The sequence below is a fragment of the Medicago truncatula genome, chromosome 8 (assembly GCF_003473485.1).
Source record: "Medicago truncatula cultivar Jemalong A17 chromosome 8, MtrunA17r5.0-ANR, whole genome shotgun sequence".
Lineage (NCBI taxonomy): Eukaryota > Viridiplantae > Streptophyta > Magnoliopsida > Fabales > Fabaceae > Medicago > Medicago truncatula.
This window is the reverse complement of record NC_053049.1, coordinates 36705817-36849995: the sequence shown is the minus strand read 5'-3', so window position 1 is coordinate 36849995 and position 144179 is coordinate 36705817. Positions and strand designations below refer to the sequence as shown.

General features: G+C 32.9%; 11 protein-coding genes across 12 annotated transcripts; 10 read left to right on the top strand and 1 right to left on the bottom strand.

The window, feature by feature from the left end:
- Positions 1–18022: 18022 nt before the first annotated feature.
- Positions 18023–19757, top strand: LOC120575772 (UDP-glucose flavonoid 3-O-glucosyltransferase 7). The gene has a single exon (XM_039829489.1). The coding sequence runs from the start codon at positions 18146–18148 to the stop codon at positions 19616–19618; it is 1473 nt and encodes a 490-aa protein (XP_039685423.1). The 5' UTR covers positions 18023–18145; the 3' UTR covers positions 19619–19757.
- Positions 19758–32984: 13227 nt separating this feature from the next.
- On the top strand, positions 32985–34678 carry LOC120577304 (UDP-glucose flavonoid 3-O-glucosyltransferase 7-like). The gene has a single exon (XM_039828441.1). It carries the CDS (start codon positions 33079–33081, stop codon positions 34543–34545), a length of 1467 nt encoding a protein of 488 aa, XP_039684375.1. The 5' UTR covers positions 32985–33078; the 3' UTR covers positions 34546–34678.
- Positions 34679–45968: 11290 nt separating this feature from the next.
- On the top strand, positions 45969–47776 carry LOC25500973 (scopoletin glucosyltransferase). The gene has a single exon (XM_013589510.3). The coding sequence runs from the start codon at positions 46091–46093 to the stop codon at positions 47558–47560; it is 1470 nt and encodes a 489-aa protein (XP_013444964.2). The 5' UTR covers positions 45969–46090; the 3' UTR covers positions 47561–47776.
- A 4922-nt stretch (positions 47777–52698) lies between these two features.
- On the top strand, positions 52699–75398 carry LOC120577400 (scopoletin glucosyltransferase). The gene is made up of 2 exons (XM_039828711.1): positions 52699–52760; positions 73876–75398. Exons 1-2 carry the CDS (start codon positions 52751–52753, stop codon positions 75330–75332), a joined length of 1467 nt encoding a protein of 488 aa, XP_039684645.1. The 5' UTR covers positions 52699–52750; the 3' UTR covers positions 75333–75398.
- LOC120577399 (scopoletin glucosyltransferase) lies at positions 52705–54353 on the top strand. The gene has a single exon (XM_039828710.1). The coding sequence runs from the start codon at positions 52751–52753 to the stop codon at positions 54218–54220; it is 1470 nt and encodes a 489-aa protein (XP_039684644.1). The 5' UTR covers positions 52705–52750; the 3' UTR covers positions 54221–54353.
- LOC11420050 (UDP-glucose flavonoid 3-O-glucosyltransferase 7) lies at positions 56408–58195 on the top strand. The gene has a single exon (XM_003594771.3). The coding sequence runs from the start codon at positions 56484–56486 to the stop codon at positions 57957–57959; it is 1476 nt and encodes a 491-aa protein (XP_003594819.2). The 5' UTR covers positions 56408–56483; the 3' UTR covers positions 57960–58195.
- LOC120577401 (protein ENHANCED PSEUDOMONAS SUSCEPTIBILITY 1) lies at positions 63597–65883 on the bottom strand. The gene has a single exon (XM_039828712.1). The coding sequence runs from the start codon at positions 65688–65690 to the stop codon at positions 64272–64274; it is 1419 nt and encodes a 472-aa protein (XP_039684646.1). The 5' UTR covers positions 65691–65883; the 3' UTR covers positions 63597–64271.
- A 17928-nt stretch (positions 75399–93326) lies between the features above and the next one.
- On the top strand, positions 93327–108243 carry LOC120577419 (uncharacterized). The gene is made up of 12 exons (XM_039828779.1): positions 93327–93763; positions 93873–93974; positions 94388–94468; positions 99215–99324; positions 99442–99577; positions 101141–101239; positions 102144–102231; positions 102494–102942; positions 103010–103186; positions 103316–103513; positions 106553–106867; positions 107839–108243. The coding sequence occupies exons 1-12, from the start codon at positions 93503–93505 to the stop codon at positions 107929–107931; spliced, it is 2109 nt and encodes a 702-aa protein (XP_039684713.1). The 5' UTR covers positions 93327–93502; the 3' UTR covers positions 107932–108243.
- Positions 108244–109601: 1358 nt separating this feature from the next.
- LOC120577566 (pentatricopeptide repeat-containing protein At4g21065) lies at positions 109602–110572 on the top strand. Its single transcript, XM_039829161.1, has 2 exons — positions 109602–109700; positions 109805–110572. The coding sequence occupies exons 1-2, from the start codon at positions 109602–109604 to the stop codon at positions 110570–110572; spliced, it is 867 nt and encodes a 288-aa protein (XP_039685095.1).
- Positions 110573–116546: 5974 nt separating this feature from the next.
- LOC120577757 (uncharacterized) lies at positions 116547–119786 on the top strand. 2 transcript variants are annotated; one of them, XM_039829690.1, is made up of 6 exons: positions 116547–116770; positions 117121–117353; positions 117447–117705; positions 118251–118430; positions 118602–118757; positions 119212–119786. In XM_039829690.1, exons 1-6 carry the CDS (start codon positions 116738–116740, stop codon positions 119380–119382), a joined length of 1032 nt encoding a protein of 343 aa, XP_039685624.1. In that variant the 5' UTR covers positions 116547–116737; the 3' UTR covers positions 119383–119786. The 2 variants fall into 2 exon arrangements, with proteins under 2 accessions (XP_039685624.1, XP_039685623.1); XM_039829689.1 differs by having other exon boundaries at positions 116553–116770; positions 119209–119786.
- A 19442-nt stretch (positions 119787–139228) lies between these two features.
- LOC120577565 (precursor of CEP9) lies at positions 139229–139603 on the top strand. The gene has a single exon (XM_039829160.1). The coding sequence runs from the start codon at positions 139229–139231 to the stop codon at positions 139601–139603; it is 375 nt and encodes a 124-aa protein (XP_039685094.1).
- The last annotated feature ends 4576 nt before the right edge of the window (positions 139604–144179 follow it).

Here is a 144179-nt window from a genome sequence, read left to right as displayed (position 1 = left end):
GAAATTGGTATCATTAGGGCCGGGAGAGGTTTTATGAATTTGAGTTTACCACTCTAGAGGACATGCGCAGTGCTTGGGCTCTTGGAACCTCTAATTTGAAGTCGGGTGTCCTCCGTCTTTCTCAATGGACGAAAGACTTTAACCCTTATAGGTAGCAACAAACTCACGTCCAAGATTGGATACAATTGATGGATTTGCCTCATGAATATTGGAGGGAACGGACGTTGCGCTAGATAGCCGGAGCAATTGGAACTCCTTTGATCATTGATTCCGCAACTCAAAACCGTCGTTTTAGGCACTATGCGAGGATTCTCGTTGACATTGACCTTTAGAAACACAATTTTTATGAAATTATGGTAGAAAGAGATGGCTCTGCTTTTTCTGGTTGGAGTTGTTTACGAGCATGTACCATTGTTCTGTAGTCATTGTCGCATCATCGGACACAATATCTCCAATTGCAAATGGATACATCCGGAGAAGGAGCATGGTAATCCTGGGAAAAAATCAATGATAGAGGAGCCTCTGCTGCAAAGAAAATTCTGAAACAGTGGCAGGAAAAGCAACCGGGTCACATGGGCACCTCCAATGATGCAACGCACAACAGCAGCAACACGCCCAACAATAGATGGACTCAGATGTGGTTTTGGAAGCCTCAACACTAGCACCAAAATTGATTACTCCGACCAACAATAATGTCGCAGAGAATGAGGTACAAGAAGCATGACAAACTAAGGAAAATCATTCTTTTCACTTTGCAACAGATGATGTTGAAACATGTGTGGAAATTGAGTTAAAAGACTAAACATAAATTCTCATGTTGGGTAGAACTAGTGTTGTGTGAATTGAAAAAAGTGGAAGTCCCATATAAGATGGAACACACACATTAGCAGTGTTTATATAGTGGGGGTGTACCTCTCAGAGGTACATAATTATATGAACGAAGTAAGCATTAGAGAAAAAATATATTGATATATATTTTATTATTTGGAAATGATAAATTAAATAATTAATTTAATCATCATTAGAAAGTGTTTTCTTAGTCCCCAAGTTTTGCTAAAATATTATGGAACGCAATCTAGAATATTTTAGAACACAATCTGAAATATTTTGGTAGACAATCTAATATATTCTAATATATGATCTGAAATATATTTTGATACTCAATAATATATTTCTGTACTGAATAATATATTTTTGTAGTCAATAAGATATATTTTGAGACTAAATATGAGATATTTTTTGTACTAGATCTAATATATGAATTACTTGCTCCCAAAGTTTCTCACTTATTAGTTGTGAACATAGAGAGCTCACACAATGCTTCCACACACCGAAATTCACAGTTGATGTTTCCTGTGTTTTTTCCTCTCTTCTCTCTCCTTCAACTTGTGTTGACAAGTCCTTCTCCTTTTTCTACTCCTTTCTGTCCCTTCGGAATAAGAGTGTTCTTAAGACGATATAGGTATATTGTCCCTTCGAAATCAAGAATGGTCTTAAGAGCATAGTCCCTTCAATAATTTATGTCCTTTTAGAATAAATAATATTTTAAGATCATAGTCCCTTTTTGGTATAATAAGAATGATCTTAAAAATATATATTCTTCTTCAATTCTTGAAGAAGTTAGATGTTAGAATGGTCGTAACACCATATTTGAGTGGTTGAAATACCATATTGATATTTGGAGATGTTAAAAATTAGAATGGTGGTAACACCATATTTGAGTGGTCTCAACCATAATTGAGCGGTTACAATATCATATTGGTTTCAGTATTAAAAGAGTAGTCTTATTACCATATTAAAGGTGTAATTCTCGAACGGTTTTCTACAGTGAAGTAGTTAACCGCACAGTTGTAGCTGGGCTTGTTTTATCATGGAGGCGGCGTGGTTGATAGTCTTCCCTGCACAATTTTGGGCAGTGCCACGAAAAGTCTTAAAGAGAACGACCTGGTCGTGACTCAACCTAGTAACAACTTCGATAGAAAACAGAATTTGAAAAACCAAAATACAACAGTTAAGAAATCCAAAAACAATAGATGAGATTGTAGATTCGTGACATTTAGATGCTACACGACCAATCTTAGAAGGGATGGAACCTTTGGAGAAAGTGTTGATTACCTAGGGCAGTACCACTCTCTCTTCCCCCTGCGAGTTCGGCTCTGGTGACGCAAATTGTGGAGGTTAACATATGTGAGATTTGTCTCGCACCTCGTAAAGATATGGATTTGGTACGGAGAGTGTTGGAACAACAAGATGAGAATAATGCGCCTTTTACTTCCGTTTTGACAAAAAAAATGCAATGCAAGACTCTCAATAGGTCACCTTACAATACCCGTTCCAAGGGTGATCCCCCCACCACTTCTCAATGAAGTTCTTTTTTTTTTTTGGAATATTAGAGGTATAGGAAATTCAAAATCCCGAACTGCACTTCATGATTTTTTTTGGAATCATCGACCAGAGATTATTTTATTGGTGAACCTAAGGTACCTTTCTCGCATCTTCCTGCTTGGTATTGGAATTTTATTCAGGTTACTGGTTATTGTATGAATAATAAAGCGCCTCTGGCTTCTTTCTGGTGGGATGTTTCACCCACTTTTATTAGCTAGGTTTGTTTTAAAGACCCGGTGGGGCTTCTTGTTTACCGTTTTCCTTAGGTCTCAGGTTCTATTTTAGTTTGTTGTTTTCTTTTTGCGGGTTCAAGTTTGGTCCCCCCCGCTTATACAATTTTCCCTTTTTTAAATAAATTTTATAAGCATGGTGGCAGAGAACGGATGAGATTTTGGGATTTCAACCTAATTGGGATATCTTATCTCCTCCGAATGTTTTTCATTGCTTTTGATTCAACGAAAAAAATCATGAGTTTTATGTTGTTGGGCTTTGTACTTAGTCTTTTTGTCATCACTTGTACTTATAAGCAAACAACATTTATCAATTTATATGTCACTTTTTGTTGAAGAAATCAATTTATCAAAGATGTACAGTTTTTTTTTTTTTTTTTTTTTTTAAACAAAGAAAACTCATCGAAGAAGCAAATCCCTAGAATATATTATAAAGTCAAAAAAGATATAAGAAGAGGGGGGACAAACAACCAAAAATCCTCCAAAGATTAACATAATCTAAAATAAGGTAAGCCTAACCTATTTTTAGTGTAAGCTTTCCTAATTTGATGAGGTATTTGATCCTCCCAGAAAGACCCATATTAACCAATTGATCAACACAATGATTACCTTCACTATATATGTAACAAAAAAACACATTGCATTAGTTAAGTGTATCGAGTTCTCCCATCTAAACAAATTTTCTCCTTAATTTTACTAAATAAATTATATTAACCCTAGATTTAATTTATGCAAAATGTCATCTTTTCTCTTATTTATAAACGTTAACCCGTGACGCAATATTAACCCTAGATTTAACCTAATTTTTTCGTGTGACTTTACTATATTAACCCTAGATTTAATTTATGCAAAATGTCATCTCTTATTTTTAAATGTTAACCTGTGACGCAATATTAACCCTAGATTTAACATAATTTTTTCGTGTGACTTTACAATATTTACCCTAGATTTTATGCAAAATGTCATCTCTTATTTCTAAATGTTAACCCGTGACACAATATTAACTCTAGATTTAACCTATTTTTTCGTGTGACTTTACTATATTAACCGTAGATTTAATTTATGCAAAATGTCATCTCTAATTTTAACCTAATTTTTCCCTCCACACTTTTGCACTTAATGTTTATCTAAAGTAAAATAAAATTATGTTCCCAATTATATGTTGTTTTTTTTGGAAAGGAATAACCGTTAACCCATCTCGCTATACTTTTTTTTTTTTTTTTTATATAGATGCTGGCGCATCAATTCATTAGATAAAATAAAAAACAAAAAAGTACAAGAAAGAAAAGGGGGACTATACCAAAACCTTTTCAAAAGATAGTAAATCTGAAGTTGGGCAAGCCCAACCTATTCCTACTGTACTCTCCTCTAATGAATTCATGAAGTGAGTCGGACCAAAAAATATCAGAAGAAGGAAGGGTTAGCCCCAGGTTAGCAAGGCTATCAGCACAAGTGTTACCCTCCCTATAAATGTGAGTCACCATAAATCTCATGAATCTTAATATAAACATACAATTCTGCCATCTATTTCTCAAGTTACAAGGCACTACTGAGGATGACTTGAATGCCAAGATAACTAGATGAGAGTCTGTTTCTAGCCAAAGATTAACATAACCATTATTATGAGCTATTTCTATTGCAGTCATAGCTCCTACCAGTTCAGCATACAACGCATTTTGAGCTCCCAAGAATTGAGTGAAGCATCCAATGCAAGTGCTATCTGAATTTCTGAATATGCCTCCTGCTGCAGCTTTAGATGGATTCTTTGTGGCTGCACCGTCCGCATTTGCTTTAATCCAAGAAGAGAGAGGTGGAGACCATATCACTTCCTTAATTATGGGAGCCCTTGGGTGCCTGATTTGAACTTTGCAAGCTTTCAGAATTATGAACTCCAACATGTCGCCTCTGTAGGGTTCCTTAGTATTGTTGCCAGCTAAAGAAGTTTGAGCAATGATGAGGCCGATGGCAGGTTTCCAGTGCAAGTTCTTGTCTCTAAATCTAATATGGTTTCTTCTAAACCAAATAGTATTAAGAATATTTATGATACAAGACTTAATCACCAACTTACATTGTGGAGACCAGTTTCTATCCAAGAGCTTCTAAAAGTCATCTATATTGCTGAACTGAATGGAGATATTGATGATGGAGAAAAGCCAATTCTCGCTATACTTAACCTAATCTCTTACTTATAAATGTTAACCCGTCTGGCTATACTTAACCTATTTTATTTCTTAAAGTTAACCCGAACGCAAAAATTTTCCCTGGATTTAACCTAACTTCTTTGCTTAATTTGAATGTATTAACTCTATTTAATTAACCCTGTTTAATTTAATCAAAATGTTAACGTTAATTGTTAGGGAAATCAAAATAAACAAATCGCTCCTAAATTTTCTCTTTAATTTTACTAAGCAAATTATATTAACCCTAGATTTAATTTATGCAAAATGGCATCTCTTATTTCTAAATGTTAACCCTTGACGCAATATTAACTCTAGATTTAACATAATTTTTTTGTCTGAGTTTACTATATTAACGCTAGATTTAGTTTATGCAAAATGTCATCTCTTATTTCTAAATGTTAACTCGTGACGCAATATTAACCCTAGATTTAACCTTTTTTCGCGTGACTTTACTATATTAACCCTAGATTTAATTTATGCATAATGTCAGCTCTAATTTTAACCTAATTTTTCCCTCCACACTTTTACATTTAATGTTTATCTAAGGTAAAATAATAACCTTAGATAATCACGGCATAAAAATAATTCTTCGAAAGAAAAGATGTTAAAACGACGGAACATTGTGATTCATCAAAAAATATGTATGGGCTAATTTAGAGATCATATAATCAGTTTATGAGATTAGGAATTGACATAATATTTAGGATGAAAACAATTGGAACCAAAAAGGAACCAATGATGTGTGAATTATGATTACATATTATCCAAAATTATAAAAAAGAGTGTTGTTGTTGTAGAGTTACCAAAAAAGGATTGATAACCATATTTACATCAGATGAAATCTAGCAAAGAAGTAGTATCGGTGAGTTAAGATAATCTTGTCTAGGATTAGAGTTAAGGTGATCTGTTGAAAGTGTGGATCATGAACACCAAATCTTTATTTGGGAACGACTTGAACGTGCATATTTTTAGGTGGCTTCTCTAGATAAAAAAATTAGCTTATCACCTAGCTCTAACATATGTTCTCGGCAAAAGTTGAACCATTGACCGCCTAAGTATTTTTCATAACTTGCTCTCTTTGCCGTTATCAAGCGACACTTATACCTTTTGAGTTTGTTTGTCAATGAGTGTGATTTTTTACCCTGTTCCTTTTAGAAATGTCATTGATATCTCATTTGAAAAGTGCTAGGTATAAAACAAATTGCAGTGTTAATTAGATGTTTTATATAAATATATATATATATATATATATATATATATATATATATATATATATATATATATAAGTACATTTCTAAAACATTTACCAAAACATTATAAAGATTTGCTGTAGGAAAAGACAATGTTCTATTTTGTTCAAGAGATTAGGAAAACAACATTATAATTAACTTGATACTAATTGGAATCAATGAAGGAACCAAAAATGTGCAGATTAACGTTACATAATAGTTAGGTTTATAAAAAAGACTGCAAGTGTCATAGACTAACCAAAAAGGGATTTTTGCCAATATATGAAAAGAACAAATGGCATTCCAAAGTCAAGATAGTTTATGATTACAGTTCAAAGCGATGCGTCAAAATAGTAGAAGTTCAAATAGTCAGCAGCAAAGATCTACTTTGAAACAACTCGAACATGCAAGTTCTTCGGTGACTTTTCGAGATCAAAGATGAGCTTACCACCTTCTTCCATCACACATTCTTTGCAGAAATTGAACCACTGCCCACCCAAGTATTTTTCATAGCTTTCTCTTTCGGCGGTAATGAGGCGACACTTATATTTTCTCTGTGTCTAGTCATCAATGAGAGTGATTGTTTTGCCCTTTCCTTTTAGAATTGTTCTTGACACCTCGTTTAGGAAATGTTAAATAGGAAAATAACAACAATATTAGTCTAATGCATATTAACAAGGATAAGACGTATGCGAATGTAGTTACATATAATTTATAAAATAAAGGTAGCATAACTGATTTTAAGCTAAAGAAAATGTATCATGACTTCTAATTTATCTTCCTATTATCTTCCTAAAAAAGCTAGATAAATGCATTCATGTGCATTATATGAACTCCGTTGACCAATTAACATTGTTGAAACAAATGGAAATTAAGCATCGCTCCCGCATGTGCATCTATGGCTAGCACCATGTGCAACTCTTATAATATCATCCAAACTGGTTAGGATTGAATTTAGTTGCTTTCCAAATAGTGATGCAATATGTATCCTAACACAAATTATACATATGAAATAAAGAATAATGCAATATGTATTTTTAATTTGTGCGTAAAAAAATTCAAAGCATGTTTGTGCATAAAAAAAGCAAACCTTAATTAAGTTTATAAATTCAACAATTGGCCTAATCTGAGACAGATTGGAAAAATCGTTGTACGAAGTACATTGAGAAGAAGCTGAACTCTGAGCTTGAGAAGTGTTAAGGTCACGACAACAATTCAAGAAACATGGTCAAAAAACAATCAAATCAGATTGTGAAATAATAATTTACTCTAACACTGTATTGTGAAATCATAATGCAAACTTAGTAAGTCTTAAACTTCTCAGCAATCGGATAATGTAGGTTAATGAGAAGTCTCGAATCTGACAAATTGTTACATATATTTGGGTTACCATTGACTACAAAATGGAACCAAAGAACTCAAGGTAAATAGATGGTAAATGATAAAGCTACAGAATATTTTTCCCATAGTGTTACATCAACTATATTCTCACTGCATAAGGAAAGACATCTTTCAGGTCATTATCAAACTTATACAAAATCTTATCATCTTATGCTGACAAATTAGAAAATAATACCTTTTATCTTTCAACACAATGTTCGTACACAGTTTCTTTCTAGTCCCAATTGGCATTGTCTTGACAATCTCATGAAGAAGCCCGATGATTTCTTAAAAAAAATTACTATTATAAATGTTGGAATTTATATTATATGATATTATATTTGTTGGTGTCATGGAAACTTATATGTTTAGTTTTTTTGAATAAGAAAAAGATATGCATAATTTGTTACAATATAAAGGTGCAGAATATATATATATATATATATATATATATATATATATATATATATATATATATATATATATATATGGCATTTCAAATGAGATGAGTGGTTATTATGAGATATGAGAGGACTTAATAATAACCATTGAGTCTAAACTAATCACGTTACTTCATCAATAGCTATGCAGTCAATTAAAACAAAAAGCACAACTTTTCGTCTTTCCTCTACACACGCTTCTCAATGCAACTTGTACAGAATCCTTTAGCTGGCGATGGCGATGGCGATGGAGATGCTTACTGCTTTTGTTAGAAGATTTCTATGGCCACCTTCATCATACATACCCCAATTGAATTTTTTTTTTCTATTTTCCATTTTCGTGACCCGTTTCTTATCAATTGATTAAATTTTTTAAAAAGGGTTAATTTAAGTTGGATTTGAACAATAGTAGAACTAAACTATAATTTCACTCTTAACCAAATCAGCTTGTGATTATATGTTAGTCTTCTATGAAATTACTCTAACTAATTGATTTCTCTCCCAAAGCTATCATAATTCTTCTTTTCTTTGACAAAATCTTATTATGTTTTGTTTCTATTGAACCTAAATTGAGGGAGAGGAAAGAAAGGAACAGAAGAACGTTGAAGAGATCCTTTCTATAGAAAGAAAAATCAAGGAAGAACAATACATAGAAGAGGTAAATAGAGCAGTCAATTATGGCTTATGCAATAGAGAGAGAACGGGATAAGGGAAATGGAGAAAACCAATTTACTCTTAACACTCCTCTCATTTGATATGCTATATATATATATATATATATATATATATATATATATATATAGAGGAGGGATATATTGATTCCAAGAGTAAGTCTATACAATTACTCAAAATCTTAACCCTCCAATCTTTTAAATCTAACGGCTTTTAATTGACACTCATGTGATCCGCTTTTGGATTTCCTTCCCCAACATATTCTCAAATATCCCTCTTTAATTGCCATTCTTCAATTTCAATGAGCTCTAATCCATGAGTTTTTCCCCCAATTTAATTTTTCTGTATCATTCTTAAATCTAAAAAGAGTTTTGATTCTATAAGGATCCGGTGATTCTTAAAATCAGTGCAATTTCTTTCTTTCAGATTTCAATAGTAGTTTGGTTTTTCTTCTCTTTCAATAACGTGGAATTCTTATGTTCAGTATTGATTAATTCCAAAAATGTTAGTTGAAAAAAAAAAGTGGATTTCGTGTTTGAGATATGAGTGGCAGGGAATGAAATCGATAATTTGAATGTGATGCGATCCTTGCTTTATAACATTAGAGAAAGATTTGGAAAAGGAGTTTTGATAAATGGAGAAGAAAGCATCATGCACATATAAAAGTAGAGGAAACAATTATAATTTCAAAATTATAAACTTGTGATTGGGAGATCTTTGAGAAATTGGAGAGTTAGGTCAGCCAATATCTAATGTTTTCAAGCAATTTTGTAAATTCTTGATGTTAATGAGCAATCAAGGATTACAATCAAGGAGAAGATGGCAGCCGTGGAGAGATGTTGCTGAACGCTTTTTAGAATTGATTAGCCTACAATATAGCTCACATTAGTGTTATTAATTTTATTTTGGGCCATTAGATTAAAACGATATTAATGGTGGAGATTTGGAGTAACTATTTTAAGTTACTCTTGGAGTCAATATATCCTCCCCCATATATAAGTATAATTTTTTTTGGGCATCTAGACCTTTTTTGAAGAAAAGACATCTATAATTTCACTTTTAATTAAAATCAAAATTTTATAAAAATAATCATACGCATTATGCAACGCCAAAAAAAATTATCCGCAGTAGCGTAACAAAAAACCAGACACACATAAAGTATTACTCTAAACACTAATGTGTGTGTGTGTATTTGTGAGGTTGAAGAAAGAAATAAAAATATTTGGTATCATTAAATGACAGCGTGAATAAAAATATTTGTGAGGTTGTGATGATTAAACGATATTGAAATTAAATATATAAATGATAAAAAGATAATAAAATTCCTTTGAAAAAAAGGTAAAAAAATTAAATGGGACCTCCTTAAAAAAAATTAAATGCAACGGTCCAAAAAAAATTAAATGGAAGAATAAAACATATTGAAATATAATATTAAAAAATAAAAGAAAAGGTTCCCAACGTGAATTGAAGAGAGATACTTGTGAAATAAATTGTCGAGAAGTAATTTTTTGAAGTAACATTCAACAACTTTTGGCCAAAGCTCATTCCATTCAATTTTATGCATTAAAAAAAGTACATTTTTTAGTTAGTACTTAATCGATATTGTATTTGACCTAACTTCTCCTTAAAAATGTAGAGAAGTTGAAAAAAAAACCGGGTCAAACAGTATCTTTTTCGCCCACAACGGCAGTGTAAAAGCAACTGAATTTGGGAGAAAAAATTGGAAAATAGTTAAAAATAAAAAAATTGTAAAATAGTTAAAAGTTTTTAAAAATTGAAAAATAGTTAAAAAAAATTGGTGAGGTAGCACTCAACCAATTTATATGATTAGCGTAATAAAAAAACGGACAGACGGACATAAATATTACTCTAAACGTTAATGTGTGTGTATATTCGCGAGGTTGAAGAAAGGAAATAAAAATATTTGAAATCATTAAATGACAGCGTGAATAAAAATATTTGTGAGGTTGTGATGATTAAATGATATTGAAAATCAATATATAAGTGATAAAAAGATAATAAAATTTCTTTGAAAAAAAATTAAATTAAATGAAACCTTCTTAAAAAATTAAATGGAACGGTTGAAAAAAAATAAAGTTAAATGGAAGAAAAAAACATATTGAAATATAATATTAAAAATAAAGAAAATATTCCCAGCGTGAGTTGAAAAGAGGTGTTTGTGAAATAAATTGTCGAGAAGTAGTTTTTTAAAGTAACATTCAACAGCTTCTGGTCAAAGCTCATTCCATTCAATTTGTTAGCTGGTCAAAAAAAGTTCTTTTTTTAGTAAGTACTTAATTGATATTGTGTTTGGCCTAACTTCTCCTTAAAAATGCAGAGAAGTTTGAAAAAAGTCGGGTCAAACGATACTTTAATATTCCACAACGGCAATGTAGAAGCAACTGAATTTGAGAAAAAAAATTGAAAAATAGTTAAAAATATAAAAATTGGAAAATAATTAAAAGTTATTAAAAATATAAAAATTAGAAGTAATTAAAAAAAATTGTTTAGGGGCAAAAATGGAAATTCATAGGCTATTTTTTTAAAAAAAAAAACTCAACCAATTAGTAGATTACCAAATTACCTCTTATAAAAGCAAAATGGTAAATTCAAGCGATATGAATTTTCTTATTGGTATATACAGATAGATAGATATTAACACCATCGATAACAATATCACGCGTGAAGAGAAAATGGCATTATTACACTTGGTATGAACAGAGAACTAGTTGAATAAATTAATTTCATTGATCAATTTGATAAAGAGGACAATATAGTAGAACAACTTATTATATACAATGCTAAAGAAGCCAGCTAGCCAAAACAGCTATAGTTTCTCTAACTGATTATTTCTTATTTCTATTCAACTAGGCTAGTGAAAGACTAAAAGACTGGGTTGTACTTGGGTCAGATTTTATGTCCCTCCAATCTTTCTATCTCTCTCTTTTTATTTATTTTGGTTTTCCTTTTGCCTAAAACAAAAAAGAAGAAAGACTAAGAGACTAACTAAAGTTAAATACAAGGAATGATTACGGTTAAATATGAAGAGTGATAAATGAAAATCGAAATCGATGACTAAATATAATAAAGTAAAGCCATCAAAATATATATACGAACATAAAAGTTGGGCTAATGTTCGTGCTTTGAGGGCTGGTTTCGTTTTGTTTGAAGCTATGTCTGGATTGAAAGTCAATTTCCATAAAAGCTCTCTGATTGGGGTCAATATTAATGTCTCTTGGTTGTCTGAGGCGGCTTCTGTGTTGAAGTGCAAAGTGGGTAAAGTTCTGTTTCTCTACTTGGGCCTTCCGATAGGAGGTAATCCGAGCCGGTTATTATTTTGGGAGCCTATTGTTAATCGTATAAAGTCTAGATTGTCTGGTTGGCATAGTAGGTACCTTTCCTTTGGTGGTCGCTTGATACTTCTCAAATCTGTCTTGACTGCGCTTCCTGTCTATGCACTTTCCTTTTTCAAAGCTCCGTCAGGTATAATCTCTTTTATTGAATCTTTGTTAAATATTTTTTGTTGGGGGGGTTGTGAGGATAAAAGAAAGATTTCTTGGGTTGGTTGGAGTTCTTTGTGTTTGAGGAGGGAGTATGGAGGGTTGGGTGTGAGGAGGTTGAGAGAGTTTAACATTACTTTGTTGGGGAAATGGTGTTGGCGGCTGTTAGTTGATAGAGGAGGTTTGTGGAGTAGGGTGTTGTTGGCTAGGTATGGAGTGGCGGATGGTGGTTTGGAGGATGGGGGCCGGAGTTGCTCTTCGTGGTGGAGGGAGATAGTTAGGATTACAGATGGGATAGGTGATGGTTGGGAGGGCTGGTTTGCTGGTTGTGTTAGAAGGAGGGTGGGGGATGGAGGCAATACTGATTTTTGGCGAGATTGTTGGTGTGGTAGTGTTCCGTTGTGTGTGCGTTTTAGGCGGCTTTATGATTTAGCTGTCAATAAAATTATTACGGTGCGGAACATGTTTTTGTTGGGGGTAGAGGTTGATGGGGGGGCGTGGCAGTGGCGTCGTCGTTTATGGGTATGGGAGGAGGAACTGCTAGTAGAGTGTAGGGATTTATTACTAACAATCTCTTTGCAGGAAACAGAAATAGACAGGTGGTTGTGGATGCCGGATCAGATTTCTGGTTATACTGTTCGTGGTGTATATGACTTGTTGACATGACAGGAACAACCTCATGTTCATCAAAATATGGAGTTAATTTGGCATAAACAGGTTTCCTTAAAAGTTTCTATCCTTGCTTGGCGACTGCTGAGGGATCGTTTACCTACTAAATTAAATTTGGTGGCACGTGGGATTATATCTGTGGAAAATCGGTTTTGTGTATCTGGATGTGGGCAGGTTGAAGATGTGAATCATTCATTATTGTCTTGTCCAATTTTTGGTGCATTGTGGGCTTTGGTGCGGGCTTGGCTTGGTGTCGAAGGGGTAGATTCTCATGCTATCTCAGATCATTTTGTGCAATTTATTGAATATGCAGGTGGCTTGAAAATCGCGTCGATCCTTATTTCATTTGATTTGGTTATAGTGTGTCTCAGTTTTATGGAAAGAACGGAATGATAGGTTATTTCATAATCGTCAAAGTTCTATACCACTATTGTTAGATAAAGTAAAATCAAATACCTTGTGATGGTTGAAAGCCAGTAACATAGTCTTTATTTTTGGTACACATAGTTGGTGGTCGAGCCCGCTTCTATGTATGGGCATTGACTATCTTTAATGTAATCTTGACAGGTTTGTAATCTTTTTGTGATTGTTTTGGCACGTCTTGTGCTTCAACAATTACAGTGTTCATAGTAATATATTCCATTTTTGTTTCTTCAAAAAAATATATATATACGAACATAATCCCAATAGATCAAACACAAAACCTACCACTTGTACAAAGAAACAACTCTAAAAAAAAAAAAAACTCTCTCTCTCTCTCTCTCTCTCTCCTCTCCTTCTCAAACCCTAGCCGTCACCCCTTTCTTCTTCTTCTTCTTTTTGTCAGAGGGGTGATTTAGGGTCAATTTTGACCCAAAAATCACCCCTCCGAGTTGTTTTTTCTTTTATCCTAATTGAATAAGTGATTTCACATATTTTGTGTTTTCTTTCGTTTGTTTTTGTGATTTCGTCGTCTCTGAACAACTCTGTTTGTTTTGATTTCCCGTCTTTGTGCGGTGTGTTTTTGATTTCCCGTCTTAGTGCGGTGTTTATTTGATTCAGGTTAAAAGATTAGCTTTGAGGAAGTGCAGATCCGATCAATGGCAATGACTTTGGCGCCGTCAACGTTGCAGATCCGGAGTTATGAGTATTCTGGAGACTTGAATATAACATATTACTCATATTTGTAGGCATAGATGCTTTGCCGTTTTATGCTATTAACATGGATGCTATGAGTTTCTTCACAGTTTCATCCTTTTTGTTTCTAGCGAATTTGGATTTGTATTGTATTGATGTACTCTATCAATTTGAATGAATGAAAATCGTTTACATTTGTAAAAAAATACCTACCACTTTTTTTTTTTTTTTGATAGAGAAAAACCTACCACTTGTTAGAATTAGATCTACTATCAATTTCATAATACATGCTCGGTACAAAACAAGAGTATGAATTGTAACCAAAAAAAAAAAAAGTATGAATCATTAGCGAAAACATTTAAAATCTGAGCATAAATATAATCGGATCTATAACATGTTTGATTTATCAAGGATATTAATAATTAGGTATTAGAAATACCTAGATGATGTTTTGATTGCAGTCATCTCAACAACAACGATAAACAACGAGGAGATGGTTATACACACAACACAGGATTAGCGGGCGGTGTTGTGTTCTTCCTCAACAGTTTTATGCCTCAAATTCTCCAGAAGAGAGAATATGTTAGTTATGGTGTATTGGAGACTATAACCTCTTATAGTGTTATGGTCATTAGGGTTCCCATTTTTTCGTTAATAAGTCACCAAACATCCACTCATATCGAGTTCATATCAATTAATATGTGGGTCTTGAAGTCTTGTTAACGAGTGCCTTCATGACACTCTTCAAACATTTTAAATTAAGTAATTATCCTTTAAAAATGTTAAAGTTTTCAATTTTCAATGCACTAATTACACAAACTTACATAAAATGTTACCATTTTAGTTCTTAACTAGTGCCCCCGGAGGCACTAGTTAACATTTCTCTAAATTAATTAAATAATTAATTATCTACATATAAATCTAATTAACCTTATCATTTAATTAGACCATTAATCAATTAAGACTTCAAAATGATAAATAGCTAATATAATTATTACAAAAATATTTGTTCACAATCCATATAATGACATTGAGATAAATATTATTATAATACATTTTCAATAAAATATGAATAAAATGAACAACCGACATGGAAAAATAAGTATATATTAGCCTTTATTACATTAAAGATGCAATTATCTCATCCCTCCATCTAATTTTAATTTTTTTGTCAGACGTTCCATCCTTTTTTTTTTTTTTTTTTTTTTTATAGTTTATCTTTATAGTGTATTGCATGAGTTTATGTGGAGACAATTTAAAATCTGAAGTGGATCGATAACGTACTACTTCCTCCGTCCCAAATTGTATGATGTTTTGGACATTTCACACATATTAAGAAATGTAATTAATATTGTGTGGGAAAGAGATATTATGAGTTGTTTTACAAAATTATCCTTGATAAATAATATGGGAAAGATAAATGTAAGAATTGAAAAAAGAAAGAGTAATAAATAGTTAAGGATATAATAAGAAAAATAACATTAATGTTTCATTGGGATTCTAAAGTGACATACAATTTAGGATAAATATTTTTTCTAAAGTGACATACAATTTGAGACGGAGGGAGTATTTGCTAGCTGGTTAAAAAATAAATAATGATCAAAGTGGGTCACCTGTGAGCTGTCCCCATTGACAAAATGACAATGTTCCCTAAAATAATAAAAAAAACGACAATGCTATTTAATTCAAATGTGGGTCCGTGTTGCATCCAAAAAAAAAAAAAAAAAAGTTGGCTAATTAACGAAAAGTTTTGGTGTTGTATGAAAGTTGGCAAGATTGTCCAATAGGAAGAGGAAGATGAAATTGATGAAAACGGAGTAACTATATATATATATATATATATAATCCCTAAAGTTTTATGTTTTAAGTGCTAGATCATATGATGCAAGCACGACGACACATATTTGATTGGTTGATGCATAATTTGATTGACTAACAATTGACATTGTGACACATTAGAGTAAAATGACAAAGTTTGATTGGCTAATGATAGAAATTGTGATATTTATCTAATGTAAAATGAGAATAGCAAGTCAATGAAATTGAACACAAAAATTAAAAGTGTGGTTCAATACAAATCATTACATGATTTTTCATTTTTGATTTGTTCGTGTTATACATTAATAAATGGCTAATTCAAATTCAAATGTGTGAAAATATGAGATGAAGTGGATAAGTGATCAAACAATAGCCAACAAGTTGTATTTACATGATGAGGTGTACACATATATTAGTGAAGATGAGTTGTATTAAAACATTAATTACATTTTACAAAGAGGAGAGACATGTTTACTATTTATTTTGTGCAAAGCAAATATCTATTATAAAAATAAAGATGAGACTTGTGGTCCAAACGAAGCAAACCCAAGATAAATTATGGGAAAATTCTGACAGTTATCTTAGAGGGTGGTGATGGGAATGAGATTTCATGCTGTAACTGCGTCACGTTTATAATAAATGAATTAGATTGTTTTACTGTGTAAAACTAAGTTTAAATTTGAACCGTCTGATCCTAAATCAACGGACGAGATTTGTTACAGTGTGAAATTGCGTGTAACCTTTACAACAGTAAATTAAAATTCGGTGGTGATTAGGCATGGCAATGGGGCGGGGTGGGGACGGGTTTTACCTTCCCCGTCCCCATACCCAATTCTCATATACTTACCCGTTACCCTACCCATATCCAATGGGGATGAGAAATTGAATCTCATCCCCGTCCCTGACGGGTTCGGGTATCCCCGCCCCATCCCCGCATCGAATAATTTTTTTAAATAAAAAATAGAAGTTTTTTTTACATCCCAAGAGCAACGTTGTAATACATTATCCACCAATATGTTCACTTTAACATTTGTTAGACGTAATGATTTAATTGATCCTTCAAATATTAATGGTAGTTTTTATTAACATGACAATTATCAAACAAAATAACATGACATATCAACATAAAATAATTCTTTACATTTGGGACGGGTATGGGTATGAGTTCGGGATGGGTACCTATATACCCGTCTCATACCCGTGTTTTGAAATCGAGGAAAACACATACCCATACCCATACCCAGTCAAAACGGGGAAAACCCGTCAAATTGAGTTTGGTTCGGGCGGGTAACCGTGGGTATGAGTTTTGTTGCTATGCCTAGTGGTGATGCGTTCGGTTGAACAAATAGATTGTAGAAATATATTGATGGAAAAAAAAAAAAAACTTCTTTTAGGATAGAAAAAAAAACTTGTAAGCATATGTATGGAAAAAGAACATTAACTACCAATTACTTTATTACAAGAACGAATCCAAAAATTTCAACAAGCACGGTTAATGTCATTTATCATAAGATTTCCACGGCATCTTTTCGAAACTTTACCAAACTCTTCATTATTTTTAGCAAGATATTGTAGAATCTCAAGAAAATTACCTTACTTTTTCCAATTTGAAAATTCTTATGTAAAAAATGCATCCCATCCTTTGTGTTCTTCAATTTCGAATATCATAAAATAACAACATAAAAAAAACACAACATCTTTTGATATAATATATTCCAACCAACTACCAAATTATAAAAATCAATCAGGATTAAACCTATAAAAAGAAGACTCAAATTGTCGTCACCGAAAATTATATATGCTTCACCGGATCATTTGGATTTCATCTTTTTACATAAGTTCTTCGAATTTCATCTCGATCATTTGGATGGTAACAAGACATTAGTATCCTGTCCCTAGGATCAACCAGAAGATTTTCTAAATAAACATCTACGAATCTCCTTTTCAAGGATGACCCTAATTGCTGTGTTGGGGTATTTTTCACTTCATCAACTTGTTGAGACTCTAATATTAATCTTTTTTTTGAAACACTTTTTTTCCATTCTAGCATATTAAAAGAACATAAACACAAATTAATTGATTAATTCTAATTAAAACACAAATGTAGAAGCATAATAAAAATTTAGATAAAAATTATAATACAGTTTCAATAAAATATGAATAAAATGAACAACTTACAAAGAAAAATAAGTATATATTAGCCTTTATTATATTAACGATGCAATTATCTCATCACTCCATCTAATTTTAATATTTTGTCAGACGTTCCATCCTTTTATATAGTTTGTATTTAGTGTATATCCAAAGTGGGTCTGCACTGTCCCCATTGATGAGAATGCTACTTAATTCAAACGTGGGTCTCGTTGCATCCAAAAAATATCGTGGGAATCGTGGGAGCCTCGTGTGGAAATATAATATAATTACATTACACAAAACCAACGTATTTAAGATTGTTGAACTTGAAGAGAGACACATAGAAAGAGTGAGATAAACAGTGAACAAGTGTATTAGAGAAAATTGACAGCAATGGAAGGTAGTGTCGGAGTTGAACGACCATTGAAACTTTACTTGCTTCCATTTCTATCACCTGGTCATATGATTCCTTTGGGTGACATAGCAACTCTGTTTGCATCCCATGGCCAACAAGTCACGATCATCACCACTCCCTCCAATGCTCATTTCTTTACCAAATCTCTCTCCTCCGTCGATCCGTTTTTCCTCCGCCTTCACACCGTCGATTTCCCCTCCCAGCAAGTCGGCCTCCCAGATGGTGTTGAATCATTGTCCTCCAACATTGACACCGACACCACCCACAAGATATATGTAGGATCAATGCTCCTCCATGGACCCATCAAAGAATTCATAGAGAAGGATCCACCTGACTACATCATAGGTGACTGTGTATTCCCTTGGATTCATGACTTGGCCAATAAGCCTCATATTTCCACCCTTGCCTTCACCGGATACTCACTCTTTAGTGTCTCCCTTATAGAAGCCCTTAGAGTACACCGTTCAAATTCTCACACGAATTCGGATTCAAGTTCATTCGTTGTTCCAAATTTTCCTCATTCTATCACCTTTAACTCAGGACCACCAAAGACATTCATCGAGTTCGAGGAAGGGATGCTTAAGACAATCATCAAAAGCAAGGGACTCATCATTAACAACTTTGTAGAACTTGATGGTGAAGATTGCATCAAACACTACGAGAAAACCATGGGTCATAAGGCTTGGCATCTTGGTCCAGCTTGTCTTATTCACGAATCTGTTCAAGAGAAAGCTGAGAGGGGGAATGAGAGTGTGGTTAGCATGCATGAATGTCTAAGGTGGCTCAACTCAAAGCGAGATAATTCAGTGTTGTACATATGTTTTGGGAGCATATGTTATTTCTCCGATAAACAACTTTATGAGATTGCGCGTGGAATAGAAAATGCGGGTCACGAATTTGTATGGGTTGTTCCTGAGAAGAAAGGGAAAGAAGATGAGAGTGAAGAGGAGAAAGAAAAGTGGTTACCGAAAGGATTTGAAGAGAGAAACATCAAAAATAAGAAAGGTTTGATTATTAGGGGATGGGCCCCACAAGTTATGATTCTGAGCCACAATGGTGTGGGTGCATTCATGACACATTGCGGGTGGAACTCTACTGTGGAGGCTGTTAGCGCAGGGATTCCGATGATCACGTGGCCAATGCGAGGAGAACAATTTTATAATGAGAAACTGATAACTGTTGTGTGCAAGATTGGGGTGGAGGTGGGTGCAACAGAGTGGTCTCTACATAGTTTTCAAGAGAAAGAGAAAATGGTGAGTAGAGATAGTATTGAAAAGGCTGTGAGGAGGTTGTTAGACGATGGTGATGAAGCTAATGAAATCAGACAACGTGCTCAAGAGTTTGGGAGAAAGGCTACGCATGCTATTCAAGAAGGTGGATCGTCTCATAACAATTTGTTGACTTTGATTGATGATCTTAAAAGATTGAGAGCCGGCAAACCAGTTAATTAATTCAAATCATATTATGGGGTGTATTCTATTAGGATTCTAAATGAATTTAAAAGTCTTTTTTATTAAAAAAAAAAAGTTTTGGGATGTTCAATTAAGACTTTTACTTAATCTAAATAATTTTTTTGGTATTCAACTAAAATTTCTTGTAACTTAATGGTATTCAATAACGTTCAAATTCCTATAGATTGTTTGATAAATTGGATTTTGTGGAATTTTATAGTAAATTGTTAGCGTGAAAAAGTCTTTCATGAAAACATGAGGTTTTTATGAATTGTTATTTCTTTTAAGATTTTACATTCTCTTAATAAAACAAAACAGCAAAAAATAAGTGTGGATTGAGAATATTGTAAAAAAGAATGTGCTATAATTAAATCATAATCATTTCTCTTAAATGATTCATTTAAATTAATAAACTCTGTTCCATATCTTATAAAAGTCATTTTAATAGTATTTTAAAAGGGTGAAACAACCATTTTGGTTCCTGTATGTGCACCTCGTTGTTATTGTGGTCCTTGACTCAAGAAAACACAACAATGCCCTTGACTCTAAAATTCGTTAGCCACTTTAATTCCTAACGCTAAATTTGGTCGTTAAGTTTATAAAAAAACTGAGTTGGTATTTTTTTACCGTGACTAAAATGAAAGAAACAACATTTAGGTTCTTTTTAAATCCCAAATCTTTATCAAATCCCCAATCCGACTCTTTCTTCTTCATCTTGATTCCATCCAATCTTCCTTAAGCGAAGCACATGATGATGGGTGGAGGCATAAACTCGTCACGGCGGAGCATCGCTCATTAGTCATATGTGGCGCTACGGTTGCTTACTTATTTTGATATGAAGGATATATAACCAGTGCTGCTGGAACTCTTATCAGCAGCCACAAGCCTACCTGATGGAATTTGTGTTTGTCTCATTGTTTTTGCAATTGGAAATGGTTTATATGTTTGTTGGATTACTCATAGAATAAAATGTTTCAAATGACACAAACAAGAAACAACTAAAACATTACAATTCATTTTTGAATTCATTTGTCATATGTTTGCTGATTTTATTTAGATCGAGAATTTTATGATTCATTGTTGATGCAGCACTACTTGTGAAACCTTTGAGATTAATAATTTCATGTGCTGACTTCCGGGAAGTGATGAAATAAAAGGCATTATACCACTTGAGGAATCTCTTTTGAGATTTAATGTGCATGATGAACCTAAACCTACAACAAACCAAATATCTCTTTTGAGAACGAGCCAACGAGGAAAAGATTGGATAGAATCAAGATAAAGAAGAAAGAGTAGGTTAGGGATTTGATGAAGTTCAAGAGATTTGAAAAGAACTCAAATGTGTGTTTCCTTCCAAAAATGCTAATTGTACACTAAACAGCCAAAAGTAACATAAAGGATTAAAGTGGCTAACGAATTCTAGAGTCAGAGACTTTTTTATATTGTTTCCTTAGTCAGAGACCATTATGACAGTGAGGTGCACATCCAGGGACCAAAATGATTGTTTTCCCTTATTTTAAAATCTTGAAAGTCATTGAAATTTTGCAAAGTGTTTTAAAATCCACGAAACATTTTTAAACAAAAAAAATGTCTTTTAAAATCCTAATTCATTGCACCTCTGATTATTTTGTGGGTCTTCAAGCAAAAGTGTAAATATTGTGGATTTGGTTTGTGATGCATCACTAGAGATCTCCTGTTCGAAGAAGCATTGTCCACTGAAAGGTTAAATCGAGACTGAGATGTGTCCACTGATTGTGTCACTACAAACTACTATGATATTATATGATCTTTTCATTTTTTCTTCGGGTTGATTTTTCCTCAGTTTAGCTATTACAATGCTATATTTCCTTGAACAATATTGTGTTACAATGGATAAATTTGATGTCACTCCTCCTATTTCAGTTATTCTCAGTGGCTCTAATTATAATCACCGGGTTGAATCCGTGTGTGGATTCTTGAAAAGTCGCAGACCGGCTCTAATTATGGAACACATTGCAATCGTGTTCGCCTTATTCAATTCCTGATGGTTCTCACAGATGAATATGAACCAGTTTGAGCATCTTGTTACACCATAATCCTTTGCCTACTCTTAGGAATGCTCTTCTTTGTCTTAAGTATGAAGAAACTAGATTGCAGCTTGTTATCCCCAAAGTTGATCTTGCCTACGCAGTTGCAAACAAAACAACCAAATTTTATCGCCACTGTCACAAGTTTGGACATTTTTACTCCGATTTCCCACTAGTGAATGTCGTAATTGTATGAAAATGTCATATTGCTTCAAATTGTTGTTGTTGTCGATACTGCAAGACACTGGACACTTGATCCAAAATTATCCCATTCTTTCTCCACGGCCTAATCTGAACAATAATCAAACTCTTCCCAATACTTCCAAGCATGTACTTGCAATTATTTCTTCTTCCGATGAATCTTTAGATTTCATACTTATATTCAAGACACGCGGGAGTATTAAATTTGTTTGGGTTGAATAAAAATGACAAAAGGAATGTTAGGAGCAGTCACTTTTCAACATTCTTTTAAACCTCGCTCTCTTTTATTAGATGAAATCAATGTATGTCTCACCACTTTGTGTGAGTTCAATTTTCAAAATGTAGATCCATAATAATTTAAACCAATAAGAGAGAGTATTATAAAATGTGTTCAAAAGAGAATGTTGCTAACATTAGTCAACAAGACAATTAATGAATTTACCAAGAAAATACACCGGCCAATTTTAAATGTAATCAAACGTGGCCTTTAGTTTTCTTCGGTTGTTGTTCAATTATCAAAACAACATTAATTTAGTTTATTGAAAATAAAAATAAATAAAGGGTATTTTGGGTATAACAATAATTTATAGGGATAAAAGGTCAACTTTTGCTTATACTTTGTTGCAAGCATATGAGCAAAAATTTGCTTATAAATTTCAACGGAGAGAGTACTAATTTCTATCGCTCACGATTCAATATATTCTGTTTTGCATTTATAATAATGGTGAATACACAAATACTTAACAAAGACGATCAAAACTATTTTTCTCTGTCTTTCACTTATACACTTTTTTAATACGTGTAAAATGAATAAAAGATTAAGCTATTTTAGGACGAAGAGATACTAATTATTCAACTTTTTTATTCTTTTGGAGTAGACAAATAATATATTAATGAGGTAGCTACATAGAAACATTTGGCAAAAAAAATTATCTCAAAATAATTGACTCATTTCACTTTTCAATACAATATTAGTTACTTTTTTTCAATTATAACTCTAATTTATATTAATTTTATCGCTTCTGATTCGATATATTCTACTTTGAATTTATGATAACGGTGAACAAACCAATACTTAACAAAAACGGTCAAAACCATTTTTCTTTCTCTTTCATTCATACACTTTTCTTAACATGTGTTAAAATGAACAAAACATTAAATTATTTTGGGACCAAAGGATACTAAGCATTCAAGTTTTTATTTTTATTTTTATTTTATTCTTTTGGGGTAACCAATACTACCACGTTGCTATGAAATCCTTTTGTCCCCGGTGTATTGTTGAAAAGAAGGAAGATAAGGACGATTGCTTGCTACCACGTTGATTTTTTAGGTCTTGCTAACAAGGGCGCTCAAGGCAATGGTTAAGGAAACCAAAATTAGTATATTTACATTGAATTCAACAATCTTTTGACTTTTAAAAAGTTAAATGGGTTAATATGTCTTTACCCCTGTAATTTGGGCGAGTTCCGGTTTACCCCCTGTAAAAATAAAAGTTTAGATTCCAACCCTATAATATGAAGATTCTTCACAAACACCCCTATAATATTAAGATTCTCCACAAAACACCCTTGACCCCATCCAGACGCTGATGTGGCACGCCACTGTGTAATTATTTTAATTTTAATTTTTTTTTAAAACCTGACACATGTGTAATGGACACTGACTGTATAATTTTTTTTAAAGGGTACACGTGGCATTTGTGATTTAAAAAAAACGAAAAAAAAAAAACATAAAAAATTAAATAAATTCTGGAAAAATTAATAAAAATGAAAAATATTCTGAAAAATAAAAAAAAATAACGAAAAAATTAATTAAAATAAAAAATATGATTAACCAAATTAAAAAAATTCTGGAAAATTTAATAAAATAAAAAATAATCTGAAAATTTTAATAAAAATGATAAAGAATCTGGTAAAATGAAAAATAATGAAAAAAATTAATAAAAATTTAAAAAAAAAAAAAAAAATCTGGAAAAAGTTAAAAATATGAGAAAAAAAATATATTTCAAAAAATTTATATTTCTGGAAAATTCAGGAACTTAATATATTTCGAAATTCATGAATATAACGAGAAAATACATTTTATTTATTTTTTTAAAAAAAGTCTAGATTTTTCTTTCGAAATTAAAAAGTTTGTTTTTTTTTTATTTTTTATACAAAAAATAAAAATATTGGAAAATATTTCAATAATTAAAAAAACATAACATTAGATCATGAAAAATAGAATTAAGGGCTTGTTATTCAATAGTATAACATGACTTATATACCGGTGTCAATCAAAATCCATTGTATCTTGTTATTCATCTACATTATATTTTCGAATAAATAAAATTCTAGAAATAAATTTTCATAATCAAAATAACTATATAATATTATATTTTCGATTTTTTTATAATTTTAATTTAATTCAGAATTTTTTTATATTTTTTGAAAATTTTGATATATATAAATTTTTTCCATAATTTTTTATTTTTTTTAACTTTTTCCAGTTTTTTCCATACGTTAAGAAAACAAAAACTTTTTTTTTTTTTGCATAGAAAGGTAGCATTAAAAGGTAACATGAAATATAACATTTTGTTCGTTAAGTTTACTATTCAAATGTGTGATAATTCCGATTTTTGTCATAGTGTACTATATATAGAACTCCTTAATGAACATAATTGTGACATTTTTTAATGTTAAACTGCACTTTTCATCCCTTAAGTTTTAAAATGTTGCGATTTTGAGCCCTTATTAAAAAAAAAAAAAAAATTTACCCCTCTATTTTTAGAGAAATATGCTCTTTCGACCTCTAACTTTATGGAAATATACTCTTTTAACCCTTTATCTTTAGGGAAATAAGCTAGTTTAACCCTTTATCTTTACAAAAAATTGCAATTTTGGGACACGTGGCGTCTTCTCATTGGCTTTGCAACATTTTGTAAAATAGAGGGGCAAAATTTTCATTTTTTTAATAGGGATTCAAAATTACAACATTTTAAAACTTAAGGGGCGAAAAGTGCAATTTAACCTTTTTTTTTTTAACATAATGTGGATATTTTTTTAGCGGGGAACATAATACGGATATAGTGACGTTGAACAAAAAAATAAGCATAACTTCAACATATCTTGAAATATAGAAAAAATTATAATTTATTAAAAAACTTTAGAGTTTGCTTCTCTCATGTCGTAGATTCAATTTTCTTCGATGTCAATTTTAATAGGTAAATTTAACTTATTAAAAAAGGAAAGTTTTTTTTTTTTTTTAGGAAAAAAAGTTATAATTTACTTTAATATGAAAATAAACTAGGCATTCAAGATCAAAATTGAAACGAGATATTTTAGGAGGATGGAAAACATCCTGTTGTTTTAGGAGATTTAAATCAATCTCCCGTTATCTACGAGACATCGAGATGTATAGAGAATGATAGGCAATAACATAATTGAAACATTATACATATATAATCGATTAAGAAAAGACATCGAAGGTCTCAATGTTGTGATGAAGTCTTTAGTAGTGACGGGGTTGTTCAGTGGTTATCATGTGGGGAGCAACAATGGGGTCTCTATTTCTCATCTGCAATTTGTAGACGACACTTTGTTACTTGGTGATAAGAGTTGGGCTAATGTGCGGCCCATGAGGGTGATGTTGATTATTTTTGAACAAGTATATGGTTTGATGGTTAGTTTTAATAAAAGCATGTTAACATGAGTTAATGTTTCAGACTCGTGGTTGATTGAGGCCGCAACGGTGATGAACTGTCGTGTGAGAAAGTTACCCTTTGTTTATTTAGGGCTTCCCATTGGGGGTCATGCCATGAGACTAGAGTTTTGGAAACGTATGGTGGATCGGATTATTAATAGACTATCTAATTGGAAATGCAAGTTTCTTTCATTGAGTGGTCGCCTGGTATTTCTGAAATCTATCCTGTCATCTCTTTCGGATTACTTTCTTTCCTTTTTTAAGGTCCCTGCAGGTATAATTTTCTTTATCGAATATTTTTTTTTGGGGGGTTGTGAGGATGTTAGAAAAATTTCTTGGGTTGACTGGAATTCAGTTTGTGCACCTAAAGAGGAAGGAGGTTTGGGTTGCAGAGGTTAGGTGAGTTTAATTTATCTTTGGTAGGGAAATGGTGTTGGAGGATGCTAGTAGATAAGGACGGGTAATGGTATCGAGTCTTAAAGGCTAGGTACGGGGAGGAGGGTGGTCGGTTGAAGGAGGGAGGAAGGGATAGTTCGTTGTGGTGGCAAATGATTTCTAGGGTCTGCAGAGGAGATGGATGGGGGTTGGTTTGAAGACAATGTCTGTAGGGTGGTAGGAGGATGAAGTAGTACTCTTTTTGGACATACAATTGGGTGGGAAGCCTGCCGTTGCGGGTTAGATTTCCTAGGCTCTTTTCTTTGGCCGAAGATAGGTGGGTAACAGTGGTAGAGAGGGCGAGTAGAGGATGGATGGTTGTAGGTGGTGCGGGGAAGTGGAGGAGGCGCCTTCTTTCTTGGGAGGAGGAGAGTGTTTCAGAGTGTCCTGCTATTTTGCATAATATTGTTTTGCAGGATAACATTCTAGACAAGTGGCGGTGGCTACTTGATCCTATTCATGGCTATTCAGTGAAAGGTACTTACCATCTCCTCACGTCGGTGGAGGCACCTACTGATAGGGGCTTGTATGTTGATGTGTGGCATAAGCGAGCTCCGTTAAAGTTTCTTTTTTCACGTGGCAGCTGTTTCGTAATCGAATTCCGACTAAAGATAACTTGGTGCGGCGACATGTGCTAGATATTGAAGACAACATGTGTGTAGGCGGCTGTGGGTCTCAAAAGATCGCCAACCATTTACTCTTCGATTGTGACACTTTTTGCAACATCTGGTTCTTGGTTTTTCAGTGGCTAGGCATCTCTTTTGTTGCTCTATTCACAACCCGAGATCCTTTTTTTTCCCTTCAGTTTAGGCACATTTCAGGGTTACCGCGATCTTCACATTCATTTTTCCAAATAATCTGGCTAGCTTGTGTCTGTGTTATTTGGAAAGAGCAGAATAGCAGGGTTTTTCAACATAAGGTTATGGATTCGCAGAGCATAGCAGACAAAGTCAAAAGACACTCTTTCCTTTGGCTGAAATCTACTATGCCCACTTTCGCTTTCAGTTACCATGACTGGTGGCGGCACCCTTTAGCTTGTATGGGTGCTTAGATGTAATCTTCTTGTTATTATTTCACTTTTTTCTTTCATCGCGGTGATCATTTATTTACTTCCGATGACTTGACATTGTAATTGTTCTAGTGTTTCTCTTTTCCAACAGAGGACAAATTAATTATGAGTTTTTAAATCGCCAAAAGCCAAAACATCAACCTAAAAATCGAATTTTGTATCAACCTAGTGTTTCTTCTTTTATTGGTTTCAATTGTTTATGAAAACTTTGTATCAAATTTAAGTTTTCCTTTGCACTTCTTGTTCTTCTGGGAGACTTTTTTTGTTTCAGTAATATAATTCTGTTTGGTTTGTTAAAAATAAATCGAAATTTTGAGTTGGTTTTTTTATGAGACGTCTATAATAATATATAGAAATGATATAAAAAGTTTTGTAGCATTCTAAAGAAATCTTGATTTATCTTTAACTTCTGACCTAAACATGCAAAATTGTAATTTTGTTTCGAGTAAAGCATATACTCACATGTTAAATTGAGTTCCGTGATTTTTCTAGTTTTTTTATGATATCATAAGAACCTCCATCATCAAATTTTGGAGTTTTTAAATTAGAAACGAGTTAATTATGAATTTTTGCTCTCCATAATCTAGTTTGTTCATAATCAATCTGTCTCTCGTTTAAAAACTCCAAAATTTTATGTTGAATGTTTTTATGATGTTATAAACAAAATCTCAATTAAAAAATGAAATTTGACCCAAGAATATATACCTACTCGTAACAAAATTGCAATTTACACGTTTAGGTTAAAAAAATAAAAACAATTCAAGGCTTTGTATCAATGCTTCCAATCTATACATATCCTTTCAAAATATTTTTATAGACATCTCCGAAAGAAAAAAAAAAAAAAAGAAGTTCATCTCAAAATTTAATTTTTAAGTCGAGGTTTCCGTTGTTTTATTTTTTGAGGTTTTGGCGCTTTAAACAATTTGTAATTAATTTATTTTTTTGTCAAAAAATTCTAGACTCAGTGTAATTAATTTGGGAGGTAAATCTCAAATTACAAGCTAGACTTGGTGTAATTAATTATTGGCAAGGCATAATTCTGAAAGACTAAAACTAATAAACTGTAAAAATGGCTAATAATATAGTGAAGAATTTTGCATATTATTTTATTTTTAAAAATAGGGTTAAATTAAATATGTTTTTGGTCCTTATAAATAAACAAACTTTTTGTTTTAGTCCCTCTAAAATTTTCCTTCAACTTTTAATCCCTATAAATTTTTCAATCACTACTTTTGGTCCCTATTTTTAAGTTAAATTTTGTATTTTTTTTTTAATGAAATTGTGCAGAAATGCGTCGAATATTGTAAAAATCTTTCAAAAAAAAATTAGAATTTTTTAACAAAACATAAATTAATTATGAATTTTTAACCGTCAAAAATATAAAAATTCATATTTAATTCATGTTTTGTTGAAATATTCTAATTTGTTTTGGGAGAGATTCTTATAATATTAAAATTTTATTAAAAAATATGAATTCTACAATTTGTAATTAATGTAGAATTCATATTTTTGAATAAAAATTTGCAGAAAAATTCATAATATTATAAGAATCTCTCCCAAAAAAAATTAGAATTTTTTAACATAACATGAATTTAATATGAATTTTTATATTTTTTATAGTTAAAAATTCATATTTAATTCATGCTTTGTTAAAAAATTCTAATTTTTTCTGGGAATTTTTTTTACAATATTCTACAAATTTTTGCATAATTTCATTAAAAAAATACAAAAATAAACTTAAAAACAGGGACCAAAAGTAGTTATTGAAAATTTTATAGGGACTAAAAGTTGAAGGAAAATTTGAGAGGGATCGAAACGAAAAATTAGTATATTTATAGGGACCAAAAAATATATTTAACCAAAAAAATATGAAAATGAATTTAGCAAATCAACTTACGATCATGTGCACTAAGTGTAGTTTTCTCAAAATTATACAATATGGAACCAACAATAATATGAATTTAATCTGATGTTAATAGTCACGAAAATGTAACAAACGCAGAAACTACAAAACGAAAAATGCTTCTGAAGCACAAGACCAAAAACTAAGAAGAAATATATAATTTAGGGTGCATCTTGTGCCCCATCCCATGAAATATATTTACAACGACCATTAAAGAAGTAAACTGACAACCTCCTTTAATTAACTGGATAAAAGCAAACACAGATGGTGCAATGGTGAAGAATCCTTCTAGAGCTGCTTGTGGAGGAATATTCAGAGACTGTAATAGTAGCTTCATTGGTGGTTTTGCACAAAACCTAGACTCAGATTCTTTTTATGTTGCTGAGCTTCTTGCAGCAATCTTGGCTATAGAGATAGCATACTCAAAAGGATGGCATAACCTTTGGTTGGAAACTGATTTTCAACTTGTCTTGCTTGCTTTCAAATCAAAAACAATTATTCCTTGTGACGTAAGAAACAAATGGATAAATTGTTTAGAACTAGTGACACATGAATTTTTTGTAAAGCATATTTACGGAGAAAGAAACTCCTGCGCAGATGGTTTTGCTAACTTGGGATTAGCTCTATCTTCATTTGTTTGGTTCCCTTCACTTCCTAGGTTACGTTTACCTAACTTTAGATTCACTTCCTTTTGAAAAGGTTTTGACTAGTTTTCATCTTTTTTTTGTACTTGTTTATTTATTTTATTTTTTTTGTGGTGGTCAGGGTTTGAACTTATGCATTGTTCTTATCAACTGAGTTAAGCTTACAAGGACTTGTTTTTTGTTTAATGTATTCAGGTAATGCTCTTTTCATTACTTTAAAAAAAAAATTATTTTGACTTATACCGGTTTTTTTTCTACGTTACCCCTCTCTAGTCTTTTTTTATAGAGGCCTTATCTAGTCTTATTTTATTGTGGTTTTAGATCGATAACCGAAAAAATTAATAATAAACTTTTTAAGGGGAAAAATAACGATACAATTGTATTACACTGTACTTTTTAATAAAATCTATTACTACATAAGACAATAATATTTGCAATAATACTTCTATTTATTTATTATATCATCTGCCATAAATAGGGAAGAATTTACAAATAATAGGGAGTTGGTTGAAAACTAATAAGTCACTCTGGCTCTTTGCAAGGTTGAAATTAACTAAAGCGTGAAGACAACGAAATATAGGCAAATCAACTTACGATCATGTGCACTAAGAGTAGTTTTCTCAAAATTATACAATATGAAACCAACAATAATATGAATTTAATCTGATGTTACTAGTCATAAAACTGTAACAAATGCAGAAACTACAAAACAAAAAATGCATCTGAACCACAAGACCATGCTGTATTTTGCGATGTTTATGTGTGTATTAGTATTGTTAATATGCGTTTCTAAGTAACTGATGTCTTTGATTTAAGCGTCTTGTTAATGAGTATTCCAGAGATACTTTTAATCAACCTAAATTGAGCAATTATTCTTTTAAAAAGTCAACTATTACAATTTTCAATGTATTTAATATATAACTTTTCATTAAAAACTTACAATTTAAAATGTTTAAAAAATGTTCCGAAGATACTCGTAATTAACTTTTCTATTGATTTAAATATAAGTGTTTTTGCTTCGGTTTGTGTGGTTTTAATTTTATATGTGCAACTTGACACGAGGGAACGGTGGGTATGAATCAGAAAAAGAGAAGGAGACATTTGCAACTATATACTATTCTTCTTTGTTAAAATCGTTCTTTTTCCTTTTCTTTTTAATGATAAATCAAAATGATGTGATATTAAATAATGATTAAAGATGAATTACTTGACTATGTGTAATTCATGTATTATTTAATGATGTGTAAATGATAAAATATTTGGCAATGCATAATAATAATTATTATTAAATAATAATTTTTTTTGACCCATCAAAGATGAGCGATTAATCCGGCTCATGCGTAGAGGCATGCGCACTGACGATGAGTAGGTTTGATACCAAATACATATACGCGTATTTCACACATAATTGTGTTCATTTGATAAGATTTGAATTTCATAAATGGTAATTGCTTTTGTGTAAGTGAGAAATGTTCTTATGTGATTTATTAGTGGGTCTTGCTAACCGGTGCCCCCGGACACTTGTTAAGCATACCATAAAAATGAATTATTATTATAAAAGGAAACTGTTTTTCACTTTATTATCAATTAATTACACAATTTCAATGCATTAACTACTATATAATTTCCTTTTTCATATCCTTAACCTGTGCCCCTGGGGCACCGGTTAGCATTTTCCTTTATTAAATGATGTGAAATGATGATTATTTAATGATGTGAATGTTATATGAAATCTTCTTAATCTATTCATTATGTTTATGAAATCTTCTTATTTTGAATATATACTCACCTTGATTATGGATTGGACGCTTGTACCCTTGTTTGGTATATATATTCAAGACGAAGAACTTTAGACGGAACGAGCTTGGAGTACGACGATGAGTCTTTCTCGTCAATCTTTCTTTTCATTAATAGTTTATTTTGGGTTAATGTTCTGATTCTGTAATAATAGGAAATTGGGATTTTTCTTTTATTTTCAGACTTTGTTTTAGAATTCATATTTGAATTCGGTTTCATTGTTATGATGATGTGACAATGTTTTTAAAACTTAATTCTGCTGCACTATTTTTATCTAAATTGAATTACTTTTGAATGATAAGAATGCGTCACACCCTTGTGTAATTAAATTTTATTTGTATTTTAAATTAGAAAAATACTAGTTGGGATTAGGGTGTTACGTTAACCCTTCAGATCCTATGAGAAATATACAGGCTCTACTAATTAGGGGTTTTGTCCGAAGGTAAGTAAAGTCTAATAAAAATTTATCCTTGTCAAAAATCAAACTCAGATTCTCCTGAATGATTCGTCCTACAAGGATGTAAAACAACATTTATAATGCTCGAAAAATCGTTTAAAAAAGGCTTAATTGCATGTTTGATCCCTTATGTTTATTTTAGGTTTCAAATTGATCCCTTATGTTTTAAAAGTTTCAAGTTGGTCCCTTACGTTTAAAGTTTTCAAGCTGATCCAAAATGTTACTCACGTTGGAATAAGTTCGTCTCTTCCACGACATGATATTGAGTTTAATAAAATAGAAAAATTAAAAAAATGTTTTAAAACTGATTTTCTAAATAAGTTAAATTCCACCACCCCACATTGTCAACCTAAATCTTTAACCAGTCAAGTGACGAAAAGGACTAACTTATTCAAATGTCAGTAACGCTTTAAATCAACTTGAAACTTTTAAAACATAAGGGATCAACTTGAAACTTTTAAAACATAAATAACTAACTTAAAATCTAAAATAAACATAAGTGATCAAACATGCAATTAAGCCTTTAAAAAAAAAGTAAGTTTAAAATAATTAAAAAATTTAAATTTAACAGAAAATAATATTGCATGCTAAATTGATTGATAGGGAAGCAAACTTGGTCATTTTTTCTATGAAAACAGAAAAAAAAAATTAAATTCGTTATATTCATGTGAATTTAACCAGTACACTTCGTAGGTATACAATTCTTTTACACATACATTCAATGATATATTGACACATCAATTAGTGAATATAACAAATCATATATTTATTTATTCAAAAAAAAAAATACAAGTCATGTATTATATATTTATTAATTAACGTGACAACATAAGTTTCTGTACGATAATTGTAAACCGACAGAATATACTAATTAAATTGTGCACAAATTGTTTAAAGGATGCACAAAAAACTTACAAACCGCTTAAATTAAGAATGAATTTCTCGTCTTATCTATATCCAAGTTGTGTCTGTGGATTGGATTAATCAGATCTCGTGATTTTAATATAATCTATTCCTATCTCTTTCTGTCAAAATTAAAATATATATAATCTATTCTCTCGTGGATCTAGTTGCGGGTGTCGTGCAGACATAATTCAATAATAAATAGTGAGATAAACCGTGAAAAGTTGAAGAAATAAAAAGACTAATTGAGTATTAAAGAAATTTGATCTGCACTTCTTTCCCCTCAAAAAAGAATTGATCAGCAATGGAAGGTGTTGAAGTCGAACGGCCATTGAAACTTCACATGCTTCCATTTCTATCACCTGGTCATATGATTCCTTTGGGTGACATAGCAGCTCTGTTTGCATCCCATGGCCAACAAGTCACGATCATCACCACTCCCTCTAATGCTCATTTCTTTACCAAATCTCTCTCCTCCGTCGATCCGTTTTTCCTCCGCCTTCACACCATCGACTTTCCCTCCCAGCAAGTCGACCTTCCCGATGGCGTTGAATCATTGTCCTCCACCACTGGCCCTGCCACCATGGCCAAGATATGCAAAGGTGCAATGCTCCTCCATGAACCCATTAGAGAATTCGTGGAGAAGGATCAACCTGACTACATCATTGCCGACTGTGTATACCCTTGGATTAATGACTTGGCCAATAAGCCTCATATCTCCACCATTGCCTTCACCGGATTCTCCCTCTTTACAATATCCCTCATAGAATCCCTAAGAATAAACCGTTCATATTTTGACCAGAATTCGAGTTTGAGTTCGTTCGTTGATCCAAATTTTCCTCATTCAATCACCTTTTGCTCAACACCACCAAAGCAATTAATCGCATTTGAGGAAAGGATGCTTGAGACAATCCGCAAAAGTAAGGGACTCATCGTTAACAACTTTGCCGAACTTGATGGTGAAGATTGCATCAAACACTATGAGAAAACCATGGGTTACAAGGCTTGGCATCTTGGTCCAGCTTGCCTTATTCGCAAAACTTTTCAAGATAAATCCGTGAGGGGAAATGAGAGTGTGGTTAGCGTGCATGAGTGTCTAAGTTGGCTAGACTCAAAGGAAGATAATTCAGTGTTATACATATGTTTTGGGAGCATCTCTTATTTCTCTGATAAACAACTTTACGAGATTGCGAGCGGAATCGAAAATTTAGGTCACGAATTTGTATGGGTTGTTCCTGAGAAGAAAGGGAAAGAAGATGAGAGTGAAGAGCAGAAAGAAAAGTGGTTGCCTAAAGGATTCGAAGAGAGAAACATTTTAAATAAGAAAGGTTTTATCATTAAGGGGTGGGCCCCACAAGCAATGATTTTAAGCCACACTGTTGTGGGTGCATTCATGACACATTGTGGGTGGAACTCCATCGTTGAGGCTATTAGTGCAGGGATTCCGATGATCACGTGGCCAGTGCATGGAGAACAGTTCTATAATGAAAAGTTGATAACTGTTGTGCAAAGGATTGGGGTGGAGGTGGGTGCAACAGAGTGGTCTCTACATGGTTTTCAAGAAAAAGACAAAGTGGTGAGTAGACATAGTATAGAAAAAGCTATGAGGAGATTGATGGACGATGGAGATGAAGCTAAGGAAATCAGACGACGTGCTCAAGAGTTTGGGAGAAAAGCTACACAGGCTGTTCAAGAAGGTGGGTCGTCTAATAGCAATTTGTTGGCTTTGATTGGCGATCTTAAAAGATCGAGAGACCGCAAACTACTTTAATAATTCAAATCCTATTATTATGTGTATTCATGATTATTTATAACAATATGTATGGGGAAACCTTTGTAAGAGATTTCTCTCCTTTTGCTTACTGATATTCAATTCATCAATCAAACGTTTGGTTTTTTTTTTCTTTCTGTCTTTCACATGATTAATTTGTTCGCATTTCTGTGTAACATTTTTAAAACTTAACAAACATATTCCATCTCAATCTCAAGATATCGAAGACATTGCACCGATAAACCTAGTTGCATTAGCTATTCAATTTGCATGGACAATGTGTTTTGGTATATATTTGCCAAAATCAATATATAATGACTTGTCCCATATGTGACATATCTAATATTAAAATTTAGCTGTAATATTTTTTGTTCAACCTTGGCTCTACCAAGTTGATCCAACACCAACGTCCCTATTGTTGATGTTGGTAATAGCTTTGGTGCACCCGCTATTGTTGAAGATCCACAAATTAGAAATTAAAATCTGATTTATTATCCCATATTGTAGAAGTAATTGTAAGTTTTTTCAGGTATGAAGGGATTGTAAGTTGTAACTTGATATTATGTCGTTTTGTCTAACAAGCTATTATGAATAGCGATTCAAATTTTGTTACCATAAATTAAATGAACAACAGAGTATATATAGATTTTGATTTATGTGAGTATTAAGTATTTCTGTGAGTATTAAGTATTGGTTTGGGTGAATGGTATAATAATTCATAGTTACGGAGAATTATTCTAGATAAACCACTTCAAGAATTTATTCTAAAAAATTATTATAGTAATCAATTTTAAATTCCAATGATATTGATTATAATATTTTATTATATTGATTAAACTAATTTTAGTGGTAATTTTATAAATTATTCATTTTTAGATTTTATAGTAGAATAGAAAATATGAAAAATAAAATAAAAAATGTTAAGTTTTAGTGAAGGTCGCAACCGTAGGTAAAATTAAATAATGTTTTTAAAATGGTCTCCTTTGAGTTACCTACATTTTCTCCGTAGGTAAAAGTAGAAAATATGCAGTGACAACCATTTAACAATGACAGACGAATTTAGCTACAAAATTTTTCTATATAGTGACGAATTTTGACCGTCACTATAAGTCAAATTTCTTCTAACCATACAAAGAAAATATGGGTTGAGTCCGAGCGTGTGCCCAAACTCGCCGGGCGATAAACCCGCCCATGATCTGTATGGAAAGCACACCGGTGATATCAAATAGTGTTGAAATTTCGCTAATATGGGAGATCATATTGTTTTCATTGGGAACAAAGTGCCATTTTTGCAGGTCAATCACACAACAAAGTATTCCGGTCATATTTTACTAAGAGAGAGGGAAAGAAAAAAAAAATCAATTGCAAATCAAGCAATATCTTTCATAGAGATAATTTCCTTTTTCATCATCATGTGATTTCTTTCCATTTATTATTGATATAATCAGTCGTTGGATCAATCAAATATAACAGTTGAGATTTGGTGCAAGTTTAAAGACTAACACCTAGTGTCAATGGATCATGTCTATATATATATGATTTTGCTAGATAGTGTTGAACCCGCAACCTTTGCCACTTTATGGCACCCCTTACCACTGCAACAACTAAATTGTTATTATTTTTTTTTTCTATTTAAAGTTCGTACATTAAAAAATTTAAAATCACAACTGCAAGTTAATTTCTTAATTGCAGCACAATTAAATTTCAAGTTAATTCTAATCCAAATTCAAATGAACTCATACATTAAACAATAGTACTTCATAAAAAACCTCACAAATAAGTTATAGTTCAGATTCCATCAAAGTTAAAACATAGTATGTTCTACAAGATGACAAAGGGAATGACTTCAGCTTTAAAGAAGAAGATGACAGGGGGGAGAGAGGATGCGACGGTGGTTGAGATGGGAGAGGAGAACGGTGGTTGAAATAACATTTGGATTGGGAGTATGTGTTATTAGGTTTTTGTCTTTATATATGCCTTGCCTTTTCATTTTATTTAACAAAAAAAAAAAATAGATCGGGTAGGTTAAACTGGTTTAACGGTCCTCCCACTAACCCGGTCGGGATTCAACTATCATTCTTTTTCAATTCTTGAGGTTTCTCATTTGTGTTTAAGCAATTGTTACAGGTTTCAATTTATAATTGCACGTTGAATTTAACTAAGTTATTAACTATGTTTAAAAGATTAACATCATACAAGTCCTGTCCCAACTTCTCTTTGAAAATTTTTTGATTCATTCTATGGTAGTTCAATTCCAAAACTCTGATTTTTTTTTTTTTAAAAAAAAAATAAAGATTAGAGTTTATACAACACAACAGCCTTTCCAAAGAACTTGGAAAGAGAAATTAGATGAAAAGTAAATTCTGCAATTTTTGATTGGTGACGAGATAAGAAAAGACGTTAAAGGGAATGATAGATGGAGGAAAAGCTGAAAAAAAAACTATTCTATAATTATGAAAACTAAGTACCACCATAAAGATTGATCTAACGATCATGATTTAAGCCTCTCATTTCTCACAATAAAAATTCCTGTATTTGAAATTGAGTTTTCATCCTGGTAGATGAAAGATCACACGCCTCTACAAATGATCCACATTATCTTAAAAACAATGTCATATTATGTTCATTAGGGACGAAAAACGAAACGGGAAATTCTGAAAGCACGTAAACATTTTTTGTGTTTCTTTTCATGAACTAAAATCAAAATTCAAACTTATTTAAGTACTATATTATTTATTGTAAAAAAAAAAAAGTATTATATTATTTATCACTTCATAAAAACTAATTAGCTAGCTATTTTATTTTGGGGGTAGCAGTTTCATCTTTAACTTTTTATGTGTAGAAGAAGGTCCACACCATGCCTTGGAAGGAGACAGTGTACCATGATTTGGAGTCAACAACGTATTGCGTCCAGTTTACATCTGTTCCGACGGCGACTCTCTATATGGCTGCACGTTAGAATGTCGCATCAAAAACACTGCTTTACCTTTTTCTTTTACTCGTAATATTTTTTTGTCATGGTTAAATATGTTTTTATTCTTTATGAATATCTTATCTTTTCGTTTTAAACTTTCTAAAAATTATCCAGAAGTCCTAGCTCAACTGGCAAAATGCTGAAATTGTTAGACCGGATGCCATGATCGGGGTTCGAACCCCGGTACCTCCACTTGTGTGTGTGAGTTTATAATGGCTTTGCCATTTCATCTATCTACCAAAAAAAAAAAAAAAAAAAACTTTCTAAAAATTAGGTCAACCATAAGTCGGTTTTCTATAGTTATGTTATGTTCAAGTACAATTTTTAAGATAGTGTTAGAGTCTTTTTCAAGATCCATTGGGTTATATGCTACTATAAAGTTTATCACAGTTGGCAGGGACATGCATTGTTATATGTAAGGGTCGGAGTTCGAACCTCACACACCCCACTTATTCACCTTAAAAACGTGAATTCTAACCACTGAACTACCTGAAAAAAAAGAAAAAAAAAAATCACAGTTTCTAACATGTTCCTTTATTTCGGACAAAAGTAAAATTCAAATCCAACAAATATATGATCTGCCCCTTTGATTTCATATAGATCATTGATCCCAGCATTTTGGATCATCCAGTGTTGAAATTTCAATGGAATTCCAAGGTCTTCATTGCAAACAATAAAAGCACGTTGAACTGACCCATAACCCTGTTTAGAGAAGTTATCTTGCTGAGTCAAGTCTTCCATAAAGAGGGACCCTGGCCTCAATAAAGTCTTGGCCAATTCAAGATCCTGCCAAATCTAAGTATTTTGCTTTTATTGTTAGAGAGCTTGACCCACCTGAACCAAAGAGAGGACCCATAAACCATTTTGGATGAAAGATTTCCATTTAAAATAAAGGGTTAATAGGTCTTTATCCCTATAATATAGGTCATATACAGTAACTATTGATGCTTCCTTTATACAAAAACAAAAGCATCAGTATCAGTTCTTCGTTTTTCTAAAACTACTCAAATTCTTTCCAATTCTCACCAATTCCATTTTCACGATTTGCAACTCAATCATCTCCACTTTATCACATATAAGTAGTTTTACTCATTTATAATCATAATGTTAGTTTGTGTAGTTTTTTTTGTTGTAAATTTTGGTAGTTTGCATGTGGTTAAGGTTGATGTTGAAATTGAACTTTTGGTAGATTACATGTGTAGATTATGATGTTATAGATGAATGTAGTTGCTGTGAATGTTGTTTACAATATGGTTTTGAATGGTGTCAAATTAACACAATGATAATATGTTTGATACTTTGTACACAAAGTGTTTGACAAAATACCCAAATGAGAATTGCATTGATTATTTACTTAGCTTATGTAGTTATAGATAATTGTAGTTGATGGGAATAATGTTTAGATTATATGTGGTTTTGAATGGTATTTATATTATGTTGTAAATGTTGTTTAGATTGTGTTGTGAATTGTGTTATGCTAATTTTCTTTGTTCAATTATGTTAATTTTTTAGAAGGGTTAATAGTGTTTTTCACCCCTGTAATATATGTCATTTTCGGTTTTCGCCCTTATAAAATTTTCGATTTGATTTGCATCATTGTAAAATTTTTATTTTCCGGAAAACACCCCTAATAGGCCATTTTCAGAATTTTTTTCAAGATATTTTGGTTTTTGAATGGCCTATTAGGGGTGTTTTGCGGAAAATAAAATTTTTACGAGGGTGCAAATCAAACCGAAAATTTTATATGGGCGAAAATCGGAAATGACATATATTACAGGGGTGAAAAACACTATTAACCCTTTTTAAAAATTATGTGTAGATATGTCTGATCCGAAGTAGGGACAGCAATTGATCCATCTAGGATGACATCTGGTAGACTTGCTATGACTAAAGAGGGGAAGAAGTAGAGGTCGGATGGCAGATGGTGAAGGGAGTTCTCAGGCTATAGAGCCTACACAGTCACAAATGGTTGACCCGACGCAATACCTGAATTATCAGGATTAGGTACACGATGACACTGATGGTGGTTATGATGACCAACATATTCTGGATGGTGGCGATGTTCAGCATGCGAGGATGATGTTGTGCCTATATTAGACGTGGATGAAATTGCAGCTCAGACATCCCCACATATATTACCTTATCAGCCTCCCTTTTTTGAAGGACCTCTCGATACGGGTGAAGTTATGGTGCATAAGGAAATTCTTATGCACCCTACATAAATCCAGAAATGAGGAGGGATGACATTGACATACCTTTACCACTATCTATCTGAGGTCTCTTTGCCTAATGGCAAAGCTCTTGTGGGATGTATTACACTGCTCATGGTAACAAATTGTATAACACTTTTGAACCTTAACATTTTTTTTTGTTTTTTTTTCTTGGTAATAACTTATAAATGTGATTTGTTTGGTTTGTGCAAGGATGGTTTTTTGCGCATTTTCTCATTTTTCCAGTGTTCATGAAAATACAAATTATATCCAAAACTATCTGATTGCGGCCAAATGGGTGATACAAAGGGGTCATCGAGAGGGGTTGGCATATCGTTTATTGCTTGATGGTCTGGGGTTTGATGACATCACCTGCATGTCGTACGAAGAACACAGGGAGATTTAGGATTTTGAGGAGATATTTTGGTATTCAGGATGGATCATGTGCGGTGTTGACAAGGTGTATCGTCACTTGCCTGAGAGAGTTAAACGACGGTATGGATACGTGCATGACATCCCTAGACCTCCGGCGGATGTTGTTTAGATGTGAGATACTCATATTGTGCAGGCTTTCATCAACTTTTGTACCCACACCATTAAGCAGAACAGTTGGGGTAATCCGACAGAAGAAACGCCATGCATGGCGGATGGATATATGCTATGGTACACTAGGGCGTCTCACTCTCAGATTTTGCCACCTATTGCACTATATATGTTAGGGAGCATATAGCACCGGTATTGACTAGGAGGCGAGTCTAGAGGTCGAGGAGGCAGCATGCCGAGCAGTTTCAATAGCGGCAAGAAGAGTAGGAGGGAGGGGTTGATGTTTAGGACTGATGTTAAGCCTCATGTTTATGACTTATTTTTAGTTTTTGTGGCATTTGTTGCTTTCTTGTAAATTTTCATGACATTGGTTTCTTGTATTTCGATGACATTTGTTAGTTTTCGTATCATATTTTTAATTTAAATGATGTTGGTAATTTCCGTTTATTTTAGTTTCATGATTTGGTATTGAAACAATGTGTTTACAACTTGTTAAAACACACATAACAAGTTATGGATCATATGTTTCTCCCAATTCAGAAATTCAGGACGCATCGGCAGTTAAGTGTCGAGGAAAAAGGGACTCAACAACAGTTAACTATCGATAATTTTCAACCTGACGACAACTAACTGTCAAAAAGTATTTACCTTTTTTTACTAGTATTTTTCAACCTTAACACAAGTGGGAACATAAATTTTTTGTAGTTCTTACATGTGATCTATGAAAAACTAGTTGCATTTTATTTTCTTATTTTCTCTTTTTTCCGTTTTTCCTTCTTTCCTTTAGCATAGATTGATTTAATTGATTGTCGTAGAGCCTATCATCATTAATATTGTTAAATTGTACTCCATTTTTAAATAAAAAATGTGACATACTTCAGCATACATTAGTTTAATTGTATAGTACTAGTATGAGACAAGGAGTTATTTTTAATTTAACGTGTAGGACCTCAGTGGATGAGTGTTGATAATATAGCTTATTGGACAAGAACATTGATGTTTTGTTTCCACACCGGCAGAATTCAGTGTCCAACCATTCAGCCCTCGTAGTACTCTTTTTTATGGTGTTTGGGATTCGAAACCTTAATGTTGTATATATTATGTATTATTTTTATTAACTGAACTAAACTTACGGAATACATTTAATATAGTTTATAAAAAAATATATTGAAAATGGTGAAGATAATTACTCCCTCAATTCCATATCTCTTCAATAATTAATGTTTAATTGAATTTTAAAACGACAAGTAACTAGCAGCACAGATTTTCTAAAACAATAATTACTCCCTCAATTCCATATCTCTTCAATAATTAATGTTTAATTGAATTTTAAAACGACAAGTAACCAGGAACACAAATTTTCTAAAACAATTAAGCAAATTGGAACACAAGTTTTCTGTAAATGTGACAATTAAAAAGTAATGAAGGAGTGTGTATTTAGATAAATCAATAATTATATTGTTGAATTGAAATATAAACGAACAAGTAAGTAGGCCTATTTGCGTGCATCCTATCACTTGAATTCAAGTCTCAACTTCCACAATTGCTAAGTTATAAATACAATTGTAAAATTCTTATTGAGGTTTATGGTTTTTTTAGACCTTGCATGAGATGTGCTTCCCCTAATCTATTTTTCTTCTATGATATTTTTTTTTTAATAAATCCTATATTTATAAAACAAATGGATTACACGTTGCTGTTGACACAAGTTAAAAGTTCTTTTACTTAGATAGATGTGATTTGTGTTATGGTATGAAATTATGCAATCGATGAGGTTATACATAAATTTTATTATAAACCCTCATCAAAGTTGATGATTCTCTCAAACTTTACATGGGAATGTGTATGCTCTGATCTAAAAAAAAAATTATTCTAAAAAAATGAACCACACATTTAAATTAAGAGGAATACTTCTTTGGTCAAAATCATAAGTAATTTTTAATTGACACACATATGATAAAAAGATAAAAGAAGAAAGACTTAAATATATGTTATTTAACATAATTAAATAACATATATTTTTATATGTGTGGTCGTGACCAAGTAAAAGATATTACAACCCAACTGATTTTAGTTAAAAAGATAAGAAGTTTGAAATTTTAAGTTTAAACTTAGACGAATAAATAAATACTCATTTAAAAATTAATTATTAACATTTGTCATTAGAAAAATAATATGAGAAAGAGTTAAATTCTTAATACTTTTCGAAACGATAGGTACGTGGATAGAGTATTTTTTAAAGAAACTGATGCCGCCTAATGCAAACTGTGGAGTAATACACATTTGCTGGATAGCAATAATTCAAGGTGCCGACAAAACTTTCCAGTTTGGGTACCATTTTATTGTAAAGGACAAATAAATTACTACTGCAAGAAACATGTAATAAAACATAAAAAAAAGGGGAAAACAAAATATATTTTAAGGGCAGAGGAACATGTAATAGAGAAGGGTTCCCTCAAAAAAAAAAAAAAAAGTAATAGAGAAGGGAATAAAAGAGTCAACAAGTCCTGTCCATCGACAAAAATGGTAAATAATTAGATCAAACGTTATGATTAGGATTTGAACCTCCACATCTTACCCTAAAACACTCTTAAGTATTTTAAATTAAAAATTATTCTTTAGAAAAGTTGGATACTTTAATTTTCAATATATTAAGTACCCAAAATTTCATAAAAACTATTGGGAGCAATCGTTATTTTCCATATAGAAACAAACTTTTTCCATGACATAAGAAGCTTTGTGTTCAATGTCCTGCAGAAAAGCTGCTAGAAAAGCTGCAAAGAAATCACAAACAGCAACCTTTTCTGGCAATTGTTCACATAAAACTGTTTAGTTCACACATATTATAGCTCTGTTTGACAAGGTCAAAAAGTTAGCTTATAGCATATAGATTATAAACTCGTATAACAAAAATCTTATTTGATAAGAGTAGTGATATATGTACAACCATTTGGTACAATTTTGATGACAACTTTCATTTGCTTTCTTCTTATTGGTCCAAAACAATAGAGAGAAAAAGGAAGAGAGAAAATAAGAATATAATGTGAGTATGAGAGAGAAAGTTGTCAAAAAAGTTGTAATAAAGTGGTTGTACAAATATCATTTCTCATTTGATAATGATCTTTTTACAACGAGCTTATAGCTTATTTCATGAACTTATAGCTTATTTTTTAGAAGTTATTTCAAGTAGCGTTTGAGCTTATAGCTTATCACTTTTTGTTTCATTTCTACCCTTATGATTTTAATTAAAAACCCATATTTACCCTTTATAAATTTAAAACTAAGGTAATATGCTTTCAATGCTTTTCCTTGATCCTAGTAGCACACAGATGACTAACGTTTCCACTTTCTAGTGGTAGTGTCCAAGGTTTTACAACTCGAGAGTTTACCTCAACTTATTTTATCTAGGTAAACTCGACTCGAGAACTCGTACGAGATTATCTAAAATTAAAATTAAATAATATTTATTATTTACATGACATATGTAAACTAATAGTCCAATAGTGCAAAATATGACTAAATTATAAAGGTTTTCATCCACCATAATAAAACATTATGTTCAACTAAACATCAAAATACAAAATTAACTTGCAAAATCATAAGTCTCTTAAGTCTTAACCATCCAAAAAGGCAAGTTTCACAAGTTCCTAATGTTGTTAATAAAACTATCCAAAAAAATTAGACTTACATTCCAATTTTACTCGAGTTTACGCGATATTACCGAGCTTGACCAATTTAACTCAAGTCAAAGTCGTCAAACATTCCGATTTTACCAGAAATCGAATTTACCTCCAAGTTGACACGATTTTGGTGCCTAAAAACATAAACTCTCGGTAAACTCGACGAGTTAACATTCAATTTGTGGAACATCGGTAGTACCTATGTGCAAGTGACACAATTTTTGTTTTGTTTAAAAGCAAATTGCACTCACCTCTCCTCTGATTTTATTAAAAGACATTTACAGCCCTCTAGTTTGGAAAAAATGTAAACTCCCTTAGGTTAACACTGTTAACTAACATTTTCTATCTCCACTACTTGTCTCTTTAACATCGAAAGTTATACCCTAATTTGCTTTCTCTGCTAAAAGTTAGGAATTAATATGAAACGCTGTCACCGACCTTTTATCACTTTTCCACCGAAACAAAACTAGCCTCACACGTTCCTTTTCTGATGTGCAAACGTGTTCCTTTTTGTTTGATTGAGAAAAATCAAAACTCATTTTATGCATTATTATAGAAACAGCCATGTCTTGCTGTATGTAAACATGGTTATAACCGTTCTTATCCTGACAAGAATTCAAGTTAACATTTATTCATGAATCTATCGGCCCACTTAGTTGAAAGTCTTTCAGAAATTATAGCCACCACCTACCGTGATTTCCAACCAAGGACTAGATCTAATTTGTTAACATTTATTCATGAATCTATCGGGAACAAAACTCTCGCGAGAAATAGTATTGCTCTTATTTAAATGAACTTGTGCTCTTTGTAATCGTTTATTTACTTCTACTATGTGTTCAAGGATATTAAACCCTACGAATTCTTTATATATTAATTTCATCCTTAATTTAGCAAATTGTTGATTATTTTCTACCATTCTAGCATGTTGTTGCCAAGTTCTTTATATAGTTTGATTTATTCGGATAAAGTCATTATTTTAAAATTATGTCGTTAATTGATTCTTTTCTAATAGTGAAACCCAAAATCCTCTTTTATCCGTGTGCTTCTCTCAATATCACGGATTTGATTCTGAGTTTGACTTCTTTAAAAAACATAATAAAAAGTTTATCCACTAAAAATGAGTTCAAAATCAGATTTCTAGATCCACATTTAAAACTAAAAATCAGATTTCTACTAATCAGAGGTTTGGTCTGAAGTTAAGTAAAGTTTGATAAAAAATTATCCCCGCCAAAAATCAAACTCGTATTCTTCCGAAATGATTCATCCAACAAAGGATGTAAAAATTTTATAATATTCAAAAAATCATTTAAAAAGATAATGTTTAAAATAATTAAAAAAAATTGAATTTAGCATAAACTAATATTGCATGCTAAATTTATGGGAAATGTTAACCAATGTCCCGGAGCACTGGGGCACTGGTTAAGGGCCTTAAATGATAAGTTTTTATGAAAATTTGTGTAATGAGTGCATTGGAAATTGAAAACTTTGACATTTTTAAAGAATAATTTCTTAATTTAGCATGTTTAAAGAGTGCCTTCGGGGAACTCTTTAACAAAAACCGAAATTTATTTATAAGGAACAAACTTGTCATTTTTTCTAGGAGAACCAAAAAAAACTTGTTATATTCATGTGAGTTTAACTAGTACACTTCGTCGGTGTACGTATAACTTTTCTACATATACATTCAACTATATATTGACACATCAATTAATAAATATGGTAATTTGTCAAAAAAATTAATAAATATAACAAATCATGTATTTTTATATTCAATAATTGACGTGACAATATATTAATATATGTATGTCTAAAATAATTATACAACGACAAAGTATACTAATTACTCTAATTAAAGTGTGCACAATTTTTTTAAAGGATGCACAAAAATCTTACGAATTACCGCTTAAATTAAGAATGAAATTTCTCTTCCTATCTATCCACGTTGCGTGTGTGTGGATTAACAAGATATATATAGTGATTTTCATATAATATATTCCTATCTCCTTCTGTCAAAAAACATAATCTCGTGCCTCGTGGCCTCGTGCAGACATAATTCAATAATAAATAGTAGGGCTCCCTAAATAGTACTAGAGAAAATTGATCAGCAATTATTTCCCCTCAAAAAAAATTCAGCAGCAATGGAAGGTGTTGAAGTCGAACGGCCTTTGAAACTTCACATGCTTCCATTTCTATCACCTGGTCATATGATTCCTTTGGGTGACATAGCAGCTCTGTTTGCATCCCATGGCCAACAAGTCACGATCATCACCACTCCCTCCAATGCTCATTTCTTTACCAAATCTCTCTCCTCTGTCGATCCGTTCTTCCTCCGCCTTCACACCATCGACTTCCCCTCCCAGCAAGTCGACCTCTCCGACGGAGTTGAATCATTGTCCTCCACCGATGACCCTGCCACCATGGCCAAGATATGCAAAGGTGCAATGCTCCTCCATGAACCCATTAGAGAATTTGTGGAGAAGGATGAACCTGACTACATCATTGCCGACTGTGTATACCCTTGGATTAATGACTTGACCAATAAGCCTCATATCTCCACCATTGCCTTCACCGGATACTCTCTCTTTACAGTATCCCTTATAGAATCCCTAAGAATAAACCGTTCTTATCCTGGCAAGAATTCAAGTTCGAGTTCGTTCGTTGTTCCAGACTTTCCTCATTCTATCACCTTTTGCTCAACACCACCAAAGATATTCATCGCATATGAGGAAAGGATGCTTGAGACAATCCGTAAAAGTAAGGGACTCATCATTAACAGCTTTGCTGAACTTGATGGTGAAGATTGCATCAAATACCATGAGAAAACCATGGGTTATAAGGCTTGGCATCTTGGTCCAGCTAGTCTTATTCGCAAAACTTTTGAAGAGAAATCCATGAGGGGAAATGAGAGTGTGGTTAGTGCCCAAGAGTGTCTAAGTTGGCTCAATTCAAAGGAAGAAAATTCAGTGTTATACATATGTTTTGGGAGTATCTCTTATTTCTCTGATAAACAACTTTATGAGATTGCGAGCGGAATAGAAAATTCAGGTCACGAATTTGTATGGGTTGTTCCTGAGAAGAAGGGGAAAGAAGATGAGAGTGAAGAGGAGAAAGAAAAGTGGTTGCCAAAAGGATTCGAAGAGAGAAATATTGGAAATAAGAAAGGTTTTATCATTAGGGGGTGGGCCCCACAAGTAATGATTTTAAGCCACACTGTTGTGGGCGCATTCATGACACATTGCGGGTGGAACTCCACCGCTGAGGCGGTTAGTGCAGGGATTCCGATGATTACGTGGCCAGTGCGAGGAGAACAATTCTATAATGAAAAACTCATAAGTGTTGTGCGAGGGATTGGGGTGGAGGTTGGTGCATCAGAGTGGGCTCTACATGGTTTTCAAGAAAAAGAGAAAGTGGTGAGTAGACATAGTATAGAAAAAGCTGTGAGGAGATTGATGGACGATGGTGATGAAGCAAAGGAAATCAGACGACGTGCTCAAGAGTTTGGGAGAAAGGCTGCACAAGCTGTTCAAGAAGGCGGGTCTTCTCATAACAATTTGTTGACTTTGATTGACGATCTTCAAAGATTGAGAGACCGCAAACCACTTGAATAATTCAAATCTTATTATTATGTATATTCAACTAATTTGAAACCCATCCCCGCATTGAAAATTTGTGTTGAATGTTATATATATATATATATATATATATATATATATATATTAATTTATGTTGATAATATTTGTTGCAAAAATAAATAGTACATGTCAAAATGTATTATATCTTATATCTTATCTTATGTATAATAAAGGGAATACACATATCTTTGAGTGATTTCTTTTATTCCATTGTTTCCCTTCATTTAATTTATTTTATCATTTTAGGCTTTATGGTTTACCGGTGTCAAAGTAGGTCTCACTATGATATACATGCAAAGGATTCTATTAAAAAAGCACTTACTTGTAATCACCTAAATCAATTTAAACGAAAAATAAAACATGTGTTAAAATAGAAACTTTTGTTTCATAACTTACGAAAGAATTAACATAGAGCAATGCTATATATAGCGAGAATGAATCTCGCGAAATTTACACGAAAGCTACTGTTTAAGTTATGACTTTCTTTGTCTTGCTAAATATCATTTAACAAGGGATTCCAACCAAAAACCAGACTCTATCCATGCATTCTAGCTATTCTCCCGTCCTCCATTCAGAACAAACACTCTTAAAAAATTCTGATCGTGAATATTATAGTAGAAAATGAAGGGAGAGGAGATGGAAGAGAACAAAGACTTTCAATTTGTGGCAACTGATTCATAGTCGGAGAGTTGGAGTGCAACTCAGTCTCTACGGCGGTGACGACGAGAGGTTTTGTAATGAAACAGCGGTGACAAATAACAGAAAAAGGAACGGTGACGAATAACACAACTCACTAACGACGACAAAGGAACGGTGACGACGAACGACGACAAAGGAAAGGCGACACCTAACTACAGCAAAGGAAATGTGATAAATAATATGATGACAATTGAGATGAGAGGAACAAAGACATACACTTTTGGTGGTGGGAACATTACAAATGTGGGAGCACATTGATAGATATTTGGCAAGTATACCAAAAGTTATCGAAGTAGTAATAAAGTTCGTATCCACGAAGACCGTTGTTAATTTCTACTTAGCAAGTTCGTTAAAATAAAGGATGTAATAAATTTATGGGTTGTCATAGACAGCTGAATTTGATGCATAAAATGTAAATGAGATGCAATTAAATTGGTTTGGAATTTATATATATCTTGTGAATCAAAACGTGAATCTTGTGAACTAGTTGTTTTCTTTTTCAACAAGCATGTTACGTTTTTTCTCTTGGGTCAACATCATGAAGTTTTGGTCAAAGCCCAATTAATTCTACTCATGCGCCTCCATGCTACTTTGTGTGGTCTTTTTCTTTTGTTTCAACTTGTTATCATATTCCTTGGCCAATCACATTCATTGTAAAACCATGTTTTTGTTTCATTCTCTTTACTAGCCACTAATTGACCAATAATAATAGTAATAATACACTAGTTGACTCAATAATAAGAAAATGATAATTTATTTAAAATGACTCTAAATTAAGTACTAAATTAATAAAACTAGAATAAAAATTTAATTAAAAAGACTCTAAAAATGTGATATGACGGACTGTCACCACACATAAACGTTGTCTGGTTTGGATTTTAGTTAAATCCACAAAAATGAGGAAGCAAGACGAAGAAACGGCAGCGACGAGTGGGAGAGGCGATGAACGTGATTTGTTTTAACCGGAGTGGAAGATACCGTGGAACTAAGTAAGGTAAAGCGGTTGTTGTCTATGGAAGAAGAACATGTTAAACATTTGAAATGAAAAATTGGAGAGAGAAACAAACATACGTGTCATAGAATAATTGAATTAAAATAGGCAATCGGAAGCCGACACTGTTGGTGATGGTCTCTCTCAATATATATATATATAGAGATATTTAATAATATTGTTGCAAACATACACTACTTATGTAAGGTGACGTCTAGGGTGAACCACCAACCATGTGGTTCATGGTGAATCATGAATAAAAACCATCAAATCATGTTGTTATACCAGATCTTTTGATGTACGTCACACATGGAATAATTTTTCATTCTTTCTTCTACCTTCCTTGGTGCACTCAACTACCGCGATCACCTCCCAAATTACCATATTCTAAGAAGAGTTTTGAATTGCAAATTACATCTCAAATGCAAGTATTACAATTTTAGTTTCATCTTGATTTATTTTCTATGACGACGGTAAACGAATTTCAAATCCAAGAAATCTTTGAAAATGTTGAGTGATATTCTTTTTAGCAACACCTGTTAATTTCATCCAATCTAGCAATAACTGTGTTAACATGCATAATTAACCTAACAATTAAATTTTGTGCGGAATTTTAAGAAATGAAAGAAATTTTAAATGAAAAAATGTTGGAATTAAAATGGGGATTTTGGGAATAAACTGTGTGTCAATGAATGAGAGGAAGCAATTGTCCGTTGTGTAGCAGCAACAGTGTAATCTCCTAGGAGAGAGAACGTGGATGCATAGAGGAAATATGAAATATGAACGTGGATGCAATGGGAACCCCTAAAAAGTGAATGGTAAAGAACCATTAGAGAAATCTAAGAATTTCACAATACATAGCAACTTATCATGATTTATACCACCATAATAGATAGAAGATTTCCTCAAATTAATCGCTTGGCCAGAACAATTAGCATAGGAAGTAAACAGTTCTTTCAAAGCCACAAGACTAGACATCTTTCCCTTACAATACACCATTATATCATCTACATAGAGACAATGTGATGGAATTTTAGCATTCCTGGAAGCACTAATAAGATCAACCTTCCCTTCCTCCACCAATTTAGTAATTCCTCTACTAAGGACTTCTTCTGCAATGCAGAATAAGAGAGGAGACAGTGGATCTCCTTGTTTGACTCCTCTTTTGCACTTGAAGTATCCTTCTTGCCTGCCATTAATACAAATTGAGATGTTGGCTAAGTTGAGAATGGTAAGTATCCAATCACAGAAAACTTGATTAAAACCAAACTTTTTCAAAACTGCAATCAGAAAATCCCAATTAAGGGTATGAAAAGCTTTTGAGATGTCTATCTTCATTGCAATATTCCCACCAAAGCACTTGTTGTCAAGAACATTAACTGCTTCAGAAGCCAAATCAATGCAATCTTTAATGTTCCTGCCTCTAATGAAGCCTCTTTGTTCTTTAGAAATAATACTAGGTAAGATTTTGGCCAGTCTGTCAGCTAGAACCTTTGTAATAATCTTAAACTTAAAATTCGCAAGAGCAATGGGTCTAAACTGATCAATGGTACCTGCATTAGGGTTCTTGAGAATTAGGATCAAGGAATTAGCATTAAAATTGTTAGGAAGCCAACCAGAATGAAAGAATTGAGTGACAACAACAATGACATCTTTGTTGACAATTTCCCAGTGAGTTTGGAAGAATACTGCACCAAAACCATCTGGACCAGGAGCACTGTTGTTGTTGAGATCAAAAACAGCATCTTTGATTTCTTTTGATGAGGGAATCATAGTAAGTAACCTGTTGGTGGAGGAATCTATGATTGTTGGGATGACTTCATCTACAAGGAATGGTTTTTGCAAAACAAAGTTAGTAGACAAAAGATTTTCATACTTTTGAATAGAAATTGAAATCATCGCCTCAATTTGTTTATTTAGTTATTAAAGCACCATCAATTTTTGTTAAGGATTAAAAAAACACCATCAATATCCTTAAAAAGAAAACAAAACACCATCAATATAAACCTGTATAATGGTATGGTCAAATATTTTATTTAAACGTAGTAGCCTATGAATTTGAATTTTGAGTTGTATTTTGAGTTATGGTTATGTTTTGAATTTGAGCAACTAGTCTATGAAATTATTATTGTTGGATCTTTATTTTTATTTTACATGTGTCATAATTTTAGTTTTTAAAGTGATCGAGTCACCGATTCAATTCGGCTAAATATCTATATAAATTTAATCTCAAGATCAAGTTATCTAACCGAGTTATCCGAGTTGATTCAGTCCAGTAATGCTGATTAACAAATGACTCAATGGTTCAACCATTGATCCAGTGACTCAGTACCCATGTCGAGTCGATGGGAGAACCGAGTTTTTAAACTATGGTTCATATTAAAAATTCATAGTTTAAGAAAAAAATCGTATTTAAAAACTCTAGTTTTTCTTTTTTGTAATAGAACCCTTTTTTTTTTTTCTGCGTTAATCCTTCAGTTTCTATGGGAAATACATAGGTCCTACTAATCCGGAGTTTAGTCCGAAGGTAAGTAAAATCGAATAAAAAATTATTCCTTTCAAAAATTAAACTCGGATTCTTTCGAACAACTCATCCTAAAATGATGTAAGAGAACATTTTCGAAAAATCGTTGAAAAAATTAACTTTTAAATAATTAAAAGAAATTGAATTTAGCATAAACTAATATTGCATGCTAAATATATTTATAAGAAAGTAAACTTGTTGTTTTTTCTATGAGAAGGAAAAAAAATTAAATTCGTATGAGTTTAACTAGTATATTTCATCGGTGTACACTTATTTTACACATACATTCAATAATATATTGACACATCAATTAAAGAATATAACAAGATACGTTTATATATTCATTAATTAATGTTACAACATATCATTATATACATTCTTTCAACAAAAAAAACCATATCATTATATTCATGTGTAAAACAATTGTAGAACGGAATATACTAATTAAATTTTAAACGTGTACAGGGATGCACAAAAAGCTTACTAACCCCTTAAATTAAAAAGGCTATGTATTTTTCGTCTTATCTATCAATGTTTTTTTTTAAGGAATCTATCAATATTTTGTTTGTGTGGATTAACCTCATACTTATGCTTAAAATCTCGTGAACCTCGTTGCAAAAATAGATTCCCGCGGGTGTCGTGCGGACATAATAATCCAATAATAATATAATCTCGTGAGGATTAAGAATGGAATTTCTCTTCTTATATCTTTACACGTTGTTTTTGAGGATTAATCTATTCGTATCTCTTTCTGTCAAAAAAAATTAAAAAATAATAATCTCGTGCGTCTCGTGGTAAAAAAAAATATAATCTCATGCGTCTCGTGGGGACATAATTCAATAATAAATAAACAGTGAGATAAAGCTTGAAAAGTTGAATAATTAAAAAGACTAATTGAGTATTAGAGAAAATTGATTAGCAATTCTTTCCCCTCAAAAAAGTTTTATCAGCAATGGAAAACGGTGTTGGAGTTGAACGGCCATTGAAACTTCACATGCTTCCATTTCTATCACCTGGTCATATGATTCCTTTGGGTGACATAGCAGCTCTGTTTGCATCCCATGGCCAACAAGTCACAATCATCACCACTCCCTCCAACGCCCATTTCTTTGACAAATCTATCGCCTCCGTCGATCCGTTTTTCCTCCGCCTTCACATTGTCGACTTTCCCTCCCAGCAAGTCGACCTTCCCGACGGCGTTGAATCATTGTCTTCCACCACTGGCCCTGCCACCATGGCCAAGATATGCAAAGGTGCAAATCTCCTCCATGAACCCATTAGAGAATTCGTGGAGAAGGATCAACCTGACTACATCATTGCCGACTGTGTATACCCTTGGATTAATGACTTGACCAATAAGCCTCATATCTCCACCATTGCCTTCACCGGATTCTCCCTCTTTACAATATCCCTCATAGAATCCCTAAGAATAAACCGTTCATATTTTGACAAGAATTCGAGTTTGAGTTCGTTCGTTGATTCAAATTTTCCTCATTCAATCACCTTTTGCGCAACAACACCAAAGCAATTAATCGCATTTGAGGAAAGGATGCTTGAGACAATCCGAAAAAGTAAGGGACTCATCGTTAACAACTTTGCTGAACTTGATGGTGAAGATTGCATCAAACACTATGAGAAAACCATGGGTTACAAGGCTTGGCATCTTGGTCCAGCTTGTCTTATTCGCAAAACTTTTCAAGAGAAATCCGTGAGGGGTAACGAGAGTGTGGTTAGCGTGCATGAGTGCCTAAGTTGGCTCAACTCAAAGGAAGAAAATTCAGTGTTATACATATGTTTTGGGAGCATCTCTCACTTCTCTGATAAACAACTTTACGAGATTGCGAGCGGAATCGAAAATTCAGGTTACAAATTTGTATGGGTTGTTCCTGAGAAGAATGGGAAAGAAGATGAGAGTGAAGAGCAGAAAGAAAAGTGGTTGCCTAAAGGATTCGAAGAGAGAAACATTTTAAATAAGAAAGGTTTTATCATTAAGGGGTGGGCCCCACAAGCAATGATTTTAAGCCACACTGTTGTGGGTGCATTCATGACACATTGCGGGTGGAACTCCATCGTTGAGGCTATTAGTGCAGGGATTCCGATGATCACGTGGCCAGTGCATGGAGAACAATTCTATAATGAAAAGCTGATAACTGTTGTGCAAGGGATTGGGGTGGAGGTGGGTGCAACAGAGTGGTCTCTACATGGTTTTCAAGAAAAAGAGAAAGTGGTGAGTAGACATAGTATAGAAAAAGCTGTGAGGAGATTGATGGACAATGGTGATGAAGCTAAGGAAATCAGACGACGTGCTCAAGAGTTTGGGAGAAAAGCTACACAGGCTGTTCAAGAAGGTGGGTCGTCTAATAACAATTTGTTGACTTTGATTGGCGATCTTAAAAGATCAAGAGACCGCAAACTAGAATAATTCAAATCCTAATATTATGTGTATTCATAGTTATTTATTACAATATGTATGGGGAAACCCTTGTAAGAGATTTCTCTCCTTTCCATATTCAATTCATCAATCAACAATTTGGTGTTTTTTTGTCTGTCTTTCACATGATTAATTAATTTGTTCGCATTTCTGTGTAACATTGTCAAAACTTGACAAATATATTCCATCTCAATCTCAAACCAAATGTAGTGCTTGAGTTTTTCTTTTTCATCAAACCTTTAGTACTTGAGCTGATATATTGTTAGTACATTGTACATTATCCATGTCATTAGATGAGACTTGTACTAACTGTATTCTATTTGACCTGGATTCTTAAGTATACATAGAAGTATAAAGGAAGTTTTATGTAAAACAATATTCAAGAGTTTCATTCGATATATACTCTTCTCTTTTCCATTGGAAATCTAAACACTAAATTTTCATCATTTGTTACCGGTAACCGCAGGCATTCACTCTGTCAGTCTATCATAACCATCTGATCTTTGAAAATGTTTGATTTTTATCATATCTAACTTAAAAGTCACACAAGTGATGGTTTGTGATCGATTGACAGTGTAAAACGTTTTACACTTAGAGTCCATCAAAATTATTCTCTTAGTTCTAAGTATAATGTGTTGAATTATTTACTATGCATGTAATAAAGGAGCACTTGTTGAAAACAGGTAGTCGTAGCAATGATGGACAGAAAGGAGTGAAATGGCTGCTTGCAGTGTTTCCATATAATCTTGGGTCACTACATATGTAATATAATTAAATAATAAAATATTCCAACAATCTTCCATTTGTGCTACATATCTTAATAATTATATCAGAATACTTTAGGCGCGTGTCTGAATGTTACGTAACACCGACGACCGCCATATCAATGCAATTGATGACATAATCGACATTGATGAGTGACATGAAAATTTCATGTAATGTGATCTCTAAATCATGCATATTTTATACGACTTGATTATATCATTATATAACTTAATTAGTCGTTTAATACCTTTAACAATATGAAATCAAGTGACATAAATACTTACAGTAATTTCTTGAGTTAGGATGTGTATTATTTACAGACATCCAAAAGCCAGAGTCTAACACACTAATGATCTCCAAATTGTGAGATCTCTGATGTGAGCATAAACTCTCTTGTTCTCTTTAACAATCCTTGTGGCTGCCTTTTCCGCAATTTAAACTTTGAATTGCTCAAGTATCTGCCAAACAATCTTATTATATATGTTATTTCTAAATGCGTATAATAAGATGAGACATAAAAAATTCTATAGGCAAAGCGTAGGAAAATACTTAAATTTCTAAATTCATAAATTTTGTAATGGACAATATTTGAGTCTGAAAAGTTTCTCTCAAATTGAGGTCATCCAAAAATTATGTCATTTTATTTTCAACTTTATTGATATAACTCTTTTGTGACATCATCCAAAGGATACCTTGAGAAAAAGAGAGTTAAAGATAACAAGAGAACAAGTATGATCCCTCTCTTGATCATCGAAATGCCTAATACAAAAGAGGTGTCTCCAAGATCTTTCATCACTAACTTTTGTTAGAGATTTTCTTGGTTTCACATAACACATATATCATCATTGACTAAATAAAATAAAATTGACATATTAAACTAGAAAGATAAACTTACTCCCAATGAACTTGCTAAATCCACAACTCTCCATAATATTATCTCAAAACCAAATGAGACAATTACTTTATGAGAATTTGTAGTAACAATAAAGAGACAACTTTCTTAACTCATAACTTGATTTCATGATTTTGCAAGCTGTTGTATAAGCGACTCAAAATTGAAATTCTGGAGGAGCAAATCGGGGCCGATTTGGTAAAATCGGTGGCCAATTTTGGTTGTGTTCATAATTACAAATAACATTACAAATGCTATAACCAGAGCTTGTGTTTATTTTTTATTTTTATTTTTTAAACAAATTCGAGCTTGTGCTTAAGACGCTTTTGTTGCTAATTAATTTAATAGTCGGCATTCAAAGCTAACGGTTCAGATAATGTTCCTCGTGGGTGTTTAGTAGATAATTCAAATTTTATCTCGTGGATCGCGAGCAGATAGATCATAGATAAAAAAATAACAATAATTAAGCATAATAATAAATACGTAAATTATTATTTATATAAAACCAAAGCAGCGTTGAACTTAAATATATATGCACTCAAAGTCACACACAGAGATAGAAACATGAATAGAACAGAGAGAATAAATTGATCAGCAATGGAAGGCGTTGAAGTTCAACGACCACTGAAACTTCACTTCATTCCATTTCTAGCATCTGGACATATGATCCCTCTTTTTGACATAGCAACTATGTTTGCATCCCATGGACATCAAGTCACAGTCATCACCACTCCCTCCAACGCCCAATCCCTTACCAAATCTCTCTCATCCGCAGCTTCCTTCTTCCTCCGCCTCCATACTGTTGACTTTCCCTCCGAACAAGTCGACCTCCCGAAAGGCATTGAATCTATGTCTTCCACCACCGACTCCATCACCTCTTGGAAGATCCACCGTGGCGCAATGCTCCTCCATGGACCTATTGAGAATTTCATGGAGAAAGATCCACCGGATTGTATCATCTCCGACTCCACATACCCATGGGCCAATGACTTGGCCCATAAGCTTCAGATCCCAAACCTCACTTTCAACGGATTGTCACTTTTTACTATCTCCCTCGTGGAATCCCTCATAAGAAACAATTTACTTCATTCTGATACGAATTCTGATTCAGATTCAAGTTCCTTTCTTGTTCCAAATTTTCCTCATCGTATCACCTTGTCCGAAAAACCTCCAAAGGTACTTAGCAAATTCCTAAAAATGATGCTTGAGACGGTACTCAAAAGTAAAGCACTCATCATCAACAACTTCGCTGAACTTGATGGAGAAGAGTGCATCCAACACTACGAGAAAACCACGGGTCGCAAGGTTTGGCATCTTGGTCCAACTTCTCTTATTCGTAGAACTATTCAAGAGAAAGCAGAGAGGGGAAACGAGGGTGAAGTGAACATGCACGAGTGCCTAAGTTGGCTCAACTCACAGAGAGTTAATGCAGTATTGTACATATGTTTTGGAAGCATAAACTATTTATCTGATAAACAACTATATGAGATGGCGTGTGCAATAGAAGCATCTGGTCACCCATTCATATGGGTTGTTCCTGAAAAGAAAGGGAAAGAAGATGAGAGTGAAGAAGAGAAAGAAAAGTGGTTACCGAAGGGATTTGAAGAGAGAAACATTAGTAAGATGGGTTTGATCATTAGGGGGTGGGCCCCACAAGTTAAGATATTGAGCCACCCTGCGGTGGGGGGATTTATGACGCATTGTGGGGGGAATTCAATCGTAGAGGCTGTTAGTGCAGGAGTTCCAATGATAACGTGGCCGGTTCATGGAGATCAATTCTTCAATGAGAAACTGATAACACAATTTCGAGGAATTGGAGTGGAAGTCGGTGCAACAGAATGGTGTAAGAATGGTGTTGTGGAGCGAGAGAAGTTGGTGAGTAGGGATAGCATAGAGAAGGCAGTGAGGAGATTGATGGGCAATGGCGAGGAAGCTAAAAATATGAGGCTACTTGCTCAAGAGTTTGGAGAAAAGGCTACACAAGCTATTCAAGAAGGTGGCTTGTCTTATAATAATTATTTGGCTTTAATTGACGAACTTAAAAGATTGAGAGACCTCAAGCCACATGATTAATTCAAAGGACTATTGTCTAAGTTTTTTCAACCTATCCTAATGACATTGTTGTTTCGTCAAGTGATAACAATCTGTCATATCATATTTTTTAGAGTATTTTTATTTAAGTTTTTAGTCTATTTTTATTTATTTAGTATTCAATTTTGAATCACTTTAAATAAATTGTCATTTTAGAGTTTTTGAGTCAAGTAGTGAAATGATTAAAATTAGTAGTTTATTATCATTATTATTGGTTACTAGGTGTATTACACGTGCGTTGCACAAGTTTTATTAGAATATATATTAAGAGAAGATGTAAGAAGGAAAGATGAAATGGTGTATTTATAGTAGATGAAAATAATATTTTAATTAATTTTTATATATAAAAAAAAAAAAAAAAAAAAAAAAAAAAAAGGATGTCAGGGTACCCCGCACGTGGGCCCTACAGGTCCCCATAGACTACAAGAAAATTAGTGATGTGCTAAGGCGGAAATGGTAGCAAATATATAGCAAATTTCTAGGAAAACGCATTTGGCTACAGTTTAGTTGTGTATTAGCTATCATACTCGTCCAAGCATGGATTGGCCGGAAAATTATCTACCGAAATATTTCCTAGCTGATTAGCAACTAATATTAATAAAATCCTTGCTACTTCCTTATTAATACGTAGCAATGTAGTGTTCAAAATTTTATGTTTCCTAATATTTCGCTAGGATATAACCTAAATAATTCGACATTAAATTCCAAGCTAAATGTTCCTAGCAATATCCTAGCTATTTCCAAGCTTTTTAAATACTTAAGTTTTATGGGAAAATAGCATTCTAGCTTCAGAGAATATCTCTAGTTTTATGTTATAGCTCTTGTTTCTGAAAGGGTATGCTCTATACATTTCCTCGTACTTCCAGTGAGAAACACCATGATACATAAAATACATCAATCATCATTTAATAAACCAAAGGCAACAACAAACGAATGACTAATAATGAAAACTTAAAGAATTCTCTACAAATTATGTAAGTAAAATCACATTAAACAGTAGAGACTTTATGAAGCAAACTTAAATTATTATGAAGAATTGGTACACATCTATATCATTATGAAGAGCAAGGTCAAGCCCAAAAACCCACCACCGTTTAGGGAGTTGCAAAGCAAAGTAACTCTTCTTCTGAGGCTTGAGCCATCCACCTAACCAACTCCTATGACATATATACCTCATAAAAGTCTGTTGTTTTTTCTAATTTGAAAATATACGATGAAGCTTTTGAAACTATTATCGGGATGAGTCACGACCAGGTCGCTCTCTTTAAGACATTTCGCGGCACTACCTGAATTGTGCAAGGTAGACTAGCAACCGCGCCGTCTCCAGGATAAAACAGCCCAGATTCTTACTGTACGATTAAAGGCTGCACTGCCAGAAATCGCTCGAGAATGACACCTCGATATGGTACTTAGACCACTCTTCCGAAACCCACAATATGGTTCTTAGACCACTCTTCCGAATCCCACAATATGGTTCTTAGACCACTCTTCCGAAGCCCACAGAAAGAGGAGGAGGAAAAGAACGATTCGTCAACACAAATCGCGGGAGATGAGAAGGGGAGAAAACCAAAGAAGAGTATTCGATTCTCAGTTTTGGAGTGAAGAATACTATTCCCGAGCTCTCAATTTATAAGGAGGATTTCTACTAGAGTGTGTGATCTACCCGATGTGGGACATAAAATTTTCAATTCACACTTTACACTAGTTTCTCCATCCTTATGTTTACATGCCAAAGGCTCCACAAACTCACTAGTATACTCCAAGTTTTTTCATTATACACTAGTGTTCCAACAAAGTCTGAAGTCCATCAAACCAGTCTGTCAAGCAAAACAATGATAACGATGAGTACATTTCGCCGTTAGGCATGGAAACACAATTTTAAAGACCTTTAAAAATGAGATTCGGTAAAATGACCAAAACAAATCAACTTAATAGATACAAATAGGTAAAACTATGAAAATTAAATGAAGTCCTTGAAAAGTAAAATAGTTTACCGAGCTAAAACTAGCCATGGTTTCCAAGAATAATGAAACACTGAGGCCCATCATACTGTTTCAATTGATCTATACAGGGAATAATGAAACACCAATTTTTTAATAAGTTAGATCAATGTATGGATTTGGTTTCTTCTATAATCACTTAAATTGTACTTCAAAATAAGTCAATTTAATTTTGACCAAATAAATGAACACACTTTTTTTTAAAAGAAAATTCCAATGAAATACAGAGCAAAATCTGGAATTTACAGAATGTGCAAAGACAAACAAAATAAATGGCACTCAAGTCTCAAACAGTGTTTGAATATTTCTACTATTGTATTAGTTGTATATACTTATTATTCATGAACTATGAGCAAATATTCTAAATGAGTGAGGGGGTTGGGGGGGTTCACATCACTTGAACTGGAGTAGTTTGTGAGAATCTATGCAACCTGACAACTTCCATGGTTTGTGAAGTTTGGCCGATGCTTCAACAATTTCTGCCACTCTATAAATTTCACCAAGTGAATGGATATACTGAACACCTATGTCAACCCAGAACCGCAGAAAAAGGAAGAAGTTAATTCATACTCCATAAGCAGCACATGATTGGGCATGATTTAATCGAGTAGCTTACCTTTTGGGATAAAAAATAATTGGTCATGGACATTCTTTGTACTGCTTCCTTCCAGATATAAGCACCATGTTTCAGCTCTTGAGAACAGACAAAGGCAATCTTGGACCATATTGTAAGATAATTAGATTGTTCTTCCCCTGATCTCAACTTCAGAATTCTTAATGTTGATAAGAGTTTCATGACAGATTTTATATACTTCTCGACCTATCCAAACGCAAATATGATCATGCAATAATAACAAGTGTTGTCAAAAATTAGTATTGATAAGTAAGTCGGAAGATTAACACTTACTTGATATATAGGTTCATTTCATCTTATTTTGATATTTCTAATTTTATAAGCATTTGCAAATAAAGTTTTGTTAGCAATGAAAATCATCAAGATAACACAAAAATAAAAGAGAAATTCTTGTGTAGGAACGAACCTAACCTATCATCCTTACAAACAACAAATTAAAACATGATACGTCGTTGTTTTTCCACCATAAATGGTGTTGGTGGTGAATGGTGATGGAAGATCACCAACTAGTGGTGGTGGAGAGAGAGAAAGGACTAGTTGATTTAATTTTTTATAATTATTTTAAAAAAAAACAACGACGTGTCATGTTTTAATTTGTTGTTTGTAAGGATGATAGGTTAGGTTCGTTCCTACACAAAAATTTCTCAAAATAAAATACACAATGAGTCTCTCGCAAATGATTTAGTTGTTTACATTGAAATGGATATTGTTAGACAGTTTAAAACAAAGTAGATTATAAATGAAATTTGACTCTTTAAAGTGTTGTTGAATTCAATTTTTAAAATGTTCCTCTGGTAAAATTATGAGAAACCATCCACTACACATTTCTTATGTGTGAAGTGGAACCTACTTTCAAGGATATGTATTTCAAATGGAACGTTTATTGAAAAGAGATAATGAAGGGCAAAAGCAAAGCCACATTTTAAGCATATAGTAATAAGTTAATTTTTCTTGGCCGGAAAACTTCCTTAAGGCTATGATGAGTAATCTATACTATATTTAAAGAAAATAACATTTCTCAGCTTTTTTGGATTGACTTTTTCTTTCCAAAAATGCTTCAATTTTCAATATAAATAACACATGTAAAAATAGATAAGATTAAATTTAAATATTAAAATGAAAGTGTAACAAACGCAAATGTCCAAATTTTCCTTTATCATTTAAAAGTGTAACAAACTAGATGAGTATATCTATACTTACTTTTTCATTATCCCAAAACCCTTAAACTGGATGAGTGTAACATCCGTTATATCATTCTTTGGAAGCAACAATAATCAACAAAATTATTGGTGGTGTAGTGGTAAAAATGTTGATGGGTTTCCAACTTCAATGTGGTTCGATTCTTATAAGTATCAGGAAACATTCATTAACTAAATGATGACCAGCCCAATCAAGGTACCGAGTCACTGCTTTATTGGTCAAATTCACTAGGTTACTGGTTGAACCGGATGACCTGGTTGTTTAATTCAGTTTTTATAAGAAAAAAAAATGTGATAATTCATATTGAATCGAATGACTCGAATTAGATGAGTTTATATTAACAAATTTAAAAATGTTTATTATTAGAAACCACCCACTTACTAGTTATCAAAAAACCATCCACTATCATTTAATGGAATACAATAGTGTTTTAAAAACCGAATTGATGATTAACCCGATCAAGGTATGAACCATTGGTTTTTTGCTCAAATCATTTGGTCATTGGTTGAGCCACATGCCTAACTGGATGACCTAGTTCAGATTTTGTAAAATTATATACATGCATTAAATCATATAGAATCAAATGACTCTCGTTAGATCAATCTATAGAAAATGTTTATGACATGAATTTCACGACAACATAAATTAATTTATTTAAAGAGTTGTTGTCATTGAAAGGTCGTGTATTACATTTCAAAAAAAATTATTACTATTATTATATACTCCGTTCGTCCCAAATTGTATGACGTTTTGGGCATTTCACACATATTAAGAAATACAATAAATATTGCATGGAAAAGAGATATTATGAGATGTTTTATAAAATTGTCCTTAATAAATAATATAGAAAAGATAAATGAAATAATTGAAAGAAGAGAGAGTAATAAATAGTTAAGGTTATAATAGGAAAAGTAACATTAATGTTGCATCGGTATTGTAAAACGACATATAATTGAGACAAAAAAAAAATCTTTAAAGCGACATACTCCCTCCGGTCCTATTTACAAGAAACAATTGACTTTTTAAATTCATTGAATAATTATTGTATTTGGTCTATATTTTAGACCGGATACATAAATTATTCAATGAACCTAAAAAGTCTTTTTTTTTTTTTTTTGAGCAAAAGTCAATTGTTTCTTGTAAATAGGATCGGAGGAAGTACAATTTAGGACGGAGGGAATATCTTGAAAACCGTAAATCCCTCAAGTGGAATAGACAACATAACTGCAAATTGTTGGCTAAAAAAGGCGAGGAAGAGATTAAAACCACCCACTACACATTAGTACAGTGGCATTAAAAAAAAGGGCATCAATATCGTCTATATCATTCTTTGGAAACAACATTCAATAACAAAACTATAGGCCGCGTAGTGGCAAAAATGCTGAAGGGTACCAACTGTTATGCGGTTGGATTCCCACTTGGAGTTTTTTTTTTCTTCATAATTTGTTTTCAGGACTAAAAATTAGGGTTAATCAAGACTACTTAACATTTATTATATAAAGATAAAGATAAAGATTAAGATACAAAGTGAGCGATATCTAGAAATCTAGAAACTAATGTACGTGTGTGATAATTTTTTTCTATGATCTGTGAGATGTCATTACTGGTTTACCCATATAGTAGTCTCTATGTTTTAACGTTAACACACTTCACAATAAAACTTAAATACATATATTTTAAGAATAATGTCCTGATGTTTTATAGGGTCTCACAATTAAATCATACTTAATATTCAATTTAAACGGACTAATTATTCTATGGACTTATTATTTTTAAACATAAACATAATAAAAAAAAATCCTTAATTATTAATAAACAATTATTTGATACAAATATCAAGTTCTAATAAAATTATTAGCCTCTAAAACTTACACTACCAACATGACTCCAGTCAAAAGAACTAACATAGAGAGATAAAACTAGAGTTGTGACACCAAAATAAAATATTGGACAACAAATACTACATCATACGTTGTTCACTGTATATAAGATGAACAATATTTTTTTTTCAATTATTTTTTTTAAAAAGCTATTTTTAGAGGAGGATTTTTGTAAGACCAAAATTGACTTGTGTAATCATTAACCACAAAAATGTACCATATTAACTACTTTTTTATCATAAATCTTATTAACCACTATAACTACCTCATTATCCACAAAAATGCAAGACATTAACCATTTATTTTACATAGTTTTATAATAATGACAAAAGTACATATATTTATAAAACAAATAGTTAATGCCTTTCATTTTTATAGTTAATGAAATTTTTAAAGTGGTTAATGAGATTTATGTTAAAAAAGTGTTTAACCTTGTGCATTTTTGTGGTAGAAAAATCCTCCTTTGTAAGTACGGTTCATCGTATAAATACAGTAGTAAAAATACCTATGTGTTGTATTGTTGTCAAATTTTTGTATTCCAATAGCCTTATTGATGAAACTAAGAACCGATCTGCAGGTATTAGACAGTGATAGCATCCATGGACAGATGATCATTTCCCATAGCCTCCAAAATATCATAAGGAAGACAAACTTGAATATCAACACTACCTTCTTCTTCACCACCAAGCACAATAACTCTACCAATATTTCTTTTAAGTCCAACACCATTTCTAACTGCAATTGGCTTACCCCAACCAAAGTCATTGCCGTAATAATTGAACCGTGGTGAACTGCTTGCTATCAACAAATTACTTGATGATCTACCTGCCTCCGGTATAGACGGGGTTTTCAACCAAGACTCATAGTTATTCACTACCTTCTCATGATGAGATTGTATAGAAATCACCTTGTTCATTTCCATAGCAATTTTACCAATCCCACTTTCCATTAATTCCCCTACTTGCATTATTACATATCCAGTTGCTCCGATTCCACTTCCAAAATAATTATCTTCTAACTTTGGACACATTCTTGTCCTACAATCTATGGGTAACACGAAAGCAGACCTTTCTTCTGGTTTAAGATTTTGTTTACTTATAATTAAACGCCAAACGTGACTTAAAAGCGCTTGCAATGAAGATATTATTATTTTCTCACTACTATTACTACTACTGATTTCTGCATTAGCTTTTGATTTGAGTTGCAGAATTTGTTCCTTACTAAAGTGGAAGATTCGATGAGACGAAACTTCACATTGTTGATTTTGTGCTTCATTCGTGAAAGGCTGTTTTTGTGCTTCCTTTGTGAAAGGAAACCTAATGGGACGGTTAATGTTGTTTGAAAACCAACGTTTGAAAGAAGGGATATTTGTTGGCTTATTAAAACCTTGTGAGATTTCAGCCCAAGAGTTGATGAAATGCCAAAATGACTTGGCGTCTACACCCACATGGTTAATTGCAAAACCAATGAAGATACCATCGATTAACTCTGTTACTTGTACTGCAAGTAATGGTTGTGACGTGCCTTCGTAGTTTTGCACTTCGTTGAGTAAGAATAATGAGGAAACAATGGGAGGAACATACTTTGGCTGAAGGATGTCGGCAATGGCAGTGTGTTCAGCTTTGGCGTGTACAAACAATGCACCAGCGTTGTTGCAAATGATGGAACATGAGGCGTTGTTAGGTTCGTCGTGTTGTGTTATTACAAGACGACCAGCGAGTGGTGGAAAGAAGTTGAGAGTGGAGGAAAGTGTTTGTTTAAGATGGTCGATTTGGTTTGTATTGGGTTTATGGAAAAGAAGACCTTTTTGGATTGGTGCAAGTTTAAGATATTTGAGATCCCATGGTACTAAATCGATAATTTTGTGAGTTGAGTTCTCATCACCATGTTTTGTTGCTTGGATTGTAGTAGTCGAGATAACTAGAACCTCTGTCATGGTGTTGAGTGAATTAGGGGAATGAATAGAATAAGAAATGTGATGAGATAAGCAATATAACATAGAGTATATCCTTCATACATTCTTATATATCTTGGATCGTGAAAGGTTAATATTTTTTTTTAGAGGGTCTTGAAAGGTTAATTTGCAGTGCATGTAACGTACACACATATCTAAAGTTAAATTAAAATGCGGTTGGTATGTTTTATGCATCCTGTGATAACATAATGTTAGTATATATGGTGATAATAATTGGCAGTTTTGTGAGTACTTCTGATCGAGTTATGAGACCTATGCACTATAAATTAAAAAATTAGCCCTTTCTCTCTGCCCTATCCTCTTGCAATATAATATAGAGTATATCTTTCTTATATATCACGGGTCTTTTTGTTTACTATCTTTTTCGGCATCCAGTGATTCCCTCTCTCAAGCATCCACCGAGCGGCAATTAAGTGTCTAGCAGTTAAATATTGTTCAACATATTGGTTGAGAGGATATATATATCTTGGGTCTTGGAAGGTTAATTTGCAGTGCATATGTATTCGTTTCTTATATTACTGCATGTACTCGTTTCCCTCGTGTTGGGTCTTTTTTTTTTTTTTGAAAGGTTAATTCTTTCTTACTATGTATCTTGGTTTTGTCACTTTTGTGGACGGTTGTGTTTTCATTGGGGCCTCGTGGGAGACACATATATCTGGGAAGTTGGGAAAATCTGTGGAGGAATTTTTTTAATATTCTAGTTGTAAAAAATATATATAAAAAACTACCATACTTTGAAAAAATGTCTAATTTTTGGGTCACAACGGTGGCGTTTTCACATGGGGCCTCGTGGGGGACAGAACACGGAGGTTGGGAAAGTTGATGGAGGAAAAATAAATTTAATACTCTAGTTGTAAAAAAATATATACTTCCTCCGTTTTAAAATATAAGCAAAATTCACTTTTTAAATTCATTCATTTAATGATCGATGTATATATGTGGTTCATAATATGGGTTGTCATTGTGATTGCCGAGCCACTTTTTAAATTAAGATCTAAAAAGTCATTCTTCATATTTGTGTAGGTTTGACTAAAGCATGACTTTTTAGATCGTGTAATTGATTTTAAACGTCTCACACACATTTAATCGGTGAGACACATGTTTTACATTTGTATTTGACATGTAGGAACTCTACTCATGTTGTGAGGTCTTTAGATGAGGTCCTCCATAATTTTATCTGTGGAACACTCTTCTCTTTAGTTAGAAATAAGCTAAACCTTTCATATTATAGGTTTTGTTAATGTTTCTTGATGGTCCGGTATGGCCATCCCCTCTATTGAATTCCACTTTTCTCTTTAATATATTGAGTGTTTGTCATCTTAAGACACCTTTTTTAAAAGATTAAAAATATTAGTAGCGGTTGCGACAAATTCACTTTTGGTTCGATCATTATGCAATTTAATGTTGATGAATTGATGCAAATAGAGAAAAAGTGTGACACTCTAAGCTCCAAAAATATTAATATTATTTGAGTGGTGAAACATGTACAAAAAATGAGGTAGACTCCACTCTACACCTTTATGTGGCATGGGGGCAAGTTTGTCCATTTACAAAAAATGAGGGGTAATTTTGTCTAAAATAAACCTTTAACTTTTTATCTTCTCCCAAACCCTCCACCCTCTCCACCACCATCGGCCCTATTTTGTTTTGACCGAACGTCCCAACCCACCTCTAGCGCCACCTTCTCTCTTTATTGTCCAACCTCACCCCACCATTGTCCTTCTCACCATCGTCGTCGATCGCCATCAACCCCAACCACCACCTCCATCATCTACCACCACCGTTCAAATCTGAGAAAGAGAGATTGGTGATGGGTTCGTGAAATTTTTCTTTTTCTTTTTTGATTTTATTTAGTATTTAGTTTTTTTTTTTTTCCCATGTCATTTACTTCTGTTTTTTAATGTATTTTTTAGCTATGTAAGCAGTGGTGGATTGGGTGTAGCACCCTTAAAGAGTGTTCAAAAGAAATTACCCATATACAAAAAATTAGTTTAATTTACAGCAGAAAATTTTAGATTGACAACTTTTTTTATTGAAAAAAAAAAAAAAATCCTTTATAAGGTTCAAGACATCACATTGGTCCATAGCTCAACATAATTCACATTACAAATAGAGAGTTTCTCAAAAATAAAACTGAAGATAATAACTACAACCCTTTCCTGGTATCACTATCACATCGGACTTCTCCCATAATCTAGACTTCAAGATTTATCAATTTGTATATATTGCAATTTCACAAACGCAAGGTCACACTAGACAAACACACACAACGAAGAAGTGAATTTTGAAAATATGTAATAATATAAAACAAGTGAAACAAACATACAAATTTTCAAGTATATGCACCATATCATATATAACCACATTTAAAAGAAATCATCGACCACAAACATCAACATAATTCACAACATCAAAATAGAAATTGTGGCATATCAAATCATAAAGTATAGACAACATCACAACAAATGATCTAGATTGAACATCAATATAACTCTACAAATTATTAAATCTCAAACACAATTCAAACAATGATATACGTGTTCTTGAACTCTAAACATTTATTTGTTTGGTACCATTCTAATATGAGGTACTTGGTTAAGAGATCAATAGTACAACAATGTCATTGTGTGGATGGACGGACAATTTACCATATCATGTTGATCTTATCATCATTGATAAGACTGAAGGGGAGATATCATGATGGTTTTATCATCATGGATAAGCCATGAGGAGGAATATCATGATGGTCTTATTACTATTTATAAGTTGATGGAACATCATGGTGGTTTTATCATCATTGATAAGCAAGGAGAAGGAATATTGATCTAAAATTTAGGCAAGTGCACCAAATTGTACCAAGTAATAAAGTAACAAGTTAATCGCCTCTATAGGGATTGTTGGTCAACTTGGTAATTAGCTAAATCTATTTAGAAAAGAAAATAAAAGAAAAGATTTAAAGTGGTTGTAGAGTTTTAATTGTCTTGCCCAATGCGAGATTAGGTTTGGTTGACTTCAAATGTCCAATGGTGATTTGAAAATCCTTAAATATCCCCTTTAAATGCAAAGAAATATACTAAAAACATCATATGTTATTCCATCATCACAACCCCAAACATAAATCATTGTTTGTCCTCAATCAACAAAATAACAAGAAGTTCGAACTTGACTAATTTACCACTTCCATGCAAGCGAGACAAACTTATAGAAGATACTCATACTCTTAACCACTTACAATTCCAAGATACATGTATGTACCTCCTAAAGCCAATGGGGCTGGTCAGGACATTTTCCACACTCCAGTCGTCGTGTGATTGTACCTTGCTATAAAATTCAAGCAATTTTAAACAGACATTCAAGGAACATATTACCACACACACATATATAGGTCTTTTCAAGGTTATAACATGTCTTAGGTTAAAGGTGGGATATATTTGGAAAAGTAGGCTAAGAAAGATTTTGGAGTTAGTTTCCTAATAATTCCCTATTTAAAATACCTTTCTTCCATCATGTAGCTTTCGATTCAAAATCAGCCACAATCAGTGTTCCTAAGATTCACAATCTGTCACAACTAATGTTTATGAGATTCTAGCTTTTATGTTAATTAAGAGAAATAATCGATTTTTCGTATTTTTAAAGTCCTATATGCATCCCTATGAGTCCCAAATACCTAAAACTATTTAATTGAAGTATAATTGAGCTTTTATGAGTGGTTTAACATAGCTTTTACTTTGAAAATGAAATGATTTTGAGGAATGGAGAAAATGAGACGAATGTTGCAATGTTTGCGAAACATATGGACTTTGTGGAAAGATAATGCTGTGTTTAAACTTCTGGAATATCAATTAACATGCAGGGATAACAGGAAGGTGTGTATGGTCTTGAATCATTGATTTTGTGAAATAATTAAAAATAGACGATTTTTGTGAAAATATACGAACTTTGGGGAAATAAGGAATTATGATTTGATAACTTGCAAATGATTTTGTATTCATGATAACATGATGAAATAAGAATGAACCAATGATAGTTGAGTGTATAACATGTTGGTTATTGTGATGTGGGTGATGGTTCGTCTATTTTGTGATTTGTGCTTATGAAGTGATATTGCTTCTTTGTTGTGATGATTTGTTGTTGATTTGGTGATAAATGTATATGCATTATATGATGGTGAAAGCATGTACATGTAATGGTGATAGGATATTTTAGTATCTGAAATGACGATGTTTATAATGGTGAAGTCTTGTATGAACGTATGCATTTGGTGAGTCATATATTCATGCATTCATGAGTTAACGAATATTTAGTATCCAAAGTGGTGAGTTAACGGATATGTGGTATCCGAAGTGGTGAATTAACGGATATTTAGTATCCAAAGAGGAGATAGGATGTTTTAGCATCCAGAGCGATGAAAATGGTATCACATGCATGCAGAGTCACGTCTAGGTCATTGCATGCATATGAGATGTATGAAACGTGTCATGTTTGACTATGTGATTGGTGAATAATGTGGTTATGTGGAGTTGTGAACTTGAACATGTTTGATTGATTATATTAATATATTTGAGACAATGTTGTTTAGGTGATGAACTTTTGATAATGATTAAAAAATAAAAATATGCTTGGATTCGTTATGATCGATTTTATTCACATGATGTTAGTACTCTAGAAATGTTGAATATATATATATATGAATTACTTGGAATCCTATAATGCTATTTTTATGCTTATATATTATTATGTGAATGATATCTAACCCCAGTGGTCGTTTGATTAACCGCCCCACTATTTTTTTAAAATGGTGTAGACGATGTGCACGTTTGAGTTCATTTTGCTTGTGAGTGCTCGAGGCTTAGCTTGGAACTACCTCTTTATCTTTTGCTTAGAGTCTAGATTAGACTCTGATTAGGAGCGTCAGGACTTATGTTATATTTATGTTGTTGCTGAGACTTGTTGTTTATTATGTATGAGATTTGAGATACTGTTGGTGAGTATTACGAGACCTGAGACATGGTTGTTGAGATTGTTATATGTTGTTGGGATATTTATGATGTTGTTTTACGCTGCGAGTTTTATGAAATCCAAATTATACATATTTTGAGAAAAAGAAGACATGATATCTTAAACTCTTTCGAGTAAATGATTTATTGCATTTGGAGTTTAAGGGTGTCACAAATTTCATTATTAAATTAGCAAATTGTTGATTATTTTCTACCATTAAGTCTCTTCTTCAATACTTGTTATTTTTTTTAGCACATTTCTTGTTGTCCTATAGGCTTTTAAATTCTTAAAATCCATTAGATTTATTTTCCTAAATCTTTCATTTGTTGCTAAAAAAGATGATCAGACCATTTTTCTAAAATTTCTTATGGATTTCCTACACAGTCCAGGTTTAATAATTATTTTGATTTTCTTCCTTCATAATGGGGTTTAAATTCATTTGAAATTTTTGTCCATTTTCCACTAACTCTAGTATAACCTAACCTATACTATTCATTGTTTCATATTCATATTTTTTTTCCAAGAATTATGTCGATTCCGATTATCTTCTCGTTTTTTTTTTTAATTACTTGTTTTCTTTCCATGAATATCTCATCAAAGTCTAAAAGGTTCAATTTCAATTCTATTAAATGTAAAATCTAGAATTTTATTTGTATTTTCTATTAATAAAATGATATTTCTGTTTATTTTGTTCACTGTATTATTTATTTCTTTATACATTTGTTTGATTTCTTCGAATCAAGTCATTATTTTAAATTATGTCGTTAATTGATTCTTTTTTAGTAGTTAAACTCAAAATCGTCTTTTAACTGCGTGCTTCTCTTAATGTCACATGTTTGATTCTCACATGTGTCATTTTAGGTAAGTTAGTTTGACTTCTCAAAAAAACGTGATAGAAAGTTTATCTGCCAAAAATGAGTTCAAAATTTAATTTCTAGAACCATATTTAATTTATTCTAATTTTTTGTAAAAGAGTTTATATCATAGTTTTAAAAGTTCGGCTCGACCCGGCCGAATCGGACCGGTTAGACCGGGTCAAGAAATACAACATATCGGTAATATAATTCACTCAGCATGAACCGGTGAAAACCGATGACTCGATGTTTTTGAAAAACCGGACCGATTTGATGCATAAACACATTTTCAATTAAATAAATTTGTTAAAAAATGGAGCAGGTGGGTATTGATGGAGCACGTGGGTATTAATCAGATAACACACATGTTAGACCACTAGTTACTTTTGTTTAATATACAACTTATAGTATAAATATACATTAAACATATCCACTAGAACACATACCCACTAGAACACATGTTACTTTTGTTTAATATACAACTTCTAATATAAATATACAATGAAGATAGTTTTGAATAGAAATTGAAATCATCGCCACAATCTCTTTATTTAGTTATTAAAGAACCATCAATTTCTTTTTTTAAGGATAAGAAAAACACCATCAATATCCTTAAAATTAAAAAGAAAACAAAACACCATCAATATAAACATGTATAATGATATGGTCAAATATTTTATTTAAACGTAGTAGTCTATGAATTTGAATTTTGAGTTATGACTATGTTTTGAATTTAAATAATTAGCCAATGAAATTATTATTGTTGGTTTTTTATATTTATTTTACAGGTGTTATTATTTTAGTTTTTAAAGTGACCGAGTCACCGATTCAATCCGGTTAAATACTTATATAAATTTAATCTCAACCCCGAGTTATCTAACCGAATCATCCGAGTTGATCCAGTTCAGCCATGCGATTTAACCAATGATTCAATTGTTCAACTGTTGATCCAGTGACTCAGTACCTTTGCAGAATTAATGGCCAAACCGATTTTTAAAACTATGGTTCATATTTATAAAAAAAAAATACCATATTTAAAAACTCTAGTTTTTTTTTTTGTTGTTGTAATAGAACGTTTTTATTTTCTACAAATGTGGAGTTTAATCCGAAGGTAAGTAAAGTCGAATAAAGAATTATTCTCTCCAAAAATCAAACTCGAATTCTACCAAACGATTCATCCTAAAATAATGTAAAAGAACATTTACAATGTTAAAAAAATCGTTTAAAAAAATAAACTTTTAAATAATTAAACGAAATTAAATTTAGCAGAAACTAATATTGCATGCTAAATATATTTATAGGAAAGTACATTTGTCGTTTTTTCTAAGAGAAGGAATTAAAATTAAATCCGTTGTATTGTGTGAGTTTAACTAGGATGTTCCATCGATGTACACTTATTTTACGTATACATTCAAAAATATGTTTGCACATCAATTAATGTATATAACAAGTCATGTGTTTTTATATTCATTAATTAATGTTACTAATATATTATTATATACATGGTGAGATATAATGAAGGTGTTGTCGTTGGTGCTAGTTGTTGGCAAATCTGTTCATTACCAGATTCAGAGATTGCAGAAGTTTTAACTATACGGAAGGGTTTGGAATTTGCAAAAGACATATCTTTTCTGAATCTTATAGCAAAATCAGATGCTTCTAATGTGGTTTTAGCGTTGAATTTTCACCAACAATCTTCCAACTATGTTGACTCTATTATTCGAGATTGTATTAGTTTTAAGAGTAGTTTTCGTAGTTTAAATTTTTTACATGTTACACAGAAGCCAACCAAGCTGCTCATTATTTAGCTAAATATGCTTTTAAGAATTTAGATTGCATATGGATCAAAGAAACTTCGCCTTGTATTTCAGCTGTCTTATCATTTGATTTATTGTCAAACTTTCGTTAATAAAATTATCTTTAACATCGGAAAAAAATATTATTATATACATGTGTAAAACAATTATATAACATATAATATACTAATTAAATTTTAAACATGTACAATTTTTGTTAAAGGATGCACAAAAAATTAACTAACCCTTTAAACTAAAAATGAATTTCTCGGCTTATCTATCAACGTTTTGTGTGCGTAGATATTTTATTTATTTTTTTGACAAAATTGTGTGCGTGGATTAACTAACCCCTTAAATTAAAAAGGCTTAACCTCGTGAGCCTCGTTGCGTAAAAAAACGTTCCCGCGGGTGTCGTGCGCATAATTAAAATAATAAATAGTGAGATAAAGCTTGAAAAGTTGAATAATTAAAAAGACTAATTGAGTATTAGAGAAAATTGATCAGCAATTCTTTCCCCTCAAAAGAAAAAAGAAAAAAAAAACTGATCAGCAATGGAAGATGGTGTTGGAGTTGAACGGCCATTGAAACTTCACATGCTTCCATTTCTATCACCTGGTCATATGATTCCTTTGGGTGACATAGCAGCTCTGCTTGCATCCCATGGCCAACAAGTCACGATCATCACCACTCCCTCCAATGCTCATTTCTTTACCAAATCTCTCTCCTCTGTTGATCCGTTCTTCCTCCGTCTTCACACCGTCGACTTTCCCTCCCAGCAAGTCGATCTCTCCGACGGCGTTGAATCATTATCCTCCAACAATGACCCTGCCACCATGGCCAAGATATGCAAAGGTGCAATGCTTCTCCATGAACCCATTAAAGAATTCGTGGAGAAGGATCAACCTGACTACATCATTGCCGATTGTGTATACCCTTGGATTAATGACTTGGTGAATAAGCCTAATATCTCCACCATTGCCTTCACCGGATACTCCCTATTTACCGTATCTCTCATAGAATCCCTAAGAATAGACCGTTCATATTCTAACAAGAATTCGAGTTCGTTAGTTGTTCCAAATTTTCCTCATTCTATCACCTTTTCCTCAACACCACCAAAGCAATTCGTCGACTATGAGGAAAGGATGCTTGACACAATCCGCAAAACCAAGGGACTCATCATTAACAACTTTGCTGAACTTGATGGTGAAGACTGCATCAAACACTATGAGAAAACCATGGGTAACAAGGCTTGGCATCTTGGTCCAGCTTGTCTTATTCGTAAAACTTTTGAAGAGAAATCCGTGAGGGGAAATGAGAGTGTGGTTAGCGCACATGAGTGTTTAAGTTGGCTCAACTCAAAGGAAGAAAATTCAGTGTTATACATATGTTTTGGGAGCATCGCTTATTTCTCTGATAAACAACTTTACGAGATTGCGAGCGGAATAGAAAATTCGGGTCATGCATTTGTATGGGTTGTTCCTGAGAAGAAAGGGAAAGAAGATGAGAGTGAAGAGGATAAAGAAAAGTGGTTGCCTAAAGGGTTCGAAGAGAGAAACATTGAAAATAAGAAAGGTTTTATCATTAGGGGATGGGCACCACAAGTAATGATTTTAAGCCACACTGTTGTGGGTGCATTCATGACACATTGCGGGTGGAACTCCACCGTTGAGGCTGTTAGTGCAGGGATTCCGATGATTACATGGCCAGTGCGAGGAGAACAATTCTATAATGAAAAGCTCATAACTGTTGTGCAAGGGATTGGGGTGGAGGTGGGTGCAACAGAGTGGGCTCTACATGGTTTTCAAGAAAAAGAGAAAGTGGTGAGTCGACATAGTATAGAAAAAGCTGTGAGGAGATTGATGGACGATGGTGATGAAGCTAAGGAAATTAGACGACGTGCTCAAGAGTTTGGAAGAAAGGCTACACGGGCTGTTCAAGAAGGTGGGTCTTCTCATAACAATTTGTTGGCTTTGATTGACGATCTTAAAAGATTGAGAGACCGCAAACCACTTGAATAATTCAAATCTTATTATTATGTGTATTCAACTAGTTAGGAATAAATTGTATTACTTTTTTTGTGGTCATAAGTTGTCTTACCCACCTTCTCTCAGTTCGCTTTCTATTTCACTCATCAAGGAGGGATGGTTTTAGGTCATTTTTTGATCTAGAATCACCCCTGCATTTTTTTTTTCCATTTCTTTCAATATAAATAAATGATTTTAACATATATCAATTTGAATGAATGAATATTGTAACATCCTAATATTTTATATACATTATATGTTTTTTTTAAATGTTTTATTCTATTTCATAAATTAATTAAAATTAAGTCCATCAAAAACATATTAATTAAAATTAAGTGCATCATTTTTTCTTTCCTACTGTAACCAAAAAAAAAATTAAGCCCATCAAAAACATGTTTCACATATCTATGTAGCTTCACTCTATAACCACTAGCGAAAAGACGGGCTTTCACATGCCCGTCTTTCCACTCTTTTTATTGCGCTAATCTTTGAAAATTATTAACGGTGTTTTTTTTTATGAAATTGTAGAGAAGTGGAGTATTCGGGGTTCGAACCCCAGCTTTTATATATAAAATGTAATATCTCTACCAATTGAGTTAAGCTCACGAGGATATTAAAAATTCAATTTCTAAATCCGGAAATTTATTATTTTTCTCTTGATTTTTTCACATTTAAAAAAAAAATCATATATAATTTGTTCTATGTTAAGACTTTAATTGTTTGTAAAAGAACATTTATAATGTTCAAAACATATCTCCTGAGCTTAGATTAGCTGATAGGAATATTGCATATTGTATGCAGGAGTTAGGGTTTGAACTCCGGACACTCCACTTCTTCACAATTAAATTGTGTGAGCTCTAGCCACTAAACTACTTGATAAAAAAAAATATATATTGTTCAAAACATGCCTGGAAAAAATAATTTAAAATTTTCAAAATTTAAGACTAATAAAACAAATTTAAATTTAGTAGAAACGAATATGCTAATTTTTTTTTATATGGAAAAACATGTTTTTTTATGAGAACAAAAAATAAAATTTGTTATATTTACATATACTAAAAAAAACTAATAATTAAAAACTCTTTGAAGAAGACACAATGATATATATAAAAACCCGACAGAACTGCCCGCTCGTGCTAGGCTAGAGCTCAAGAGAAAATACCATAACAATACAAGAAAAATCAACAACAATGCTAGCTAGAAATCAAAACAACAAGCTAGGGACAAAATTAAAACACTAGATGCGAGTAGTCCAGCAATGATGAAAATCAAAAGCTAAGGTAGAATATTTTGCTTGCAACCACCGAAATGAGTAGAGCTTATGCTGTCAACAATTTGCTGCAGAAACTGTTCTTTTTGCCGAAAAATGCAGTTGTTCCTATTTTTCCAAAAAAACCTAAACATACGCCTCCAGCAACATTTTTAACGGGGCTTAATGAACAATTTTCCGTTCTTTAAGAGCAACATTTTTTCGCCTCCAGCAAAACCACTTTTTATCGAATGAACTTTCTCTCGCTACCAAAGCATCCTTGGAGATGTACTAGCTGCATGTGCTTCTATGCGCGTCCTTCTCCAAGGGGCATTTTCTTCGAACTAGCTGCGACAAAATTTGATTCAACAACTCAAAAGATGAAGGGAGAAGTTTGATTCACACGAATCTCAAATTTTAATGGCATAATGCAAGAATATGATCACTAAATCCGTAATCTACAATAAGAATATACAGTTTCAGCTATTCCCAAGCATCCATTGAAAAAAGTCATAAACATTTGAATTACCTAAACGTAGGGAATACCTGTCTCATATATTCCTTGGTTGTGAGCACTAGTTCATGGTACACAACCCATCTTGGAAGAACCTTCAAGTATAAAAAAAGTGGAAAGTAAATAAATAAGAGAAAGAATTGGATATATTGTTTATAACACAGAAGTCCAGTCTTAGCAGTATTTATAATGAACATTCATGCAACAAAAAATTGATAGAATCTTTTCATTTCAAGTTGCCTTAACATTCAGATACACACACATGCGCGCACACAAACAAACAACTCCAACAACCAAACCCTTTTCAACTACGGCTCCATAGATAAATCAACACTATAATGTCCTATGTTCTAAATATGTCTATACAATTTCTTTCCTTTTTTCGTACATATCACTAGAGCTGTCAAATAAGTTCCAAACTTCTAAGTCCCACTTACCAAGCCATGTAATTACTAGGACTGAAAATTATTTCTATTTTCTTGATTATCATTTATTAGGATTAGCCTATGAAATAGTATTAGTGCTTGAATTTTTCATCATAAGTTACAATATTCATAATTTCTCTTTCAATTTTCAAGTTTGTATCGGATCTCCATGTCTCATTCTTCTCCATTTGGGTCATCTATAAATTGAAAGAATAATGTTACTAACACACACTTTCGAACTTGCTTTCAACAACAGAGATGACAGGACTAAATCTCTATGGTAAACCTTCTAGAATGACTGACATATAGATATTGATTGCTAGGAATAGGATCACCTATTGAAGCTAGATTATCTATAAGATTGCGAATGCAAAGAAGATAGTCATATACCATATGATTTTCAAGCAATGTGGACTGCAACTCAACGCGATGTTGCCTTGCCTTGGCACGCATCTGCTTGTGAAAATAGGCAAGTTTTCCCCAAAGCTCGTAAGCATGAGAGCAACCAATGACTCGCCAAGAATTTCACAGGAAAGAGTAGATTGCAGCCATGACAACAGCATCTGATCTTTTTGACGCCATTGACGAAACGCTGGATTCCAGAACTCCAGAAGCATGATCAACCACAGTGGGAAAACGCAGCGGGATCAAATGGTGAACAAGTGAAAACATCAGGATTATGAGAGATTATGTACGGTTCTGCTTGTTGTGGCCAAAAGAGAAAGTTTTTCTCGTTCAACTTCTCTGAGATCTTCAAGCTGAAGACGCAAAAAGATCAATTCGGTTGTTCGTCATTAGGAATGAACTGAAAGGAATAGCATTTCTGGTCATCAGAGGTAGTGTAGTGCCGTTATCCGGCTGTGGCATTGGCGGCAGAGATTCAATCGGAGTCACCATGGATCAAAGGCTAATGTAATACCATGTAATATTCAGGGAGAATTTCATAACTAACGTTTGGTCTAAAATTCTGTTTCTCATTAATTGATCAAATTCAGTTACAATCAAGCATTTATAGTAGCCTGAAGAGTTACCTACTATAACAGGTTGATCTATGGTTGGAAAAAGCTTTTACGTGCCAGCAGTGTGCAGCTGGCATCCCTTAACTAACAAGCTCTAAGTCTAACTAAACTAGACTTGAGTTCCTTCTCTAATAACCGGGGTCCTACCAAATTTATATGGGCCTAGATGAATTGGTGGGACCCATGTGAATTTTAACCAATGAAAGATATTGTGTTGAGGCCATCACCATGGTTTTAAATTGCGGTCCGCAATTGCGACCTAAATATAAAGGAATTTAAGGTCTACGCGTCGGCATCACAACCCTTACCTTACAAACTGGATTTATGAGGTTGGTTGGGACACAATTCTAAGGGATTCAAGTTATGTTAGTTCTTTTTTAGGGTTTAGGCATCGCCACTTTAATAGACGAGGTTGAGTAAGGCCACATATGACCAATGTGGATTTTTTCAATGAAAGAGCTTTTAAAGATGTTTTCTTTATTCCAAAAATAATTGTAATGACTTCTGTTAAATAGAACGTCATCCTTTTCATTAAATGAAAAATTTGCACTCCCTACTATTCCCCTATTATACCCTTTTTCCGTGTTTCCCCCTGTTCTTTAGTTCTACTTGTTTTGCCCATGATCTCACTCCAAGTCTTCATAAGTTGTTTAAAGTGAGTCTTTCTTGGCTATTAGTAGGTGCACAAAGGGTACACGTGATATTGTTGTCTATCGTTTTTATATTATGAGTTAGGCCCAATATAAAAACCTAATAAACTCAAAAAAGCAACTAGTAACACTCACGCTGTTCCACTTCTGAAAGTTTCACACCTTCAAATAGATATTGCTCATCTTCTATATCATCTCTGCAATAATCGTGCAAATGGTTATCAAATTCAACTAGAAGATTAAGGAAAAATAAGCATTATGACACATAACAGCTATGTTCAAGATACCATATATTAATTAATTTTTTCATCGACAGAAAATCAGAACTGGAAACAACCTTAAGAAAATAAATGAAACGGAAGTAGAACCATACCTCAGTTCTTCTAATTTATTTTCCTCTCTTTTCTTCAAGTATTCTTGCCGTGAATACTCTCTGAAACAGCAGAAAACAATAAGCGAAGTAAAATACTGCAGCAACTTTACACATCAAAAGCATATCTTATTTTAACAAAAAAAAATCTAAAACAACCGACCCTTAGATCTTCGAATTGCTTCTTCTGTCGGAAGAAAGATTGAACCAAGAAATTAAAATCAACACTTGGATATAAAGGCACATTTGCACTTATGAGTGTGCATGTATGTAAGCTCAACGATCCACTGGCATACCTTCTTCATTTCGTGTTAACTTTTTTTCAATCAACTGATCAAGAAAGAAATTCAAACAGTTAGAACGAAGCTTTTCCCTTCTCAAATTCTTCCCAACTCTTACGTGTTTATGCGGGCGTTTTAGTTGGTGTGTCAACACTTGGAAGTCAACCCTTCCAAAAACGTATTTTTTTACCCTCTTCACCATTCAGCGAGGGTCGGAGAAGGGTGGTGGCCCTGGTTGGGTGTCTTTCCACCAGAAGGGGAAACTTTTTGGCATCTTCGAGGTGAAAGTGAGGCGCTAGAAGGATCGCTACTTTTTGGTGAGGCCAAAATATGCGCCGGCCTTGGACAGTATCCTGAAGCCTGGTGGAGCACCCCGGGCGGATGGGACGGTTCCTGCCAGGGCCTCATACTTTCCTTTGAAGTGTTGTGACGACCATAACAAATTTAAACCGGGTGACTACTGTTATTCCGTCGAGCGATTGGTAGCAGGGGAGCAGAAAGCTTACGATAAGCAGTTTGCTTATGTGAAAGCGTTCACGCCCATGAAATCGCTGGACGCGGATGGAAATGAGGTCCAGATGGCTCGTGTCATTGATACCCATAGCTTGATGATAGTAGAGAAACCGATGGACCTGCTTGGTAGCACCTTTGTTTCTTTTCTCCTTGTCTAGTTGTTTCCTGTTTGTATTTTTGCCTTGTGTTTCTAACACGTTCTCTGTACTTTGTGTTCACAGGAAAAATGAAGGACTTTCAAGAGCTTGTGAATAAGACAAACCAGAAGCTAAAGAAAAAGAAGAGTGTCCTGGCTGTCGATCTGACTAAGGGGACGACCTCAGATGCACCCTCTACTCCAGTGGTGATTTTTTTTGGAGAGGAGCCTACATGGAAGGGACTGGTGGAATCCTCCAAGAGGAAAAGGATGGATGCGGCTGACAAGGGGATGAGCTAACCTATCCATGATATCCCTCTTCGATCTGAGGGGGATTGTCTCCCGTTGCCCGACTTGTGGTCCGAACCCGACCGATACGCGCCTGATACTTCCTCTGATTGAATGACCTGAATTTGAGGGTTATTCGTGATTTGGGGACCGCCGGTCGAAGCAAGGCAATGACTGAGGGGATCATTGTTGCGATGAAGGCTCTGACGGTGGCCATGGTCGTGAATAACTCCTCGAATGAGGGGCAGGTAATGACTGAAGCTCTGGGGAAGGAGCGAGAAACTCTTCTGGCCAAGGTATCCCAGTTGGGGGAGGATACAGTCATGGCTAAGAAGGAGTTTTGATGATCGGGTTGCCAAGCTAAGTGAGCAGCTGGAGATGCTCATAAGGCTCTGGAGAAAGAAGCTAAGGCCCCCTCGAGCGTCGCGCTCATCGTCATAGCTGAAGGAGGAGGACGACCAAGAACGTCTGTTTCGCCTTGGTGGAGATCTTCTTGGAGGAGACCACTTGGGTAGAGAGCGTCTCAGTGACCTTCTCCTTGGTGACCGTCGTTTGTGGCTAGGAGATCTAACGATGATGGAGCGTCTGGGAGACCTAGATCTGGAAGGGCGGGGGCTCCTTCCCCTTCTGTTACGGGGTGGGGAAGGAGTGTCACAAATGTGGATCAGCTGCCTTTTTTATTGCTCAAGTTCAGCAATTCGCTTGCTTTTCTCCTCAGCCAACGTTATTTGACGTTTGATCATGCGGAGAAGGATATTGATCTGTGAATCTGTGGTGCTGTTGACCATCTCTTCAGGCCGCAGGGGAACGAAGATTAGTCGTTCCTGCAGCGGAATCTCGATGTGAACACTAGTTCGAGTTGTTCCTCTTCGAGGGCTCTGTACAAGAGATGGAGAAGCAGTTCGTCCATCCTGGTTTGGATGTTGAACGATGCTTTGGATGCGGTTGGAGCACCGTTGACAACCATGGTTTATATGTGAAAGCTTTGGTTTTTTGTATTAAAAAACGGGGAGAACTTGTAATTTCCTACAGACGGCGCCGCTGTTCGTACCTAACCAGAATGTGGCTGTCGGCGCTGAGTTGAATGCAGTGGTTCACGGTGGCTGTTTATACTTCCAGTGAGCGTTGGACCGAATGGGGGTGTGTACCTACATACACTCTAACACTCAAGTCAGTAGAGTTCAGAATAGGGGTTTGAGAGTGTGAGAGATTCTACCGTGGAGGCTGCGAGGAGCCTCATATTTATAGAGGTGGGTGAATGCAGAGCCGTTGTAAGGCACACATGTGGCTGACGGTTACGAAATCAGTAGAAGTGTAATCGTCGGTTAGATATTCGCGGAAACGTGGGTAAAGAGACGTTACTGTTCGTTTGAACATGTCTAAGTTGCTCTGAGCACCCCCCTCGCGGAGAAGGGGTGTGTTGCGAGTAATTTGCTAAATGCAGCATTTGGGCTTGATTTGTTATTGGGCCTAAGTGATTAAGCCCAGGTCTTTGACCGGTCCAAAACAATATATATATATGGTCTTGTTAACAAGTGCCCTGAGGGCACTTGTTAATAATACACAAGTAGAAATAATTGATGAATTTTAAGTAGAAAAAATTACATTTTAAAATTTCAATGTATTGAATGCACCATTTCCAAGACAACATTTCTTCTTTAGTCTTCTTATCAAGTGCCTTGAGGGCACTTATTAACATTTCCTATATATATATATATATATATATATATATATATTAGATTTAGTCAAGTATAGTCAAATTTTTCATACAAATGATACAAAGTTGGTTTTGACCAACTCAGAAACTTCCTTTTTATTATTTTTATTTTTATTATTAACAACAATATTCTTATTTACTATACCACCTATATGGTCAAATAGCTAATTAGTATACAACCTATATGGTCAAACAGCTAATTAATATGAAGAAAAAAAACTAATTAACATTTGTAATTTTTAAAGGAAAAAAATTCTTTTTCATCATGTTCGTCGCTATATATAACAAGAAGTAGATCATATATGTTTCAATACAAATATATCATTTCTCTATTTCTCAAGTACGATGGTTTCAATCTCCAAAATTGCTTTCTCAATTCCAATGTTACTAATTATTTTTGTTGCTTTGCAGTTCACAAATGGTCAAATTCTTCCTCCGATTTTTCCTCCAATCATTCCTCCGATTGTTCCTCCAGTAGGCGGGGTCATTCCACCGATTTTCCCTCCAATCACTCCTCCGATTGTTCCTCCAGTAGGCGGGATCATTCCTCCGATTGTTCCTCCAGTAGGAGGGGTCATTCCTCCGATTGTTCCTCCAGTAGGCGGGGTCATTCCTCCGATTGTTCCTCCAATAGGCGGGAACACTCCTCCAATTTCCTCCATGTAGGATTAAAGAGGCGTGTTCATAATGTTTTTCTTATAATCGAAAAGTTGTTAGGTAGCACATGCAACATCTACTCAAAAATAAGAAGAAGAAAAACAATTTATTGATGAGAAAAACTTGTACCTCAATTTATGTTGATTTAATAATAAAAATAAGAATGTAGCGCCTTATTATAAATTTTGTTATAGTAAATCATCATATTTATTTTAGTAAATCATCATATATTGATCGCAAGAATTATGAATTTGGTCTTCCTTTCTTCCTCATATTTTTCTTATCATTTATTTTGATATAACAAGTTTCATTCTTAGTGCAATTTTATTTGTTTTATACAAAAGGTGTTACCTTTAAAATAGGGCGGCCTAATAGATAGAGGGTCTTGCTAACAAGTGCCCTCAGGGCATTGTTTAAGAAATCTACAAGAAGAAACTTTGTCTTGAAAATATAAGTCAAACACATGTAAAAGTCATGGTAAAATTTGCTACTTTTGATGCTTAAACAATGCTCTAAGGGTACTTGTTAGCATTTTCCATAGATTAATAGGCCTAAAGAAATTTTTTATTTAGGCCTTTTAATTTATTTTTTTTAACCAAGTACTTATAAAAAGACATTAAAAGAAATTGATTTTGTATTGACTAAGGTGTTGACCAAGATTTGAATCTATGACCAATAGTAGTTGAGGCTTTTTTCATAATCAATTAAGCTATGTAATGTCAATAAATTATATAATATATTATAAATTTAATTTATAACCAAATTATTTTTGAACGCCCATTATTTTACCCCAAATTTTAAGGTTAAAGTCCTTGCTTGAATTGCTTAACATTTGGGTCGACCCTGCTTTAAAAGGAAATAGTTTATCTACTATATTATAACATCCTATGTGTTCCCTTTTCTTTTAAGTGCAACAGTTTCTTTGGCAACAGTTATTTTTAGAGTAAATTACACTCTCCTTCCCTCAAAGATGTTTGAATTACACTCCCCTCCCCTCTTATGTTAAAATATACATTCCCCTCCCTTGAAAAGTTAAATTTATACTCCCCTCCCCTATAAGATGCTTGAATTACAACCCCCTCCCTTAATAATTAAATATGGACTACACTTTAATTTATTTTAATATAATAAATATTTTTATAATATATATTAATTTTGAATCACCATTTAAAAAATATAAATTCGTTTCTTTACAATCTAAATGTCAATGACAATTAAATTTAAATATTTTGTTATTAATTTTATAATTTAGAGTATAAAATTAACTTTTAAATAACCATACTTAACCGACTTTAGTAATTTTTCACATATTTTAATTTTATTTTTGGTTGTTTCATATTTTGTAATAGGGTTTAAAATTATATGTTAATGAAATTGTGAATAAAAAATAGATAAACATATGTATTCAAAATTTGATTATATTAAAATGAACCCGCAATGTTATTTTTCTTTGAAGTGTGTTAGATTATTTGTTTGCTAGATTATTAGAAACAAAAAAAATATATTGAGGGACTAAAACGTAGATTTTAACATAAGAGGGGAGAGGAATGTAATTCAAGCTTCTCTCAAGGGTGGGGAGTGAAATATTTTCTAATATATTTTGAATAAGAGGGGAGGGAAGTGTATATTTTAACATAAGAGGGGAGGGGAGTGTAATTCAAGCATCTTTGAGGAGAGGGGAGTGTAATTTACTCTTATTTTTATGAGAGGACAATAGTTTTTTGTTTATGAGAGGGCAATAGCTAGATCTAACCTTTCCTCAACCGCACGAGGTGTCCCCAAGCTTTTAAACCAGGTGAACGGATAACCTTCCACGGGAACATCAGATAGACCAGAGTCAAGAACAGCTTGACCAAATCCGTTTATTAACAATTGCAGTCTTGTAACACATTCTCTTTTTTCACTGTTATCCATTATATCATTGAAGTCTCCGAAAATATACCACCAGCATATTGTTCAGACAAATTACGGAGGAAATCCCACGTAGCTCACCTACGTTCCCCATTGGGTTACCCGTAGTAGCCGGTAAGCCTCCAAGAACCAAGAGTAGAGTCAACAATTTCAACAGTAATATGGTTATTAGAATAATTCACCAAATTGCAATTTAAAGATGACCGCCAAAAAAGAGAAAGACCCCACTTCTACCGGGGCGGTCTACATAAATGCAAGAATCAAAACCAAGAACATAACAAAAAGCTTCAATTTTATTTAGGTGGACTAGCATCTCACTTAGGAATAGAAGGTCCAGATTGAAGCGCTGGGCTAGGTACTTTAAATCAGAATCACACTCGGGCTACCTAAGCTCTAACAATTCCATCCCATGATACTCATTGACCCCGGCATGCCTGAGTTTCGGGACCTGCCGAAACATCAGACTCACCAAACTTAGGATTATTGTTTACATTTATACTAGCATCCTGTTACCAACATTCATGCCTACAATAGTATCCCCGGTATCTCGTGGTAATTGTTTTGCTTAGTTTCCGTATGACGTAAATTATCCTAGCAAGTTTGTTGTAAACCAAAACTCAATTGCTATCATGGCACACAGCTCGAAAGAAATGAAAAATAATAAAGCAAAGCAAAGTCAAAAACAACATAACAATCTCGATGGCTAGATGATTGAAGCAAAACATGATGATTGAATGAACCAATTCAGTTGAACACATATCACTTTAATTAACCAAGCCAATTGAATTAGCCAAGCCACATATCAAAAGAACCTCAACGAAATAGTCCAGGTAGTAATCCTCGTAAGCAATCCAATCCCAACATATTTCGTAAAACCATTATCCGCTATCAATTACTCTCCATTATACAAGTGTTTTTTTAGTAAATAGTAACTAAATTTTTTTTTACATCAAAATCACAAATTGCGGAGAAGTGGAGTGTCCGGGGTTCGAACCCCAGCCCCTGCATATAAAATGCAATATCCTTACCAACTGAACTAAGCTCACGGGGATAATCATGTATTGTTTTTTCTAGATACTAATTATTTTTTATAAGGAAGATACTAATTCATTTATTTCATTTAATAAGTAAAAAATATATTAAATATTTGAAACAATATATCAAAAAATCAAATTTATAGTGTGTAGAGGGCTTCTTCATACCCATGTGAAAGCTACCAAAAAAAAACATTAAATGTACAAAAAAAAAAACTTATCTTTGTGTAAAGATACTTAAATGACTCAAAATACAAAAGACAATCTCCTAAAACTTTCAAATAATTTGATCCCTAAAATATAATTTATTTGTCTCACCATGAGCGTAAAATAACTGAACGTAAATGAAAATATATGACATCAATATCGAAGTTGACGATATAAAGAGGAGATGTCTTGATTGGCGATCGAAAGCAATAAGACTCGATATCATTTGTGGGTCTTCCTAGTTTAGAGTTTAAGATTAGTGTAGGATCTGGTTGTAAAGTCTTGTATATTTCATTAATTTCCTTTTGGAGTTGTATTGTTGAGTTAAGGGATCGAAAGAGTTGAAGGTCGATGGATCAAATTCCGATAAGGAGAAAATGCTAATATGATGGTTAACATACTAACATTTGTCGTTCAAAAAATATGAGAAACAATTATTATTACAATGTTTCTTGATGTGCAAAGTGTATGAATTGTTAGCAGAAAATTTATTGTTTGGAAATGATTTTAGGCGGGAAAATGGTTTATAAAGTGTGGAATTGAATCCGATCTTCGTTTTTGGAAAATAATTTTAAAAGAAATTTTTTACTCTGTTTTAAATTAAAGATGATAGACAACATTTTATTCTTTAAATTATTTTTAAAAGAAAAAAATGTCCTCTCGCTCTTAAAAACAAGAGTGGTTATGGTGCATAAGGAAATCCTTATGCACCGTGCATAAATCCCAACATAATTGCTTCCTACACCCCCAAACACGAAAACAAACTGAATCATCACCGTCGTTCATCAACTCCTGCTCCTTCGGCTTCGGAATCAAGACTATACCCTCTGCCAGCTTCTTTCTCGACGTGCGATGTCATCAGAGTGCTTCCTTTTCCGCCCTGTAATTCGCTCAAAGGAAAAGTGACACTACCTTTCATCAGTTTGAGATGGGAAATTGGATCAAGGAAATTCATACATATTTTGTGCTCACTCTTGACAACAGACTTTGTATTCATTGATGTGCTAACTTACAAAGAAGTGCCAATGGGGGGAGTCTATATCAGCTGACCGGAGAAAGGCTAAGCTTACTTTGCCGCGGCACCTTAGCGTCCCTTCCTCTCATTAGCTCTCTTTTATATGCACACGTGCGCGAGCCCTTTCAGAGAAGGAGTGGCTTCAGGCCGGCTTAGACTGCTTGACTGTCTTGCTAACCATTTCGCCTTGAGGGTTGCATGCTAGTCTTAGGTTGTATAAGAGATGTCGCCTTAAGGCTTCTTTTAATAAAAAAAATGGAAATAAGCTTTCTATATCCCGAAGGCCGATGAAACAGGATCTGGGGGGCTTAGACCACTTTAACTCTTCTTTTTTTTTTTTAGCTTAAATTAAAGATAGGCCTTCTCGAGCATTTTTAGACGAAGTAAAGGGAAAGTAAGGATTGTTATACCCTGTTTTTGGACCTAAAAATACTGGGCCCAATTTCATTTCAAACTTTGTCAATTATCAAATTTCAACTGCACAGTTCAAATTGTCTCTGCCTCGCAGTATTTTCAATCACAATTTCATCTATGTTTTTCTTGCATAAAACCTTTTGAAATGTCTTTACTTGTCTTGTAAGTCATTCAAAAGTGTCTCTGAATCATTACATTGCTTTTTTCTACAGTTTATTTCAAAATTTGCAAAAAGGTCATACAGAAGGGTATTTTGGTCATTTCCTGCAGTGGGACTCATTTTCATCCTTGTGACTGTCTCTGAGTCTTTTCAGATTGTTTTTTTTACGTTTCATCAGTAAGCCTTATCAAATTCATTTCAAACTTGCATCTGAGTCAGTGTCAAGTCAATTTGAGTCTGTTTAGGTCAATTTTAGCCCTAGGGGCATTTTGGTCATTTCACACAAAATTTTGGCATAGAGAGGTTACTTTGAAGTACCTCATTTAGGCCATTGGTTCGTTTTAGTCCGTTTTGTCAATTTTATTTGTGTTTCGCTTTACGTTTGGTCAAAATTACCAATTTTATTTTTATTTTTATTGTTTTTATTATTTTTGCATTTTTGGTCCTCGAAGAGGTCCAAAATTGCATTTCAGTCCAGTTTCTTTTCCAATTTTCATTTCAGTCCTTTTTGTCAATTGCAGTTTAGTCCTCAAGTTTTTATTTTTGCAGAAAGGTCCCAAATTCATTTCAAGTCCAAGCCGTGCCATTTTCATACAAGTCCAGGTGTCAACTTCCTATTGGTCCAAGAGTACACATGGCAGCCTATAAAAGGCGCATTTACTGTACAAGTCAGGATCAGAAGCAATAATCACACGCCAACTCATAAACACAATTCCAACTTTCTCTCTCTCAGCAGTTAGATCAAAAACAGAAAATTTCTCAGAATTTCTCAAGAACACCAAGAACAAAAACCCTAACCGTTTTCCAGAAACCCTAATTTTCATCAGAATCAACATTTTTGCATCAATCCTCAGAGATTCGTGTGAATCTTCATCACCGGATTGAAGATTTTCCTGCAATTCCAAGTGCGAGCTCACATTGAAGCAAGCTCAAGCACTGATCACAGGGTTTCCTCACGTAAATCTAAGAAACATTGAAGCAAGCTCAAGCACGTAATCACAGAGAAGCAGAGAAAGAATCAGAGAAGATGAAGAAGATGAACCGGTAAACCGATTTATTTTCGGTCCAAAGAGCAAGCAGAAGAATCAAAATCATCAAGAACATTCAAGTTTCTTTCCAAAAATTTTCCTCCATTAAAAGTTTCAACCAAAACTTCAGGTAAAACTCATTTCCTCTTTTTCAAAAGTAATATCACTGTTAAACCTAAAAATCACGCAAGCAAAACGGATCCAAAGGTTCCAGAATTCAAAGAAAATTATAACCGTAAACATCAAAATCTAGATCCGTAAGGATCAACGTTTTGAAAGCGAGAACAAGCGTCAAAAAGTAATCAAACGACGAAACGATGTAGATCTTTAAAGATCTAAACGATCTCGTTCAAAAATCAAAAATCATTTCAAAACCGTAAAAGTTTTTTCAAGATCTACGTCGTTTCAAGCCGTATTTGAAAAAACAAATGCTGGATTCGTGTTTAGGGTTAAAGGACGAATCAAAATATGCAAGAATCTTTGAAATCTGGAAAATTAGGTCACCGGAAACTGCTTGAGCTCGCCGGAGAAGATGAAGATTCCGGCGGACCTTCAAGGTCTCCGCCGTCACTTCATCCTCACCGGCGGCGAGGTTCTAGGGAGAGGTGAAAGGTGAGAGAAGAGAGAAGGACTTAGAGAGAGAAAGGAAAGTGAAAAATGGAAAAAACCGGAGCTCCTTCCCTTATATAGCCAGTGAACCGGACCGGTCCAATCCGGTCCATTCCCCTTTGATTCCTGGCCGTTTGATCTAGGGTTTCAGGACCCTGGATCAATCGTGTGGCTCCTGTGCATCCGGACCTTGTAGGATTGGGCTTTGGTTTGGGCTTAGTTCTTTTTACGTTTTTTTGTTATTTTCTTGCTATTTGCACTGCCTTTCTTGCTATCTGAACCTGTTACTTGCCTACTTTTTTTTATAAAAATTCCTAAAAAATCCTAGTTGTTTCTTGGTATATTTTTGGCATTTTTATGGTGTTTTCTTGCATGTAAAAAATGTTAAAATGGCATGAACTAACTTCCATGTGTTTTTACACTTTTGGTATACTTTTTGCTATGTTTTTGTTCTTGATACTTTGATATGTGCTATGAATGATACCCTATCTTGTGATGAATATGCCTCTGGACATGTGCTTCTTTTTGCTGTTTTTGGATATTGATTTTATGGATTTCTTGTTTTGCAAGCAACAAGTGTTTGTTTTAAAGAATAAAGTGTCAAATTTCTCTATGAATTTGGTGTGATACTTTGCTTGCATGTGTCTCCATTAATTTCATGTCATGGCTTGAAACAAAATCTCTTTCAAAATTGCTATGATGTGATGATTATGGGTTACAAGTACCTTTAGGTATCATATCAAATTTTTAGGTTTGTTACCACTTTATTACTTTCTTTTGCTTTTCCTATGCAATTTCTTTTTGTTTATTTCCTACTATTTTGTGCTTTGTGATTACTAACCATTTCATCTCATGTGTCATACATTTTATAGCATTCCACCACCCCCTCCACTTTCTTTAGCCTAGCATTTATTTTTTGCAAGTTTTAATTCATTTGGTGATGTAATTTGTTATCATTGGTTTGTAGCTTGGCAAAGGGGCCATAGAATGTATTTAGGCAACTTTTGTAATATGGACTATGGACACTATGACGCACCGACACGCACACACTCACCCTAGATGTATGCTTAGGATTGTATGCATAGATATATGGCTAGGATTGCATGATTAGATGAGCGCTTAGTTTCGAACACTTAGAGAAAATCCAATTTTTCCAAAAAATATGCAAATAAATTCACTTCAAATATTTTTATAAAAAATGGAGTCAAAACTCCAATAACTTTTCCCTTTTATTTTCTTAAGTGAAATTTTCAATAAATCTTAACCCTCCTTGGACTTTACTTTTGCAAAATGACTAATCCCACCTCACACTTTCCAAATCTTATGCCCTTGAGGCCTCTCATCTCCTTTCTTCAAAAGCTCTTTTCAAACTTAAAATCAACCAACAAAAAAACAAAAACCATTTTTGAGAATGAACTACGAACGGTTTTGATCCCTTAAAAGGGTACGTAGGCAATGAGTCAAAACTCATCCAAGCCGAAATAAAATCAAATTCTACTTCTTCTCACCTCCATTCTTCACTCAAATAAAACTTCTTCCAATAAAGTAGGCAATAAAAAATAAAGCGTAGAAATAAACTTAGGAGAACGGTTCTTATGGAATACCATAATCGCTCCGGGTGCCTAACACCTTCCCGTAGCGAAAACGACCCCCGAATCTAGAACTTTTTAAGGGTTTTTCTCCTTTTACCCTTCCCAAGAAAAAAGAAAGATATCAACGGTCGAAAGGTTCAAGTCCAATTAATGGCTTGGCACCCCAAAACCATGATAACAAGGATCAATAAGAAAAGAATAGGCATCGAATGCCCTCTTTGAAAGGAAAGAATACGCTCTTGTCGCAATTGAATCAATAGTTAACCCAAACACAGAATAGGCAAGGCAGCTTGAAAAGAAGCTCTAAGCCTTGACGCTCTTGATGGCATTACCGTTGCTAGAAAGCTAACTGAATGCGTATCTGGTCTTGAGTTAATAGAAGCTTTGGGATTAGACGCTGTTGGCAATAACCGCTGCTACAGTTGGAGTTGCCGGTGCTTTAGTAAGAGTATGAGTAGGAACTCTTGTTGGTTTTCACCACTGAAATCTTCAATCTCATCATCAACACCGTCGTTTATCATCATCACCGTACCGGAATGCCAAAACCATTTTGTTGTGGAAATGGTTTCTGTGAGTTGTACTCCAAAACCATCAGATTTACTTAATGGTTTCCAGCACCCTGCATAAATCCCAACACGAAAACAACACTACAACCGCAGAAATCAACATTTTAGTTCAATGATGATTTCAGAGTGTTGATTTGGTTCAATGACAGTCACAATTGTCCTTATTATAGTATGTTTTGTATAAAATTATGCCAAAACCATTTTGTTGTGGAAATGGTTTCTGTGAGTTGTACTCCAAAACCATTAGATGTACTTAATGGTTTTCAGCAGTTTTGGAGGAGGAAAGGAATGGATGTTTCCAAACCGCCTTTACCGGAGAATTCAAAATTGTAGGAATCAACGACGGTGACGGTTTCTTGAATATTCCGTCGGAGTCCATAACGCTGATTTCCTTCAACACTAAAACATCTTCTCCGGTGGGAGTGTCAATGCACATAGCTTTAGAATTCAGCAAAAGTGAGCCTTCTACGATGAGATCCTGGAAAATAGAGGCGTAGTGTTCAACGGAGCGGCACCAATTCTTGCTGGATAATGGATCGCAGGAGGTGGAGAGATGAGAGGGGGCGACGAGGTTGAGATTTTCGGAGAAGAAACATAAATCGGAGGAAATGGCTGTGAAGAGATGTGCGATCAAATCTGATGGCTGTGAAGTGCTTATGCACGGTGCATAAGGATTTCCTTATGCACCATAACTTTTGCCATTAAAAACATATAAAAACATATAAAAACGCATCATCGACTATAGTATTGTCCACATATGATTGTTAAGGCTCTGCCTATGGCAAAGAGCATCATTTACTCGTGCTGCCTACATATGATTATTAGGGCTTTGCATCTGATCAACATTTTACAAACATTCAGCGTCCCCTGATGCAAGAACAACGAGACATAACTTAACGTCTGATGAACAAGGTACTGATCCTTTGGAAGCTTATCGCTTGATAAACAAGGCTCTGATTCTCTAGAAGCTTATTCTTTGTTGAGCATATGTTGTTCTCCAAAGCTTATTCTTGATAAACATAGTTCCTTCACCCTTTTGTCTCTCATGATCACAACATCCGAATCTCTTCCCTTTTCTTTGTCCTTCTTTTTATAATATTTCTTTCTTTCAAGATAATTCTTTTTGAAAATGGCCCTCTTTTTTGCACATAAATACTCTCTTGATTTGAACTTTGACTTTGATTCCTCCTTTACTTGAAATCTATTTTCTTTGATATGCCTTTTGTCGTAAGTCTATCACCATTGTTATCATTCTTGCTTCAAGACATATTCTTCAATTCTTTTAACATTAGAACATATTAAACCTTAGAAAAAATTGTACCAAATTATTATCATCATCATCTTATAATCAATATCATTAAATAAAAATATTAAAAATCGAAGAAAAGCAAATATTAATACAAGTTTTAAAAACTAAACGCTGAATCGAACCACAAACTAAACCAAACTTCACTGATAAATCATGAATTGGACCGAATCAATTTAATCCGCAAATTGTTGGTTTGATTCGGTTCATCAGTTATGTTGGTTCGGTTCAATTCGGTTTTGTAGTTGTTTAACACCCCTCTAGCAGCAGTTTGGAAGAAACATGTGGCAGTGAGTCAGCTATAAATAATTTCCAGAACCCCAATCCATCAAATTTACCGCAAATCTATTTTTCCCCTAAAAATCAATCTCTTAACAAAAAATTCACTTCCAACCAAACAAACAACACTCTCAAATTTCCCAACCCTTCTTCCTCTTTCATTTTCTCTCACAATCCCACAAAATTTTCCCGAGAAACTTCTCGATAGAATCGTAGAAAAAACCATGGAATCAACACCAGTGAATTGGGAAGCTCTAGATTCTCTTGTAATCGAATTCGCCAAATTGGAAAACCTAATCGAACATTCATCTTCTGCACCTTCTCCTTCATCTCCTTCTTCTTCCTCTTACCACTCGCGCCTCATCATTCGTCAGATCAGACGCTCCTTGGAAACCGGCGAAATCGACACCGCCGTCGATCTCCTCCGTCTCCACGCTCCTTCTATCCTTAACGATCACCGAATCCTCTTTCGTTTACATAAACAGGTTCGTAATTGTGATTATCTCTATTGATTTTCTAGGTTTTGATATTGTGGATATTGTTAATTTGTTGTTGTTGATGTGAATATGAATTTGAATTTTTGTTGCTGTGTAGAAATTTATTGAGCTTCTTCGCAAGGGAACGAATGAGGATCGTGATTCTGCTATTGAATGTTTGAGGACATCTCTTGCTCCTTGCGCGCTTGATGCTTATCCGGTATTTGAATCTAAATTTTTTTTAATTAATGTTATTGATTTTGTCTTTTGGATTTAATTAGTATACACTATTGGTGTCAAATTATTTTACACGCACAAATGTTGTGATATACACTGTCGGATAAAAAAGTTTTACTCATACATGATACATTTAATAAGTTAAAAACACATGAATTGTAGTACCTCATTAATTGAGGTGTCAACACATCATAATGCATGTGTAAAATATTGTACACTGGCAGTGTATAAATTATACTCGTCATTTAATGTTGTTGAAAACACATGGGTTGTTGTGTGGCAATACATCATTGGATGCATGTGTAAAATAACTTCACACAGTCAATGTATAGAAATTAAACTCGTTTTTGTTTTTTTGTTTAATGATTGGTTTTGACGGTTATCTTTATATTTAAGGAAGCATATGAGGAGTTCAAGCATGTTTTGCTCGCATTTATATATGACAAGGAAGATAAAACCTCTCCTGTGGCAAATGAGGTAGGTTTTAGTTCTACTTTTACTGGTGTCTGTTTGACTCGTCTGAGACTTTGGTCTGCTGATTTTGTAGATGATACTACGCCCTTTGTCTTTAAATATAGAACCCATTGGGTAAATATCGAGAATTGAAAATGTAGGTTGTGGTATTAAATTTATTGACAATTGATATTGTTTTACAAGTTTACCTGTTACGAGAGAAAATTAGTCATTGTTTTAAGGATTGCAGAAAAGTATCTAACGCAATTAGAGGCATGTTGGTAAAGAAATAATGGGACCCAAAAAAAACTCAAGAGGGTCTAATATTTAGGGACAGTGGTAATAGTCAGGGCCGGCCCTAGGCATAGGCCGTGAGTGCGACGGCCTAGGGCCCATGCCGGTAGGGGGCCCTAAAAAAAATTATTGGTGGGGATGTATATAGTAAGAATTGGTTTTTTGGGAGTTTATATAGTAAAATATACTAACAGGTCCGAAACATTGATATGAAAATCTGGGCTGGAATCTGTTATTGTTTTGGTCTTTTTGATGCAATTTGCTATATATACCCCATATAAAACAAAGCCTTCTATATACACCCTTCCAAAAACAATTGGCCATTTGTTTCTAATAATGTGCCAAGATTTTTTTAATATTTTTTTGGGCTCTTTTTTTTTCTAATAATGTGTTTTACTAATATTAAAAATATATAATATTTGTGATATTTGTTATCCAGAAAAATGGAAGAATCTTCATAACAAAACAAATAGTATTTTAGTTGAAAATGGGCCTATTAGAAAAATTAATCTTAATATTGCCTTTAAAGTATCCAAAATAAATTAATTATATCAATATAGTAATATAAACTTGGTACTTGTAGCATATAAAAAGAGGAATGATTTATTTGTAGCATACAAATGAGTTATTGTATCTTAGATTACTCTAAAAATTCTAACACATTTTTTTTTATCAAGTATTATTGTTGTTATGGGTTTAACATTGGAGAATTTTGTATCCAAATGTCTAAAATTTAATTAATTACGTGTTGATATACTTTTATTTTTTTGGTTTTACTATCATTAGATGTCACAAATTCACTGTCTACTATTTAGGTGCTAAAATTTCAGTCTACTTCGCATAAGCTATTGTTCTCTAATCCTATGGTATTTTGTTTAGTTTTGATTTCTATGGAGTATTTGATTTATTTAAAGATATTGCCTAAAAAAACCTTTTATTTTATAGTGAAAAGCGAAGAAAAAAAATGAAGCGTTAGTAAAATCATAACAAGAAACTAAAAAAGGTTTTGATGTATTATGTAAGGGCCCATTTTTTCAAACTATGTCTTAGGCCTCTGAAACACTAGGAACGGCCCTGGTAATAGTATATTGAGAAGATGGTGTTGAATGAGCCTTTATGTGTAAAATATTTAGTATATCAATCTGTATATTTTACTCACTTTAATTCAAGTGTTGTGTGTTTAATGCTTTTATTTGTGGTATTTGACTGTTGATTGATGATGTCTTTCTAAGTATCATTTATTAGGAAAATCAATGTTTTGATATGATGTCTTTCTAAGCGTCATTTATTATGAAAAATCAATGTTTTGATAGTTCAAGATAACATTAATTACTAGTTTGTTGATCTAATGCTTACCTTAACATAATTAGTTAATAATTGTATATACTGTAAGAATAACTTCATATTGTGTTATTATCTTAAATGGTGTTTAAAAAATTCAGGTAGTATCATCAATTATACATCACTATTCAGGCAATATATATAGTTATAATTTGATAAGTCTGTTGGTTAAGAAACTTAGTTGGTCAGGTAGTAATAGGTAGAAGATATAAATAAGGGGAGAGAGTGACTCATCATGGTGGGTTCTACTCAAACAGTTCCAGCAATAAGTTTGGCTTTGTCTTCAAGATTTTGGTTGTTTGGGGAGCAAGGATATAGAAATGTGGAAGGGGTTGAAGATGAGAGCCGAGAACCAATGAATCAAAGGGTAGAAACGGATGAATAAGTTTGGGACATCTAGGAATCTTGGAAGGGGTTGAAGGGGAACCAAAAATGGAAAGGAAAAGACTCCGGTGTGAAGATGATGATCCATATCAGAAATGATGCACGAGGAAAATCTGAAGAGCTAATGACAAGGAACAAACAAAAGCGAGATAGAGTATTGGTAGGAGTTTTTTAGTGCACAATTGAGATAATGTGAAGGTTGAGGTCTAGGGAGAAACCTGATATTGTGGTTGCAACAATAATAGAACATATAAGAGACAAACATAGAAGAGAGAACATGATAGAGAATTTGGGTCTCGTAGGCTGAGTCTCAAGGAGAAGAGAAGATGGAAAGACAGGAAGACTCACGGCGAACTTGGCGAGGTGGGTATTGTGCAGGCCGTTTGGCGTCATCCAAACTTCTAGCCTGAGCTGATTCATAATGTCAAACAGTGATGGAGCTATTTGTCTTTACATGACAGTCAAGTTTCCTACACCAGAATTGCCAGGTAGGGTTTGGCAACAATCCTTGGGCAGGTAAAAGCGAGTTATTGGGTTAAAACAACACAATGAGTTTGGTATAGGTTTATGTGGGCATTCTGGAGTCTGTGTAATGCAAAACCATGGACACCTAGTGGGCATTTCCAGTCTGTGTAATGTACCCATGGACATCGAAACCCGACCAAAATTGTTGATAGAGCACTCAAAAGATGGCCCAATGCAGGAAGTCAGGCTCAACTCTGTGTAATTTTGCATAAAAAATTGACTGAAGAATAAAATTCCCCAAAAATTTGGTCAGCCCTAAAAAACGAATACAGTCCAATCTCCTATACCCATACCAATACCGACGGACCACCTGCCCAACACATTTCCTGACCAACTTGATGGCCCAATTAAATATAAATAAGCTTCATTATAGTCTCCACCGCCCAAGGGTCCAGATTTATTATACACGGAGGATGGTTAGGAAATAGAATTAGGTTTACTGATAGAAATGGTTAGATTATTATCATCTACTATAACCTTCCTCATCCAAGGTTACAATTTTTGTGACTGAAATTTTAAAATCTTTCCAGACCAGGAAGGTCTAAGACTCTAAGTCACGTTAAACTTAGTCTTCTGCATGTACGTTCTACTCAAGTTATCTCTATTAATCCCTAAAGTATTGTATTTGGATGGACATAGTTAAAGTTTAGGGATTAATAGAGATAACTTGAGTAGAACGTACATGCAGAAGACTAAGTTTAACGTGACTTAGAGTCTTAGACCTTCCTGGTCTGGAAAGATTTTAAAATTTCAGTCACAAAAATTGTAACCTTGGATGAGGAAGGTTATAGTAGATGATAATAATCTAACCATTTCTATCAGTAAACCTAATTCTATTTTGACTTCATTTTCTAGCGTTAGTACTTTTGATGTTTATTAAATATCATTTTAATAATAGCAAATGTGATGAAGACACGTAAAAAAATCAAAGCTAGAAACATGCAAAATATACTGAGCTCGAATTCCCTATTTTGAACAGGTCTAGTCCAAGTTTTGAATTTAACTCAGACTAAATAAATGTGCCAAGCTTGAAAAGTGTCTCTTATTTTTCTCAAGTCAAGCTTGGTCTTGAAGGACTCAACTTTTTTTTTTTTGAATCGGCAAAAATTTATTAAACCCAAAACTCATGCAAGACGCAAAGAGTCGGAGTAATAACAATACAAGGATGCCGCATATAAGCGTAACATCAAACCACCCACACCATTACGGCAAGGGCACCCAAAAATAACAAACAACCAAACAAACATGGCGTAAGCTATGACTCTGAAATCTAATTACAATCACCAAAGTTCAATTCCATAGCTATGCCTCATCCATTCCATACCTGCCCCATGTAAACACACAACACCAACAGCCTCTGCCGAGGAGAAAAACAGCAGCAGAAGTGCTGCGCACAACAGCAAACAGCCCCAGCAGCAGCTTGTCTGTCATGACAGCAGCGCTGGGAACAAAATCGACTTAATTTAGTTTGTTTTCACCCTTTCACTGTGCTCCCTTATTTTTTCAAAAAGTTAACTATTGCCCCCTACTTTTATGTACTCTTTATGTACAATTTCACTTTGTAAGTAACAGTAAGATTGAAATGTATAATTTTTCAAAGAGATGGGCCTCCTATATATTTACAATTAATCTTACAGGATATCAATGTAATTACCTTCAACTTTTAGAACCTTTACTTTTAGTCACAGCGAATTATGTGCACTTTCCCAGACATTGTGGTCCGGGTAGGATTAGGAATGTGTTGCGACTTTCGCTAGTACATAAACTCGCCATTGTAGGTGTCAGAGATGCATCTTCACCTGACAGCATCTTGCCAACCAGTTTCTATTTTTAACGACATGCCCCCTCAGAGTTATGTTGTTTGTGCATATTTGCCACCTATTAACATGTTTACCATTAGGAAAGAGGGACATTGTTGAGTCATTTGCAAGTTTATGACTGAGTGCAAAGTTGTAGGGGGGAGGGTTGGTACTTCAGTAGAAACTTATTCTTTCTCTGGTATAAAAAAAATATACAGAAGACAGAACATGCAATTTCCTGTCAACTATTCATCTTTTAATGTTTTCACTTTTCAGATCAACTGATTAAAAACTTTAATTCATAATGATGTTGAAAATTGCATCTACCTTCTTTTTGAAAAGGTTAGAGTTGTGTTTGATCTTATACTTCAGGTTTCAAGAATGAGTTTTTAATCTCACCATCAATTCACCATGGTTTATCTTGCAGTGGTCTGAAAAGAGGCGGCTTGATTTGGCTGGATTTATGTCTTCTATGTTAAGAGCTCATTTAAATGCATATGATCCAGTTTTTTCGATGGCTCTGAGATATTTGATAAGGTAATCCATCAACTTCATCTCATTTCGTTTTTATTAACTGGGAAAATACAATTATACTGGAAGTTTTTTTGTCAAATTTTACAATGTTTTTCTTTTGGACTACTGCCTTTTTTATAGCATACACAGGGCATATTGTTTACGTCAAGGTATCACATCGCCCATATCCGATCTGACTGAAAGATTGCTCCTGGAGGAACGTGACCCACCTGCAACACCGCAGGACATATTATATGAAGTACCACCATTTGATGAGGTGAGATATCTATGTTGTATAATTCTTAAGTTTCACTACATTTGGACAAAATAGTATTGATTTTCAGGGATAATATGAATTATATCTATGTTGTATGTTTCACCATTTGAACAGTATCAGTAAATGAATTTTCAAGGTTAATATTGGACAGGATTTGGTTAGGACGCTCAAAACATTTAGACAGTCATGATCTATTCCTCTGAACCTCTCCTCTCTGTTATTTTTTACCCTGTTTTCTCTTGTTTTCCATTCCTGTGATAGGTCTGTTAGGTGAGAGTTATTAGGTTAGTTAGGCTGACAGTTAGAAGAAACAAATAGTGCCTGTTGTGTTGCCTTTAAATGAGTGGATAGTGAAACTTATTTAGTCATTTGTGAGAGAAGGGAGGGACTTACGGTAGGTTGGAAGGTTACAGACTCACTGAGATCTGCATTCTATTCATTAATCAGTTGAATTTTCAATAAATCTTCTAATAAAATATCAACTCCTGTCAATTGGTATTAGAGCCCTCTCATCCATAGAGCATCACTTGCTGGGCATGATAATAGACCCATGAGTTGAATTGGTGGAGAGAGACTTGTTGGGCTTGAGGCAACTGTAGAAAAAGGCAGCAGAGCAATAGTACTGGATGGATTTTGGTGTTATGGAAATTTTACGCCAGAGGAACAAAATTCTCGGGAACTTGATGCCCCGAGACGATGGGACTTAAAGAACAGTGGTAAACATAGTTCTTTGGCAAATAATAAGTGTCTGGAAGGTAGGACAAGAAAACACATTCCCAGATACCTATATATGGACATGAAAACACGTTCCCGTTTCCACACTCTGGTTCTCAGCGACAAAATAGGGACTGAGATAGGCGAAAAAATAAATTTGACATGTTGCCTATATATATGGGGTGATGTGAAGATATCTAGGGGCATTTAGAAGAGCTTATTAGGCTTACATTGTGATGTATGAGTGTTTGGAAGAGCTTATGAACAAAGTTTATGTTATGTTCATAAACTGTTTTCAGCTTATTTTCATAATCTACTCCAAATAGCTTATCGATGAGGTTGTTTTCAGTTTATGGAGAGTTTATTCTTATTTTCTCTGCTATTGTCGTAGAAACAATTTATTCATAAGCTCTTATACAGTAAACATTTGGCTAACTGAATAAGTACTTATCCAATTCTCCCTAAGGCATTTGTGGTTGAATTGGGAGACTTGGGGACAGGCATTACTTGATTTTCCCCTCTACCCTATCTACCGCATGATCAGGTTGTAACAATGCAAACCCAACAATGTGCTGATCATACACCTTTTAGAGACGCACATGCGTAACACTCGCATGTTCCTGGTTGTTTGCTGCTATTTTATTTTCCTCTGTTCTACATCGTTGTTATGGGAGGGTATCTATCAGAAGTTGCATGTAATTAATGGTGAATGTGAATGTCATCATTTTATGAAAACATTTATGAATACATTTCCACGTTGTTATAATGATGCATCTGGCACCTATTTTTCATGTGTTCATACATGTATCATTCTTAAGCTGAAGCTATATGTTCGACTCTTAAATACAGGTGGACATACAAGCTCTTGCACATGCTGTAGAGCTTACCAGACAAGGGGCAATAGACAGCTTGAGATTTGCCAAGGGTGATCTATTCCTGGCATTTCAGGTTACATATAATCTTAATAATTCACCTGTTTTTGGCTCCATTTTAAATATTACCCTTTAACTGTTTCTTTTACTTCAGAGTTACTTCTAGTTTTTTGTTTGTTTAATATATAATTTGGCAAATTTTAGAAGGCTTTTCTTTTTGTCTTGATAAAAAAACTAAAATCTAAAATGTCAGTTTCTAGCATTGCATCTTCTGATTCTGCTTTATAGTCAAATCTTCCCAGACAATCCATTGTACTGTTGTTGACTTTCTATCATCGCTGATTCTAGAAATTTAGATTAAAAAAAATTAATATTCGGATCTAAGGATCAATATTCCGAGCTACTCCCTCCGGAATGAAATGCAAGAAAAATGAACTCATTTTCTGGAATGAAATATATATTTCAAATCCTAACAACTTCTCTCCTATTTAATGACAGTTTCCGTATCTCTAAAATACTTCTCATTTAATTTGACTTTTATACTTCCAATGACCAAAATTCATTAGTCATAGAGGACATTTAGGCAATAGACTGAAATTTTTATTAAAGGACATTTAGGCAATAGACTTCAATTTTTATTAAGATTGTATACATTTAATGTGATCAACCATTTTGCTTAATATGCGAAAGCTGATCAATTTTTTGCTCATTATTCATTCCAGAGGGAGTAAGAAACAAAATTCCTTTAATTTGTTTTTCTATTTTCTATCCTAAGAAATAATCTCCTCAACGTGTCAGCAGTAAGGGATAAGGTTTTCAAACATAAAGGGATGATAAAGAAAAACATGTGTTTTGACCAAAAAAAAACGTGTTTGTTAGTGCAAGATATGACCGAGTGATTTTTGGCTGATTGGTGAATTTGTTGATTTTTGTTTTAAATATTCCTTCACATCTTCATTATTGTGTCCTTTTTGTTGCAGAATGAATTGTGTCGGATGAGACTGGATGTCCCATTCCTTGATCAACTTGTTCGTGAGTATTGTGTGTACAGAGGAATTGTCGACTCTGGTATATAATCTTCTCTGTTGAACTTAGATCTACTTTTGTTAGTGAGATATGTGTAGAAATAATTCCATGCTACTCTCTTCAAGTAATTCGTATTTTTTGTTGATTTTTTTTATCATTAATCTTGCATTGGATATCATGTCTTACTCAAATTTTGAATTAATATTGAGTTTGTCATTTCTCGTTTTTTTACAGTAGTGTAATATTTCAATTAAATATTTTTTCATTTCTTAATTTGATTACATCTCAATTTATGTGAACTTAGCATCTGGGAAGCAGCATATGCCAGAACCTGTAAAATCCAACCAACAAGACCCTGGCTGTTGCTCATCAAGGGATTGTTCTATCGAGGTAGATTGTAATGCCGGTAAGCAATCTGATGGTGAAACTTCCGTTACCAATGCTCATATGGATGGTTCTCCTGAAAATAACGCTGATGTGACGAGCATGCAAGGAATAGATTTTGAAGTACGATGTCCTTCAGAGCTTGCAAGTATTCATGAAGACTGTAGCACCAGTGGATCACTGCACCTTGAAGATCCAAGTGTTTTGCATCGAAGTAGATTGCCTGGAAGTGGAGAAAGGGCAACGCGTAAAAGGTGGAGAGGACGATATGAAGACGACAGTTACATGGCTAATGCTTCTTTGGAGGAGCACAACAAGCAAGAACGTAGCATTAGTACCGCTGTTTCTACTTTAACAAAAGAAAAACAGGTACCTGTTTGATAAGTTTGATATTTTTCTTTCTAGGAGATCAATCGTGACAGAATATTGTTTGCAGGGCTCTGAAAAGCTTTCTGTACTTGATGTCAGTAATGTGGAGGATAAATACGAGATTCTGTTGGGTATGAAGGAGTTAGCTAGTAAAGGAATGGCTGCTGAAGCAGTTGAAGAAGTCAATACTATTGATCCAAACTTCTTTGGCCAGAATTCTGTTTTGCTCTTCCAACTCAAGCAGGTGAGTGGCTTCTATTTGCTGTCAATAGCGTTTTCTTTATCAATTTTATATGAGAGGGCTTGGGGCTGTTGCTAGGCTCTGCATAAGATAATCATTAATGTTATTTTGATGTGGGATTTCTGGCTGCAGGTTGAATTCCTGAAGTTGGTTAGTTCTGGTGATTATAATGCTGCTTTAAAGGTTGCTTGCTCTCATTTGGGTCCTTTAGCTTCTAGTGATCCTGCTTTATTAAAGCCGTTGAAGGAAACTCTTGTGGCTTTACTACGACCAAATGAAGATGCTCTCGGAAATGCATTACCTCTACATGCTCTAGCTGCTTCTCTCCAGGTATTGTGTATTGCTAATCAAGCAAGGCAGCTATTTCCATTGTAATACATCTCTCTGTTTCATGTTGATAGGATTTCTCTTTCATGGTGTTTTCCTAAGGAAAATTCATGATAGAATTGTAGACAAGTATGGTTTTTCATTCCAACATTATATTTGAGGAGTACTGTGTTAGACCCCTCATTACTGAGTACTATTGGAGGAAAGACCGAGAAGGCCAAAACTGACTTTGTTCAGTTTTGTGGCGGTTATGTTTTTTTTATTACTAAAGTATGCTTGTCAATTGTGTGGTTCTTAGTAAGAATAATTAAATAGGTTAAGGGCAAGGCATAATTGGTTATAAAGGAGTTATTGAGTGGTTACTTGGGTGGGAGAGAACCAAACTATCTAAACTTTGTAGAAAACGTAACTTGCAATTCCTGTTTACTGTTTAACATTTTAATTCTGCAGCAGTGTGTATGTATGTATTTAGGGGTGGGCATGGTTCGGTTAACCATCATAACTGAACTGAACCGAACCGTTTAAAGTTTGGAAGTAACCAAACTGAACCAAAGTTATGGTTCGGTTAACCATTTGATAATCTATTAACCAAATCGAACCGAACCACAACAAATACTATTTATCCAATGAATAAAATCACTTTTATTAAAAAAAATAACAAATTAAAATTAAAAGTTAGAATAGTTTATTTCTTCAAAACAACTTATCTTATGCAAAACAACTTATTACAATCTCTTATTTAAAAAACAGCTTATTCAAAACAGCTTATTTTATGCAAAACTTCTTATTTTAAAAAAACAACTTATTTTATGCAAAACACCTTATTTTAAAAGAAAAACTTATTCAAAACAGCTTAATTTTGCAAAATAACTTATTTTAAAAAACAGCTTATTCAAAAAAGCTTATTTTATGAAAAACAGCTTATTACGATCTCTTTTTAAAAACAGTTTATTCAAAACAGCTTATTTTATGCAAACAAACTTATTTTAAAATATAGCTTATTCAAAACAGCTTACTTTAAAACAACTTATTTTATGCAAAACAACTTATTTCATGTAAAACAACTTATTTTATAAAACAACTTATTCCCTTTTGAGTGTGTTACAGCGATTGTTGTAGAAATAACTAGTGTTATTCAGTGCGCATTATACTCATCAATTAAAAAATCTAAAGAAGCAAGAATGTAAAAATGCAAAGGATATTCAAGTATTTGACTTAAAATTATAAACACTTAACAAAGACTTCATTATAGCACTCCCACATCATAGACGATATCATAGATTAAGATAATTCCTACAACATGATTTCAAATTTTCTGTTACCCCGACAAATTGCAATTTAAAATCGGATATGGATCCACTGCAGTCGAAAAAGTATGTAGTCACTACAATACAACAGGTAAACTAAGCTTATGGAACTGTATACAACAACATGATTTCAAATTTTCCCATAGCTTAATTGAAGACTTTCAAAGCATACTGAATACTTTTCCCATGAATTAAAAATGAAAGCATGAAAATAAAAAAATCAAATTTAACAAAAACAGTGATAACTCCTAACTCTGAAAGCTGAGTTGAAAATGTTAAGATCCAATACATTCAAAGGCATGAATCAATTTTTAAAATAAGTTGTTTTGCATAAAATGAGCTGTTTTAAATAAGCTGTTTTCAATAAGTTTTTTTTTTTTTTTTTAAAATAAGCTGTTTTCATAAAACAAGCTGTTTTGAATAAGCAGTTTTTTAAAATAAGTTGTTTTTAAAATTGATATGGTTAATGGTTCGGTTCGGTTTGGTTTGGATAATTGTGGTTACTAACGGTTCAGTTCGGTTAGTGAACTGTTATCAAAATAATGGTTCGGTTCAAGAATTGGTTAAATGGTTCAGTTAATTTTGATATGGTTTGGTTCGGTTAACCGGTTCGAATTGGTTTTTGGTTATTTTTGCCCACCCCTATATGTATTTCATCTCTGATTTAGAGCAATTATCCAGGGATTTATAAATGAAAGTCATCAGTTTTTCAATATATTATTTGGAGCTGTCAAATGGGCTGGTTTGACAAAGATGATGAAATGTAGTGCTCGAGTCTTAAAATTTCGGCCGGAATTTTTCCAGGGAAAAATCCTGTTATGCATATGGGCTAGCCCACATGGGCCACATGTACCCCGCATAACTTAAAAACTCAACTCTATTTTTGTTTTTTAACAAATAATACAGCAAAGCACCTGTTGTAAACTGCCACCGGAAACTCAGTTTTTGCCTTAATGACTGGCCTTGTTTTGTGTAATAGAGTAAAAATTAAGCTAAATATGTAGAGGCAAATTCAACAATGTACACAGAAAAGTAAAAAATGTTATTTGGCCATTGCTCAATGAAATAAATAAGTTGGAATTTTATTAAAATTTGTTCACTAGGCGTCTCATTTTATATTTTTTTTTCAAAAAAATCTTCACAAATAATATTGTGGGAATATTTTTAGCTTTTCCTAAGGTGCTGGTTCGTTTAGCTTGTATAGGGCCAGCTCAGCTAGATATTTTAGAGCCCATATTTTAACAGGGCTTTTTGGCCCGGCCCATGAAACCTGAAGCCTGTTAGGGTCGGTTCTAATGGCCCGGGTAACCCCGTTTTGACAGTTCTTTGGTACCAATTTCTATCATACTAATAGAAAAAGAAGGTAAACTGGCAAGGGATTACATATAGTTTAGATTTTGAATGATCTATATGTGTTTAAGCTATCACAAACAGTAACCAATTTAGTGTCAATAGCTTGGCAATGCTAAATAACATTGACTTTGAAGGAACAGTAAATTGTCTGGTGCCAATAGTATTTGTAGCATGCCCTTACCATATGTCTTTGGTGTGTGCTATTTCATTTCCTGATGGTGTGCCATTTATGCCGTGTTCTGTACCTGAAAGCTTTCCGGTCAAGGACTTTATTCTATTGTTTTCCAGATACTAATATTTCAATAAAATATGAATGTTATTTAAAAATATAAATCCTCCTTTAAAAAAATAAATATATAAATCCTTGTTTTATTTTAAATAGGTTGCTGTTGGCCGGAGGCTTGGTATTGAAGAACCTCAACTCATGAAAATAATGCGAGCTACACTTTATAGTCATAATGAGTGGTTTAAACTTCAAATGTGCAAAGATCGTTTTGATGGTCTTATGAAGATCGATTCCTTGAAGGAAGTTATTACTCCAGTATATACCTCCAAGTCATATGGTGATAGCTGCACAAATGGATCTTCTCAGGTTACAGTATCTTCAGGCACCAAAATATCGGAGGATGGTAGCAGTCCAACCCAAGAATCTTCCAGGGATGTCATCTGTGATGAAAATGCAATACTGAAAGTAATGGTAGGTTATGGATTCTTTCTGTTAACTATGTCTCCCCTTTTCCTTGCAAAAATTGAATATTTAAGTTCCATGTCATAATGCTCTTGAGCTTTTGGCTGGTTTCGATATCTCCCTATCATGTTTTTCTTTGCAATATTAAATAAAACTTCACGTTATATATTTGTAGGAAATATGTTCTTGATTTTACTTGCATTGTTTCCGTATGTAAATCTGATATTGAGGAGGCAATACTTTTACAACGTGAAAATAGTTTGGAAACAATGAAACCTCTAATATTCCTTGATTTCTGCCCTTTCTTCAATGGGTTTTACTTTGATTTTATTTTTTTACTTCTGTTGGTCTTCTGTCTCATTTAATTTCTGTTTGTTTAAACCCATTCGAAGCACACTATCAACTACCTTTTCTTATTTAATCAGGGGAAGAAAAACATAATTATGCAGTTTCATGAACTCTATCTTGCATGTGAAGCCCCCCATGTCTTTTGTATTTATAAACCCTTTATTAGTTAACATGAGAGGCTACTCTGTTGACATTTAATTATTTTCCCCTGGTTGTGTAACTATGACATAGTGATTTCTCCGTTGTTTTTCTTTTTTGGGGTAAGCAAATAAGTGATTTTTCTCATATGGCTAAACCAAAGTAACATCACTGTTATAGTTTCATTACTTTCTTTTATAGGCAAAACATTATTAGTTAATTTGATAGGGGAGGAGGAATTTTTTAGGAGTAGGGATCAAATCATGGACCTCCTTAATATTCCTTCAGCTTCTCAATCCATACCGAGCTACACCTTTGGGACTAGTTTCATTAGATATACTGATATTCTTAATTTGAGCAGTATTTTGGCTTTGAAGTCCATTCCCATTTATTCTTTAGATCGGTATTGACTTGCTGCCTTTCTTTTCACTAGCAATAGACTTCGGTTCAATCAAATAATATTTGCTTACAGGGTTTCTTTTCATGTTATGCAGGAGTTTTTGGCTTTGCCTAGGGCTGATGCTATCCATTTGCTTGCCCAATACAATGGAAATGCGGAGACCGTAATTCAGCAGATATTTGCGTAGGATGGAACACGAGTTTATAAAATTTGGAGACAAGTTTAATCATTTTTTCAATATTATATTTATTCAAATTTGTGAAATTTTTTATAGCACGTGTAAATGTAGCTGCAAAAGAGGAAGTCGTTGTGTAACGTTTGAAATCTGAATTTGACACAAACTTATTCTCTGTACAGAATCTTTTCATTTATATTCTCAGTTTTAGTATGAGAAAGTTGTAAGTATTACAATAATAATCGGTGTGTTCAAATGTTTCATAAGAAGATGAAGATCAATGATGCTTGGATATGATTTTCAACAGAGGTACTTATTTGGGAATCGAGCATAATTTGTTTATGTGCTTGCATTGCCCTAAGAAATCTAGATTTACTTGATCGTGAAAGGAAAAAAAAGTGTCAATTGTAAGTGCTTCCTTCGGTGCTAATAAGCTACGTGCATACTCATATATAGGAAGCTCATTACAGCCCCATATAATGATAAAAACTTACCAAGCATTACCAATGTTTTGCAATATTCGATCCTCTCATTTGAGATAATATTCAATCCTTTCGCTTGATATATCTGGTCATCTGAGATAAAAACTTACCACTCACGATCGACTAAAAGGAAAGTCATCTGGTCAATTTGAAGGTCATCTCCAAACCTTTGAATTTCACTCCACCACAGTGAATCTTTACCTAAACCCTCAACTACACCATCATTAACCAACCCATATTTTTTTGCTACAATATTAAACCGCAAACTATTGTTCTCCACTATCAATCTCCAACACCATTTTCTAAGCAACCAATAGTTAAAATTTCAGTTTTATTGGTCGGGTGGATGGAGCCTAGAGGGGATGAACTACTTTAAATATTTTAGTGTATTTGGTTGTTTTTTTTAGAGAAGGATAAGCTACTCAAATATTTTTTTCATATGGTCGATAAAAATCGCGGGTATTAAAGAAAAGTGTTTGAAGTAATAAATTTATCATAAATGTATGTTATTATTACCAAATTATCCTTTGTCTATACTTTATAGAGATATTTAATGTTAATTTTTCATATTTCAATGTATATTGATAATACTAATGAGAGGTGTATTTGGAAAAAGAGTAATATATACATCAAATTTTTTGTAAATAATCTTATATTTATTGACAAATTCCTTCTAAAGTAGTTTTATAAAAAGCGACACCGAGGGAGGAAAATCATAGAAGAAATCTTTGTAATCTCACCATGCCTCCACTCTCACACACACAAACCTTCATCTCTCTCCTCCAAGCATGCTCCATTACCAAATCTCTCAACTAAGCAAAACAGCTTCACCAACGTTTCACACTTCTCTACGCTTCCAACCCTAACCCTTTCTTCCCCATCAAACTCATTCAAATCTACGCCCACTGCGACGACATTCTCTCCGCCACCAACCTCCTCCACATCCTCCCCCATCCCAACATCTTCGCCTTCACTTCCATCCTCTCCTTTCACTCTCTTCATTCCCTCCACTCCCAATCCATTCAAACCTACGCTGAGCTTAGAAGAGTGAAAACCCTAGTCCCAGATGGTTACGTGTTCCCCAAGATACTCAAATCGTGTGCACAATTAAAATCTTCTCATGTGGGTAGTGTTGTGCATAAAGATGTTATTGTTTTTGGGTGGGAGCCCAGTTTGATAGTTTGTAATTCTTTGTTGGATATGTATGCTAAATGTGGTGATGTTGGGTCTGCGGGGAAAGTGTTTGATGAAATGCCTCAAAGAGATGCTTTTTCGTGGAATTCGATGATGGCGTGTTATGTGTGTAATGGGTTTTATGAGAAGGGTTTGGGGATGTTGGATTGTTTGGGAATGTTTGAGCCTGATGTTGTTACGTGGAATACTGTTATAGATGCTTATTGTAGGATGGGGAAGTTGATGAGGCTTTAAAGGTTTTTCGACAAATTAAGGATCCTATTGTTATTTCTTGGACGACGTTGATCTCGGGTTATACGGGTGTTGGGAAGCATGTTGTTGCTTTGGAATTGTTTAGGGAAATGGTGAATGTTGGGATGATTCTCCCTGATGTTGGCGCTCTTTCTGGTATCCTTGTTTCGTGCAGGTTTTTAGGGGATTTGAGCAGTGGGAGGGAAATTCATGGTTATGGAATCAGAAACATGCTTTGGAATAATGCGTTTTACAAGTCTGCTGGTCCTGCCTTGTTGACATTGTATGCTCGGTGTAGTAGACTTCATGATGCTGAAAAAGTGTTTCGTATGATGGATAAATCTGATGTTGTTACGTGGAATGCGATGATTTTGGGTTACATTGACATGGGGTTGGGTCATTTGGCTTTGGAACATTTTAGAGAAATGCAAGGAAAAGGTGTGAGAATTGACAACACAACTATATCTACTATATTGCCTGTTTGTGATTTGAGATGTGGAAAACAGATACATGCGTATATTAGGAAAAGCAATTTCAATTGTACGGTTGAAGTTTATAATGCACTGGTTCATATGTATTCGATCCGTGGATGCATTGAATATTCATATTCTGTGTTTTCTACTATGGTTAAGAAAGATTTGGTTTCGTGGAACACTATTATTGGAGGGTTTGCAATGCACGGACTTGGCCAAACTTCTGTGAAGCTTTTGCAGGAAATGAGTGATTCGGGAATCAGCCCTGATTGACATTTTCTTCAGAACTTTCGGCTTGCAGTCATTCAGGACTTGTGGATGAAGGTTGAGCTTTTCTACAGAATGATAAAAGATTTTGGCTTGACCCTAGTAAAGGAACATTTTTCTTGGGTTATTGACATGCTGGGTCGTGCTGGTAGGCTTGAAGATGCTTTTCATTTCATTAACGAAATGCCCCTAAAACCTGATAAATATATTTGGGGAGCTTTACTTGCAGCATGCCAAAAGCACGAAAATGTTAATGTTGGTAATCTGGCTGCAGAAAAATTAATAGATTTAGAACCTCATGTAGCGAGTCCTTAAGTGACGCTGTCAAATCTGTATTCAAGAGCAGGAAAATGGAATGATGCTGCAAGTTACGTTTCTAGGAGAGGGTCTGTGAGTATTGCTAGGCCCTGGATAATTGCATCAAGAATGTTATTTTTAAATGGGGTTTCTGACTATAGGTTGAATTCTAAGTTGGTTAATTCTTGTGATTTTAATGCTGCTTTAAAGGTTGCTTGATCTCATTTGTATCATAGCTGCTCATGATCATGGCATCATGCTTTATTGAAGCCTTTCTACGAAAGTCTCGTAGTTTTTACTACAACCTAATGAAGATGCTCTTAGAAATGCATTGCCTCTACATGCTCCAGCTGCTTCTCTTTCCAAGTGTTGTGTTTTGCTAATCAAATAACTCCATTTTGTGCCATTGTAATGCATTTCTTTATATTTTCATGTCGATAGAATTTTCTCACTCATGGTGCTTTTCTTGAAATCTCAAGGTAAAATTGTAGGGAAGTCTGATTCTTCATTCTAATTAGAATGAAGGGTGGAGTTTAGCATGGGAAAGGGAAATTGTTTCCCATCATGAAAAAGTATTTTTTGACCATTAGATTAATTGAAGAGCATAATCTAATAGTAGGCTGTCAACACTAGATTTTTTCACATTTTCTCACCACCATTCTCTCTCCTCCCTCCATCCCCACTCACCCACCACAACCACAAGCAGCATCAAACCCACCACCGTAATAACATCAAAATTCTGAGATCCTTCCACTTCAAAAAACTGTCCTCATGGTAATAACATCAAACTATTTCGAATTATGCCTTCCTTCTCAAAAAATGGATAGGGTTTTCAAATCAATGATTGTGGTTGTTCTCATGTGCCCCTCTATAAGCTCCACCGTGGCATGACATCTGTAGTATGCTGCTATTTTCCGTTTCTTTAAGGCCTTGGTGTTTATAGCTTAAATTTGATCAAATGTTTCACACCATCATCTAATGATGTCTTGATACATCATTATAAAGTTAAATTCTTTATGGATTTGGATCTATAAACATGATTTTTTATTTTGTTTCGGATCTATGAGCAAAATATACAATGAATAATAAAGTGGATTAATTAAAAATAAATGATGCCCATTAATGGACAATGGAAGAAGAAAAAATTCCACTTGTGTTCATTGGACGGTGGTGGGTTTGATGTTGCTTGTGGTTGTAGTGGATGAGTGGGGATGGAGGGAGGAGAGAGAATGGTGATAAGAGAATGTGAAAAAAAATCTGGTGTTGATAGTCTACTATTAGATTATGTTCCTCAATCAATCTAATGGTCAAAAAATACTTTTCCATGATGGAAAACAATTTCCCTTTCCCATGCTAAACCTCACCAGAATGAAGAGGTAGAGGTAGAGGTAGAGTAGAGTAGATTTATGCACCTTGGGAAATAGTTTTAGCACCAATTATTCCTCTATTAGATTAACTTGTATATAATTTATTAGCCTTGAGATCTTGTGATGTTAATAAACATCAAATTTTGTTGGGAACTTAGGTCAGTGTTGTCAAATTGCTGCTATGGCGTTATGGCACGGTGGTTCTGTGCCGGCCACCATAGACCGCAACGGCATGTTTATATGGATGAAGTTTGGCTGGCCACCATATTCTGCCATTGGTAATTCTGGCTGGCTTAGTTCTTATATTTGGGTGTAAAATAACATGGTATTGTATTAGCTAATTTATGCTAAGTACACTAAGTAAAGAATAACTAATAACATGATATTGTCTGATTTACAATTAAAGGACATGTTGTGCTAAGTACACTAAAATAGTATTTCAAAAAATAAAATAAAATTGTTGAGCACAACATTAGGTAATAAAATAAAATAAAATAGCATTTTAAAGTTTTAATTAATTTTGAGAGGGCAAAAAGAAAATCACTTTAGGAACTCACTTTAGAAATATTAAATTGATTATTATTAAAGTGATCTTCTTGACACTCAAATATTTTGACTTGTCACATAAAATAGATTCCGTTTTTTTATTAAAAATAAAAAATATTTGAGAGGGCAAAAAGAAAATCACTTTAATAATAAATACGTTTAGGAATACTATTTCCTCGATTCTTATTAAGTGCCATTTTCGAATAATACTTTTTTTTTTTTTTGTCGTGTCCAAGGTTTGAACTTCAGACCTTGCATATACTATGCATTTTTCTTACCAACTGAGCTAAGCTCACATGGACCGAATAATACTATTTACTTAAAGAAGTTGATTTTTGGAGTCTTTTCTTTCTATTATATCCTCATTTTAATCCACAAAAATTCCTACCGAATTTAGTTTTATGAAAGTTTAAATTTTTGCACATAACAAAAAACAAACTTTGTTTAATTTTTTTTTTTTTGTTTTATTAAAAATGAGAGTAATTGAATAAAAGTAAATTATACTTTTAAACTATTAAAATGACACTTAAATAGAATCAAAAAATAAATAAATACTCAAACGACACTTAAAAAAACGGAGAAAGTAATACTAACATATTTATATTTATATTTAGGAGAATGTTAAACATTCATTGCTCTCTGAATATTGGTTAAGCAACTAAAACAAATAATTTTGTTTATAAAAAGTAGTGTAATTATTACTTAATCAAAAATCAAAATTTATATTTTCAAGATAAATTTTTTATTTATAGTTTTCTTAACTATTGCCCTGAGACGGTGGTTAGCAAAACCTTTATATATATAAGGAGTCTATTTTTATTTTTTTTAGAGGAGGAAGTCGATTTTTTTTTTTTGAGTAAGGCGGGAGTCTATTTTATGTTTAACAAAGGATTTCTACGGTACATTTTTTAGAGGATTTTTAAATTAATATCTAAAGGATTTATTATTTAATAAAGGATATTTAAAATTATTTAAGAATTATAATAGCAAAATTTCCCTCAATAAAATATTATTATAACAAAATGTTACTTATAAAGTTTGTCTGCGAGATAAAATTGATCTGATTTCTGAATTTTTTATTGCTAATAATAATGATTATTGATGTTTTTAGCATAATACATTTAAACTTTAAATGAGTGCTTTTAAGCACTCTTTAAAAATTTCAAAATCGAAAAAAGTATTCTTTAATAATATTAAATATTTTAATTTTTAATACATTTAATTATCCATAATCATTTATAGTAGAGTAAACACTCATTTAGGTCCCTGAAAGTGTACCTCGCTATCAACCACGTCCCTGAATCAAGAAAACGAACTAAAAACTCTCTCAATGTCTGTTCCGTTAGTCAAATGCATCAAAACGTTAACTTGATGCTAACGGTGCTGATGTGTCCGTTACACATGCCACTTCAGCTGTTATATTGGCTTTCCACGTAGACGAGGGACCAAAATGACCAGAATTATGTTCTTGTTTTCATCTTCTCCAACACCTCCAATTACTTCATCTTCTCCAACACAACTCATAAACTCATTTCGTACAACATCTCTGCCCAAAAATTTTCATATTCATACAAATAACCCAAAAAATCAAAATCGAAATTGATTCTTCCTCCTTATTTTCATCTTCATCTCCAACTCAAAATCCACAAGCCAACAACTCAAGATCATCATCAACATAAAAAATTCTAAATTTTCTCAAAACTCTAACCAAATTGAAGAAAGATTTAAAAAAACCCCAAAAAATTAACAACAAAAGAAACAATTGAAATCAATTGTGAAAAGAAGAATAAAAAATAGAAGCAAAATTCCAATTTTAACACACCACAACATTACAACATGAGAGGGCACTAATTGGAAGCTCTTTATTTCTCATAAGACAACTTAAACTAGATAAGAAATGACATAATAACCAACCTTAAATTCACTTCAGCCACATTTGAAATAAGTAAAAATCTTAACCCATGTCTGAATTGCATGATGAATTGTTGTAACAAAAGAAAGGAGACAAATCTGTTGAAAAAGCAAACGCAAATTTGAAGCTGAAATGAGAAAGAAAAAAAACCTAAAAGCTTCTAAAACAAACAGAAAACAAGTAAACCTCTAATCCGAAATTCAATTTAGAAATGAAGATGGGTGAGTGAATGGGGGGACGGTACGTAGTTCCTTCAGTCAGCTCAAATCCACAAAACCCTCATTTTCAAACCCCCACCAAGCTCCATTTTTTGGTACCAGAAACAAAAGAGTAAACTTTCATTTGGGTCCCTGAAAGTGTACCTCGCTATCAAACATGTCCTGGATCAAGAAATCGAACCATCATCATCTTTCTCAAAACTAAACATCAACAACAACATCATTATCTTCTTTCTAAAAACCAACAACATCAACTCTCATATGTAGGGTTCTTCATTTTCTTCGTCGTGTATGTGATTGTGGTGTTTATTGATTTCCTTTTCTATTGCGAAGTCCAATGAAAGAAAATATTTTCGAAGATTTCTACACCAATCTTTAGTTTGTTGGTTGAAATCTTAGAAAAATGAAAAATATTGATTTTTGAGATGTGAAATTTGAGAAAAATCCGGGTGATTCTAATCTTGGAATGGAGGAAGAAGATGAAGATTTGAGTTTCCTCTTCTTTTTCCATAAGTTCAAAGGGGTTTTGTTATCAGTTTCGTCCTTCACCAACATGGACATCCATGTAAGCATCTGACATGACCAAACTAAATGACACATCATTACATTTAACAGAAGTTTAACGTTTTGGACTTGTATGACTAACGGAACAGATATTGAGGGAGTTTTTGGTTCGTTTTCTTGATTCAAGGACGTGTCTGATAGCGAGGTACACTTTCAAGGACTCAAATGAGGGTTTACTCTTTATAGTATTTAACCGGTGCTGCTATAAAACACTCATTAATATTTCCAAAAAATTTAACAAAATTTAGCATCAAAACAAAAGTTGACTAAGAAAAACATAAAAACAAAAGTCAAAGTAAAAGACTTAATCCACAAGTTGATGAATTTTTTTATCTCGTGGCGTCCGACGAGCGTGATCTTCTCTCCTTTTGAGCAATGAGAGCGGGACTGCCTACCGTTTAAGTTACGTTACAACATCATCATGAGCTCCCATTATTACAAATTCAACATATCTTCATTTTTCTTTATGTGAGTAATTTTTTTAAAGGAATTTTACATTATTACGTTGCAACCTCTCATTAATTGTTTTTTCAAAAACTAAAAATGTTAACTAGTATCTTGGAACTTAGTTAATTTAATATATATTTTACTTATTATATTTTATATTATTATTATTTTTATCTCACGTTATTTTAAAAAACCGAATCAAGCGAGTCGTTACGGCCTTAATTTTTTTTAGGAATCGTTACAACCTTATTTATTACATAAACTTTATAATAAATTACGATTTTAAGTCTTTAAACAATGTCTTAGAAACATCCGTTAATATTTTCCATATAGATGAATGAGATTCGAGATCTAACTTCGACCATAAATCACAATATTTTTCTTAAATGAGGTAAAATTTATGAACAAATAGTCCAAATATCTGCAACTGTGTCACACTATATTGGTCGGAAATTATCAATTTATTATTCATTAACTTTGCATAATTGATTTTTCATTTATCATTAAATTATTAAAACTTTAATCATCATATACCAAAGTAACCTTTTCCTTTTTTTTTATATAAAAAACTCCTAAAGTGACCTCACTCATCTAGGATTTATTCAAAATCAAAACAATTTTTGTAAATTAGATTATAAAAATAAAAAATATTGTTTCTAGTTTCTACTACTTTCTTTCTTTCTTTCTGTTCAACAAGTGGAACCAAAGAGAAGCAGAGAACCGTACTTTTCTTCTGTTTAGCTTCTTCAAAACACAAACAAGATCCAAACTCCAAACCTCATTCACTTCACTCTCTTTGTTTTTCTGGCAAAAAACAACAATGGTAGTACAAGACATGTTTTACTTCAACAAGGTAGTAACATAGTACTTACTCCTTTGTTTTTGTTTTGTTTTTGTGTGTGTTGTGTGGTCCTTTATTACTCACTTCATCAAAATCTTTGTCCTTTATCCCATGTTAATAAAAAATGTGTTTTTTTACATTCTGTTATGTTTTTGTTCCATTTTGAAATGTTTCAAACACTGTGAAAGAAAAAAAAAAAAAAAAAGATTTTTTTTTTGAGCTACCTCTGCATGTTTCGATCTGGGTCATTATTGTTCATTTATGTAACATTTCTTTTAATGGGTATGTTTAATTTTTCATAAAGTTTCTATCTTTAATCAATTTTCAGCACCAAGTTTATGATCTATGTACTTGGGTTGCAGGATATTCTTGCTATAAAGGCTCAGAAGAAATCACCAATGTTGTTAAGGATGTCATTGTTGATGTTTTCAATGGTATGTGGTGTTTTCATATGTTATGTTTGTTTGAAACAAACAAGCATACATGCTAGAACTATTCTTCTTGAGCTTCAACAGATTGAGATGCCTTCTAGAACTAGATTCAACCTTGTAGATATTCCTTACCTACATTTCCCAAATCCTGTTTCTTTTAACAGGTAATGTGAAGTTTCATTGTAGTTTTTTGGCTTTGATTTGGACATTGTTAATGTTTTTTTTTTTTTTTTTTCTGTTTCTGTTGTTGTTGTTAGGAGTGAGTGTGCTCGAAATCCGGTTCGATTGTTTGCTATATTGACAAATCAAAGATCAGGAAGTGGTTGGTTTGAAACTCTTTTGAATAGCCATATGAATGTAAGCTCACATGGGGAGATATTATCAGTTCCGGAAAGACGAGTAAATGTATCTACAATTGTAAAGACTTTAGATAAAATTTACAATTTGGATTGGTTCAATAGTGCTTCCAAGAATGAATGTTCTGCTGCTATTGGCTTGAAGTGGATGCTTAATCAGGTAAAAGTTCTAACTTTAGTCTTCTGTAAATTTCATTCTGTCATTGTTGAGTTTCTATTTTGATGTCGAAATGATTTGGCATAATTTTAATTCAGAATGAGAGTGTTACACCAACATGAACATAATAGGTATAAAATTGCATTGATTTGGAAACTTATGGAATGACAATACAACAACCAAACAACATCAAAATGGAATGACAATGTAGATAGTAACAAGGGTAGGACAAAAATCAAACATTTGTGACACTAAAAGGGATAAAAAGTATAGTTATGTTGATTCCATCCAAGTAGCTATTTTGGTTGTTAGTGCATGAGAGGTCAATTGTCTTGGAATACAATATTTTGGTAATGCAATGTTTTCATGCAACATGATAAGTCATACTTGATTTGCAGTTTTCTGTTATGAACCTTCTTGTGGGATATGATAGCGACTCAAGTGTTATTGTTCCCGAAATGCTTAGATACATATCATTTTTCTTGCGTAGTTTATTAGGGTTAGTATTTAGTAATAAAAGAATTAAGACATTTTCTAGTTTCATACAGGGATTAATGGAGCACCCTAAGGAAATAGTCAACTACTTCAACTGCAGAGGGGTCTCTGTCATATTTCTTTTCCGGAGAAACTTGTTACGCCGAATGGTGTCGACGCTTGCCAATTCCTATGATCGCTATGCTAAGCTATTGAACGGCACTCACAAGTCTCACGTTCATTCTACAGAAGAGGTCTCTTTTCCTATCATGCTCTCCTTTATTTATTTATTTTTTATACCACCGGAGTCTAGCGCAAGTGGTGGATGCGCAGTGTGTGTGAGTGTTGTAAACCACAGAGAACTGAGTTTGATTTCAAATAATTAATTAAAATAAAGTTGAAACTTAAACTTCGCTTTCTTTCAGGCTGATACTCTTTCGAGGTACAAGCCTACAATAAATTCTACGTCGCTGCTGGCAGATCTGAAGGATATGGAGAAAAGAGCTGCAGCAGCATTACAATACTTCAACACCACGCGGCATATGATCTTGTACTACGAGGATCTTATCAGAAATCGAACTGTAAGAGCCTCGTCGTAAATTCCTTCATCTTTTACTAAACGTTGCAATTAATTACCTTTTTGAATGCATAATACAAGCTTCATTTGAGTAGTATACATGCTTATCATACAAGTGTTTCTATACAAGATATTTCTATGACAAGATAAAATAAGGGAAAATTATTTTCATATAAACTATAACCCGTTTTCGGAAGTTATACCAAGTTATACTGGAGAGTTTATGGAAATTAACCGAAAACAACTTATGGACATGTCATAAGTTGTTTCCATAACTTCCAAAACAGTCTATCACAAGTCACACATGCTTATGCTGGTAGATAAACTCAAGCAAACAAATCCAAACGTTAACCAAGGCCAAACGCTCTCAATTGGTATTGCACAATAATGCTAATATTTACCAATACATCGAAAGTTAACAAAATATGTGGTTTCACTGTTTCTGTTTATTGTAGAAGCTAAAAGAGGTGCAAGAGTTTTTAGGATTGCCGGTAATGGAATTAACAAGCCGTCAGGTTAAGATACATAAGGGACCATTGTCAGAACATATTAAAAACTGGGATGAAGTTGCCAACACGCTCAAAGGAACTTCTTATGAGAGTTTTCTGCAAGCTGATTATTCATCATAACATAACCTCGTCTAATTCTCTCATGAAAAGTGTAAATATCAACAACACTGATTTTGTCCGACCGAAAGAGTTTAAAGTTTTGGTCACTGCAGGAACCTTTCTTCTTGTTCTAATGTTTCTTTCCACTTCTAATCAACTTTCCATTGATTAGATGAATAATTTTTGTTGGTTTGTACTAAGTTTTAGTTTTTGGTTTTTTTGTGCATTCTTGAATGACCTTTGTATATGTCAGCTAATTTATTAATTAGTAAAGATGAGCAATGGTTAATTTAATTCAAAGACCTTCTATGTATTTTGTTATTTTTTCCTCCTTTCTTTTATCATTTATGTAATTCAACTTCATATGATTTGGAAGCCAGGCTATTGTTTCTAAGAGACAGCAACAAAATAGGCATTTTTCTGTATGCATATTTTTCATTGTTTTTAATAGGATTTGTTTTTCACATTATTGGACGCTGTGTAAACTAAACTCTTGTTTTTATTGGTTTAGCTTGAAGACTTGAATGACTTCATTTATAAAGTTTAGATTAGATTTATTTTAGATAAAATCTTGCAAAGACTAATGTTCTTTGGTGCTGCAATGAAGAACTTCTATCCTATGTAACACTGACCTTTCAGATTAAAGGCGTGTTCGGTGTCCGTAACATGTCTGTTTGCCACATACATATGTAATTACATTCAATTATATTATTTTCTCACATTTCTATTAGTGTGGACATATTAGTGTCTTGTCTGGTGTTCGTGTCAATATTTTGTCGTCTTTATCTATACTTTTATGATGTTTTTTTAATTAAAGATGAAATTGTACTTTTAGATTTCAAAAGGGATCAAGTTATGTGTTATCATATGATTCCTATGATTACCACCATCAACGCCAGATGCTTCATGGTTGTAGGTAAACGTGATTATTTAGCTTTTGCTTTTGCAAGTACCAACCAACAACTAAAAGAAACAAGTAAAGAGAAAAAGCATTTACAAGTGTAACTAGAAAACCCTAGAATATAAGGCGCTGACTCTGAGCAAACTGAAAAGTATCAACATAAAACAACCATTGGTGGAGGGAAAGGTGTAAATTTCTGGTACAAATTTCTAGTATATTTTTTTGACAAAAAAGTTACAAGGCTTATACGTATTTTTTATGTTTCATAGAAATGCATCTATTCCATATACTTATAACTTATTAGTTATTTCTTAGGTACTCCTCCGTCCTTATATTTAAGTCCCCATTTGATTTTATTTTGTCCTTAAATGTAAATCCTTTTTCAAATTACTAGATGCATTTATTTATTTTTTCCCTAAACATACTCCTAATTAATACTACTAATTTGTCTTGAAATATGAAAAATCAAATTTAATAAACATACAAACAAATGATAATTTTGTAATATTAACACACAAAACACACATATTAATTACACTGACAACATTTCTTAAGAAATGTAAAAAAGACAATGTATGCCTATATTAAGGGACTATGCGAGTAGCTTGGAACCTATTTTAAGAAATAACGTACTTGTATATGCTGCTGTTATAACTTCAAATTCTGAAATTTATTACGTTGCTTGTTAGAAACCATGGGATCATAGAGATGAAGGTTCATCTCATAGGTAAAATAAGGATGTGAGCTTGATAGAAAATAAAAATTCTTAGAATTCATGTTGAATAATAATTTATTAAAAGATAGTAAATGAGTACATGAATGCTCTAGATATAGAGCCTGTGAGAAATTAACAAACTAACTACCTTTTTTTTGACAAGAACAAACTAACTACCTACTTATAAAATGAGTTGATGTTCAAAGTCGTGGAACTCAATATGAATTCTTTAAGTTACATTATTAGAACGAAAAATAAGTGACTTGCTTCACTTGACATACTAATATTGGGTTTTGTGACTAAAGGTGTCAAATGGACCAGCTCGATGGGCTAATGTATATTACTGGGTTGGGCCATCCTGGCCCATCTGATGTATGGGTAGTAAAATTTGAGCCCGACCCGGCACTGACATGAGCCAGTGGCCCGATGGGCTAGCCTATATTTAAATTTTTTATAATTTTTTAATTGATAAAATGTACAACAAAAAAACTATTCTTTTTTTTTTTTTTTTTTTAAGATAAACACCAAAAAGATCAATAACACCAACAAACAACTCACAAAATAACTACGACCTCATCAAATATTATCCACGCAAAATAGTTAGGGCATAAACATTCACCCAACCTTACAAAGTGCAATCTTACTCCTTATGTATCAAAATATTATCAGCCTGACAATTTAAAATAGATTAACAAAAGAAATTATAATACATTTGTCAAAAAAAGAAATTATAATACATGAGAAGTGAACTCAGGTACCGTTTGACCAGACTTTTTTTCGGTCTAAAAGCTACTTTAAAACAAAGTTAAAATAAAGCTCTTTAAGAAAAAGACTAAAGCTGTTTGGTTTCTTTATTTTTTTTAGTTCTAAAATTATTTTTGAGTTAAAAGCTGTTTGGCAAAATATTGTACAAAACTTTGAATTTATTATTTTTTGGTGGTATCTGGGGTTCGAACCCGGGACCTTGCATATATTTATGCATTGTCTATAAATAAAAAAACTTTGAATTCATTATGAATTAACATAATAAATAAAAAAATGTCTAAAATATTTTTTGAAGGAAAAAAATGTTTAAAATATAAAAGATATATTTTTACCAATACTATATTTACTCAATGACGTTTATTTTGTGTAACATGAATACAAATTTTTACAATATCTTTTCCAATTATACTCTATAACAAATTTTGTTATAACAAATTTTGTTATAAGAATACCATATTTTTAGTGTTGGTCAAAAAGATAAGAATTTATATTATATAATATTATATTTGTTTGCTGGTGTCATTGAAAAAGATATGTTTAGTTTTTTTAATAAGAAAAAGATATGCATAGTTTGTTACAATACAAATGTGTAAATTATATATAAGTATAATTTTTTTAGGCAACTACACTTGTACTTTTAATTAAAATCAAAATTTTATAAAAATAATTATACGCATAATAAACTTAAATGGAACCTCATTAAAAAATTAAATGGACCGGTTAAAAAATAATAATAATAATAAAATGGAAGAAAAAAGCATATTGAAAAAATAAAACAAAAGGTTGCCGGCGGGAGTTGAAGAGAGGTGCTTGTGAAATAAATTGGGGAGAAATAGTTTTTTGAAGTAGCATTCAACAACTTTCGGTTAAAGCTCATTCCATTCAATTTTATGCATTCTAAAAAAAGTACTTTTTTTCGAAGGTACTTTATTGATATTGTGTTTGACTTAACTTCTCCTTAAAAACGTAGAAAAGCTGGAAAAAAGTCAGGCCAAACGGTACCATCATACCAAAATAAGTGGGTTTTTTTTTTTATTATAAAAAATAGAAAGAAATAAACTCATACCAAAATAATTTTTTTATATTTATTTCAAATCGGCCGTTCCGAAGCCTGGTGGGCCAGACCGTCCCATTTTAAATTTGGGCTGAATGGACTGGGCCAAAAAGGCCCGGATGCTTTTTGGTCCTACTTTTTGAGGCTCGACCCAAAAAATGGGTTAATGGACCAGTCCGTTAGCCCGTCCATTTTTGACAGCTCTATTTGTGGACTATTACTTTTCCCACCCTATGGCCTTCTCCCGCGCCCTATAAAATTTTCAAAAATGTCCTTGTGCATTCCGGATTTTAAAATCCAGATTCATGTATACTATTTCGGATTTTATAATCCGGACAATTCTTATGTATAATCAGCCATCAAACTCTCTCACATTTCAACATTATATAAACATGTTTAGAATTTGTGCTGATACAGTTCAGATTATATAATCCGAACTGTTTTACCTTGAAAAATGGTGTTTAGGAGGTTTCCGGATTATGTAATCTGGAAACATCATGTAATGCGCCCTATTTTTTGAAGTTTCCGGATTACAAAATCCGGAAAAACCCGGTACTCATTTTTTCAACCTTTAACAAAAGAAAACATCATTCTGAATTACATAGGTGAGAAAAGTAATGCTCCTATTTGTGACCAAGTGGGACATTAAGTCATTCTCTTGTGTCTATCAAAGATGGAATAATCTCTAGTCTTTAATGTTCATTAAGATAATTTTTTTTTTTCACTGCAAATTAAAAAGAGTTGCATCTATAGTGAATCGATGATTGGCAATAATTAGTTATTATTCTGTATTATGCTCCATCAATTTGAAATATATACATTTTTTTATGAAGAAAGTTCCTAATCTTTTGCAGGTTATTAAATTTTATAACTTAAAAATGATTTTTGAGCAGATGAAAGTGTTATCATTGTCTCTTTGATGAATGGTCCGTGGATTCTATCAAGTGTAATTTATGAAAGTAATCATCTCTTAAGATGGTAGTGGTTTTTTTTTCTTCTATATGTATAGATGTTTTTCTTTCATGTTTTCCTTCTTTATAATTGATAGTTGTATTTGGGTTGGGATACTCCTTTAATACACCTTCTGCTACAAGATCAAAAGCTATATGACATTTGAATCCATATCATTCCAATTTTTTTTTTTTTTTTTTACAATTTCAACTAGCTATTTTGTTCAATAGGCCCCTCAGTTTTGTTCGAAACCCATCAATTTATCGGAACATGTCTTCCGATGGCACAAATCTATCGTATTCTATCTTCCGGTCGATTCATTTTAGTCAAAATCCATCAGAAGTTATCTTTCAATTGACATTTTTTTCAGGGTTTAAGATTTGAGCAACTTGAAGGCCTATAAAGCAACCTTCAAAGTTAATTGACACCACATCTTTGGACTCTTTATATTGTATTTAGTCCTTGGACTGTCACGGAGTTTCGGCCGAGTTCTAGTAAGTGCTGGAAGTCCTTAGCCCATCCAGGAACATGCCTAGCATTAGTTCAGGCTCAAAGAAGCCCAACCCGAACTTAAACCGATTATGGAACTAGGTTAGAACAAGAAGGTTTAAAGGTCTAGCGAAGATGAGTTAATGCCAAAGCAAATTAAGGTTACGACAGAAGTTAGAGAACCCTTTCAATTTAAAAAGGGGACTCTACTACCATAAAAACCAAGCCATTCACCAGACAACAATTCCTAAACACCCAGACCTTGAGCACGACACATTGTCGGTCTTAGTCCTCAAGTTCTATCTGGAACAGTTGTATTATTTAAACATCGAAATACAAATTTCATAATATCTAGGGTTAAGTATGTTTTTGGTCCCTATAAATATGTCAACTTTTCGTTTTAGTCCCTCTAAAATTTTCCTTCAACTTTTAGTCCCTATAAAGTTTTCAATCTTCACTTTTGGTCTCTCTTTTAAAGTAAACTCATATGTAGAATTCATATTATTTAATAAAATTTTCCAGAAAAATTCAAAATATTATAAGAATCATTCCAAAAAAAATTCAGAATTTTTTAACAAAACATGAATTTAATATGAATTTTTATATTGTTTATGGTTAAAAATTCATATTTAATTTGTGTTTTGTTAAAAAAATCTAATATGTTTTAGGAATTGTTTTTAGAATATTTGACACATTTCTGCACAATTTCATTAAAAAAATACAAAAATTAAATTATAAATAGGGATCAAAAGTAGTGATTGAAAATTTTATAGGGACTAAAAGTTGAAGGAAAATTTTAGAGGGAGTAAAACGAAAAATTGACATATTTATAAGGACCAAAAACATATTTAACCCTAATATCTAATACTTTTGTATGTTTTGCACACATTTAAGAAGGAAAAAAAAAGCATTGTATATGTCATCAAAATTTTGATGATGAATATTCATCTCAATGTTGTATCTCCATAGTAATTAACATTTTTTTTTTATCCCTATATCATATATGGTAATAAAGAGAATCTCTTATGATACAAGAAAAAAGGAATATTCTCTCCACCTTTAACAACTTGGACGGTCTTAAATCACTTCAATACCTATATGGCTATATCAGCTTTCTGATCATGTGATTTCTGTTGATATTATAAAAAAGTGTCCCAAGAACTATATATACAAACATACTAGTGAGTACTTACATCTCATTTTATATATGTATATAGCTGTTCCCTTTAAAGTTATTTCAAACTATTTGTCAATTTAAATACCAAATACAGTATTTATTAATTTTTTTTCATAATAAAATACTCTTATTTAATACAATAAACTGATTTTGGTTCTATTCCCTTATAACCCAATAACGCTTAAATGAGATGACACAAGTCTCTTTAAGTTTAACCAAAGTTTTGGATTCGAATTCAGCCTTGAGCATGTAGCATCATTAAAACTCTCAGGAAGAACTTCTGCCCACTTAGGTCTCACAATACTCGAAGAACTAGTCTCCGAAGTTGCACGCGGAAGATACCCGATTTACACCTAAAAATAAACTTATTTTGGTTATTTTGTACTACATGCAATTTGATCGTTAATGACAGCTTATATTTGGCAAGCTACTATACATTGGAACCGCACTTCATGGAAAAAGGAGAGAATCAAAATCAAAAAGGTTTCACCACTACTACCCCACCATTTCAACATAGGAAGAGAGATTCAAAAGGAATATATTATATGTGGTGACCCACATATATCAAACACATATTCTTTGAGCTCTATATAAAGACCATCATGGAACTTAGATTTTCACAACTCAAAATTGCATTATACAATACTATATGCTTCTAGTTCTTAGTTGATATTTAGGCATATTCCTTTTCCTTGCTTGATTTAAAAATCTTAGCTCAAAATTAATACTCCTTGGTTACTTAACTTGTTTTTCAAATGGCACAAAACAAATCCATTTTCTCAATGATTTTTCTTGGCATCATAATTTTCAGTCAGACATTTATGTCAATAGATGGAAGATATCTAAAGTCTAATGAAGGCAAGCAAAGCCTCATGAAGCATAATGAGGCTAGTAATGATGATATCATTCATGTTAGTATTTCAATTTCAAATGCAGAAATACTAAACATGACTCCACCAAATATGGTGGTTAATGGTGCAACTGGTGAATCATCTCCTCCGCCTCCTCCACCAGGTCGTGACATCAGCGATTTTAGGCCCACGACTCCCGGTCACAGCCCTGGTATTGGACATTCCATTCACAACTAAGCCAACAGCTTCAGAATATTGCATATGTATATATTTATTAATTAATGTTTTGATTCACTGCATGTGTATCTCAAGGATCAAATAAATGAAAAAAAGTTCTAATGATTTACAATTGTGAAGTCTACCACATATATTATGTTTTTATATCGAGTCTAACTCATTTAAAAAAAACTGCTTTGTAACATGAAGAGTGTCTCTTTTTATAAATTTTTAACTAACTACACTATGATACATTTCCTTTTCGACCGTTCTTCCTTATCAGTGCGCCAAATTGGAGAAAATTCATGATACTACTTTGCTGCACAGGTCCTTGCATACCACACCAGTTAAAGATATCAATGATGCATGAACAATAATCATTAAACCATGTAATATGTACAAGCGACACACTTTGGTATCTTTAGCTATTATCAATGCACCACGCAAAATTTTCATCATGCCATGTTCAATTCCAGCACAATATACTAACCCATGAAACATGCTTATCGATGATAAGTTTCATTTAATTTCGGGAACATACCTCACATCTTGTAAAATGAATTCACGATTGACATACATGTTAAGAAGAATTGAACCATACCTTAAAGCTTGCATGCTTTGTTGTTTTTTTCCAAGGTGAAAGACTCCACCTTCTTTAAAGTCCAATGTTTCAAAATATTCATTCCTTGCACACATGTGATAAGAGTATCCACTAGCGCTAATCTTTTTCTTTTCCGAACTTGTTACCACTAGCGCCCCTACACTCTCATAAACATTTAAGAGCAATCGCCGCTTGCATGGAATCATTCTTATCTCCCCTTCTTGGGACAATCCTTCTTGAAGTGATCGGAATTTTTTTGACGATTGAGGCAGTTGTACTACCATTTTTCGTTTTCCCCTTGATTTGAATTTAGAACTAGATTTCTTTCCTTTATTGTTTCTTGTTCACTCACACTACCTTCCACCTTCAAGCCTTGAACATTGGTTCGCTCTTTGGTCCTTATAATGGTCGATTGGACCTCCTCTAGGTAATGGTAGATTCCTTTCCATCAAGAATTGCATCCTTGAAACACTCAAGAACTTGGAAATGAACTCAATAAGAGTAAAATTTTATCCCCATCATCTAGTTTCACTTCAATATTTTTAAAATCTTCAATGATTTTGTTGAATTCCGTCAATTATAACAAAATAGATTATAACTCTACCATCATACATGCGTAAAGTTGTTGTTTTTGACATAATCGATGTGCCAATGCTTGGTCATGTATAGCGATTCTTACTTTGTACACATCTCCTCTGTGATCTTCTCCCTTGCAACTTCTCTCAAAATTTCATCTCTTAAGACATAATATAATGGAACTTCTTGCCTTATCTATCATCGCTGTCTTCACCGATTGAGTTAGAGTGATCGACATCTTTCACCTCACCCTTTAAAAATTGTTTAAAAAATCAGCACATTTTTGTTAAATGAAGATTGCTTCAATTTTCTCTTTTCATAGACTGATATTGTTGTTTTCGCAAAATTTCTCAATATCCCATTAAGCACCCATGGTGCAAATTTGCAAATTTGTCTCGTTCTTACAAACAACGAAACTTGTTGAAGATTCAATAAGAAAAGTGGAACAAATAACAATGACAATCAAAATAAATGATCCAACATTTAAAGATTCAACCGAGAATAAATCTAGAATCTATGTGCAAAAGAAATTCTAAACAATGAAATCAAAGAACAAAGATAGAGAGTAGAAGAATACAAGATTACAAGAAATCAATCCCAATTGTTTAAAATAGCTCTATGGTCCACTATCAACTATTCTTTACATGAAGTACACAAAAAGTACAAGAAATCAATCACAATTGTTCAAAATGAACAATCCCTAATTTCTCGTTTTTTCCTTTCTCTCAACCCAGAACAAATAATAATGAATCCCGTTCCTAATGATTCCTAATTACCCAAGATGTTTACAACGTATTTACCCAACCCAAATTCATTCCCAATTTGCTCTTAACATGAAACCTTTTTCCCCCTTTTGATGATTTGTTAATTTCTACTCGTATTAGGAAGACTTTGGTTGTACTCATTAATTTTATAATGGAAGTTATTGGATGTACTAGATCATGTAGTTTTTATTCTCTCATATGTTAAAATTTAAGGTGTCCTTTTTCATAACCGATAAACATATACTAACTCTTTACAAATGCTAGCTTTATGTCTAGAAACGCGTACCTGAGAATGCACCAAATCAATAATTTCCAGCCTTCTAGGTGAGTGAATATTGAAAATACTTTTAAGCGGAACAGTAATCATATTTCTTCAAGTGTAGATTTTTCATTTCAGAAAAAGATCAGGTTAGGCTTTTAAACGGGTCAAATATGACTTAAAATAATTTCGTTGACATGTTAATAGATCATACTTAAACTTTAATTTAATTTAATTTTTTTTAAATTAGACCTAACCTATTTAATCAAAGCTCGATCCAACCTATTCACCGATCCCTATTGGCAAAGAACTAACAGACAAGGCAAGTTAACCAGCTCATTTCATGGATATTTTAGTTTTGTAATTTGTAATGATTCTATGCAAATATTTGATGGAAGAAGAATAAATAATTGGCTTTTACAAAAACCATTTTCCAGAATTTTGGCAACTAGCATAACTCGCTTTTTTCCCTTTTTATTTGAACTCTTTTGATGATGTAATTATGTACTTGATAAAATTATGGTTTAAACTTTTTTAAGAAGTTATCATGTTTTGATGATGTATTTAAGTGCTTGTATGTGCTAAATTGGATCGCACAAATTTAAGGCAAAAGAAAAAGCAATTTTTTTTTTCTTTCAAATATTAGCTAGTTAGTTACTCCTGTGGTGTGCCATAACCTTCGGTTCACGTGGAGGTGCCACATGTACCGTTGACGGCTACATCACATGGTCAAACAGTAAAGTCAGACAGAGGGATCAATTTTGACGGTTATTTAACAAGATCACAGGGGTTTTGAGGTTTTACAAATTTTAGGAGATCCTGTCACAAAATTACAATTTCAGGAGATGATTGATCATTTACCCAATTAAAATTTAAGGAGCTTTGAATGAATATTTGGTTGCGCGTTTTGGCCCGCCAAATTTAACCAAAAGTTATTCTTCAAAGGAAAACAATTTGAATACTAATTGGTGGCTAAACCCCTTAATGATTGTGTCATAAGTTGTTTCTTTTCTACTCTTTTATGCGTGGATATTTTTGTATTACCATTTTCTTTTCTTTTGCACTCCTTATATTAGAGAAATGTATTTTCGTGGTATATAATTTATTTTGACTTGTTAAAATAAAATTACCTTCGATAAAACTCAATAACATATTGAGCCAACTACTTAACTTTAAGAAATACAATTTCCCACATGATCATTCAATTTTTTATGGCATATTAATTTTCAATACTTTAACAAATTGATTATTTTATTGAAAGTGGACATGACCAGGAGAAGTGAGGCTTCCCTGGTCCCTGGAGCCAACATTTTGGTAGATTCTCACCCTGGCCAGTTGGAATTAAACTAGTGCATTCTTGTTGAACCCTAAATAAATTTAATTTGATTTAATTGCTAGCATATGACTCCCACTGCTACATGTTTGCTTTCATTAATTGTTTCCTAATTTATTCATTTTTTTTTTTTTTGCATGATTAATGGAATATACATATATATTGATTGTTGCATAAAAGACACTGACTATATAGAGCTGGTGACAAATTCAAGTTGGTTTTGGGGCCACAAGGCCATGCTGCTTTTGACTTGACTCTATTTAGCAGATCTTCAACATGATTTTTTAGTTTAATAAATGGAGGTACATTCAACAGTTGTCAAAATGGATGGGTGCACTAACAATATTTGTTAGTTTAATAATTATATTTTTCTTCCCCACCCCCCATCAATGTTTTGAATAATAAGATTGATACTTTATCTTATAAAATCATTTCCCAATAATGATTATACTAGCTTTCAAAAAATAAATCATGATTATGCTAAATATAGTCATTTTACTTTATTATTCAATACATAAAAGATAGTACTGACCAAACATATATTTAAAGGCTTAAAACAAATTTTATTGAGACTTTTAATAAAATAAAATAAAAGTACAATGTTTATAAAAAAAAAATAATATGAAGTTTTGTTGAATCCAAAATTTTAATTTTTATCAAGAAGGATATGAGATTCATTCTCAAATTCCAAAAGATGTAGTATTGTTTCCCCCTTGAAAATACCCTTAACTTTATTATTAACACATATTTTATAAGCTAAAGTATCAATCTTAGTAATGTAAGAGTATAGCCAAAAACACAAATGTCAATTATAATTTCATTTCAAAAAAATTATAATTTAGAAACAAAATATATTGCTAAAACTACCATAAATATGTCGGTTAAAATTTTACTCTTCAACTTTGACGATTTAGATTCGATATTTTGACACACCAACAATAAAGAATACAAAACTATCATCATAGATATAAAACATTAGAGCTAGTAATGATGCATTCAAAACCCAATCAAATTGTTTATACATGCAGTGTAGTACAAAATTTTGCTACAAGTCAATTCAATATTTCAATTTGAGAGAAGAAACTTATACAATTCATTATTTTTTCTTCAACTTTGAGCATGCGGTGCACCCAATTTGATAATTAGCCTACTATAAAGTTTAAACAAGAGAGGAACCCAGAAAAAGCTGCCTTTCACTTCAACTTGTCCATCAAAATAAAATGCTGAAATTAAATAGAGACCATAAACTGCTTAAGTAGTGCTTAATTATACTATAATCAATGAAATTAATTAAACTATACCACTGTTAGTGGAAGGGAAGGTACAAGAGAATCTCATATATACATATCTTTCTTCATCAGGGGTCCATTCTAAATTAATGGTGCGCCAGTCCTTCAACTATTCTTTATTGGTTCATCATAACTTCAAATCTTACCAGTTTTCCAAAGGAACAAAATTACAACTACATATCTCAACTACTTGCTAAATGTCCCTTTCTCAACCTTCATATTAACCTATACCAAGCACATATATTAACCTATACTCATCGGATTAGACGTGTCTTACTGTTGGATACATATTGTGTCTGACATCATCACATATGTTTTTTTAACGGAAAAATTTATTAAAAATCAAGTCCCTAAAGAGAGACCGACAAGTTAGAAACAACATAATAAATTATTATTGACACATATGATTACATTAAATTGTATAAATTTTTCAAATAATTATCGATGTTGACGTTCTGTATTGTGTTCCGTGTCCGTGTCTTAGTCCATACTTCATACATAATAACTATTACAATGTATGGCCATGCAAAATTGACAAAAAATAATTGGCCAACTACATTGGAGATTCGTATTGATTGAACTTAATTTTGTATGGAATAGAGATACGATTCACATGTATTATAGGATGCTGATAATAATCATGTTTTGGACATAAATAGAATGGAATAGAGAAAACAAGAGAGCAGAATAAAGCAAAACTTCCATTAGAGGCCACAATTATTTATATTAAAAAATAATAATTAATTATGCTTCAACATACATTGTGATAGATTCTCATCATTTCTGAAAAGAATTGGAAGATTTCAACACTAATTTTGAGAGTATATAGTCTAAAAAATTTATACGGTTTACGATTCAGTTATGGTTAAGTATTATTTAAAAAACTAACAGAAATATGTTTTTTTGTTTAATTTTGTTGAAGATAAGTAAGGATAGATTAAAATACAACTAATTATTTTTGTTTCTTGTAGTTTTTGAAATCACTTTTAAATGAGTTTTTGCAAAACCGTGAACAATGTAACAAAATACATAAAAATAATGGAAAAATCACAAGTTTCCGAAAATTTGCAAAACAAACATTAAAGTTCGATAGAAAACATAGAATACTGAACCGTAAGCAATTGATCCATTGCTCGGCCCATAATCTAAATATATAAAATAAATGTCACCATTTTAAAAAATGTATATATTTATACACCAAAAACTTAAGTAATTTGAGCTCACCATTTCTTATATTATTGAGCATATCTAAGCGTAATTGTGACTGTTCCACTTAAAATCAAGATATTTAGATCTTAAATCATATATAATAAGGTTGATATGCAATGCAACATAAGAAGAGAGGTGAATATCAAAAGAGACATATATCATATTCATAATAATGCAAATGACTAAAAAGAGAAAGATTTTTATATATGCACCCCCAAAAGAGCATGTTCGCCCACGTGAGATAGTGATGTGACCCATAGAATTAAAAAATATACTAATTTGACATATAAAATTAAAAGCTAGCTATTTTTGACACATAAACGGTCCAAATTTGCAGATCATAACACTCCACAAATTAAGTCAAATGAAATAATTAGCACTAAGAATCTTATAAGAGAGCACTGTCACACTCACACACATTCTACATTATAAATACCCCTCAAGATCCCATAACATTTCATATCATATATCTTCTAATTTGAACTATAACAAGCTTAAACTTTCAATACATATAGTTCATTCATTCTCTCTACTCTACCTTCTCTATTTGTTCGTGTTAATGGCTTATAAATTTCAATACACAATGAAATATTTCGCTCTTTTTCTTGCCCTAATTGCATGCAACTATTCCCTTCAATCTCATGCAAGGCTCATTAAACCATCGAACCATCACAATGTTCCAATTTCAACATCAGAGAAGAAAGTTGAGTCAACAATAAAATCAAACAATGAAGTAGCTAGTTATTTTGGAGATTCAAGTGAAGCTCACACAAATGCATTCCAACCAACAACACCAGGAAATAGTCCTGGTGTTGGTCATAGATATTTTACCGATGAAGATATCGACGTGAATTCGAAAAAGACGGTAGCTCAGAGCAAAGATGATAATAAATATGTGACTGAGGATACTACAAATGAGTTCCAAAAAACAAACCCTGGTCACAGTCCTGGTGTTGGTCATTCTTACCAAAACAAAATTGGAAATTGATGTAAATATGCAATTAATAATTTATTTTATTAGTTAGGTGTATGCTGTATAATTAATCAATCAATTAATTATTAAGTCTTCTCCATAGTTTCATTCTGCATTACAGATTGTGAATTTCTTGCATATCCCAAACCATGAGCTTGGGTTTAATTAATTATTGGCTATTGATTGTATCATTCAATTCAAAATGTTAGCTAGCTAGCATCTTCTTTATTTATAATTATGTGAAGTATATTGCAATATGTTATTATTTATAAAGAAATTATCTCTCCTTTATTCTCTCAAATTTTTCTACTAACATTTTGGTCTGTATTTTTAGTTTTGACTTTTTTTTGGTGGGAAATATTTAGTCTTTGGTTGTTATGCGATTATTGGTCTCTTGTTTCTGCAGTTGAAATCCTGGATAGGGTTTTGCGTTTGTTTCACATAACTTTTTTTTTTGAACAAATGTTTCACATAACTTGATCGATCACTTCAATACTTGGTGATGGATTTGATAGTTTGAGTAACATAAAGATGCTAATTAATAGAATAAATTAATCCTTTCAACCAATTTTTTATAGTTTGAATAACCAGTTTTTATATCTATATATAATTATGGTTTTATTATTCCGCAACAATCATCTGTGTGTATAGTTGAGATTCGATGGCTGAGACCCTAAAGATTCCTTGTCTTCTTTATTCCACGGATCTAATGATTTGAAAAAGAAAATGGAATCTAATGATTTTTAATATTTTTTGTATTCCCACTTTTTAAAAAGTTCTTATATATATATATATATATATATATATATATGTTTGCAAGAATAATTTGAATGATAGAAAACTTTGAAGATATATTAGATAGGTTAAAGCGCATATTCGAACTTACAATATTTGTGAGAATTAATATCGTTGCTAAACACTTTTAAACTAAAAAACAAGACATTTTAACATATTAGTGTTGGATATTCAACAGAGGACCTAAATCATAGAAACCAACGGTATAAGGCAATATTATAGAAATTGTTGTAATATAGTAACCATGTATCTTGAATGGTCGAAGGATCCATAGAGATTTGGGAGAGATTTGAGAAAATTAGAGTTGAGAGAAAACTTTTGCCTCTTATTGATGAGCAACGCGTTTCAATGTATTATCCATACCAACTGAGTTAAGCTCACGAGGACAGCTAAAAAGAACGGTCTAACTGATTATGATATGTTCACAATAAAGCTTAATATAATATTTATTTATAAAATATAAATAAACATAAGTGCAATAACATTTAATATTCGATACTATATTTCATTTATATTTTAAGAGAAATGCTAACTTGTGGCACAAGTTAAGAAGCCATATCTTAAAATATGTTCATGAAAATTGTGCATCCAACATCTTGAAATCTTAAAAAATTTATCCTTTCACTATAAAATTTATGTATTAATTCCATTTTTAGTTTCTTAAATTATGATGTTAGCACGAGGGTGCTATCCACGTTCCACGCTTGAGGATGTGCAAAATTGCTCACCCTAAACCTTGAAAAAAATATACCATTTATCCTATACTTTGTATCTATTTTGATTTTTGCATACCCTCGGTATTTTATTTCGCATTCTTGATCCAAATATTCTCTCACATAGATATGCATCTACACTTTTATCTGTTTTCAAGTAGCTTCTATGCCTATGACAAATCCTCTGTCTACCTGTGTGCAGGCTTTAAATAACTCATGCTATTAGCCTTTTACCATACCATTAGGAATGTAACCGATGGAATTAAGGACCTTGAGATAAAAGAAATTTGATGTAAAATTTTAATTATAATAAGTCCTACAATATAAATTAATTATGTTTGAACACTTAATTATAATAAAATAAAAATTAAAAGTACTAAAAATGGTACTTTAGGATTAAAATTTACTCCTTTTTAAAAAAAATTGATTCATTTATTTGACATTTAATGTTGTCTATGTATATCACATTTTGATTGGTTGATATCATAAAGCGATAAATTACCACTAATCAAGAGGGGGTAGGTCTCTCACCTTTAAAAGAACAATTTCAAATCCTTTATCTCAACTTAATAGCCTCAGCTACTAATGTAGATACATCAAATTACCACGCAAATATTTTATGTATCGGTTGATAATTAACAGTTTTCTAATATATATTAGCATTTTATAAATATACATGGTTTGTCTCTCAAAAAAAAAAAAAAAACGCATGGTTTTTGTACATATTATTAGAAATTAAAGTTAACAAAATTACAACCCTAATTCGAAGTCTTATAAATATGCCACTTACAAAAGAATCATAAATTAATATCACATATATGTGTAATTTATTTAAGTATAATGTATTAAACTTTATAATTTCAATATTTATAATAATTAAAATTATTAATTAAAAATAAATTGACCCAAAAACATTTAGATGAGATAATAAGAGTATATTTTAGCTTAATTGGATGTTTTAACTTAACCAAATGTTATGAATTTAAATCTATTCTTATAAAAAAAAAAAATTGGTTACAATCCATTCTTATAAATGAAACATCATAATATTTTTTAGGGATAGTTTGAATGACTATTATAATCTAACTTGACTAGGAATTGTTCTTTGCAATTGAGAGCATAGAATACCAAATTTACATAAAAATTAAACATTGCAGTTAAAATAATTTACACTCCCTAATATGGGGTCATGGATTTGTCATTGTCTTTTAGGATATAAATTAACACTACCCATATTTTTTTTAATCAAATAAAGCTATCGATATATTTCAAAATTAATTATCTCTTGCATTTAATATATCTCAAACCTAAATGGGAGTGTATGAAAACATCTAACTTTTTCCTTTTGAAAACTATGGGTTAATACAAACAACGAGTTCAATGACCCTCGTGCAATCCAGCACACAGAGTACTTACATACATCAAACAAAGAGTACATAAAATTTAAAAATATGAGAACCTTTAGTTGAGAATTTATAATTATATCATCCTCCTTTTGTAAGAAAAATATTATTTATACAAGTTTACTTTGTCCTTAGTTTTATTATATACGTATATTTTCTGTCATCTTATTTTCTCCGTACTTAAACTAATTAATGATTAATATTAAGTGAAGACCTAGCAAAAAGTGAGGATTCCCCGGTTCATGGAAGCCAAGTAGCAAAACTTTTGGAAGATTCTCCATTTCCACTTTCTTAGGTTACAAAGTAAGCTCGAGAACTTCTTCGTTGATTAAGAGCAATCACATAAATAAATTAGGCATAATATATTAATCTAAAATTTTAAAGTATTAAATTTATAAACCATCTTTTGTCAAATATATATATATATATATATATATATATATATATATATATATATATATATATATATATATATATATATATATATAAACCATCTTACTTATATATTGTTCAATAATTATTTTTTTCATCAAATATAAGATTTCCAACTCTCATTTACTACACAATAAAAACAACTATAGTTCCTACTTTTTTTTTTCTGCATTTATTTATGTGGGTGAGGTGAAATTCTCAAGTGGTAGGGCTATGCGACCACACTGCTTTTGACTTGACTTTTTTCTTTCCCTCATTAGCATAATTGATTAGTGTACCAACTAACTTTTTTTTTTAAGGGAACTAACTAGCATGATGTAGGGACATACTATATAAACTGATATAAATAAAAGTGATAGAACGATTCGAAAAATTGGAAAGAATACAAAACAGACTTTATTAGATGCTTTTTAGTTTCCATTATGAAAGAAAACAACTCAATTCAAATAAGTAAAGTTTTAGATTTTTCTTTTGTAGGCCATGAGATTTTGTCCAACAAGACTAAATTTTGCATAATGGCATCACATTTTCTACGTTTCTTTTGACACACTCAATCAATCAAACAACCTTATTTTCATATATTTATCTTTTATCTTTCTGCTTTACATTTTTACTTACGTATTTATTACGTTTATCTTTCTCATTCAAAATTCTTGTTCAATATGTTTCAATCTTATCCTACCCATCAAAATGACACCAAGGAAGTGAGGGAGATATGAGAAATGATATTTGTACAACTATTTTATAATAATTTTCGGATAACTCTATCTCTCTTTCTCTCATACTCACATTGCGTTTCCTCTATCTAATGTTTTAGTTTTCATGTCAATACCTAAGTTTCTTTGTATATATTTTGTTGTCGGTAAGCTGTCACAAAAATGATTTTTCGAATAACATATATTGTTGTATATATGGTAAATCTTGATCTCTCCATTAAATAATACCCAATCAAATGGAAGGTAAATGCAATTTTACCAATTTTTAATGGAGGTCAAACACTAACAAGACTACAAGAATCTTTCTCCTTCTTCAACTTTGCTTTGAATCTGCGGCTGCGCAATCATGCCTACCCATTGCAAAGTTAGGGTATGTCCAATAAACAAAGATAGATATATACACAACCAAGGATCCTATAGAGTGAGAGATATGTGTATCACTTAAACTGGTTGACAAAAGTGTATATATATAAAGATTTATGAGATTGAACAGAGACCATTCACTTGTAACTTAATTAATGCTCCACCTCTCTAAGTGGAAGGAAGGTAGGAGAATCCCCTTATCTTTCTGCAGGGTCCATTTTGATTTTATGCTAGCTTTTCAACTCTACCAACATTTTTGTTGCTTTATTATAACTCTTTCAAATTATATACCAGTAATTAAATAGTTTGTCCATGAAGTTTGATGCTAACTCAATGATAAGAGTTTTGGGTCAGGGGCTGGGGATCGGACTTGCAACAACTATTTCTTAGATGACTACTACTGAGGTGTGATGATGATGGCTCAGTGATAAAAGTTTGATATTGAAGGAAGAAAGTTAATATTCATTTTGAAAAGGTTATAAAAAGAAGTTGACAAATTTCTAGTGACTATTGTAGATAAAAAAAATCAGTCACTAAAATTATGGGGATGACTGAAGCTTCAACCTAAGGGTAAAAATCGGGTTAAATGACTATGGTCCTATGTTGCATAGGTATGGGTATGGTACCCGATGTACGATACGAGTACCAGTACGAGAATATGTCAATTTTAGAAAAAGTAAGGTATGAGTAAGACAATAAAATCATAAGTTTTGTTATATAGAAGTTTAAAAAATTGAAATTTAGAATTGATTTACAACAACAAAGAAACTCAGACGTACAAATAACATTATATTGTCATATTAATATATATGAGAAAGCTACAAATTACACTCACAATATAATAATGAGCAAAAATAGAGTACCACGAGTACCATACGTGTACCAGTACAAGTGTGTATACCTGGTACGGGTACTTCACCGTTTTACAAGTAAGGTCAAATTTTAAAGAGAAGAAAATCTTACAAAAATGATTATGAGCTGGCCCAATTAATTTTTAAGTACACCAAAGGACATGAAACTATTATCTAGGCATTGACATAGTGAGATCTATAAAAAAAAAATGTTATTTGACTTGTACACACCAACGGCTCACATTTGAAGAGAATGTACTCCACATATTTAGTCAAATCAATTGACATTTGACATACTTAGAGTTAGAATCTTAACAGGGCATTGAACTCAATACAAAGATTATAAATAGCATAAGACCCCAGAGCTTGTGTTATAATTTTCTTTTCCATTGCCAATATATAGCTTAATCGTTCTCTCTAGTTTTAACCTACATATATCCTTTCACTCACTTACCTTTTGTTTGTATAGTCATGGGTTTGTTTCAAGTCACAACAAAATATTTGATCGTTATTCTAGCACTAAGTATTGTATACAATTCCTTTCAAATAACTCAAGCCAGGCCAATTAAACCATTGAATCAACAATCTTCATTAAACACACAAGACTCGGGTGCAATCCACACTAACTCTTTTCGGCCGACAACACCAGGAAGTAGTCCTGGTGTTGGCCACCGAAATTTTGTTGTAGGAGATAAGAACACGAGAACAATGGTGGTTGTTCAGAGCCCGGATGTTGAGGTTTTTGTGACGAATAAGAGATCCGATGATGGTTTCAAACCTACAAATCCTAGTCATAGTCCTGGAGTTGGCCATGGTTACCATACCAAAATTAGACATTTAAATTAGAACGTGATTGAATTCATTGTAGATTTCAAAACCATCTTAATTAGAAGCTGTGTGTACCTACAATAATGTCCTTAGTTTCATTCTTCAAATTGCATGCCATATCATATGCATGTAGCACATGCACTTGGACTTTTGTTATTTGTTTAAGAGGCTTGGCTTTTGGTTATTGTTTGGGGGTGTCATAATTCAAAGTATGTAAAGTTTACTCTATTTATTTGTAATTGTTTGGTTAATATGATACAAATCATAGCAAAATAAATAAAAGATGTTTTAGCTATACAAACTTCTAGTTCTCCCATTTTAGTATATATAACTTTTTTTTTTTGTGGCGGGGGTCGAATCCTAAACCTAAAATGCAAACTCTTTTTGGAAAGAGAAACGATATTTGTACAACCACTTTGTGACAACTTTTTGACAAATTTTTCGCTCATACTCACATTATACTCTTATTCTCTCTCTTCTTTTTTCTCTCTCTATTGATTTTGACCAATGAAAAGAGAGAAAAAAGAAGTTGTCACATACGTTGTCCCACATGGTTGTTCAAATATCACTACTCTTTCAGAAATTGTTTTAATCAGTCAGTAATTTCCTTCATTACTAAGTTAATCTTCATCAATTTTAGTAACCAACAAAAAAAAAACAAATTTTTAAGTCTTAAACTGAAACCTTAAAATGAATAATCTAAACAACCGTCTCAAAAACACAGCACTCACAAACACACAACAAAGCAAACATCAAATGAAGTTTAAAGTTGAAAACAAAATGATAAAAACTGAAAACGAAAATAAATAAAAAAACGGACAAAAATGAACAGAGAAAAAGAAAAGGAAGAGGAACAATGTTATCTTAACCACATACGAATTCTTCTTTCATAAACCAAATCTTGATCGCCGGAGATGATGATGATTTTGAAGAGGTGAAGGTTTTGGCGGGAAGGAGAAAGGTCACTGACGTGTTTGATGTGAAAAGTATGAAATATGAGGGTGGATAGTAAGGGTAAAAGAGGGGTAGAATGGAAAAACAGAAAAAAAAAATGAAGTTGAAAAGTGGAAACTGAATTTTTCATCGTTTCCATCAAATTGGTCCTTGCACACGTGGTTTCCTTGTTGACACGTGTACAAGACAAGACAACGGAGCATTTATACGGAGGGTCCATTTTGATGAACGTCTAACAAATTTAGAGACTATTTTGATATTTCGTTAAATTATAGGACAAATTTGACCGATTCATACAAATTCAAAGACGAAATTGATGATTCACTCTTGAAATTTTATTATTGAATGGAAGCAAGTTGAAATCGTACTTGCACTCTTTTTCTGTTGGAATTGATGTTTCAAAGTACACTTTTCCAACTGCTGCACAACTTGTGGCCATAAAAAACTGAAATTAGTTAGGTTTCATTAACTAAGAATTGATCATGTGATTCTCTGCATACCTACAAATAGCTACGAGCATGCCTAGGACAAAGTACAAGCACTAACTAACTTAGTTCAATTTGCGTGTTTTGTGCATGCAATTGCAAATGACAAGTTGATAAAGCCCAGAGCACTTCTTCGAAGCGAGAGAGAATCAAAAGCCGAAATGTTTTCCCTTTACTTTTCAACTTAGGAATCTATCGACATAAGCACATGTTCCATATTCTTTATTTTATTTTACCAGAACATTAAACAAATTGAAACTAGAGACCTCAAGCTTCCGCTGCAAGTTTGGAGAGGAAAAGAGAGGGAGATTTGAAAAAAAAGAATGAACAAGTGGAAGAAATAGAGGAAAATAAGAGGATAGGGTTTTGAGAGTTAACTTTTATTCGTAATACTAAATCCACCACATTTGAGGAACTAAAAAATTGTATTGGAGGAAGATTTTGGAGGGTTTATATGAATTATTTAAATTTAATCTATGTTGTTTTATTATTTTTAAAATTAAAAATATAGTAATCATATGCATTAATTTATCATTCTCTAAAAACCACTCTTTTAAATTTTTTGAAAAATTTCTCCATTTTCCCTCCTATTCACCTCTCAAAGTCTTCTTTTCCCTTCCTCTCCAAACTCACAAACAAAGCCTTAGAACCTTATATTGCAAGTGAGCTTGTTGTGGAGACCTCGAAAACTTATATATTACGGTTGCATGCAATTTTTAACTATGGGGAGTCATGTCGTTATTAATTGAATGTATTATACTTGGTTCCACAACTATTTAAACAATTGATTGCAGACGTGTAAAGGTGATTTTGACATGTTTAAACAAACGCTCAAATAGGAGTAAAAATAAGATAGGTTGGACCAAGTTTGGTAAGGTCCGAATCTAATTTATTTTAAAAAAATTACAGGTTTGAGTCTGATCTATTATTCATCTTAGATTCATTTTTAAGACTTGACCTAACATTTTTAAAGGTCGGATGAAACTTGAAATTCATCTATTTAAAAGCTTATTTTACACTAAGGTCTAACAACACTTATAAACATTACTAAATATGTCAAATCTTTTTACAAAGGTCTAATGATACAAATATACCTGCTACTAAATAGCTAAATTATAAGAAGATTTGAGTTTATAAAAAAAATTCAATAACATCAATATTGGAAGAGATATTATAGATAAAATGCTTAATATGCCGGCCTAGATGGCTTAATAGGTTCTTTTTGTAAGCATTAGCTTGACCTAGGCTTTATAAAAACATGAGTCTAACCTTCTTATTAAATGAGTTAGGTCGAGTTAGACTTTAAATAGACTAAGTTGTAGGACTCTATGGGGTGGTTTGACATGTTTCCACCCCTACGTTCGAATAACAATAATTTTGTCTTTAAATATGATTCTAATTTAGTTCAAAGCTTTTGTCTATAAAATATTTTTAATCTTAACTAAAATGAGATACAATTGCTTGGTTCCAAACTTAAATAAAAGTTATTTAGATACACACAAATTAAATAAAAAAGTATATATGAAAGAGAAAAATTAAAAAATATTTTATTTTTGAAATAATTAAATGATATGTATTTTACGAGTGTAATTTATTTGATTCGAAGATGCAACTGTATAAATATTTCTCTCTTAAATTGTTTGTTCAACTCACTGTTTTTTAGTAAAAGTATAGGCGATTTAAGATCCCTACCGTTTACGGACAATAAATAACTTCATTGTTCAATTCACTTTTATAACTAATCAAATTTAAAAAATCAATTCGTTTAAAATCAATTTTATCACCGCAAAACCAAAACACACATTCAAGTAACCAATTTTTGCCAGCACACTTCCTTCCTGCCTATAAAAACCACTCCCAATGAAATTATTTCTACACATCTCAGTTGCTTGGATCTTTGATTTCTATAGTAGACGTAAAGTCCAAGCATATTCTTTCTCTCTTGAAAATCTTTGTTCAAGATATACTCTTTGGTCATTAATTGCTTTCTATTTTACTTGCTACATAATTAAACTACTTAAACACTTATTATTTTCTCACACCAGTTATAAATGGCACAAAACAAGACCATAGTTTTCTCTGTTATTTCCCTAGCATTGATCATTTTCTGCATGCAGTCGATCGAGGGGCGCCTTGTAAAATACATCGATGAAAGTAACCTCCTGAAGAATGTTAAACATGATGGAATTTCAGATGCAAATGAAGCTACTCTTGTTAACGTGACTCCAACAATATTGCCACCAAGTGCTGTGGTAGGTTCAAATGGGGTTGCAGCACCTCCTCCAAGTCATGATGTGGGTGCTTTTAGACCCACAACCCCTGGGAACAGTCCTGGTGTAGGTCACTCTATTCACTACTAGCTTGCTACAACAATAGCTTTAATATCCAAACTGCGTTAAGGTGTTATTAGCTACGGTTCATTCGTGTGTATGCTTTAATTATTTTCATTACATATGCGTAGTTCTAGTGTGATTGCAGATTTAATCTGCGTAGGAATTACTAGGAATGTTCTTCATTTGATTTGTTTAAGGTGACAATTTGTGCTGTTTTAATTATGGTGGTTTTCTTTTTAAGGAAAAGAAAATAAAAATAATTTTGAGTCTTATAAAATAGTTATCATCAATTGTTGCAAACCTTATGTTTGTCACTTTTTACAAGGCCCTCTTTAAATTTTCAACAGAATTATTTATTTATTTTTTACTAATATTACTTTTTGTGAATTTGAACCCTTATTCAACATCAACTCTCATCCACTATCAATGAGAGCTTATGCAAGAGATACAAATAAGTTACAAGGAATTGTTATCAATAGCTCTCTACAAATAAACCCTAACTTCTACGTATTTTTCCAACTTTCAACTCAAAAGAAAATCATACGAAAATCCAAGAAAGCTTATATTCTCTTCTAATGAAACTTCACTATCCACGATGTTTAGAATATATTGCCCAACCAAAGAATCTCACAAAAAGCATTCAATTTTTAACCCTTAAAAGTATTTCCTTTTTTTTACTCTTTAGATTTTCTAAGAATTATCTTGAAAATTGCGCAAATAATGTTTTATGTCAAATGTCTGACCTGCTCGTCTCGCGCTTGATGCCACAACCACATGTGTGCCTCACGAATGAGATAGAACTATAATGCCCTAAATCTTCAA

Excerpts from the sequence above, each read along its gene's own strand:
- LOC11420050 (XM_003594771.3), top strand. The coding sequence starts at position 56,484 with ATGGAAGGCGTTGAAGTTCAACGACCACTGAAACTTCACTTCATTCCA.
- LOC120577399 (XM_039828710.1), top strand. The coding sequence starts at position 52,751 with ATGGAAAACGGTGTTGGAGTTGAACGGCCATTGAAACTTCACATGCTT.
- LOC120577419 (XM_039828779.1), top strand. The coding sequence starts at position 93,503 with ATGGAATCAACACCAGTGAATTGGGAAGCTCTAGATTCTCTTGTAATC. Across the intron at positions 93,764-93,872 it reads TCTTTCGTTTACATAAACAG|AAATTTATTGAGCTTCTTCG; the intron begins GTTCGTAATTGT and ends GTTGCTGTGTAG. Across the intron at positions 93,975-94,387 it reads GCGCGCTTGATGCTTATCCG|GAAGCATATGAGGAGTTCAA; the intron begins GTATTTGAATCT and ends TTTATATTTAAG.
- LOC25500973 (XM_013589510.3), top strand. The coding sequence starts at position 46,091 with ATGGAAGGTGTTGAAGTCGAACGGCCTTTGAAACTTCACATGCTTCCA.
- LOC120577566 (XM_039829161.1), top strand. The coding sequence starts at position 109,602 with ATGTATGCTAAATGTGGTGATGTTGGGTCTGCGGGGAAAGTGTTTGAT. Across the intron at positions 109,701-109,804 it reads ATTCGATGATGGCGTGTTAT|GATGGGGAAGTTGATGAGGC; the intron begins GTGTGTAATGGG and ends TGCTTATTGTAG.
- LOC120575772 (XM_039829489.1), top strand. The coding sequence starts at position 18,146 with ATGGAAGGTAGTGTCGGAGTTGAACGACCATTGAAACTTTACTTGCTT.
- LOC120577757 (XM_039829689.1), top strand. The coding sequence starts at position 116,738 with ATGGTAGTACAAGACATGTTTTACTTCAACAAG. Across the intron at positions 117,706-118,250 it reads TGAAGTGGATGCTTAATCAG|GGATTAATGGAGCACCCTAA; the intron begins GTAAAAGTTCTA and ends AGTTTCATACAG. Across the intron at positions 118,758-119,208 it reads ATCTTATCAGAAATCGAACT|AAGCTAAAAGAGGTGCAAGA; the intron begins GTAAGAGCCTCG and ends TGTTTATTGTAG.
- LOC120577565 (XM_039829160.1), top strand. The coding sequence starts at position 139,229 with ATGGGTTTGTTTCAAGTCACAACAAAATATTTGATCGTTATTCTAGCA.
- LOC120577304 (XM_039828441.1), top strand. The coding sequence starts at position 33,079 with ATGGAAGGTGTTGAAGTCGAACGGCCATTGAAACTTCACATGCTTCCA.
- LOC120577401 (XM_039828712.1), bottom strand. The coding sequence starts at position 65,690 with ATGTTATATTGCTTATCTCATCACATTTCTTATTCTATTCATTCCCCT.